This window comes from Polypterus senegalus, chromosome 1 (genome assembly GCF_016835505.1).
Source record: "Polypterus senegalus isolate Bchr_013 chromosome 1, ASM1683550v1, whole genome shotgun sequence".
NCBI classification, from domain to species: domain Eukaryota; kingdom Metazoa; phylum Chordata; class Cladistia; order Polypteriformes; family Polypteridae; genus Polypterus; species Polypterus senegalus.
In genome coordinates, this window is record NC_053154.1 from 328,524,490 (window position 1) to 328,629,879 (window position 105,390).

The window sequence follows — 105,390 nt, forward strand, 5'->3', positions numbered from 1 at the left end:
AATATCTCCCATCACAGCATTGGCAAAGGCAACTGAAGCAGGGTGTGCTGCTAGGATTCTGAAAGCCCCAAGCCCTGCACTGCTGTGTAATCATACATGAATACAGAGGGACATTGGCAGCTACCTTCATGACTTCTGGGACTTCACATGTCCTTGCTGACACTAACACAGCTGAGATTAATAACCCAGTAAGTGAGGGCTATACCATATTGAAAACAACCACGTTAATTAAAATGTCTATCGGAGACAATGAAACAGATAGTAACATTTCCACTTATTCACCACCTGTCTATCTTGAACGGTTTAAGCCTTAATTCTATGACGTAAATCTGGATTTACTCTGATAAATTTGTTTCCACAAGGAGTGTACTGCTTCCATAGCAACAATGATCCTAGAATAAAAAAAGAAATGGAGTTTGACCCTGAAACAACTGGAACAGTACGTGAATTGATTAAAATTAAAAGCAGAAATTATTTCATATCTCTACATTTGCTTAAGTAAATATTCAAAATAATATTGTCTTAATTTGTACTTGATTTGTGAATCATAACTGCAGACTATATTGGTCATATCTGCATATCCTATAAAACTGCTCTAATAAATAGACACACAGATGTGATTACCTCTAGAAAACATTTTTTCTTCCTTACTGGATTTCTCTTAAGTTACAGCGGGGAAAATAAGTATTGAACATGTCAACGTTTTTCCTCAGTAAATGTGGGGCTATTGACATGAAATTTACACTAGAAGTCGGTAATAACTCAAGTAATCCACACATACAAAGAAAGCAAAACAAGTCCATAAATGATGTCTAATAAAGTGGAATGACACAGGGAATAAATATTGAACACATGAAGAAAAGGAGGTGCAAACAGGCCAGGAAAGCAGCAGAAATCTGTCAGTATTTAGAAAGCAATCCTGATAGCCCCCTATCAGTGAAAATGAATATCCGCTGGTTTAGTCCTAATTGATGGCCTATAAAAAGGCTTCTCATTACCAAGGTGTCACACAAGAAGCATCTCATGATGGGTAAAAGCAAAGAGCTCTCTCAAGACCTTCACAAACATCCTGATGGCATTGGTGACAGACGTATTTCTAAACTTCTGAATGTTCCAGTGAGCACCATAGGGACCATAATCTGCAAGTGGAAAGAACATCATTTCACCATAAACCAGCCACAACCAGGTGGTCCTCGCAAGGTTTCTGACAGAGGAGTCAAAAGAATAATCAGAAAAGTTGTCCAAGGACCACTGGCGGAGAGCTTCAGAAAGACCTGGAATTAGCAGGTCCAGTTATTTCAAAGAAAACAATAAGTAATGCACTCCACCACCATGGCCTTTATGCACACTCACCACACAAGACTCCACTGGTGAAGAAAAAGCACGTTGACACTTGTTTAAAGTTTGCTGCACAACATTTGGACAAGCCAATGAAATACTGGGAGAACAGAGTCTGGCCAGATGAGAGCAAAATTGAACTCTTTGGATGTCATTGCACACACCATGTTTGGAGGAGAAATGGCACTGCACATCACTCCAAAAACACTCCAGAATACTGGCAGACTTCATATAATTGAAGGAACGATGAATGGAGAAATGTACCGGGACATTCTTGAGAAGAATCTGCTGCCATCTATCAGAATGCTGAAGATGAAATGAGGGCGGACATTTCAGCAAGAGAAGGATCCCAAACACACAGCCAAGGAAACTCTCAATTGGTGTCCGAGAAAGAAAATAAAGCTGCTAGAATGGCCAGGTCAGTCAATCAGCCAACTTGAATACAATTGAAAATCTATGAAAAGAACTGAAGATCAGAGTTCACAGAAAAGACCTCCGGAACCTTCAAGATCTGAAGACAGTTTGGGTGAAAGAATGGGCCAAAATCACACCTGAGTAATGCATGTGACTCATTCCTCCATGCAGGAGGCATCTTGTAGCTGTCATTACCAACAAAGGCTTTTCTACTAAGTATTAAATTCATTTCAGTAAGTGTGTTCAATACTTATTTCCTGTGTCAATCCACTTTATTACACATAATTTATGGACTTATTTCTTTTGATTTCTTTGTATGTGTGGATTACTTGGGTTGTTACAGACAATCTGGTGTAAATTTCATGTCAACAGCCCCATTTGAAATATATTTCCTGATAAAAACATTGACGCATTCAATATTTATTTTCCCTGCTGTATCTACTGATATAAAATAAAAAGTTTCCTGTAAAATACGTATCAATAAATTAAGGGTGTGACCCTTTTGTTTTATATTGTGTTGGCATGTGTCAATCAACACCACTTTTCATAATAAGCACATAAAGGTTATTAAGACATTTTTTTTTCAGCCAACAGTAACATACCAAAATGAGAGAGATTAGACTCCTGACTTAAAATGTAATCTAGGAACTCACAGACTGGCACCCGGGGTTTGAAGCCAGCACTCATGGTCTATTTGGAGGCTGCTTATTCTACTGGTGTCTCAGAGACACTCGTGTTAGGTTAATGGATGACTCTAAATTCTTCTGCAGGGTGTGTGTGTGTGTGTGCGTGTGCACCCTTTGATGGACTGGAACTCTCTGTGGGTTTGAGTCCTGCCCTGTGCCTGGCTCTGCTGTGATAGGCTATGGCCCCCTGCAACCCTGACCAGGACTAAGTAAAATTCAGAATGTCTGTCTACATATACAGTGTGTATAATTAACTGAATGATTCTTCATCATTTGATATGCTGTAGCTTATAACTTTTTTGCTCCCCTATGAAAATGACAGATTCTTAAGTTTATTATTTTACTACCAGAAAGTCCATTCTTGGCTGTTAGATAATTTGGCTTCTGGGTTCCTTCCAGGATCCTCCTTCATCTCAAGGGCATTTGTTGTAGACTAATTGTTAAAACTGAAATGTCCCTGTACAACTGTATCTGTGTGTACAAGTGAGCGAGTGGTAGTTTTTTGCTAGGACCGGGTGAAGCTCTTTGTAAGCTTGCAATCAAATAAGTTCAAGTAAGGATTAACTGGATGGACCGTTATTTTTTTTATTATCGACTGTGGCAGCAGATCCTTGAAGTATTAAGCATTTTCATCTCACTGTACTTTGGCCCAAGTTCTATTTCAGTCCATACAGCCTTCTGTGTGACACTTGTTATTGTGGGATTTATTTAAGGACTCTAGTTTCCTCCACATGTACCAGCAGACACGCTGGCCAGTTTAAATTTTCTCAGTGTGTATGTATGTATGCAGGAGTTTATGGCACCATTTGTCTGTTTTGATCCTTAATCCTTTCATTTTTATTCTCTCTCAAATTCATAACCCTACTCTCCTATATAGCAGCTTGTTACTTAAAAGCATTCAAGAGCAAGGGCAAGTGAAAATTTACCATAGAATTCACACTAACTCCCGTGGCTGTGGCTGAGAGTCAGCAGAGCGGACTGCTCTGTCCACACATACACAGGTCTTTTGTGTTTATTTCTCAAATTATTTCACCTCATTACTGGCCCTAATCTGCTCCCATCCTGAATGTGTTGACCAGACACAACATGTAATATCCTAAGTTCATGCTGTCTGCAATGAAATTTAAGAATCACTATGTTTGTGTGGTGTTTTTTTTTTTTTTTATTGTATTTTCCATGCTGTCCCAACATTTTCTGATTTTTGGTTGTAAAAATGTAAATTCTTTGATTTTTTTTTTAAAGAATGAATAATTGTACCTTTTCTTTTAAAGTTTAAATGAGAGACTCCTCCTTAAATAAAATGGTGTCCATGATGTAACAAACTACCAATCGCACAAGGCAAGGGCAAAAGCATCTGAAACAAACAACTTGACACTTAAGAGGTGAGTGATATTATTAAATGTAACAAAAAATCTAATATCTAAACAAAATGAATTTCAAAGTTAAAGTCAGAAAGACCACCTGAATTTGACACTCTTCAGTACATATGCCTGGCCTGTTAATGATCTCCTACAATTGAAATTAATTAGACCTCACCTGCACATTCTATAAAACTGCTGCATTAACTCTAAGATGAAGGAAACATTCTGGGGCGGCGGAAAAAAAAGGAAAAAACCAAACGTTACAGTATGTCACTCGGCCATCTCACACATTCTCAGAATAAAATTTGGCAGTGCTTTGTAAGTGGTGTCAACCTATTTTTAGTTTTTATCAAACCTTTTCTTAGCTATTCCTGTTAGATGTTGGGTCTTGTGACTTTCACTCAAATTCCTACACGTGGTTTAATACAACAGTAAAAGAGTTATGGTCTGTTTATTGACAAACTGTTTCAGTCTTTTGATGACCCCATTCAGATTCATCACACGTGAAAATACAGGTAACACTTTAGTTTATGTACTGCAAAAATGCAACTCTTACTCATTTACTCTTATGTAACCAGACCTTAACAAAAGCTCCTTTTGTTCTTCATAACACACAAAACTTCACTGTCTTCGTAAAACATCAGGAGGTTGGTTATTCATCTCTGTGCTGTGTGGCATATTGACATGAAGGTAGAATGACTTGTTAATATGAAAGATTCACAGGCCTTACACTAAATATCTCATACCAAGTAAACTGTGTCTCCGCTACGCCGCCTCAGACCACTCCAGAGTGACATTCTGTTAGCAGGTCACATTGCAGAGATGAATTAACACTTTACTGATGTTTTATAAGTATTATGAAGACCCAAAGAAGTGTTTGTTAAGGTCTTGTTACATAAGAGTAAATGACAAATAGATGTAGTACCTAAACTAAAGTGTAGCCAATAATAACACAATACAAATACACACCAACAGTAAATAAGAGTTAGGAATAGATAATGTTTCAAAATTACTTTTCCAGACAAAACAGTTGACAGCCAGTATTCTGTATGACACCTTCTGTTACATTTGCTGTGAAGACAGATTTATTTATAGACTTTTTGGTACAGTAGCTGTAGCCATTCAACATAAGAGAGGGAGGATTCACTCCGGTCTTCCACAAGATGATGATCAAAGGCAGAACTGCTTGAACGGTCACTCCTGAAAAAATCAAAAACACATTTTCTTTTTTTATGTGGGAGGGGGAGCTCCATTCCATGATACAGTACTTTTACCATTTGTTGTATTACTCCTTTGAGTACGGTTGACCATACCTTATGATGTAGCAGACTGGAAACACAGATTTCCCAGTGCGAAGAGATTCCACAAACTTGAAAAGTACTTTAGAAGCCACACTATTCACCTCTGAGTGCTTACTCTGAAATAGGAAGCGTTAAAGAGAAAACATCAAAAGCCTACCAAAATCAACATTTTTTTGTTATAAAATGTAATGCAAAACAGATGCCTGATGCATTCTGGGATTTTGATACAGGATTCACAAAATCCTCCTGGAAACCACAAAGTATCCATACGGTTTATGGCTGTCTAATGGTTAGCTGATGACACATCAATTGATCTAATGCAACATGTTCAATTTGGGACACAGTTAAGTACAGAACAAACAAGGGATAATTAAATAAAAAGCCCATAAAGGAGCTTAGGCAAATGTCAGTCTGCCATTGAAAGGAAATTATTTTTGTGTTACTGAAACCATATTAGTTAAAATATTTATTTTTGTTTTTGCTGCAGTGAAACAAAGATGCTATGTTAAAAGGTAAATGTGGCCCTATTGTCTGATAGGCGATTTTTGAGTCTTGAGAGAATGAATGGTGCACAGAGCATGGAAGTTGTGTTGGTCATCAGACCAGTAAAAGGAATGGCACCATAAGAAACTGTCTTTCATTGTGATATATTATCCAACAAGGGAAAGGTGGTCTACAGTAAAGCCAACAGGGGCTCTTGGTTCCAAAGGTAGGGATCATCTCCAAAATCCACAACTGAAGGGAAGCAGGTCAGCTTTTATTTATTTTTAATTTGATTATACAGAGCTAAAGCTTGCATATTGCAACTGCAGTGAAGATATCATTTAAGTGGAACAGGACTCTGGCGCCTGGGGTGCACGTTTAGGTTTCTAAAGCTGGTCCTCCTCCTGCCAATTTAAAAAATAAATTATGAATGAACCATCATTAAGTGAACACAAATACCAATATTCATTACAATGGTAATTAATGTTGTTAATTTGTCTGTTTTTGTAGAATGCTATGTTAAAATACATCTCCAAACTAAGTTAAGTGTGTAAAAATATACTACGACATTGCTCAAGTCTTGCTCACAGAGACATGGTACATTTTCTTATGATATCCAGTATTACCTGTAGATGAAACTATTTTTTTATCAAATAACTAAGCTGTCTCATCAACATAATTTTTTAAACGTTGTTAAGATTTTGGCTTTAGTAATAGGACCTGGAAATTAGTATCCGATTCCTACTATTCTCTGTGTGAAGAAGTTCTTCCTTGCTTTAATGTTAACCTCCCTGGCATTAACTGCAAGCCTTTCTTGGATTTGGAATTCTATGTGAATACAGTTAACCCCAATGTCTGGCAGGGTTAGCGGTTATAATCCATTTTACATCACTAAGCCTGAATCATGTGCAGGACAGCATTTTACTGCCAACTAGTGCACAAAATAACATTATGCTGCAAACAAATTATATATTTCCATGCATTTTGCCAATTTATGGTATCACATTAATATACACGAGTATGATGAAGTCCTCAACCAAAACACAATGGCATGTAAACTAGAATCTGAACAAACTGACCCAATAGTTGACTCAAGCGACACTGATGACAATGTGAATTGGTCACCTGATGTTGATACAGACAGTGAAACTGATGCATATGGCACTGCAAGACCAAACTGCCATGATATGCCCGGTGAATGTGGTCCCGTGAAGCTTCAGTGTGCTGCAACCAGGTGTGTCATAAAATGGCAAAATGACTGCAATAAAGTGTATTCTTTACACCTGTTTCCACTCCACCTATTCAGTTATGCTCACTTTTCATTGTATTTTGATGCATGATATTTACTTACTACCACCTGCAGTGTATGTATATACTGTGGCAGACAGCTGGGGCCCTTGCCCGGCCAAGATGCCTCTTCTATATATGGTCCAGGGGAACAAGTATGGACTGACACTATATGGCAGCCCCTCTGGGTGGCAGTGGTGCCTCGAATTCCTGCAGTGCTCCATGGGAGATGACGTTCTCTACAACCCTGTTGGGATCCGGTGATGCTGGCGGGGGGCGCTGCAGTTGTTCCTGAGCCCATGTGGGCGGCTCTTCTGCCACGCCCGGAAGTGAAGCCAGAAATAGGTCGTCACACACCTGGAACATTTCTGGGTGGGCTATAAAAGGAGCTGGCAGCCACCACTCCGAGAGCCAGAGTTGGGTGGTAGTGGATGAAGCTTGCCGGAGAGGAGTGGTGAAAAGAAGAGAAGAAGAATTGTGTGGTACTGTGCTTATTGGAAATGTGTTGTGCCTGTGGGTGGGGGAAAGCTTTGGCCAAAGGTGAAGAAAAGAAAACTAATACATTTTTGTTTTATCAGTGTGCCTCCTGTGTTTGTCTGTGCCAGGTTGAGTGCTGGTATAGCAGCTTTTGTCACCATACATAATGAGAAAAAATTTGCATTTATAAATCATATTTATATACTACAAAAGAAAAAAATTGTTTGGTTACAAGACTGAGCTTTGCTGGGCTGAAAGACCCATTCTAGTCTAAATCCTCCAATGTTCTAAAATTATGAAAGCTATACTGTATTTAGAAATAATTGAAACTATTATATGAAAATTATAAACTAAAGTCTGGAAAAAGTCATGAGAAGGTCCTGTCAAACCAACCTGTTGAGACGTTCCAGGCTACTAGAATAGTTTACAAACGTGAGGCATATGAAATCATTTGTTTAGACTACCAAAAACACAGTCCCTCACACTCAAGATTAAGTTTGGAACTAGAAACTATTGGCATTACAGGTAATGTGCAAAACTAGACTTCCAATTGGTTAATAGGCCGGATAGAAAGATTATGGATAAGAATAGAATGGAGCAAGTCCATTGGGGCTGTTACTAATTTATACTAATGACATAAACTCTAACATACTCTGCTAAAACAGAAGGGAGAGCAGAACCTGAGGAGGCAACAGAAACATTAGTGTCATACATGCTTCAAGCCCTCAATCAGTTCAAGACTAATAAAACCCCTGGACCTGATGGGATCTTACCATTTCTATTGAGAAAGGAGAAGCACCTGAAGACTGAAAAGTTGCAAATGTGATTCCAGTCTTCAAGAAGGAAGACAAATGGAATCCTAGTAATTACAGACCAATTCGTCTTACTTCTATGCCATGCAAAATTATGGAAACTATAAGAAACAAATTAGAAAATTACCCTCAATGAAAATAATATTCTAAATAGCAGCCAGCATGAGTTTGAGAGGAAGGTCCGGCCAAATCAATCTATTATCATTTTTGAATAAGCAACCTGAATAGTTGACAGAAACAAAGCATACAACATAATTTACCTCTACTTTCAAAAAGCATTTGAATCAGTCCGCATCAACCACTAATTCTAAAACTAGAAGAAACAACATGGAGTTGAAGCAGAAACCTTCTCAACCTTTAAGAAGAATATGAATGAGATACTGGGACAGCTTAGCTATTAGCTAAATAAAGGGGCTTAATGGACTGAATGGTCTCCTCTTTTTTGTCAAATTTCTTATGTTCTTTTGCTCAAAGAACTACTGGACAATCTTCAGAACTGTCCATCCCATGTATCAAACACTAATTTTAAAAGGTAGGTTTGGACTGCATCTTTAAAGCAGCCCACAAACAATCTCAACAAGCTCTGCTTGTAGATAGTAATCTGATTAGTCAATGACTGTTTTTGCCAAATGCAAAAAATATAACATTTAAATAAAATTAGCACTGTAATTACATTTTTCTTGGTTGCTGCCAGTTTAGAACTTTTTGTTGGGATTAAGCCATGTGGTTGTCATGTCATGGTGACTGTTCTATAAAAGATGGCCATTCACATTAAAGTGTGTCTGAACGCTGTAGCAACAAAGAGATATATCAGATTTTTGACTCCATGTTTTGATTATGATTTTGAGTTTAACTTGATGATCGATTTCTTGCCTTACCGTGTCTTGGCCTTGGCTATGTTTGGATATCCTTGTAGTAATATCTCAAAATCGCTGACACCAGATTTCATGAAAATGTCTGTTAGGACTTACTATTCAATATATGGAAATCCTCATGCCCAAGAGAATTTAAATTTGCAGTAACTGCTACTTGCTATATCTTGTTTAATGTTAATAACTGATTTTATTATTTTTCTGACACACTACATGTTAAATTAACTACACTATATTTATTAGGTACTAGCAGGAGTACCCGGCGTTGCCCGGGAATGTATAACTGGTGAATTTCCCAAATGAAAGAAACAGCACACAGAAATAGAACAAACAGTTTTGTGATTCACATTTTATTGTAAGTTGCTCCACTCAGGATTCTGTCTGCTGTGGCGTTTCAGACGCCCTTGAAATAGAGTTTCTTTTGGCATCTGAAGTGGACCTTCCAATTCTACATCTTTTTTTCAGTGGCATGGGTATATTAGCGAAAAGCAGGACAATTATAATGTGTTACATGGTATTACGTACAGAATAAGTATCACAGTGAGATGAATTTACCTTATTTACAATACGTCGGAAAGCAAACAAATAGCACCAGTCAGTCAGAAAGAGCAACACTGAAATCGTACTGTGAGCCGGAAAGTGAGCAAATAGCACCACAAATATGGAAAACCAGTGAGAAAGAGTAGCACTGAAACTGTACTGGGAAAATTGGCGGGGAGGGGTGGTCTGTTTCTAAGGAGTGTCTATGTTGACCCGTGATGCAATCTAATGGACGCTGGCGATGGTAAATACAGAGAGAAGTGACATACAACTGGTGCTGCGTTTGGGGAAAATGGTAGGGGAAGGATGCTGTTTTTAAGGCGAGTCTCTGTTGAAACGTGCTTCCATATAACGGACGTTGGTGAATGAAGTACAGCACTATCAGTGCGTGTGGGAGTGTGACGTGCGGAAATGTGGGTGTGTCAGCCGGTCATGTGCACTGGGTCGTCCATACGGCAGTTTGCCTTCACCCAATCAAAGCAGTCGGCCTTCTTATACTTGGACACTTGCACCATCTCTTGGCAATTTAAAGAAACATGGGTAAAGAGCGACGCAGAGGAACCAAACGTGCCTCTAGATGGCGCCGCTGTGACCTTCTGTTACAATGTGTGTGAAAAGGTGCCCTGCGTTTCACCATGAACATTTTTCCCAACGAAACATACCCCATGACTTCATCCTGGTCACAAAGGAGCCCCAACCGCAGTTTGGTGGCAATCGGACGCCCGGTGTAGATTTGTATGGCGGACAAACAAACATACATACATATACACATACATACATACACACACACACACACATCGACTCTGCTTTATATTTTAGATAAGCTGATCAGCTTTTTAAGTAACAGGACGGTGTTTTTACCTTCCAGTCTTTAGGAATATCCCCACTATTCAATTGTTTCCTAAAATCAATATGCTATGGCTTTATATATAATCAATAACTTCCTTGAACACTTTGACTTAATGTTATCCTATCATCTATATAGTGCCTCATTCTCTATAAACTTCAAATCATTCAGGATTTCAATAATATATTCTGGAGCTACCGAGATGTTATCAATGATTTCACAGATTAAAAATGTAGACATAAGTGAGTAAGTGGCATTTGGTATTTCCTTTTTTAATTGGACCATACTGTTCCTCATGCTCTTCAAGTGTTCTTTGACCAATCATGTACTGCTAAAAGCATGGAAGATTCCTTTAATATTGACTTCTAGATTTTCAATGTTAATCTTCTCTATTTTTTTTTGTCTGATGTTCATCTATACTCTTAAGCCCTATAGTTAACATTGAAGTTATTTGGTTCTTAATTCTATATTTATCTACCTAGGTTTCCTTTTCCTTCCAGATTTTGGGATGAACGTATAATATGTGGATATGTATGTTCATATTGCATGGAGTCTTTCTGTTCAGCATAGTATGTTGTGTTGCAAAAAAATTTATTTTAACATAGCTTTACTGTACTTGTAATAATGGCTATCACACTGATTAGACACTCACTGGCTACTTTATTATTTACTCCTGTTCATCTGCTTGTTAATGCAAATATCTAATCCCCCAATCACATGGCAGCAACTCAATGCATTTAAGCCAGTAGACATGGTCAGGACAACCTGTTAAAGTTCAAAATGAGCCTCAGAATGTTGAAAAAAGGTCATTTAAGTGACTTTGAACGTGGTATGGTTGTCGGTGCCAAATGGGCTGGTCTAAGGATTTTAGAAACTGCTGATCTACTGGGATTTCTATTCACAGCCATCTCTAGGGTTTATAGAGAATGGTCTGAAAAAGAGAAAATATCCAATGGATGACACTTCTCTGGGCAAAAAAGCCTAGTTGATGCCAGAGGTCAGAGACAAATGGCCAGAGTGGTTCAAGCTGTTAGAAAGGCAACAGGCAACAGTAACTCAAATAAAAACTTGTTATAACTGAAGTATGCAGAAGAGCATCTCTGAACACACAGCACATCAAACCTTGAAGCAGGTGGGCTACAGCAGCAGGAGAACACACTGTGTGCCATTCCTGTCAGCTAAGAAGAGACAACTTAGGCTACAGTTTGCATGGGGTCATCAAAATTAGACAACAGAAGACTGGAAAAATGTTGCCTGGTCTAATGAGTCTCATGAGCCTGCAGTAGGAAGCATTCCTGAATGACCTTTACACTTTGAAATGCTCTTTGACACAGAAAATAAAACCAGCAAGGATCTCAAAGCGCTGCGCAACAAACTGCAGCCCATAGATAAAGCAACAATTCTCTGGAGGATGAAGCTGCAGTACAGGGTGAGGCAGAGATAACTGGAGTCAGAGGAGGAAATGGTGCTTGCGGAAAGTAGGCCTGATGCCTCCACTTCTAAAAAGTGATTAATGTAGTGTACCACTCTACGTGTTAACTGTTCCAGCTATATTTTATAATTCTCTTTTGGAACTGGTGGTGTGGCATGATTGTGTCCCTCATTCTGGTTATTACAAAACAGTAATGCTGTTCCAATATTAACACCCATTCAGTCAATTCACAATTCAAAACTACATTACACTGATTTAGATTTTATGTTTATAAGCATACACATGTATTTAAACATGCCGCTGGTACTGGTTTACCACTGCTTCTACAAACATCTGAGCATTCGTCTTACATTTAAAAGAAAACAACTCACAAGAGGAAAAGATGCAACATTAGAGGCTCCTGAAGTATTCTTCAGAAAGCTGAGTTTGCTAAGTCGTCCAACCCAAATGTAGAAAACCTAAAATTAAAACACAATAATAAAAGGAATGATTTCCATCATCTGAATGCTCATCTGTCCATTTTCTAAAACAACTTTGTCCAGTACAGGAGCATGAGGATCACGCTGTATCTCAGAAATAATGAGTACAGGACTGAAACAGGCCACTACATACATTATGAACATTGGACATTTCAAATAATGGCAAAATTAAATTTGGTTACCAAGACCTATGCACATTTTGGAGTTATACCATCAATTCTACATACAGTAGGGTACTACTTACACTGCCACAGTTCATGAAAAAGACACCTTGTTCACAAAAACTTGTTGCTGACAGATGAAGCCGCACGAATGGTAACTGGTTCTCAGCTGGTGACACAAAGTCCTGAAAAAGATGAGATGTAGCAAGGTGGTAGACGGTTATACTGACTTCTGTGTGCCAAAGTTCACATTATGAGACAAATCTGCACTTAAACTCTGATTTAAAATAGGCTTCCTGTTTCTCACTTTCTGCCTTTTAACATGGAATTACAATGTAATGTGAAACAGCAGAGCCCTGAGCTCACATAACTCGCTAACTCCCTTTGTAATACTGAGGACTACAAGGCAGCACTGTTGATTATGATGATAATAATAATAATAATACATTTTATTTATTTGTAGGTGCCTTTCTAAACACTGAAGGACACCGAACAATAGATAAAACACACATTATAAACAAAACTAAAATACAAAATTTAAAATCAGACACAGCAATTGTAGTCAAAGAGAAAAAGCAGTCCTAAGCAAATGAGTTTTAAGTTTAGATGTGAAAAGTGAGAATGAATCAAAATTTCCAAGCTCAGATGGTAATGAGTTCCAGAGCAACTGAATGCTGTGCTCCCCATGGTGGTAAGACGGGCGAAGCGGACAGTCAAGTGGATGGAGGAAGAGGATCTAAGGGTGCGGGAGGGAATGGCAACATGGAGGAGGTCAGACAGATATGGAGGGGCAAGGTTGTGGATAGCCTTAAAAGTTAACGGAGGAATTTTGAATTGAATTCGGAACTTAACTGGAAGCCAGTAAAGCTACTGCAAAACGGGAGTGATATGGTGAATAGAGGGGGTTCTAGTAATGATGACGGCGGGCAGCTGAATTCTGGACCAGCTGAAGCTTATAAAAAGATTTGAGAGAAAGTGGAATTCAATGGTTGCATACATTCCTTTTTACCACTGATTTTAGTTAAATGTCATTAGTAATGTTCTGTTCTCTCTATTACTTCATTTTTATATTTCATGCTGAGAGCCACTTGGAACTAAATATCATTTTTCTATAAGTGCAAACTGCAACGAAGACTTAAATCTTCATAAAAAAAAAGGCAGTGGATGTATTTTGGTGGAACGATATTGGAATATACGCCCTTATTCAGGGCTGTGTCATAGGTTACTTTAAAGCTTTTTATATCTGCTGGAGACAGCCTCCTATACCTCTATGTGCTGCTGAGGCAACTTGAAGACATAATTATAGTGTTTGTCAAAGAGTGGGATTTGCTCCATTGTTTCACATATCACTAGCACCTCAGCTCGCACACTGTGTCTGATGTTTAACTACCTAGGGAAAGGTTTACAGCAAACTGACTTACACGACATTAGGAAATGGGTAAGGAGCTGAGCATCCACAGAGTCTGAACTTTTCTATGGTTTATATTATTTTTTGCCCAACCCCTTTGATTTGCTACTAAGCATTTGATATAGTTGTGTATTTAAGATTTTATGCATGCAACTGCATATTTTTCACTGCATTAAATTAAACAGGACTGGGCAAAAGTAGTTTTAAAGTTGTGAGTATGTGAAACACAGCTTATTCTTGTATTTATTTATTTATTACTCTATCATTTATTTATATTATTTGCATTCTTCTTTGTATTATTAAAGTGTGCTTGAGTGTAGCAATAATAACCTGCATGTCATTTTCCATATGAAACAACTGTAAACCTACTTTTGCCCTCCCATGTATTTGATGATAGCTTTTGAATAGGGTAGTGTCTCAGGGTTCTGAACATATTTAGAAATATAAAGAGCATTAAATTAAAATATATATATATTATTGATAGAGATATCTGAATGTGGGGGTAAGTTGTTTATCAATGTTTGATGTCATAATGGATCAAAACATTCATACACTTTTCTCCACCAATTCTAACAACGTCAGGTACAACGTGAAATTTGAGTAAGAATGGGACGGTGGTCCACTGTGGGCACCGTCTCTTATATTGGGCTAATTTGGAGTCACCAATTGTCTACAGAGAGCGTAGAGGAAAACTCACACAAAAATGGAGGATGTACAAATTTCACACAGGCACGGACTGGCCAGAGGCTCAAACCCAGTCTCCTGGAACTATGAGGCAGCAGTGCACTTTAGCAAAGAGAGGATTTAAACTGCTCTTGTTAGATAAATCCTGTGAATTACTTCAAATTGTAAAGAAAAATACACCAATAAACCAGGTGTATTGTACTCTTTTAGCACACTGCTATTCATCATAATCCATGTACATGTTCTTTAATTTCTGTATATCTCCATAATAATTATTTAATGTTTGTGCACTAACCTAATTATTTGCTTCAAAATGATTGCACAGTGTTTAGCATTTATTAATTGTCATGTTGCAATGATGTTTGAGAGCTTGAGAAATATGAACTGCTTTAAATCAATCAAATGGTGCCTTAAAGATTATATAGTGATTAACTCAGAAATGCCTTTAAATCAAAGTAAGTGAAACATACAGAATTTTTATAATGGAGGGGTTTGAAGTTATTATGTAAATGGCATAAATCTTATTTTTTAACATTTGTAATATTTTACACAAACATCTTTTTCTTCTCACTATAAATTGATGAGGCAACACTAACATACTGTGTAATAATATTTATGTACAACATAAAAAAGAATCCTGCAAGCAAATATGCCAGTTTCACAAGAACTACAAAAGACAACTACTTTTATTTGTTATATCAAAATGCCAAGATCCTCCGGCTCACCTCACTTAAGAATGGGTCGATGCGGTAGAGGTCGGGCTTCAGCACTTTCAGAGCAGAACTTAATGGCAGTGTCTTTAGGCTGTACATTATAAACATTCGCTCGTCACAACTTTGGTCAGGTTCTGTATGATAAAATAGCTGAAACAACAATGTTAATTATGTTCACGCTCAGTATACTGCATTTTACTTTGGCAAAGTACACTTTGTATTATACAATAAAATGTCATTTTGTACTCATCATGTGGTGGGTGTGGTAACATGCTGTATCCGCAGATGCTCCCAACCTCCCCCTCGTCCTCCTTATTATACGATGAAGCCTTATTTTTAATGCAAGACTTCATGAGAAACTCCCTTCTTTACATGTTTGTGGATGTGTAATAAAAAAAAAAGCACATCCGTTACTCTTGGTATTACAACCCCAAATCAGAAAAAGTTGAGACGGTATGGAAAATGCAAAAACAAAAAGCACTGATAGTTAAATTTACTTTGACTTTTATTTTTTTGCAGACAGTATGAACCCACGATGTTTTGTTAGGTCAACTTCATTTCATTGGTTAATATACATCCATTCTTGAATTTCAGGCATGCAACACATTCCAACAAAATTGGGACAGTGCAAATTAGGGCCAGTAATGAGGTCAAACAGGTGATTGCAATCATGAGTCTTTGAGGAACAAAGATGGACAGATGCATGAGAAAATTATTGAAATGTTTATAAACAGTGGTCCTCAAAGAAAGATTAGAAGAGATTTGCATATTTCTCCCTCTACAGTGCATGATATCATTAAATGATTCAGGGAATCTGAAGGAATTTTAGCATGTAAAAGGCAAGGGTACAAGCCTAAGCTGAACACCCGTGACCTCCAATTGCTCAGACAATGCTGTGTCAAGAGCTGCCACTCATCAATAGCTGATATAACCAACCACATGGGTTTACAAGGGATTACTTTGGCAAACCTTTGTCAAGCACTACAATACAGAGTTACATTCACAAACACCACTTACAACTTTATTGTGCAAAAAAGAAACCTTATGTTAACACTGTCCAGAAGCAGCATAGACTTCTCTGGGCTTGGAGGCATCTGGGATGGACCATCACACAGTGGGAACGTGTATTGTGGTCAGATGAATCAGTATTTCAGATCTTTTTTGGTAGAAATGGACGCTGTGTGCTCTGGCCCAAAGACAAAAGAGACCATCTAGACTGTTATCAGCAGCAAGAGGTCCAAAAGCTAGGGTCTGTCACGGTATGGGGTTATGTGAGTGTCCTTGGAAAAGGTAATTTATACTTCTGTGATGGCAACATTAATGCTGAATAGTACATTGAGATTTTACAGGAACATGTGGTGCTTTCAAGATGACATCTTTTTCAGCAAGACAATGCAAAAACCATATTCTGCACACTGCAAAGGCATTGCTGTGGAAGACGATGGTACTGAACTGGCCTGGCTGGAGTCCTTACCTGTCCCCAATAGCAAATGTGTTGAGAATTTTGAAACGAAAAAAGCAACAATGATGACCCCATACTGTTGTACACCTTAAGACACATTTGCAGGAAGAATGGGACAAAATAACACCTGAAACACTTCATTGCTTGGTATCCTCCATGCTAAAACATCTTTTAAGTGTGGTGAGAATTAATGGCAACTTTACAAAGTGGTGAATGCTTTACTGTCCCAACCTTTTTGGAATGTGTTGCAGGACTTGATTCATATTAAACAAATGAAACGAAGTTGACCAGAGAAAATATCTTGGGTTCATACTGTCTGCAATGAAATAAAAGTCAAAGTAAATTTAAAAATCATTGGGGTTTTTTTTTTTTTTATTTGCATTTTCCATACCGTCCCAACTTTTTCTGATTTGGGGTTGTATATTCAGTGGTGTTTTTGCCTTGTAAATTCTGATGGGGCCCTACCAGAGTTTTCCTTTACGTGTGCAGACTTCACTAACATCGACAACTTACCTAATAATACCTGTCACTCTTTTGCTAATGATTAGCAAATCAAGCGACTTCACACACAGTTCACATCACAAAACAATCAATCAAATAATACTGGTGCTCTGTCTGTCTTGAATGCCATCAGCCCACTGTCACAAAATACAGTAGTATAATTGTAATGTTAAGTAAACTTGCAAGCACTCACTACCAAAGAAAATCTACAAACTGCTTAAAATGAGAGTGCAATACTTCAAATGGTTCTCAGATAAAAAGGACTCGTCACAAGAAAGAATACACACACACTTCGTGATTCACTGACTCTCGGGCTGTCTGGTAGTATTGCCTCCAATAATGAGGTTTGTTGGACAGCACGAGGCTGGCCAGCAACTGAAAAAACAATTATCTGCATGTCTGTTATTTCTGTACTAGGGCTGCACACTTCTTTGAAGCAGGAGCATCACACTGCAGACTTCTTTTTCACAAAGTGCAAGAAGCAAAGTAGGCTTGTGTGGTGGTTTTTTGAAATTTGTTGCCGTCAGAAGGTTGTAGATGAACATCAAGATGCCTCTCAGTCCCCTCAGCATTAAGTCTTATGCTCAATGCATTACTGATATTATTTTCAGTTTCTAACTCACAGCTTTTTAAGTCTTCAAACCCTGTCACTAAAGTGAAAAATTCAGGTTACACACGTGCACACACACCCAACAGTAATTAAGAACACTGTATCGGCAACAGAGCTAGGCCCTCATCTTGAAATAAGCAGGCAGTGTCTAGCTTTAAGAAAAAGTAATATTTTCCTAGAAAAATAATTCATTAAATGACAAGAGTTGAGAGTTGTTAAAACTATATAATAGTTAAGTGACCGAGCGAAGCCATTATAGCAAAAATACTTGCCTAAGAATTTAACATCAAAATTTATTTTATGTTTGCTTAACAAAGCATTTCCAATAAATCATTTTAGAACATTAGAAAGATTTTGATTTTGATGAAAAAAGGCCATTCAGCCCAATAAAGCTTGCCAGTCCTATCCACTTAATTCCTTCAAAATAACATCAAGTTCAGTTTTGAAGGTCCCTGATATCTACCATACTACTTGGTTACTTATTCTATGTGTCTGTTTCTCTAACTAAGAGAATGATCAAACATTTAAAGCACAAAAATTAATAAACATTTTTTTACAATTACAGTTTACTACTAATTTCTATCAACCAGGAGCTAGATTGAGTCATGAAAAGGAATTCTGGGAAACTTCAAAAAGGCTGTAGTAGCAGTAGTATTACCTGTTTCAGGAGTGAAAGTGTATACAGTGGCAAATGCTGTAACCCTCGGGGAATTAGTAGAGAGTTGGCATGCTGGTTTGAAGTTGCCAGTCTGTAGGCAGACAGAATGCCAGTCACAGTGTTCACCAAGTTTTCCTTTGCATTTGCCATGCTGTGTTTAACAGACATATCAACTGCTGTAAAGAAGAAGATAAAAAGGGAAGGCTTATGGTGAAGTAACAAGCAGACAGGCAAAATAATACTAAATCCCTGTGACAAATCTTTTAATTATTAATGTTCAATCAAACACATTTAAAAAGTACAGGATAAATAAAATAATTAAAATGAACATTTCTTGAGCTTTTAATTGATGAAGTGGAGTTTGGTGAATGGCTAGTTCTTCTTGTGCTTTTGTAATCTCTTCATGAATCAGAATGACCTGCTATGACTAGTTAAACTCCCTCATTCTTTCAGCCTTTTTAAAAACATATATATATATATATATTTTTTTTTTTAACTCTGATTAGATCATGGCTCTTATTATCTAAGCTCGATAGGCTTGGGTGGCTATCTGCACTTTTTTTCAATGACCCTCCATCAGCACTTAAAAAACAAATGATTTACAATTATAACAGAGGCCAAACATGGCCAGTTGGAGATGGTTTGCTGTGTACTGCTCTTGTGAACCTTGGTTCTTGATGATAATGTCATGTTTCTGAAAATGTTCCTCACCTGGCTGGAGATTAAAGTATTGTTTCATGTCTTTTTTGTTCATTTTGTGTCATTTCATTATGTTAATGTTTAATTTAGTTATTACATGCATTGTGCACTATGCCTTAGTTATGAGCCATGTCTTTTGTGGGTGGTTTCCCAAGAGGCACAACCACCTGCCAAACACCATCAGGATCTACCTTCTACCCTATAAACCAGGAGGGTCTCCCATAGTTCCTTACGGTTCATTTTAAATGTGCTACATACTTTTGGCGAGTTCTTGTGTTTTTCCATGCTTTTGTGAATTTCTGAATTTTTAACCCTCATTTGCTCTGTTTTTTGACCATTCCATGGATTTTGTGATTTGGGACTTTGTAGGCAACTGTGAAGAGCACAATGGCAAAATAGAGTTTCACAGTTTTAAAGAGAATCTTTTATGGAAATAAAATCTTTATATTTGCATAAAGTTTAAATGTTTCTTTGTTTATCAACTGTTGGAGTGGTGGCTCTGAGGCTAGGGATTTGTATCGGCAATCAGGAGGTTGCTGGTTTGGATCCCATAAATGCCAGAAGTGATTCCACTCCATTGGGCCCTTGAGCAAGGCCCATACCTTGCACTGCTCTGTCCTGGTTATGACGTTAACCTGAATCCAGCCCTGCAAGCAGGTCCTCAAACTTGTAGGGAAAATGTGGAGGGTGGTGGCAGGATTGGCACTCCAGCCAGTGTAAAAAGCTTCACACTGTTCCATTTGAACAAGAGAAGTGCTGAGGAGTTGCATGTCTGCACTTGGGTCCTAATTTGGGATCCTGAGGTGGTTCATCGTGTGGTAACTTGCAGTATCAGTGCATACTTCCAATTTCCCAGTTTATCAAGGCTGGGTTTAATGGGCATTTTGTGGAAGTGATTTTAGGACTTTGGGACTCCCAGTGATAATAGCTAAGGCTTTCAGACCCTCCAAGGTAACATCTAAATATTAGTTTCTGTTAAAGTCAGTTTGCCAAAATTTTACCCAATTGTTTCTATACAATATAGAGGCAATACCATCTTTTATTTTTGTTTTTACTATTCTTTAGGCACAGCTACCTGTTCCTTTTGCGTCTGTACTACTACTTTGAAACTTTCCTGTTATAATCTTTATGAAATCCTTTCATATGTGTCCTGTAGTAGCACACTTTGTTTAAGATAATAAATATCAACAAAAGAAAGTAATGCAAAGGCAGATATAATGGCACAGACCAGCAGAACAAAGCAAATCATACATTCTGATATTTGGCTGAAGCCTTTACCTAAGTTTACTTAAAGTCTAATGCATTAGCCATTACATAACTATTACACTGCCTGACTAACAATTTTACATTTTTTTCATATGTGAAAAAAGCATTGATTATAAAGTAATTAAACATAAACCCTTAAAAGGAAACTGCAATTTTTACATTTTTATGATATTTTCTTCCAAACATATAACAGTACATTTCAGTGGTGATATGTGGATATTCTAAAGATCACATGACTACATTTTTTACAGGTTTGATTATTAACGTGTATATTATTGCTATTACCAGTGTAACAAAGAATTCCCACGATTGCCTCCACCTCTGCCCCGGCATAAACCTCACTCGGAGTTTTCGCTGTGGGCAAACACCAAGTCAGTACTCTCACACGTCGCTCCCCTGCCAAACAAAATAAATGTGGAAATAAATACCCTTATGCAAAATAAATATTTATGACAATGTCTACTAAATGTAAAAACAGTACAGCTGTCGGAAGAAGTAATATGCAATGCTGTTTTTATAAAAAAAAAATCACAATATTAAGTAAAATGAAACAGCTTAATTTCTTAACTTTGCCAAATGTGAAAGTTTCATTTTTGTCTTGTCTGAATGAGTGCATCCTGCTGGTTATGCAAAACCAAAGCACCGCATTCTAGTTTAGAGAAGGTTTCAGTTTATGTATACCAAGAGTTCCCAAAGTGGTCGATATTGACCGCGTGGGGTCGATTTGAACTTTCTAGGGGTCAATAGTTTCAATAAAAAAATTTGGGGGTCGACGACAGCAAAAATAGACCCCCCTACTACTGCTATTTGTTTGTTACTTTAAAATATCTATGATTCCAGTAGGTACCTCATTAAGAAGTAAAATAATTCAAAAAAACACTTTTTTGATAAAAACACATTACATACCAAACTTGCGAACGAAAAGGTAAAATGTGTCATTAAAAGAGTCACACGTAAGAATGCATGAAAATACATGTAGCACAAACATGTCCGTGCATTGTCATATCGAACATATCAAAGCAAGTGCGGACGATGGATATTCGATATTAGCAGAATCTATCAGTCTTGTACGGTCATGCTTTCATAAAACACTATAAACTGGTTCGTTTGATATGACATGTACTTATTTGTGATTTGAACTTTGAATATAATTATTTATTGAGGAGCAGTACTATGAAAAAGAAAATCAGAGGACACAGTTTATTCAAATTTGAACAAAAATTTTATGTTTCAAGTAAGTACATACTTTATTGTTTTTTTTTTATCACGGGGCAGTTGAAATTGTTTGTTAATAAAAGTTTTTATTTCTTCAGATAATAATATAACTGAACCAAAAAAGAAATGAAGACAGTACAGCTTGGACTATTTGTACTTATTTTGAATTTGCATATTTATTTCAGAAATATCAAAAATGTAAAAAAAAAAACTCTGCTCGTATTTTTTTGCTTTAATTTTCATTAGTGCAGGTTTCGATATTATATGTTGCACAAGATAATGCCATATTCTGTAGTCCTTTTATCTTTTCCAATCATTAATTACAAGTGATTAAAATGAAAAGTTTGATATCTAGTGAAATATTTCATATCGAGTACTGTACACATTTATTAATTTGAGTAAGTAAAGTAAATGACTAGGAGGTCGATGGTTTTAAAAGTTTTTGGTGAAGGGGTCTGTGGCCAAAAAAAGTTTGGGAACTCTTGATGTATACCTTGGGTAACAGCAACTGCCTAGGGGTTTAACTGACACATTTTATATTTAGGTTTGGAGTTTGGAGGAGTTTGTATAACTGTATTACTGGTTAGAGGTGCATATGTGATTGCTGTTGCCTCACAGCTTCAGGGGGCCAGGATTTATATTTCTGCTTTGACACTTTCCTTCAATATCCCAAAGGCAAGTGGCTGTGACTAACTGCCAATTGAAAGCAGGCTTGGCAAGAGTGAGTGTCAGGGTGTAAGCAAGTATGCCAAGTGCTGAATTGATTTGTTCTTTATTCCCAATTCATTTAGGTAAAGCCTCAAGCCTCCTTTGACTGTGTTCAGTAACAGATGGATTTAAAAAATGAATGAATCTCCATTACTGGCTGTTTATAGAGAAGTAATTTCACCAAATGTCTCAGGACATTCTCTGTTTCAAAGAATTATGTTGTGCTACATTGGTCCACAGTCAAAACAAAAAAACAACAACACTCTTTTACAATAATGGGATTCTGTTGCTTTCAAATGTACAGGTTGTGGAATGAGACCAATTTACACTGATTAGACCTTTGGATAAACCACCATCAGCCATGATACTGTTTGCATAAATCTTTGCTACAAGTAAACTTCCTGGGCCTCATTTTTTCACATTTTTACCTTTACGCTTCTCAGGCCTTACACAGGAATAACTATGAGAGTTAAAATATTTTATCCATTATAACAAGGCAGATAGAGGTTTCATAATTATCTGACGTGAACAGCAAACAAAGAATGCTCTCCAAATAAAAACAATGGAAGGTATGCAGTATGTGGCGGTGGCAATATAGTATAAAGATGAATTAGAAAAAGTGATTAAAGAGAATGAGAGGTATCTTAAGAAATAGAAAAAATGAAACTTGAAGACAAAATATCTTGCTGTGAAGCAAGGTGATATACAAGAAAATTAGTGGTGAAGGTGGAAGAAGCCAAAAAGGAAAACATTTTAAAGTGAGTTGAAGAGTAAGCTTAAGCAGACAATAGAATGATGCATTAAAATCAGAGTCATTTGCTTTGAATGGAAGGTACACTACAAGCTGCTGACTATATAAAGACATGTAGAAAAAATCTGAGATATGTTAACATAATGTACATTTCATTGATAGAATTATATTTTGAGATGTTGAAATGCAGCTAAAATATGCTTTTAGTTGTAATCTAAATCAAAATAGGACTGAATTAGTACAAGCTACACCCTAATTTGGGCTGTTCTTAAGAAATGTAATGATTCACTTCATAAAGTAGAAGTATATAATGAAAAACAACAGTGGCATCAGATATTTTAAATATTAAAATATGTTCTTCAATTTAAATGTTTCGATCTAAATATTGTATTCTTGATTGTAACAGAAATCTGTCATTTTTCACTTTCTGAACTTTATGAATGTTTCTATTGTGGGATATGGCCCAGACACAGACAAGCAGACATCGTATAAGCACCACCACACGTTTATTTACACCTAATATTTACAATAGTGCACACAACCCCCAAAGTCCAGGCCTCACAATGCCTCATCTCTTCAGGCCACCTCCTTTCCTCTCCTCCAAGACCTTGTCTTGTCCTCCCGACTCCAGCCATCAAATGGAGGGAGGCGGCCCCTTTTATACACACCCAGATGAGCACCAGGTGCCTCCTGATCACCTTCTGCCGGCACTCCCCAGTGTGGCAGAAGTATCGGCTGCGCAACCGGAAACACTCCAGGTCTCCCTGGTCTTCTTCCCCCAGTGCTGAGGGCCAGGGCTCCTCAGGCAGTGGGGCGCCCCCTGGCAGTGACTACGGGCCCCTATAGGGTTGAGCTTCCAAGCTCAATTCCCGTGGTCCCCAAAGCCACCAGGGCGGTCGCCCCCATGTGGTCTTGGGGAGGCGTAAGCCTTCTTTTGGTCCTCCGGGGCATCCCGGCTGGGTACCACTCCCAGCCACCTCTGACACTATATAAAATAAAGGTTAATTTACCAATGTACTGTACTTCAAAATAATTTAATATTTCTGGCCTTTTAACACATTAACAAAATTACTGTGCACAAGTTGTTTCAAACTACAATAGAAAGTTTCACCTTGAAAATATAAATGCTATATTGCCAGTCAAATAGGTCCCTTTGAAATCATGACCTACCTTTGCAAGATGTATAGAGCAAACATGACTGGAAGACGAGAGAGGAGCTGGTCAACAGACATTTGCTGATTGACATCTGCAGGGCAAACTGAGTGTCTGGAGTAACAGTAGGCAAGCAGAAGACACCCGGAGATTGCTGGACACAGTTGCCAAGACAGTTTTCTATAATAAGCCCTGTATCAAAATTTAAAAACTGCTATTTAATAAATCTTACATAAAATGTAATCAGATATAAAGGAAAAAGGCTATTAACAAACATTCATTATTAGGATTTTTGTATTAGTATGAATATATATTGATTCCTGGTTGCCTTTGTTACTTTAGTTATTTATTTCTGCCCTCCTTCTCATGCAGCTCTCATTTGTATTCTGAACTCTGGAAGTTGTAGTACTAGCAGGATAGTACATGAATCTGGGACAGTCATAAATACAGAACTTTATATGTAACGGTCTGTCATTGCCAGCCCTTATAAGGAATCAAGGTATGCTGTGAATATATTTTTACTTGTTTATACAAAGATGTTTAATTTTTAACAATGTAGGTAAACCTGGTTGATACTTGTGATTTTAGAAAAATATAACAGACATATTAGTGATATCACAAATAAATATTAGAACTATTAAAAGTAGGGAAACAGAGGATTTGCTATGTCAAGTCTTGGACTAGTTTCAAAATTCTGATCTAAATACATTGTCAGTCTGCAACAGGAAGAAAGACTTTATGAACTAGTGGAGGATATAAGAAACGTAGTATAATCCATGACATTTTTTATTTGCAAAAGAAGACATACCTTTTGTGCAGGATACTCTAAGCACAGCCTCAGCACCAACAGAGCGACTTAAGTAAAGATGAAACTCCTTCTGAATCTTCTCACACAGCTCTTGACTACGAACTGAGTGAAAAGCTGGGTAATAGTACAGAGAGCCATTTGTGAACCTAGAAAGAAAGTCTTTTCACCAATGAAGTTAGTTACATGAGATATATGCATGAGAGATAGTGAATGTCTAAAAAACTAAATTTAAAAAAAAAAAACTACAAAGATAATGAACTGGTGCTGCTGCTTAGTATCTAAATTCTGTAAATCCATTCTCAGAGCCATAAAGACTAGAAATGGAAAGCAGAATTTCTAAGTATAAACCTTTTAAGAACAGCACATATGTGCTTCCAAAACAGAAAGAGAAACATAATTTGTTTTGCTCTTACTTTTAATTTTTTCTGAAAGATGTTTTTAGCAGCATGAAATAATAACAAAGAAACAATTGTATACAGAAAAAAAACACTAATTTATATATCTACAGGTATAGCTGATTACCCAGTGGCTTCGCTCACTGAGTGCAAGGGAAAGAAATAAAATGTAGTATATAAATTATTAAACAGTAAACATTAACATGTAAGAAGTAAAGATACATTGAGCAGTACTGCAGTGCTTTCGGGTAAAATACATTTTAAAGGCGCTATAACACAACAGGTCAGTAGCACTAACAGCAGCTTAAATGTATTTGGATCATCTCTCAGTAGCAGATCCCTTGTGAAAGGCGCTACACGATCGTTGTGGTATAGAAATTACATTTTCTATGCGATCCTGCAAATTTCTGCCTGATAACCTTGCACTACATGCCTGTGATTTAAGAGAAAAATTATTCTGAGAAATGTGGACACTGCCCTTCCGTGCTTAACGGGCAGAAGGTCCAAACAATTCCCAAGTCCAAAACTTAACATGAAGATATCAGTACATCTTCTTAGATGTAAACACTCCATCATCTTAAAAGAATTTATCACAAAAGCAACCTTGAATGTTGCGGGGTTTTAGTGACCTGAACTCACTTTAAGGGACAGTAAGTAGTCGTGCAGTGCAATTTATAAAGAGAGTTTTGCTTCGATTGCACCGATTACACTCATTCGCAAAGATTTACAGTCTCCCAGGAGCCGAGGGGGACTGGAAGTGTCACAAACAGTGCAAGAAGAAAGAAGGGCGTCCGAAACTGAGAAGCTCTCGACCCGATGGAGCAGCCTGACATTCCACGACAGTCACATGGGCGAATAAATAAAATTTCTCTGTCAGAACGTGCCTGGCGGCAGACGACTCAGCACTTGAGTCCAGAGAGGAGGGCTGGGAGAGGGCGACGCGGGGCGCACTTCTATGGGATAGATCGGTGTGTTTGTGTTAACTTCTTTTCAATATTAGTTAAATAACTCTCACACAAATAATAACAATTCATAAAGACGATATAAAAATGGAGTCCACAAACGAAGTGATTAGGTCCTGTATTATAATATGTTCTGTGGTCATACGTAATTTCCGTTTCGCGTGGTCTTACGTAATTTCTGTTTCAAACGCAAAAAGAATTTTATATATATAGATGTACTAAAATCTTAGTGTTTATAAAGGAGAATGTTTAACATATAAATGGTACCTTTTTCAATTTCTCTGAAATAAAGTTCTTAAATACAATTTAAGTTTATGAAACATTTATCATTAATATCTTAAACGAACGTGACAGAAACAGATCAGAAACAAGGAGGCTGGTGGAAGGCTAGCTTTTGTCTTTTGGAAAAACAAAATAGTTGTAACACAAACTTTCAGCCATAACAGCTCTCCATAATTAGGGATCAAGTAAATTTTTCTATAGATTGTGGAAAAAACAAGATGCAGTCTCTGTTTAGCAGCTCAATAAAATCTCCTAAGCAGTTCATTGATATATGCAGTAGCACATAGAGAGCAGTAGCACATGCATGTCTCAGGATACACTTTTATACCATCAGAACTTTGAATACAAAAATTAATTGAAAGGCTTTTTAATGACCAGGACTGACTATGATTGGCGGTTCTTTCTTATTAGAACAATATTTATTTTAAACATGTCTTTTCTTCCAGAGGGCGGCACGGTGGCGCAGTGGTAGCGCTGCTGCCTCGCAGTTAGGAGACCCGGGTTCACTTCCCGGGTCCTCCCTGTGGGGTTTGCATGTTCTCCCCGTGTCTGCGTGGGTTTCCTCCGGGCGCTCCGGTTTCCTCCCACAATCCAAAGACATGCAGGTTAGGTGAATTGGCGATTCTAAATTGGCCCTAGTGTGTGCTTGGTGTGTGGGTGTGTTTGTGTGTGTCCTGCGGTGGGTTGGCACCCTGCCCAGGATTGGTTCCTGCCTTGTGCCCTGTGTTGGCTGGGATTGGCTCCAGCAGACCCCCGTGACCCTGTATTCGGATTCAGCGGGTTAGAAAATGGATGGATGGATTTTCTTCCAGAAAAACAAGACATTACTTAAACAATATAAACATTATTAACATTTCTTTGGAAGGCCTTACTTGGGTCATGTTCAATCCCTGGCTTAATACCCAGAAATCATATGACAGTATAGCTTTTAAAATATTTCACACACAGCAAAGGTAAAAACTAAAGTGCTTGAATGATATATATATAACTTCATACAATGGGTGACCGAGCCTTTGCAGCCGCTGCTCCATAGCTCTGGAATGGCCTACCAGAGAGCCTAAGAACACAGCAGACTGTGGGCTGTTTTAAAAAACAGCTAAAGACTTTTCTATTTAGGAAAATGTATTAACAAAAATGATAAAATTATTGTTGTTTTATCTCTGTTTTTATCTTGCTCTGTCTTTGTTTAAACTTTTTATGTAGCACTTTGAGATTTACTGCTAATGTAAAGTGCCCTATAAATAAAATGTATTATTATTTTATATATACTATATATATATATATATATATATATTGTCCTGTACAATGGTGTTCATTGGTGAGGAAATTTATACATTTCACTATGCTTACTGAACAAAAAAATACCTAAAAATCAAGGGGATACATAATATATGTAAAATATAGTAAAGTATATGTTTGAATATTTGAAATAAAAATCACTGATATGTTATTATAATTCAAAACACACCTTGTAATATAGCAACTAGCAGAAAAGGCCTTTTTCCTTAAGCTAGGTAGATATGAACATCTATACAGCAGTTCCAGTAGCTGGAAATTTATAAACTTTGTCTTTACAAAGTTGAGTTTGGATCAGTTTCTTTTATTTACAAAAGTACAAGGCATGCTGAGCAAGTGCTTAACTGTCTGAGCTGAAAAGTAATTTTAAAGAACCAATATAATGACTGCATGTAAGAATATTCAAATGTCTAAGAAGTAATACTCACACAAAGAGTTCAAGTTTGAGAATTGACGACTGAGTAAGAAAAGATCTACAGTTATCTGTTGTAAGCAGCATTCAAGGGCTAGATCTTTGTAGAAATCTGAAGTAACACAGGGTCTCTGAAGGCCCTAAGAAAACAGTAATAAATTTACCCTTACAGTTCAATTGAAGTTTTTATGACTTTTAGTTACCTTTCAAGACTATCAAAAAAATTCTGTTATACAAACAAAAACATAAACTATCATGTGAACTGGATTTAAAATTAACAGAAGACTGTGAACGAGACTCTGAACTCATTATGGGATTTATAGTTATATTTTGTCCTAAGGGACACATGCATTAGATATCCTGTAATAAATTCTGTACATCAGGCATATTATTTATAAAAGTTGTCCATAAAACTGTATCTTTTTTTAAATACCATTTTAGAGAAAAGATATATATTTTTTTAAATTGTCTGCTTTAAATGTCAAAATAAAGTAACCTGACATATTTCACAATAGGGCAAAAAAAAAATCACAAAATACCAGTGAAACAATTGATGAAAAGAAAAAAGTAACACATTCTACATAATCTAAGAAACTGTTAATAATAGATATTAATCATCAAGGTCTTATTCGAAAGAAAACAAGTATGGTAATGGATGCACTCTTTGAGATATATAAATCTACTGATTTCTCTATCATAGTTGCATTAATAGCAATTATTTTCATGTGATATTGGATCCTTAAGTCATGTATTTCTCAGCATTGTGAGTGGTTTGTTCTGCTTTTTGGACAAAAACAGTGCATTCAAAAAATGACTAATTAATACAGCTGGAGTCTACAATGTGTGTCCTTGACTACCGGTAAACAATTAGAGTTTTTTTTTTTTTTAAAGGATCACTATTTGATTTTTATTAAAATAAGATTAGAAACTCCAAACATCTATGTTTTAGTGCATGCAATATGACACAAATGTTACAAACAAATAAAAAAAAAGCACTTTAAATCATTTACCGAGGCAGCAGTTTTGCAGCAGCTTCTGCCTGGCATGTGTAAAGCACCACATCCAGTATTCGGCCGCTGGGACAAAAACACAGAAAGGCGCCCTCCAGTGGGTGAAAGTAGCTTCTGAGCTGCCAGTAATGCAGGACCCAAAGCACAGAGGGTGTCTGTAGTATCCTCAAAGAATATGGGAAGTTCTTCCAAGAATTGACCTACAATCTTAAAAGACAAAAACACACAATCAAGCTTTTGTGACTTCAAGAGAAAAGCATTAAAATATCAGCTGGTGAACATGACCTGCACTTAGATGTGAAGTGTGAAAAGACAATTTCCTCTCGGGGATTAATAAAGTACATCCAAAATAAAGCATAACAAAATCAGTCACTCACTTGGTGATTAATTAAATTTGTTTAATCCCAAAATGATTGCATCAGACGTTTGCTTTAGAACCCCAACAAGCATACACAAATCACTTAGTGTTGCAATGTATAGATTTTTTTATTTAAAGAGTACAAGTTTAACTAACCTGTAAATATTTTACATGTGTATAGTTCAGATACATAAATTAGTTAGTTTATGCTCATGATCTTCACACAAGAAAAAGTTGTCAGTCAGTCATTTTCCAACCCATTATATCCTAACACAGTGTCATGGGAGTCTGCTGGAGCCAATCCCAGCCAGCAAAGGGCGCAAAACAGGAACAAATCCTGGGTAGGGCACCAGCCCACCGCAGGACACACACACCAAACACACACTAGGGACAATTTAGGATCGCCAATGCACCTAACCTGCATGTCTTTGGACTGTGGGAGGAAACCAGAGCACCGGAGGAAACCCACACAGACATGGGAAGAACATGCAAACTCCACACAGGGAGGACCCAGGAAGTGAACCCATGAAAAAGTAGTGCATAAAATAAATATTAAATACATATGATATATTTTTGGAATCAAGTAGTAACTCAAAAACTTTCTAAGAAAATAACTATTTCAACTTTGTGAATGATTTTAACAATATAAGCACAAGCAGTTGAAATGATTTGGCTAGAGTAACATGGTGGGCAGTGACTGTCATGACCTTCGAGAACTTTCCATAAAAATTCAGAAATGCAAATATTAATTAACTGAGTTGCAGAAATAAAAGAGACATTACATAGCCTAGGTCATATTCACTAATGATTGTTAAAGGACTGTTCTTCTAAGACAGAGGTCATGAAATAGTAAATTTGACCTGGGGCCAAATTCTCACACAGCAGAAACTCTTTGGGTCAAACCAGGCTGGACCAGGCAGCAAGCCACCCCCAACTACACAAACACCAGACAGAGCTGTCCAGACACACTTCTTCTTTCTCTCCTGGACACACTCATCCAATCATGCACTCATTCACATCTGTCAAATTTGTATCTATGTATGATAGGGAATCATCATAGAAGAGTACAAAGTGAGGCACCATTTTATCTGACATTTGCATTTACTTACTTGGTTGACATCTTCATCAAAGGCGCCTTAAAACCTTTATGACTGATTACATTCCTTTGGTTTTAAAATTAGAGCACAGGCAGGTCAAGTGACTTGATCATCGTCATACAGTCTCAGTAGGAGGACTTAAACCCACAACTTCAGAGTTTGACGTCCAAACCTTTAACCACTACACCACACTGACTGCCTTCAGATTTAACTGTCTTGTGAGTGGTGCAGTGATTAGCACTCTCCTCGCCATGCCGTCCATTTCTTCACTCTTTTCCAGTCCAAGCTACCTCACTGTTCAGCACAGCTCCTTTTAAGCTGCCATAGTGCATATGGCTCCCCAAGGACTTCTCTGGTCAGTCCCTTCAGTATTGTTAATGCAGAATAAGCAAATTATAGGAGGAATATCTGCAACTATTGTGAAATGATACTCAATTCACTTACTAAAGAAACAACAACAAGATTATTTCAAAACTACGAAACCTGCTGTTTTTATTAATTTTTGCAGCAATTAAATACGGAATTGAATTAGTATAAATTGGATGGATGAGCATTGATGATGTGCTGAAATAATGTAGCACAAGTTAAAAGTGTTCAAAAATCCAAACTGAGGGGACAGAACCTAGCTTGGAACAAGACAATGGGCCATGATGATCTTGGCTTTAACCAACATGGGAGACCACTAAATTGTAAACAATGCCAAAGCTGTAGCCAATATTAACTTTGCTTAACTCCAGCTAACCAGAACATGCCTGCCATGAGTTACTGTGCCTAGCAATATGCAGCACTACAATTGTACCGTCCAAAATGGTGGCAATAATGGTAAAAACGTAATATTAAAAAAAAAGCAACAAAGAAGAAGCATTACTTGTACAGTCTTGGCAACTCAACAGGACATCTTATGGTTAACAAACCACCGTGGTATTCACTATGAAGTCATAGTGCCTGCCTAGCCAATACTTTTTTCAACTCAACTATTTATATTGATTAGAAGTGTAATTCGCCGAGGCACGATAGAAAAGGTTCTGCCAGTCACAATGTAATGGAGCTGCAAACCAGCTACCACTACACTAATGCAGTTTTCAATGCACAAATGCACAGATGATAGTTTCATAAACAATGGAATTTACTGATACTAATGTAACAAGGTGGTTCTATTCATCTGTACTTTTATATATGTACTTTTTTTTGTATCTGTACTTTTTCTCCAGCCGTCTGGAGTTTTTTGTTTTTTATGTCCCCCCTGGCCATTGAACCTTACTCTTATTCGATGTTAATTAATGTTGATTTATTTTGTTTTATAATTGTGTCTTTCATTTTTCTATTCTTTAATACGTAAAGCACTTTGAGCTACTGTTTGTATGAAAATGTGCTATATAAATAAATGTTGTTGTTGTTTATATGGAACTCACTTAATCCAATACAGACGATCAACACTTGGATATCAACATTTACTCATACTTAGCCAGTTTTAGATTTGCCAACTAACCAAAAGTGTACATTTTTGGGACAAAGCACAAAAAACAGAACACACTTTGAAAACTTTATAGAGCCAAAGCAAAAATCTGCAGACGTCACAAAGACAATGACAGTGTCAGGATTTCAATCCCATTTTTGGAGTAGCGAGGCAGCTTAATAAACACTGTGCCTCCATACTAAGATCATATAGACACACTGAATAATAGAAAACACAAGTGCATTTGGAAAAAGGAATGAATTGTTAAAATTCAGTTACTGTTTAAAAACAGATAAAAATAAAGTGCATTCTCATGTATGTCCAAACAATTGTCTTCTTCAATTTCTTATGCTAGAATTTTTGTTTAGAAAAAGTTAATACATACCGCTTTATATTCAAGCAGATTCACCAATAACTTTTCTTCTCCACAGGCTGAAACAAAACATCATTTATGGTCTTATTAACTACAGAAGAGGCATCTTAATTGCATTGGCATAAAAATAAGCCAACCAGATAGATAGATACTTTATTAATCCCAAGGGGATTCACATACTCCAGCAGCAGCATACTGTTAAAAAACAATATTAAAGAGTGATAATGTTAATGTCCCAAACCCCGGGTGGAACTGAAGAGTCGCATAGTGTGGGTGAGGAACGATCTCCTCAGTCTGTCAGTGGAGCAGGACGGTGACAGCAGTCTGTCGCTGAAGTTGCTCCTCTGTCTGGAGGTGATTCTGTTCAGCGGATGCAGTGGATTCTCCATGATTGACAGGAGTCTGCTCAGCGCCCGTCGCTCAGCCACAGATGTCAAACTGTCCAGCTCTGTGCTTACAATAGAGCCTGTCTTCCTCACCAGTTTGTCCAGGCATGAGGCTGAACTGTCCTTTAATTAATACATATAAAATAAGAAAATGGACTTAAAAAAAAAGAAGTCAAAATGTGAACTGTGTGAACTAACACTGATTAACCTGCTACCAAAAGGACACATGAGTAAGCAACCAGCAATTCGAAAACTTGCACCTTTTGACTTTATTTAAACACTGTCTCTTTAAATTTTTAAACTGTGGACTCTTTAATCACATTCTAAACACTCTCTTTTTATATTTTTGAAAACTGCTATAGACTGATTTTAGGGTTAGGGTTATACATATACATACATATACACACAGGGTGGTCCAGATATAATTATGCAATTTTCATTACCCTGGGGGCTATGGGGACCACGGAAAAGAAGCATGGAAGCTCAACCCTATAGGGGCCTGTGGTCACCGCCAGGCGCCCGAATGCTTGGAGAGCCCTGGTCCCCAGCACTTCCATCACACACGGAAGTGCTGGGGGGAAGAAGACCAGCGACACCAGAAGTGCTTCTGGGTACACGGCCGGCACTTCTGCCACACCAGGCAGATGTTCATTGGGAGACACCTGGAGCACATTCGGGTGAAGATAAAAGGGGCTGCCTCCCTCCATTCAATGGCTGGAGTTGGGTAGAAGAGGACAGAGCTTGGAGTAGAGGAGTGTAGGCGGTCAGAGAAAAGAGGCATTGTGTGAGGCCTAGACTAAGGGTGATTGGTACGTGAGTACTGGGAAGTGTGCACTGTAAATAAGATGAATTAATGTGTGTTTGAGTGCAAACCAGCGGTGTCCGCCTGACTGTGTCCGGGCTGCATACCACCATATATATATATACTGGGGCGGCACGGTGGCGCAGTGGTAGCCCTGCTGCCTCGCAGTTAGGAGACCTGGGTTCGCTTCCCGGGTCCTCCCTGCGTGGAGTTTGCATGTTCTCCCCGTGTCTGCATGGGTTTCCTCCGGGCGCTCCGGTTTCCTCCCACAATCCAAAGACATGCTGGTTAGGTGGATTGGTGACTCTAAATTGGCCCTAGTGTGTGCTTGGTGTGTGGGTGTGTTTGTGTGTGTCCTGTGGTGGGTTGGCACCCTGCCCAGGATTGGTTCCTGCCTTGTGCCCTGTGTTGGCTGGGATTGGCTCCAGCAGACCCCCGTGACCCTGTCTTTGGATTCAGCGGGTTAGAAAATGGATGGATGGATGGATGGATATATATACTGTATATATATATATACATACAGTGGGTACGGAAAGTATTCAGACCCCCTTCAATTTTTCACTCTTTGTTATATTGCAGCCATTTGCTAAAATCATTTAAATTAATTTTTTCCCTCATTAATATACAAACAGCACCCCATATTGACAGACAAAAAAAAGAATTTTTGAAATTGTTGCAGATTTATTAAAAATGAAAAACTGAAATATCACATGGTCCTAAGTATTCAGACCCTTTGCTGTGACACTCATATATTTATATTTGTGTGGAGTTCACATGTTCATCCTTGAGATCACCTTCATTTGAGTCCAGCTGTGTTTGATTATACTGATTGGACTTGATTAGGAAAGCCTTTCTCTCTCGCGCGCGCGTCTCACTCTCTCTCCTTATCTTGCTCGCTGGCACTCGCCTCTCTCTCTCTCCTTATCTTTCTTGCTTTCGCGCAGCGCTCTCTCTCTTCTCTTGACGGCAATTGTCTCCTATTCTCCGTCTGAGTCTGTGTGCCTCACTCATATAGTCAACATCCGTACGAGCGTATACTGTTTACTACAGCATTGTGACTGTGTGTGTGTGCGCGCGCACGTGTGTGCTGTGAAGTGCGAGTCCCCATCTTGCGCCCCAAAACACGAAGCTGAGTCTCAGTACTTTAACAACACCAGCTGCCTTAAGCTTGAAAAATTAATTACTGTATATGTTTGGGTTCCCTGTTTACATTGAATTTATTTTTCTATATTTCATCATGTATTTAAAAGCAATTTAGTTGCTTTGAGCAGTATTCTTTTTAGATTTGTAAAGTGTCATGTTTTAGACTGATTGTTTATAAAGTAGGAGCAGTGCAATGTAAAGCAGTAACTCTTTTTGAATGTAATTTCATTTCTCTCTATTATATAAAAAAATCCTGGGACGAGATGAGACTTTTTAGCTTGGGATGAGACATGATTTTTTCAGAGAGATACTGTCAAGTCCCGTGAGACAAAAGTTTGTGTCAAGAGATTTAACCACGTCCAGGGCTGTAAATTAAAGACAAAGTAGAATGTCGTAAAGAATTCAAAAATGTTGGCACGATACACATGCAGAGCAGCTTAGAGATAATGAAAGTACTACAATTCGAAAGTCTCAAAAAAATGATAATAAAGATCGCATTAGCGCAAACAAATGGAAATTATTACTCGTGTTGCCATCAGGGAAAAGTAGTGTTTCTTCCCAATGAAGAGGCATATCTGCAAGAATTAAAAAGATTTGTTGGTTGGTGAAAGTGAAATCCACATATGTGAGCGGCAGATGTGAAGTGGCTGGCACGTAGTGTAGGCCATGGGGTTGGCGAGCGAAGCGAGCAGGGGGCAAAGCCCCCTATTTATTTAGAAATAACAAAACATTGCAATGGTAGTGTATCCTACTAAGTTTAACACGAAACAATTACATAAGAGATATAGTAATTTACTACAGAATAAAAAAAGTAGATAAAATGCAATCCCCATCCAAAAAAAAGAGACATGAGCAAAAAATTGATAAAGCAATTAATAGCATGAGAGAATTTATCACAGGTTCTAAAATAATATTAATGAATTCTTTCCATGTTTTAAAAAATGTTTGTACATTTGCTCTAAGAGACAATTTGATTTTTTCTAATTTAAGGTAATATATAGCATTGCTTACCCACTGAGCTACAGAAGGTGGGTTGGAATTCTTTCAATTAAGCAAGATAAGTCTATGTACTAGTAGAGTAGTATATGCTATAACTAACTTATCCCTATGCACTTTAATGCCTTCCAGGAGTACACCAGAAATTGCTGGTAATAAAATTAGAAAGACTGTAACACTGAAGCTGTCTAGAAGTATGTAAAGATTTTTGTTCAAAATAAAGTTAATTTAGCCCATTCCCAAAGCATATGACCTGGTAAAGCTGGAGCTAGAAGGTAGTACTTGCAGATTGGGACTTGCCCTGGGTAAATTTTGAACAATTTTAAACAAGATAAATGTGATTGATGAAAGACCTTAAGTTGAATTATGGAATGCTAGGCAAATATAGGACTAAAGTACAGTACATTCTATATAAAACTGAGTTCTACTCTTTTTTTGAGATGCTGATTGAAAGTTCTTTTTCCCACTGTCCCTTAGGATCTTTGAAAAGTAAATTCTTAGAAATATTTGTATTTACTGTTGAAATGCTTTCTGAATCTTAAGAAGGCTAACCTGTACGGCCTCTGGGATTGATACAAGTGTGACATGTGGAAAGCTGGGTTGATTTCCTTTAACAAAACTTCTAATTTACATACAGGAAAAAAAGTGTGTAGCTGAAAAGTTCAACTTGGAGTGTAATTGTTCATAAGATGAAAATACATTGTCTATATGAAGATCTCAAAGTGTCTTAATCCCTAGTGTTGTCCATAAGTTGAACACTGAATTTGTTTGAGAAGGTGGAAAAAGGTGATTATCTTGCAGAGGAGCAATGCTTAAAAGCTTTTCTATCTTCAAGTGCCCTGCATAGGTTCCATATTTTAAGTAATTTGTGGAAAACTGGGTTGTTGGTAAAATAACGATAATATTAAATGGAGCACAAAGCAGGACACACGAGGATGATTGTAACACCCGGGGAAATAGGATTATTGACCTACTGTATGCAAACATTAAGGACGCATGCAGTGCCACCCCGCTGCCTGTGCTTGGGAATCAGATCATAACCTGGTTCTGCTTCAGCCTCACTACAAACCAAGAGTGAGGGAGCTACCTACAACCACACGCTCATTCAGGAAGTGGTCCCCTGAGGCAGAGCAGGCTCTGAGAGACTGATTTGGAACTACAGACTGGGATTATCCTGCTGGGGTCACATTTTGAGAACATTGAGGAGGTTGTTGCCTGCACTACTGACTACATCAACGTGTTTATGGACATTGTAGTTCCAGTAAGAAGAGTACGCTGCTATTCTAAAAACAAACCATGGATTACAAGTGACGTCAAGGGCCTTTTGAACCAGAAGAAAAAGGCTTTTAAAAGAGGTGATCAGCATGAGCTCAAGTGTGTGCAGAAGGAACTCCGAGTCCAGCTCAGGGCAGCGAAATAGCAGTACAGGAGAAAACTGGAGCAAAAGTTGCAGAATAACAGCATGAAGGAAGTGTGGGATGGGATGAAGATCATCACTGGCTGCAGCTTGAAGTGGGGTGCCTCCATTGAGAGAGATAGGGAGAAAGCAAACCTGATGAACAACTTTTTTAGCAGGTTTGACCACCCTAACCCACTCTCACTCTCACCTCAGAGTAATGCATCCTCCACCCATCCTTCTGCTGATACCAGCATAGGAGAGAGTTTCCTCCCACCCACAATTACAGCATCCAAGGTGAGCAGAGAGCTGAGGAGACAGCAAAGCAGTAGGTCCAGATGGAGTATCGCCACGACTGTTGAAGGCCTGTGCGTTGGAGCTGTGGAGTCCTCTACAGCACATCTTCAACCTGAGCCTGGAACAGTGGAGAGTCCCAGGCTTTGGAAAACATCTTGCATCACCCCAGTCCCAAAGGTATCACGTCCTGGTGAGCTGAATGACTTCAGGCCTGTTGCCCTGATGTTATATGTGTTGAAGACCATGGAGCGGCTGCTGCTTCACCACCTGAGGCCACAGGTCCAGTATGCCCTCAACCCTCTGCGGTTTACATACCAGGAGAAGGTGGGAGCAGAGCATGCCATCATCTACATGTTACACTGATCCCTCTCCCAATTGGACAGAGGCAGTGGTGCAGTAAGAATTATGTTTCTGGAATTCTCTAGCATCTTCAACACCATCCAACCTTTGTTCCTTAGGGACAAGCTGACAGAGATGGGAGTAGATTCATACCTGGTGGCATGGATCATGAAATATCTTACAGACAGACCTTAGTGTGTGTGTCTTGGGAACTGCAGGTCTGACATTGTGGTCAGCAGCACAAGAGCGCTGCAGGTGACTGTGCTTTCTCCGGTCCTGTTCAGCCTATATACATCGGACTTCCAATACAACTCAGAGTCCTGCCACGTGCAAAAGTTCACTGACGACACTGCTATTGTGGGCTGCAGGAGGAGGAGTATAGGGACTTAGTCAAGGACTTTGTTAAATGGTGCGACTCAAACCACCTACAACTGAACACCAGCAAAACCAAGGAGCTGGTGGTGGATTTTAGGAGGCCCAGGCCCCTCATGGACCCCGTGATCATCAGAGGTGACTGTGCAGAGGGTGCAGACCTATAAATACCTGGGAGTGCAGCTGGATGATAAATTGGACTGGACTGCCAATACTGATGCTCTGTGCAAGAGAGGACAGAGCCGACTATACTTCCTTAGAAGGCTGGCGTCCTTCAACATCTGCAATAAGATGCTGCAGATGTTCTATCAGACGGTTGTGTCGAGCGCCCTCATCTATGCGGTGGTGTGCTGGGGAGGCAGCATAAAGAGGAGGGATGCCTCATGCCTGGAAAAACTGGTGAGGAAGGCAAGGCTCTATTGTAGGCACGGAGCTGGACAGTTTGACATCTGTGGCAGAGCGACAGGCGCTGAGCAGGCTCCTGTCAATCATGGAAAATCCACTGTATCCACTGAACAGGATCATCTTCAGACAGAGGATCTAATCGAGTATAGTTTTTTAAAGAATGATTTCTTTATGTATGTGTGTGTGTGTACAGGTATGTATGTAAGGTAACAATTCATACTATGAAAAAAAAAAAATTAAAAATACATACATTAACTCCTCAAAAATAACATTAAGTCGACTTTTTAAAGTCCCTAAATTCCTACCGTCTACCACACTACTTGATAACTTATTCCATGTGTATATTGTTCTCTATGTAAAGGAAACCTTTGTGATGTTTGTGCAAAATTTAACCTTAACAAGTTTCTAACTGTGTCCTTGTGATCACGATGCACTGATTTTAAAATAACAGTCTTGATTCACTGTACTCATTCCCGTCATAATTTTAAACACTTCAGTCATGTCTCCTCTTTTGTTTAAAAGTAAGTAAGTAAAAGAATGTAAGTACATCCTGCATAATCCAATTTAGGATGATGGGGGGAGGTGCCTATCTCAGCAATATTATATTTAAAGCTGCAAATAGCCGTGGACAGAGCAATAACCCATCATAATGCCATCTTACACACAAGCCCACACAATGGTGTTGAAATAACAAGCACCAAAAATCAAAAAACACAAAGATGAGCAAATCTTAGAAACAAAAGCACTTGTGTAGCATTCTCTCCATCTCTGTGATATGTAATGATTACTTCAGAGTAGGCACCACTCAATAGCTCTCAGGTCTGAGAAATAAATGCTCACCTTTGGTGTCTGTCTTTGCTAAATTCAAAGGGCGAAAATGACTTGATTCAAGATCATAGAAATGAACAGTACTGTCAAAGGTAATAAATCCAATTTGTGCCTGTGAATTTTCTGATAAACTAAAAAAGAAAAAAGAAAAAAATATAAGTAGGGAATTTTCAATTGAAAACCATTTATTTTATGTTTATCAAAATCCCAGCCAAGAAGATTTTAAAAAGATTTTTCATTTTTAAATAAGGCACAAATGAATTAGGGATATAATTTGAACCTGTAACAAATTCATTTCTAGTCTTTTCTATGTTAAACTTTCAGCATGAAAAATAAGGTTTTAAATGACAGTATGGAACAATAAATTTAAGTACTTACATATTCAAAGTTTCAAGTAAAATGGGGCAAATAATCTTCAGGTAGCCTGTGCGGATAGCATTTTGGCTGACATCAAATACAAACAGGTATTTTATTGTCTGTGGAGTTTTATCCTGATGTAAAATATACAAATAAAAAAGTTAATGTCACTAGAATACTAAGTGCCTATACTTTAGCATGAGATTGTAACTCAAGGCTTACTGTATATGCATTTGTGTAAGTGTATTCCATTGGTGTAAAGTATATAGTATAGTTGTACATGGCAAAGATAAAAGATAATTTTAAAAATGTATGTGGCATTTTCATTTGTGAACAGTTACTATAGGTCTGAGTCAATTATTTGGGTATTAGTGTTGCAGTGTTTAGTATAATCAAACATGAAAGTCTCTCTACAACAGAACAAGAAAGTAAACATTAGAACTACACACTATATAAGTTCATTTTGAAATGGATACAAGGAGTATAGCATATCCCACCAATACTAAAACATTCAATCCAAAAGCTTTGGGTAAGAATCCCACACTAACAGAAATAAACACTTTCACATTTTAGCAGAAATTCCTAGCTGAAAATGGAACCTGAACTAAGCAGTGACAAGAGGCACACTATACTGTACACTGTACACAGAATCCTAATACAACTTAAAGAAGAGTCACATTGCAACACACCTACAAGAGCTGGACAAAATAAAAGAATGACCCTATAAAAAGGAGTTCAACTTTGAAGTAATAAAATCACAATTACAAATGCAACTTTAAAGGTGAGTCCTATTGGGCTGGCTGCCAATTAGCAATACAAAATGTGTCTGCTATAGAAGAAGTCTGACAATTAACAATTTGATGTTTGTGTTTTCAAAGGAACACGAGGCAACTAACATAGTTACAGGGAGGCCAAATAGTTGGTGTGCAAATGTGGGTGCATCAATCACAAATAACTTCAAAACTATTTCATGTGTGAAACCATCTCAGAAATATGACAGCATATGCCAAGTTATATATGGTTAAATGGATATGGTAGTTGCAAGTCAAAGCTCACTGCCAAGAACAGATAGATGCTTCACAGGACAGTTGTTAAATGCAACAAATATGTTGCCTCAAAGATTGCCACAGGAGTGAATTGGCACCTCCACTGCTCTCATCAAAATCTGCTCTACTTTAGTGCAGGGCTACCTTTTCAGAGACTACTTGTATCCAAGGCCAAAACACAAAGACACATAAAATGATGAGAATCACAATGGAAAAAAGCCATATGGTCTTATTAGTCAACATTTATATATTCAGACAGGTTTATACTTAGAGAAGGTTTCAACCTGCAATATTTTTATCAACACCTAAACATGAGGGGAAAGCAAAATGGAATAGCAACTATCTTTTAAATGTCATTAGATGCAATGATTGATCTGAGCTGCACAATGGACAAGGAATATGAGGCCATTTCACAGAATAGGTTGCATTGTATGGTGCAAACATGGTTCCCTCATAATGTTCCTGTATTCCAGGATGATCATGCCTCCAATGCACAGTGCTAAGCTATTCCAAGAGTCGTTTCAGGAACAGTATATCTAAAGAGTGGAAAGCTCTGGAGCTTTGATGTGATTTCAATTGCTTTAACCATTCAAAGAATTATAGGCTTTTCTTCTTCAAGAATGATGTAATATCCTAGTAGTCTTAGTTTAGGACTTATATGATAACGTTTAAAGGAATGAAGATGCCCTAAAGATAAAGGCCATCCATTCTCTATAGGCTTAGGGTATTTTCAACATTATTTTGAAAGTTTTTATATAATCAGACATATTGTTGGAGATATGTAAAAAATTTGCCAAACAAACAAAAGTCACTATATTAATTGGGAAAAACAAAAGAAGTAGTTGAGGACACAATTATAAAGAGGCTAAGAGAATGTCAAAGTGAAAAATAACATAAACTAACTGTTATAAAGTAGACGTAAGTAAGAGTAAGAGGCACAAAGTAGAACCACAGGTTAGATACACGATACCTAGCAAGGCTGAGACTTGAAAGAAAGCTGATAAAGTATTAGATGTTTGCTGAGACAGTAAAATTAATAATCTCACTCAGGTTACTATTCAGAAGTAAGTTTTGCTTGCTTGTATGACACTAGCTGGAGTTGGATGGTGTGATAGGACATTAAAGAATTTTTTTCTCTATAAATACAGTCAGGTCCATAAGTATTTGAACAGTGACACAATTTTCATACTTTTGGCTCTGTACACCACCACAGTGGATTTGAAACAAAGCAGTCAAGATGTGACTGAAGTGTAGACTATCAGCTTTAATTTAAGGGGCTTAACTAAAATATTGTATGAGCTGTTTAGAAAAGACAGACATTTATATACACAATCCTATTTTCAGGGACTCAAAAGTATTTGGACAAACTAACGTAATCAGAAATATACCGATCATTTTCAATATTTGGCTGAAAATCCTTTATAGTTAATAACTACCTAAAGTGTGGAGCCCATGTCCCTCCCCAATGTTGGGTTTCCACTCTATTGATACTTTGCCAGGCCTTTACTGCAGCTGCCTTTAGTTTCTGCTTGTACGCTGGACTTTCTGCCATCAGTTTTGTCTTCAGCAAGTGAAATGCATGTCCAGTTGAGTTGAGGTCAGTTGACTGACTTGGCTTTTGAAGAATATTCCACTTCTTTGCCTTGAAGAGCAATTGGTTTGCTTTCACAGTATGTTTTGGCTCATTGTCACCCTGTACTGTGAAGTTTCGTCCTATCAGTTTTGCAGCATTTGGCTGAATCTGAGTAGACAGTATAGCCTTGTGCACTTCACAAATCATCCTTCTACTTCTGCCATATTCTGTCATATCATCAATAAACACAAGTGACCCACTTCCATTTGCAGCCATGCAAGATCATGCCATAAAATTGACTCCACCATGTATCACAGATGACATGGTACTTATAGAATGATGAGCTGTTTCTTCTCTTCTCCATACTCTTCTCTTTCCAACATTCTTGTATGTATTGAACTTAGATTCCTCCGTCCAAAGAAAACTGTTCCAGAACTGTACTGTTTTTTTTTTTTATATTTTCTGGTAAAATCTAACATGTCCTTCCTATGCTTGAGGTTTACCAGTGGTTTGCACCTTCTGGTAAACCCTCTGTCTTTACTTCCATGAAGTCTTCTTGTAGACCTTGGCAATGATAGGTCTACATCCCAGAAAGTGTTCTTGATTTAGCTAAATATTGTTCTTCTTCACCAAGGACAGAATTCTGCAATCATCTAGCACAGTGGTCTTCCATGGTTTTCCTGACCTTCTGTTGTTGCAGAGTTCACCAGTGTGTTCCTTCTTGTTCAGAATGTACCAGATGGTTAATTTGATTACTCCTTGTGTTTCTACTCTCTCTGATGGGTTTGCTTTGTTTTTCCAGCCTACTAATGGGCCATTTTTAGTTGCATGGACAGCTCTTTCGACCTCATATTAAATTTACGGTGACAGCTTTCAAATGCAAATTCCACACTTGTAATCAATTCCAGACCTTTTACCTACTTAATAGTCAATTAAATAATAAGGGGAATGCTCCCACTTAGCTATGAAACAGCTTGTTAGTCAAACGTCCATATACTTTTGAGCTCCTGGAAAAGTTTTCGGGGTGGGTGACTGGTTCAGCTATGCTGAAAAATGTGTGTCATTCCTAAATGGCTCATATGATATTTTTGTTAAACCCCTTGAATTAAAGCTGAAAGTCTACACTTCGTTCACATAATGATTGCTTCATTTCAAATTGATTGTGGTGGCATACAGAGGCAAAATTAAATTGTCACTGTCCAAATAAGATAAAGAAGAGCAGTACCACAGAGTCAGGATGTGCAGGAAAGTCTACAGCCACATGCTTCATCCCAGTTAGTGTTGAGGAGTCCTGGATGCTGCCTTGAAAAGTATGGAGCAGCTCTGGTGCACCTAAAATCAATAAATTTGGAAATAAAAAAGTTACATTTATTAGTATAATTTTTTTTAAATGTTCAGTAAGGTTTTGACAAAACAGGTTACTCTTAGAATATCTGAAATGAGCAATTTAAAAGCATTTAATGGGGATATTAATCTTGTTTTGCTATCATTTAGAAATGCATTTATTTTCTGAAAACAGTAGGCTACTATACACTGCAATTCTCATCAGTTTCTAATATGTTTAGCATGTACCTGTGTTGTAGTATTTCCTTAGTACAACTTAAACTGGATACTAAACATGTATGCTCCTGATGAAACAAAGAAGTAACACCACAATTTCAAACAAACAGGTACATTTCTAAAAACTATGTGAAGTACAAGCATAACATAAAATCAATCAATTCTCAAGATTTAATATTTTAAGGATTAGAGAACATTGGCAGCAAAGGCTGTAAAAGAAACAATCAGTCCACAGAATTATGTTTAACATAACTTCCAGATTAGAAGGTATCATACTCATGTTTAGTTTCATGCAGCTGCTACACTTCCAGGAGTGATGGTCTGCAAAAGTGACCCATGGATTAATGTAGGTATGGCAGGCAAGACACTGTGGCAGTGTCTGATCAGTAACCAGAGTAGACTAAAAAGAGAAGAATACATAAATTAAAATTTACATAAAAAACAAGGGATATGTGATAATCTATAGAAAATATATTTAAGCAGTCTCTTTTTTAATTAGAAATTTAGTTTCAACTGATAGATGAATAAAGTGAATAGTCCAATACTATTGGGCTTTGGCTTTTATCATTTTCTGCTTTTGGCCATTCTTTGTTTACGAGGAGTCCAACTGTAGCTCATTCAAAAAAAAAACATTCTTAAAACCACTTAATCCATTTCAACGGTATGAGGGACCATATCTTCCCCTGGTTGCATCAGGCACAGAAGAAAAAACCAATACTAGATAGGGGGCCATTTGAAGGACCCAATCATGCATCTACCCATACATAGACATATACAGATTAAATTCACATCTGCAATTAGAAAAACATACATGTCTTACAGGAGGTGGGAGGGAAAACAGAGTACCTAGAAAAAACCATGCAGACACAGAAAGACTACATATGGAGAACACCCAGGATTTGAATGCAGGACACAAGATCCGTGAGGCAGCAGCATTACCCAATATAATAATAAAAAGTAATGATAAGTATTTCATTATTGTTTATCCAAATATTCAGGACAGGAACTGAATAAATCTACCTTAGAGACAAATTGCTAAAAATTTAGAAAGTAATTATGATCCCTAGAGTTGGGATACCTACACATGCAGTACAGAGAAAGGGTGAAGTGGGTTGATGCCCAAAATATAACTATTACTTATGTCTCCAAAAATGCTAGAAATTGCCCTGCTTGCATAACACAATTGTTTCTATTTACAAGTTAGAGACTTGTGCACTTTCCCAACTTTTCTAAACTTCAATCTGTATCTGGAATATAATTTCGATACAAATTGGAAGAATATAGGTATTGTTTTTAGACTTAATCATCTAATTTCCCACTGTGTACCTGTACATGATCTTTGGCAACAATGGGGAAAAACATCTCTCAATCAATATCTCAATGAAGGAATAGAATTTAGCCATAATACACATTCTTCATCAATTTAAGCAAAGCATAGTACCATTTAACTTAAAATTGTGAGCTTCACACATATTTCAGAAGTACAATTACCCAAAATATCTCAGGTACTAGAACCTAACTATGAATTATGTCATCAAGCACAGCCTTACTAGGTAATATATTTTGGGATTGTCCTAAATGAACAACACTTTGTGTGAAAATATTAATCTGTCTATGATACTATTGGACTTAAAATTGTTCCTAATCCTTTAATGGTACTGTCTTGTGAAAAACTTAATGAGTTATGGTTTTGTAATGATATATTCAGTGTTATTACCTAAACTACATTACTCGCACATTGAATTAATTTGTTAATGGGAAGAATTCTAACCCACCCTCTATAACTTAATGGGAAAGGCACACTGAAAAGCTTTTTAGGAATTTGGCAAGAACGTACTAATGTTGTTCTAACATTATTCTAAAATACAGTCATATGAAAAGTTTGGGAATCCTTCTCAGCCTGCATAATAGTTTACTGTATTTTCAACCAGAAAGATAACACTGGTATGTCTTTCATTTCCTAGGAACATCTGAGTACTGAGGTGTTTTCCAAACAAAGATTTTTAGTGAAGCAGTATTTAGTTGTATGAAATTAAATCAAATGTGAAAAACTGGCTGTGCACTAATGTTGGTCCCCTTGTCATTTTGCTGATTTGAATGCCTGTCACTACTCAATGCTGATTACTTGCAACACCAAATTGGTTGGATTAGGTCGTTAAACCTTGAACTTCATAGACAGGTGTGTCCAATCATGAGTGGTAAAAAGTATTTAAGGTGGTCAATTGCAAGTTGTGCTTCCCTTTGACTCTCCTCTGAAGAGTGACAGCATGGGATCCTCAAAGCAACTCTCAAAAGATCTGAAAACAAAGATTGTTCAGTATGATGGTTTAGGGGAAGGCTACAAAAAGCTATCTCAGAGGTTTAAACTGTCAGTTTCAACTGTAAGGAATTGAATCAGGAAATGGAAGGCCACAGGCTCAGTTGCTGTTAAACCTAGCAGGTCTGGCAGACCAAGAAAAATACAGTAGCGGAATATGCGCAGGATTGTGAGAATGGTTACAGACAAACCACAGATCACCTCCAAAGACCTGCAAGAAGATCTTGCTGCAGATGGTGTATCTGTACATCGTTCTACATTTCAGCGCAATTTGCACAAAGAACATCTGTATGGCAGGGTGATGAAAAAGAAGTCCTTTCTGTACTCACGCCACAAACAGAGTCGCTTGTTGTATGTAAATGCTCATTTAGACAAATCAGATTCATTTTGGAATAAAGAGCTTTGGACTGATGAGACAAAAAGTGAGTTATTTGGTCATAACAAAAAGCACTTTGAATGGCGGAAGAACACCTCATTCCAAGAAAAACACCTGCTACCTACTGTCAAATTTGGTGGAGGTTCCATCATGCTGTGGGGCTGCATGGCTAATTCAAAGACTGGGGCCCTTGTTAAAGTCAATGGTCGGATGAATTGGTCAACCCAATATCAACAAATTCTTCAGGATAATGTTCAAGCATCAGTCACAAAGTTGAAGTTACGCAGGGGTTGGATATTCCAACAAGACAATGACCCAAAACACAGTTCAAAATCTACAAAGGCATTCATGCAGAGGGAGAAGTACAATATTCTGGAATGGCCGCCACAGGCCCCTGACTTGAATATCATCGAAAATCTATGAGATGATTTGAAGCAGGCTGTCCATGCTCAGCAGCCATCAAATTTAATTGAACTGGAGAGATTTTGCGGTGGGCTGGTGTCCTGCCCGGGGTTTGTTCCTGCCTTGCGCCCTGTGTTGGCTGGGATTGGCTCCAGCAGACCCTCATGACCCTGTAGTTAGAATATAGCAGGTTGGGTAATGGATGGATGGAGAGATTTTGTATGGAAGAATGGTCAAAAATACCTCCATACAGAATCCAGACACTCGTCAAAGGCTATAGGAGGTGTCTAGATGCTGTTATATTTGCAAAAGGAGGCTCAACTAAATGATTGATGTCATATCTCTGTTGGGGTTCCCAAATTTATGCACCTGTCTAATTTTGTTATGATGCATATTGCATATTTTCTGTTAATCCAATAAGCATAATGTCACTACTGAAATACTACTGTTTCCATAAGGCATGTCATATATTAAAAGGAAGTTGCTTCTTTGAAAGCTCAGCCAATGATAAACAAAAATCCAAAGAATTAAGAGGGGTTCCCATACTTTTTCATATGACTGTAAGCCAGACAAACCTCAGCCTCTGTTCTGTTTTCTTATGTATGTTTAAATATATATGAGGAACTATTTTATAATGAGCCTTATGTTTACCTCACTCTTAAAGTGGAGCAGTCGTGGGGTTTCAAATGTTGGTTGTTTTTTAAGCGGATTGTGTTTTACTTATTGTAAAAGTAGCATAATCTTTATGCTTAATAAAATTTATAAAAAAAAATATATACTTAATGTACTATGGCACAAAGTCAAATGGGACAGATACATTTTTACATGTAAATATGTATACATTCTATATCTAATTGCTACATTTACATAGTCAGTATTCTAAAACGAACAGCATTGAATATGGACCAATATGCCTACACAAACTAACAATATACCATATGTGCATTTTTTGCCTCTTTGAAGTTTTTGCTGGCAGTACACATATGGTTTCATCCATGTAACAAGATGTTGCTCCACATATAGTTTCACTTCTGTAAGTTTTGCTTGCACCGAGGGACATTCGTAAAGTGGAATTAAACATGCATCCTTGCAGTAACCTGTATTTTAAATCACTTTTCTTGTTTAAGACACAAGTGGATGACATGAATTAGATATCTTGCACAGAGATTGACTTAAAAACAATAACCCCGACTTTAAAAATACAACCAGAGTGTACATCATGTTGGAACAGAAATCCATAAATGAATGGATGATACATGAGAACAAATGGCATTTCAGGTTTCATCCCTGTCAAGGTAGACTCTATCTGTCATAAGCATGTACTGTATTGAAAGTGAGTTCGGAAAATGGATGAAAGGTGGACTGATCTGCAGGAGAAAGTCTCAATTTGTCATAATTGTATTAAGGGGTGAAATACTTACCGTTGAATTTTGAAATGGATAAAATATAAACCCCAAAGGAATCTTTATTTTTTTCAGAAGTTCTTCTGTGTCTGGGACTCTTGTCAACGTACACCGAAGGACTCTAGAATTACAGTATAATAATGTCAAGCAAGGTTAGAACATAAAGCCTTGATTCAATTACATTTCCTTAAATTTTATCTTTCCCAAAGGACTCTGAAATCATGACAAAGGAAACTGGGGAATCTCTTCATTATCTACCTGCTTACATACTATCAAACAGAATACTAACAAACATTTCTTGGAGTGTTTTACCTATATTACACATGCTTATTTATTATCTAGACTGTGCAAAATTCTTCAGGGTGAAAAGGCTAAAACCTTAGAGCCACTATATGAGTCCTTGCAGCTTTCTGCACATAAGAGCCACCTGAAGCAAGCAGTTTCTTCTCGCCTTGTCTACTTCTGCTAGCATGCGTATCCACTGTTCTAAATATGGTAGTACTGGTTCATCTGAAGTACCAATTAACTGTAATTTCCCATGTGACCTAAGCAAGAGGCAAACAACACCTCCAATCTAAGGCTTAGTTCACATTAGGCACAATGTTTGGCAAATAACAATCCATGTAAATGTGACCCTGCTTTTTTAAAATTTCAATGTGATTAAAATTTCTCTTAATTTTCAACATTACCTGGGAACAAACTAAGATACTTGAGAAACATACTTTCTTTTTAGTAAAATATTTACATCAGTAATGATGCAACCCTAGGTAATATCAGGATGAGCACAGACATAAAAAAAGGGCTGCTGTGTAACAGCGCTCAAAACTTGGGATTGCTAATACTGGAAAACACAACATTATTCAAAATAGTTTAACTACTGACAATTTGTATTGGTAAGTGTTGTAGAAATCTCTTTTTAAATACAGATTTTACATATTGCAGTAATATGCAGTCACAAACATCTTTTGGTATCCGTGCAGAAAAGCAGCATAGCCTCATCACAAATAAAAATGCCTACTAACCAGAAACAGATTGTTTTAAAGATAATGTTATCCATACATGCAACCCATTTTTGAATCCACTTACTTCATTTCAGGCTTGTGGGTTTTTTTCCAGAAGCACTAGTCACACAGGGGCAATGCACCCTGAACTCAATGTTAGATTTTAAAATCCATCAACACAAGACAGACATGCACAAAATCAGTACCACAAATAAATGTGTTTGTTTGTAGCCACTTTCACTCAGACATTTCAGGGAAATGATTAGAATACTAGCATATTTGAGGCCCTCTGGAGCTACTTTAAATCACCTTCATTTAATTTTTGCAGCCATCAAACAGTTTTATTTGATAATGCCAGGTGTTACTTTTTTCCATATTTATTTTTGCTCATGTAATATTCCAAAACTCTTCCTATTTTGTGTAACTAAAATTTGTAGCCAACAAACACATTTTTAAGGCAAATGCTATCCATTTGTTTCGCTGTTTTTAGAGAAGAAATCTAAGACAATAATAAAAAATGGTACTGTTTTCAAAAATTGGACATTTCTTTTTACCTTATCTTGTAATGGAGTGGAACGTTATAGTAAATTCTCTTTCAGACAGGTGTGTATAAAACATAACCATTTAAAGAAGTCATATGCACATGATTCATGTGCATGAACCAAGATACAAAATTAATGCAGACAATGTTGAAGTGTCCTTCTACAACATGTGTCTGCTATTAATAAATAACATGTAATAACATCATGAATTTACTTTCAGCCATGGCCTTTTCACAAAACATTTCACTACTTCTAAGAATTTTTTTATGTGATTTTATTCCTTGTATTGCAAACTGGTAAAGGTATTTACTACAAATTATCAAGTATTATTTAGATAACACTCTACTCTTCAACATCTAGGTGTATCTCCCCATTTTTATTTTATGTTAAGCTACAAGGCAATACAGGTACTCTGTATGTTCCCATTCCCTTTTTATATGCTAATGAGGAATACATTTCACTAATAACACCGTTTTTCTCTGATCAGAGACATCTTGGAAACAAAAAGCCTCGTGTCTGTTTCTAATCCTCTATGCCACAGGTCTGCTTGTAAAATAAGATGCCTAGGATATTCTTTCATTATTCTAGTGTTTTGTCATTAGATGACTGTCAGCTATAGTAATTTATCACTTTCTATGCAATCCTTACTCAGTTTCACAGCTCATTTCCTTTACTTCTGTGAGTAAGATGGGGTCTTCAGGAAGAAAAGACTTGTCTTGCAGAAGATTAACAGGCTGGATTCTTTCCTTGAGTGCCTCTTTGTTGATTGTTAATAGTGCGTCTTCCTATCCAAGTAAATAAAGTCAGTATTAGCAAGAGAAGATAATCCAAGAAAAACTAATGTTCCCCTGCATTTCCAGTGCCTTTCTACAACAAAACAAAGGGACTGGATCCTAAATTGGTCTTTATACATTATAAACTGCTCAAAAAAATTAAAGGAACACTTTTTAATCCGAGTATATGTCAGTGAAACTTCTGAGCTACTGATCTGGTAAGTTATGTAGCAGAGGGGGTTGTTAATCAGTTTCAGTTGCTTTGGTGTTAATGAAATTGCCAACAGGTGCACTAGAAGGGCAACAATGAGACGACCCCTAAAACAGGAATGAATGGTTTAACAGGTGGAGGCCACTGACATTTTTTCCCTTCTCATCTGTTTTTTCACTAGTTTTTCTTTTGGTTACGGTCATTGTCACTACTGGTAGCATGAGGCGATACCTGGACCCTACAGAGGTGGCACAGGTAGTCCAACTTCTCCAGGATGGCACATCAATACATGCCATTGCCAGAAGGTTTGCTGTGTCTCCTAGCACAGTCTCAAGAGCATGGAGGAGATTCCAGGAGACAGGCAGTTACTCTAGGAGAGCTGGAAAGGGCCATAGAAGGTCCTTAACCCATCAGCAGGACCAGTATCTGCTCCTTTGGAGAAGAAGGAACAGGATTAGCACTGCCAGAACCCTACAAAATGACCTCCAGCAGACCACTGGTGTGAATGTCTCTGACCAAACAATCAGAAACAGACTTCAAGAGGGTGGTCTGAGGGCCCTAAGTCCTCTAGTGGGCCCTGTGCTCATTGCCTGGCACCATGGAACTCGATTGGCATTTTCCATAGAATACCAGAACTGGCAGGTGCTTTTCACGGATAACAGCAGGTTCACCCTGAGCACATGTGACAGACGTGAAAGAGTCTGGAGAATCCTTGGAGAACGTTATGCTGCCTGTAACATCGTTCAGCACGACCAGTTTCGTGGTGGGTCAGTGATGGTCTGGGGAAGTGTAGAGGGATACACAGACCTCTACACTCTACAGGCTAGACAACGGCACCTTGACTGCCATTAGGTATCAGGATGAAATCCTTGGACCCATTGTCAGACCCTATGCTGGTGCAGTGGGTCCTGGGTTCCTCCTGGTGCACGACATTGCCCAGCCTCATGTGGCGAGAGTATACAGGCAGTTCCTGGTGGATAAAGGAATTGATACCATTGACTGGCCCCCAAGTTCACTCACCTGACCTCAATACAATAGAACACCTCTGGGACATCATGTTTCAGTCCATCTGACACCGATGGTTGCACCTCACACTGTCCAGGAGCTCAGTGATGCCCTGCTCCAGATCTGGGAGGAAATCCCCCAGGACACCATCCGTTGTCTCATCAGGAGCATGACCCCCTCCAACGTTGTCAGGCATGCATACAAGCACATGGGGTTTACATAAAACAGTACGATTATGAGTTGCAGCAAAATGGACTAGCCTGCCTCATCATTTTTTCACTTTGATTTTCAGGGTGTCTTTGAATTCAGCCCACTGTAGGTTGATCATTTTCATTTCCATCAAACGATGTGGCATCCTTTCGTTCCTAACACATTACCCAGTACATATCAGTAGAGATAGCCGGTATGATTTTTTTTCCCATTGAGAACTGATGTGTTTTCAAAGTGTTCCTTTAATTTTTTTGAGCAGTTTATATACTGTGAATAAAAACATTTGGAAAAATCTCATCTATAAAGTACTAAATTTATTTAGTTACAGTATATTTTTAGATCTACCTGCTTGCTTACTGCTTTTGTTGTGTGTACTGCTATATTACTGTGCTCCTGTTTCAGGACTCCACACTGGCACTAACTTATTTACCATACAGTATTTGCCTTTTCATATTGTGCACTTAATTTAAATACATGAATAGTATTTTGTTGCAGTTTACAAACTTATGCTGGACACTATTACTAGCTATACACAGGACTACAATTATAATGTTAACAGATAGTCAACTGCAAAATCAGCAAAAGAACAATTAAAATCACACAAACCATGCTGTACCCTGTCAGCATTTTTATTAAACACAAACAAGTTGTATTAACTCTAATTTCTATTGATGGAAAAAAAAAGTTAATATGACAAAGTTGCAGTTTAAAAAGTACAGAAAACGCGCATCATACACATAGTCTCAGCTTTACATGGACAATTCTGGAGGGTAAAATAATACTGATAGGAGGTGGGAACAAGCAAAAATGGATATCTGCAATGAATAAAGCATGTAAATCTAATGAATATCAATTTAGCAAGCAAGTGGGGATAACACTCTCTTCTGGATGGCTCATGCTCAGATATCCCAGACATATTTTGCTTTTCCTCAGTTATTTAGTTCATTACAGCTTAAAAGTGTAATGCTAGTAAACAAAAGTGGAATTTCACATTCAGTAAACAAAATCATGTGTTCATACTGAATATGAATACGAACATTACCTTGTTAATCTGAGTTTTGCTATGGTCTAAATTGCCAGAATGTCTTGATCATTGAAAAAGCCATCATTTCTTTAACAGCCAGACAACTTTTTTATTTTTGTTTCCAAACTGCTAGGAGCAGTTAATCCCATATAAGGTCTAAGCACCCACTGAGTCCTTGTCACCAAGAAGCCACATTCCTTAACATTTTTCTTACAAGCAGTCTATGACAGCCGGCAGCCTCGCTATTGCCTTTTTCAAGGAGAACAAGCATATGTATGACATGGTAGCGCAGCGATAGCACTGCTGCCTCACAGCAAGATGACTAGGGTACAGTGTCCAAGATCCTCCCTGCATGTAGTATGAATATTCTCCCCATTTCTGTGTGGTGCTCCAGTGTCCTCCCACTGTCTAAAGACATGCAAGTTAGGTGAACTGGTGATGCTAAATTGACCCTAGTGTGTGTTTGGTGTGTGGATGTGTAGGTATGTGAGTGTCCAAGGTTTGCTCCTGCTTTGTATCCTATGCTAGCTAGGATAGTCTCCAGACCTATGCTTTGTCTTTTCACAACATTAAAACATATCCTAGGGGATGGCAACATATTCAATAAAAAAATGCTGTCCATTTACCAGCTATACAAATGGCAACCACCATTATTAAAATACTTATTGTATGGGAGCTATACTTATGATCATCATGAATTCTTGAACTCAACAGAAAAATCTTAGTGTTGACAATTTTGCTTTAAATAAGACACTGAGAAAAATGAGTGAAGTAAGTGTATCACTGTTATGTACAAGACTGTAAAATTCAGCTATATAATAACTGAGTTTGCCTGTATACACATAATCAGAGTTCAGCATGCCTTTTTGAAAACCTTATTTTATAAAACCATGCAGAACACATTTTTAATTGAATTCATAAAATACAAATACAGGTCAAATTGTGTTACAACGAAGTGCTAGGGACCTAAAAAATATTTCGTTGTAATGAAAATTTGGTAGTAATGAGATTCTGAATTTGTCGCTGTAGTGCTTTCTTTAACTTGCATCTAGGCATGTGCAATAATTTCAATAGCTTCTTTCATGTTAATTTTCATCTCCTCCTGTCTAGTTATGCTGGCGAGAATTTTTCTCAGCATTTCCTTACAATAATACACTTTCAGGATGCGAATGATGCGCCGTGAGGATAAATGAATAAACAGTCTTCCACAGACACGGTGATTGCACTTTGGGATGGTCTTCGTCGTGTCGTCCCATTGGGGGAGGTCCCAAAAGAGTTTATAAACCTCACAACAGTGATTTTGCTTTTTCTTGAATGAGTGGCCCACTAACAGGAATGTTTCTTGAACGAGCATTACTGAACCACATAAAAACTGCTTTGTCAACATCTTCAAATGCAGCACTTCACATACGTTTGCGCTGAGGCCCAAGGTGTGCAATTCGAGATTTTTCTTCCATTTTTGCTCAGTCTTTCACGAAAGTTGACAGTGTCAATGGTAAAATTTTGAAATCACCGATAAAGTCTTTTTTTCTTTTTGCCAGAATTGAGAGCCGCAAAAATGTCAAGTTTTTTTCCCAATGTGAACTGTTGTTGTTTTTTCGTGTCTGCCATTACTATAGGAGGGTGACAGTGAGTTAAATTCCAATGGATGTTTTTCAAATGTTGAAGAGCAATACGCAAAATGTATCAATGAAAACTATAGAAAACAAACACAGCAAGAAAAACAGAGAAAAATGTACAATGTTTCTTTTCGGGGATCATTGTGCACAACTGAGCTGCATCCACAGAACTAACTGCTCTGTGGATGATTCCTGTAGGCATTTCAAGGTCAAATTGTTGTAATGAGAGTATCTGCTGAATTTATTTCGTAGTAATGAGATTTTTATACACTCTGTCTTATGGGGAAACTGTTGGGACCATAAAAATACTTCATTGTAATGAAAATTTTGTCGTAACGATGTTCGTTGTAACGGAATTGACCTGTAAATTGTAAACAGCACTCTTTCGACATACAAGACTACATTAAATTAAATATTTTTTGCTTTTCATTTGCTTTTTCAATATCGGTCTTTCATTCTTTTGTAATTTTATTTCGTCTATTGAATGACTGGCACAAACAATACACAATACTTGCTTGCATTACATTTTGAGTTGCCTTCTCCAATTGTATTTTTAACATTGTCGAAACTCAGCTATATAAAGGAAATGAAAAGACTTGTGGCAAAACAAAATCTTGCTGGGTTCACAATTGTATTTGTACATTTTATATAGTGATGTATTTTCTATTAGTAATTATAAGCATTTTTTAATAAACATAAGCTTATAATAATAAGTTTAGATGGTGAAACAATATTTTTGTGATTTTTGGATTTACAAACTGTGTGAATCACATATCTGAGGTGAAACTGTAAAATGTGCATGACAATAATATTGTCATAATGTATTTGATTGACATAGTATTCAACACATGGAGGATTATTTTTATTGGAACATTTACATATATCTATATGGGAAATATTTTTGCATCTAAATTTCAGTCTTCCAGCAACTATGTTTCTTTCATTATTTGTAAATATGAAATTTTGTTATAAGATACCAGCTTTTCTAATTCAATTCAATATTGGTGGTAGAAACTACACAATCATGCAATAACAAAGACAGATGCATTATGTTTACAAGGAACCATGCTTTTCAAAATGTTCATCCACAGATGATCTGAGGCAGTGTTGGGAAAGAGACATTTCAATCACAGTTTAAAAAAAAATAGAATCCATCTGTGCAAAATATGCTTTAATTTAAGTAAAATATCAATCTGTGCAAAATATGCTTTAATTGAAGTAAAAATTGTGTAATATATATACTTTTCTTGATTTGGGATACTCAAAATATATCCTGGCCAAGACCATAATTGTAATACAGTATTGTCAAATACCTGTATTACTTGACCATATGTTTTTGGGTTGTTGTTAGTGTTGATTGCTGAAATTTTCCATAGCACGTTTGAAGACCTAGTTTGCTGAATATTTTCTGAAAATTCTCAGTGCAGCTGGATTAGGCAAACTTTTTTTCCCCAGTGCCCCATGATGCTTTACAAGGCCAGCTTGGCATCACAGAGCTGCAGTAGCCATGCTTGATGGAGATTTCACTACTTTATTACTACTGCACTACCTGGCCGATTTGCATTGAGGATGCACAGAACTTTCACGTATGTGTACTGTAAGCATATTCCTCCACATACTTTATAAGCGCTGATTGATCTGTTTCATAAATGCATGAATACTGTACAGCTCAGACATGCATGCATGAATAATTTACACATGATGTCTCTACCCAATCGGTACTCCAGCTAGATTTGAATGAAGCAAGTATTAAAAAAAAAAAAAGTATTAACATTAGCTAGCCATAATAAGAAATATGAAAATACTTTGTTGTTGTGCAGAGATTCATTGTACGTTATGTCTTCATTGTTAGATTATGCTCTTCACTATGCAATGCAAATTGGGTACTTACAGGAATAGCCAACACCAAGTATATAATGTATTTCATTTACCTCACAGGCTTAGTGGGTGCTAGTTAGTCATAGGAATAAGAGCTCAGGAGACAAAGAGAGTATAACCTAACTCTTGAATGCATGCTGGTACCATGATTAGCACTGCTGCCTCTCAGTTAATGTCATATTTTTAGCCACAATAATTAGTCCAATATAGTTTGCAGATGATTCCCGAACCCTCATGGACACTTACAAGAACATTGCACCATTATAATCTACTCAGAACTAGTTCAGTTTCTCTTTCCCCATTCACTTCACTGCATTTGCTGAGTGCACTAGAATTCCCAACATTTCAGTGTTTTTGCCAAACTCAAGACAAAGTGAATTCAGCATAGTTCTCTTGTCACTACTTGTCACACATTCAAACCATGCTGAGAAAAAAAACTTTTTCCTGTCTGTCAGACAGCACTGAAACTGCTATTTCAGCATTGCATTGATCACCTGTTATCTTACTTAACAGAAAAACTCTGAAACCACTCACTATATTACTGTAGGAAAAGGACCTCATCTACTTTTAAAAATGAGAAAAAAGCCAACACAATTTTCTGTCCATCAGAGAAATTCCCTAAAGTTTCTTTAAATTTGTCAAAGTTTACTTATGTACTCTTTAAGGAAGCATAAAAGCATAAAGGCCTCTGATTAACATTTAGAAACTTCTATGTCTTTTGATTAACTGTAATTATATATTGTGCTTTTTCATTTCATTTATCACCAGAAGTGCTGGGAAGGGTGATAAAGCTAAATTTGATATAAAGTATAGTTTTATTGAATGTATGCTCAATTGCTCTGTATTAAAATTATTGCAATATAATTTTATAAATATAGTAAAGGAAGAAACATTATTATTATTATTTCTATCCAACATCAATTTTCATAAAATACAATATCCATTTGTTTGTTGCAATAGTATACGTTACAAAAATTAAAATATACATTAATGCATTTTTCTAAACATGTCAATTAAAATATTGTAGAAAGCTATCCTAGAATCAGCTAGCCTTGTGCAGGACACCACTCCATTAAAAACATACCACTGCTCAGACTGTTGGTCATGCATAAAGGGTTGATTTCAAATCAACAATTAACAAAGCAAACAGTATGAGAAAGAAAGAAAGAAAGAAAGAAAGGAGTAAATTAAATAGTTGAAGTTAAGTTTCTGTTTCACAAACCTGTTTTCCAAATATCTGACTTGAACCCTTTGCTTTTGAAATGTCTGTATGTTCAAATGCCTGATGCAAAACACAGCTACAGAATTCTACAAAATACAATGAAAAAGACATAATATTAGTATTAACTGACATGCAATTAATGAAAAATACCACTTTAAAATTAACTTAAGGAAAAAAAGATTTTACATTTGAAATAAAATTAATTTACATACTGGAGAAAGTTTCGTACTTAAAGAAGAGTAATATTTAAGTGAAATTCAAATTTAAAATGCCACAAATTACTGATGCTTTAATTTTTCGAATCATTAATTTTGTTTTTTTTTTATTTGTCCCAAATTTAAGGCTATCTTTGTGAAATCAAACTTTTCATCTGAAGAGAAACCATTTTGTCTGAACTACTATAAAACACCTTTGCTCTGTTTTCAAGGTGAATCATGCAGGTCATCAGACTTCAGCTATCACTGATGTCTGTTTACATTCAACTGAACTGACCCTAAATGCAGTAATTACTCATAATTGAAGACTGCATCTTATTTTCTACCATATCAAATAAATACTGTATGTGTGATATGTTCTTTTATGTTCATCATATTTAATTGTTATACTAAGGAAATTGCTTTTTGCTTCAAAAACCTTACTAACAATGCTGCTGAGTCATTTTCAGCAATTAAGTACTGTGTATTGTTTCAACAGACCCTGTAACTATGTGCTTCTGTAGCACATTACATATTGCATCATTAGAGAGATGTGCCTCTATATCAGGGCAACACAATTTGGGAACACTAACTAGAAAAATATTTTGTAATGATAAAAAGCAGCTCATTTAATCATCCTAGCAATCTTGATATTGGTACAATTTTACAATATATTTAATTCTCTATATCCCATACTGAAATTTAAGCCATATATGGACTTCAAAGGTGAAATTAACATCTGCCTTTACAAATTATTACCCAGTTTTTATTACATGAATCCAAAGTTGCCAGAAATTGGTTTGGGCCACTGTTTTAATTCCTTTATTGTCTGCTATTTGATCCAGCCACAGAGGATGCACAAACCAGTGTGTTTCTTCAAGCCGGTCCCAAGCCCGGATAAATGGGGAGGGTTACATCAGGAAGGGCATCTGGTGTAAAATTTTGCCAAATCCATATGCGGACAGATGATCCGCTGTGGCAACCCCTAACGGGAGCAGCCAAAAGAAGAAGAAGAAGATTTGATCCAGGCCTCTACTCTCTGTGTCAGGTGCTATATACCTGTAGCTCTCTAATAACACAGTAATCATTTGATAAGAGGAACTGGGGAAACAAACAGTGGGAGTTCAGCATGTGGTTTCACTCTACTATGAGTACCACAGAGCTTTGCAAAAGTCATCATTTGAATCCCTTCAGTGTTGTGATTTTAGTCTTCTTTAACCATCATTTTTGTACTTTGGAATTATATTTTTGTTTAGTGATTTATTATTTTTGGTAATTTGCTATGTATATTCTGTCTTTATTAACCTCTTTTTAGATACCATTTGCTGACTTTTTATGTGTATGGCTTACTGTTTGTTTTTACAAGAATGTTTACAAATCATGGACTTTAAGTACATATCAATTGTTTTCCTACTTTTCATCATGCTTTAGCTTATGCTAGCTGTTTAAGATCTGCTCTCAAATAATGGGTGCTTCACAGGATGCAACCCTACTCATTTTCATCATAGCACTGCTTTTTAAGATGCATGTCTGAAAGAAGGAAAAAAAACACATTTGGCAATACAAACACTGGGTTATTGCTATTGCTTTCTATTTAAATGCAATGTTAGTTTTCATACTATACTTGATCATTTTTTATTCAGTTACAATTGATCTCTTTTTCGGTTTTAATAAAATCTTCAATTGAACTTAAAAATGTATTTATCAAAGCATTTTTTGCCATTCTAATAAGTCTGCTGAACTGGTTTTCATCTTCCACACTAATAAACAAATGCTTTTTACGATTTAATATACTGTAAATGTCTTTAATTGAACTATATTGCCTACATAACACAGTAACTCACAAAGTAAAACTGTATTTTCTGGTACAACAGTAGGACTGAAATGGAAAGCTAACTTTGGTTATACTGTACTCTGTTATGCTACTGAATAACAAGCAAGTTTACCACATTTTTTTCTACAAGCCTGGAGTGGAGTAAATGACCCTTCTACTGGAAATATGACAGATGGGTGCAGCAACAACTGATGAGTAATAACATCAACAGCTATCTTCATTTCAATGATACTTTGTTAATTATTCATTATTTTGAAAACAGGTCAATCTTCAAAAGGACAAACCTGACTTTTGCAACTGTACTTAGGCACTTTGACAATCCTTGCTTTCAATAAAGTAATACATCAATACTCTAAAATTCCAGGCTTACAGAACATCATACACAACTATTCATTATAAAACAGCAAAGTTCCTCAGGAAAACCCCTAATAACAGAAATATATATTTCAAAATGAACATGCAAGCTTATTTGAAAGCCAGTTAAACATGATGTAAATATGTCAACTAAATGCAACCTTTTTCATTTCAACATATACTTGGATAGATGGGTTTCTGTATAACTAAGCTTAACAAAGCTTTGAATTCTTCAGAAAACAAAATATTACTACACAGCCAAGATTTGAGAGGTTTTATTTTTTTTTTTCTTATAATTAGTAAGGGGCCATTGAAAAAAGTAATAAGGACGGACATTATGTGTCATTCTGCTTTAGCTGCTCTCAATTCCCAAAAGTGTGCTTTACAAAAGAGGAGTCCCCTGCACCATAGCAACACTCTGAAAATGGAATCTCTCACCTGAAGGCGTTGTGCTGTCAGTAGTATGCGGATCTCCAGCCTGAAATAATCCTGCAAGGCAGGGAAAAAAAACATGCAAGCAACAAATTAAAGCCACAAATTACTAGACATTATCAATACATATTTTGGTAAATAAATGCTTAAGAAGAAAATGAAATACATGCTTTTTAACATCTATTTACTATTCTAGAATCCTATTTGCTATAACTAACTCTAAAGCAGTAGTACAGTAAGAAATATTGAAATGCTTTTCAGGCTATTCTTTGGACATACTGTACTATGCTTTTTTATATTATGCAGATAACAAACTAAACTAGTAATGACAATTTTAAAAAACCTTCCTAGTGATGCATGCTTGTAAATCAATACCCTCTTCATTTTTTACGCACAGTCTTCAAAGAACTATATGGGAATGACACATCTCATTTATAATAAACGCTCTTCACCTCTGTGACCAAATGTGGGATAGTAGGTCGTAGTTAAGTAGCTGGTCCATTTTAAATAAATAATTGAAGGGCCAGTTCAGTCTCCATGGGTGTGCATGCTCACACAGCTGTGGGAGGTTAGTGAGGTAATTGAAGCGAGATGCATCTGCAGGTGAGGGTGTGCGGTCTGTCTCGGTTGCTTCATCTGATTTCTGCAGTGTGCGATTGAGATGCTGTGCCCATGGATGCATATAATGGGGGGGTCAGCACGAAGAAAGGGGATCAGGGAATAGTCAAAAGAATGGAGACTAAAACATGGGAGAGGAGAAGGCAGGAGGCAGAGGAATCTGGTGCGAGTGGGTGAAAGAAAGTGAGAGAAGGCAGGTAGATGGGAAGAAGTCTCTCGACTAAACATGTTGCAGACGCTCAGGGGCTGAAGGAGGCTCCTCCAGCTGAGTGATCCTCCAGCTGGAATGACTGATACGCTGCTTAGTCGACTTGAATCGAGTCCATGTAAGGCCAGGAGAAAGGCAGTGGGTGCTGCAGGGGAATTGGATGGCTCAGTGAGGTGTCCTGAGCAGAGAGCCATAGACTGCAGGGACACGAGCATGGCAGCGGGAGTCTGAGGCTTGGCATAGTGCCCTGCTGGGGCCACGGATGGCAGCAGGGGTCCAAGCCCAGAAGCCAGCATAGAAGTTTGTCTGAACTGCTGATTAGTCTGCTCTTTGGCTGCAAGGTCTTATTTGGGGTTAGCCGAAGTGATGTCCATTTTTAAAAGGGTGCACCAGCACTGAGTTTGAAAGGACAGTTGCCTGCCTGGGAATGTTTAACCTCGTTTTAATGGATTTTCATTTGTTTTTAACCTCCACAGTTCAATGTTTTTCTGGGATTATTTATTGGGCATTTTTGAACACTGCCCTAATTGGACAATTTTTTTGATGGTTTTAGTAAAAGCACCTTGGCACCTACCCCTTGTTGCTGCATGTGTGTCCTCATTAGCTAGGCTTATCCATTGGATGTGCCAGAATATAAGAATAACAGTTATTTATTAAGCAGCAGTAAAGTCCTAAAATTACCATCACAATCTCCTTCACATTTAAAATCAACCTTATTCTCTGGGTGAAAGAGGAAAAAAACAGTTTGTTCAGCACATGTCCATTACAGTATGTTAGCAAAACACTGCAAGAAACAAAAAGTAAAAGACACAATTTACATGTAGTCTTGGCCCAAAAAATTATTGGACTGATGAGAAAAAAGAAGGTGTATTGATGCATCTCCATATAGCCTGCTGAGTAACACATGTAGCAAACACAAAAAGTTATTTTTTTCACAACCAAATTATAAAAATAACAAATGACACATTCTGGAATCCTACAAAAAGGAGAACATCAATATAATTTGTAAAAGACATCTGCTAGGTGTCTTCTCAACCCGTTGCAGTGCTTTATGTTCTTGAGCCACGCTGGTGTCGTACTTGGATGTTACCCTGCAAGAGAAGATGGACTCTGCTGTGCATCTGTGGAAGTTCATGACAACAGATGGAGAAATAAGAGTCAGTGACAGAGTCAGCATGACGAGGGATCTTCTTTTACTTGTTTGGAATGGCATGATTTACTTAAGTGGGGGCCTGCACATGGAGAAAGGTTATAAAACCTTGAGACATTGCCCGGCACACCTTTGAAGCTGACTGATGGATGGGAGACAGCGTCATCTGATTCTGAAAATCCTTCCAACGCAGAGATGAAAATGGCAGACTCTACACAAGGTCTTGTCATGGCTTCCTGTCTGTTATGCCGCGTAAACTGTCATTAAAGAAAGCTAAGTAGTTTCTCCTATGTGATTTCATAACCGCTGTATCACTAAGGGAGGGGTATCACCTTTTTATATTATATCTATATCGTTTCGAGTTATATAACATGCCGTATTTACAAAAGAACTTATTCCAACCAGGGAGTTAGCGCCCCCTGCTGGATAGACCCCTGCCCCACATGCAAGAGACTATCCTTCTAAAGTATCAAATTGAAAATGAGAAATGCATAGATTTGATATTGACTTAACTGCATTCAGCATTCTGCTTGACTGAAGGTCTTCCTCAAAGTATAACATATGTTTCTCAATGACTCCACAGACCACCACACAATTACTACATGTTCACTGTTCTTGAACTGCATGCTGAGATAAGCTTGTTTATAATATATGTCAGAAACAAATCTGTAATGTGTTTACAACGTGTACATTTGATTCTGTGTGTTATTTTTTCTTTTTATTATTTACAGAGTTTATTTTTAGTGAAAAAGGTTAAAGGATATATTCACAAGGAAAACAAAATAAAAAAGTCACATTGTTTTGGCTGTAAAGCCTTCATCAGTAATGCCACCATATTGCCATTTTGAGTCTCTTATTCAATGGGCGATTCCATTTTTTGTGGCATCTATATGGGCAACTCCAATTTGAAACTATGATGCTAAGCATGTCATGTGACATGCGACCCATTACATCATTGGCCGCCATAATATCTAAGATGGGTGCTTATTTAAAGACAGTCAAAATTTTAAAATAAAGAGATTTAAAGAAAAAAGTTAAAAGAACCTACTTTGAACAAAAAATAAAATAATGGAAGCTTTTGTTTTGTCCTTCAAATGCTGATGACTGATCATAATTTCTCGTGTACTGATTTTAGCATTGGCTTAAACCATTCTTGGGATTTTTCCCTATCATCTCTGTAATACTGATATATGTCATGCAGTTTTCAAACTAACTGACAGTGTTTTGGTCCTATCAGCACAATAGTTTCTTAGAATACTGTTATGAAGGTACAACATGTAAAATAGAGAAATAAAGACCCATAAAGCCAGCCTGAAGCCCTCCTTAGCCTGCCTAGAACAGGCTTCACCCCAGGCATCATGACCTTTTAACTCTATGGATGGGTTTTGGTCCTGTATCGGCACCAAAAAATAGAGAACAGGCTTTTAGTGTTCAAATAATGTCCCAAAATATATCACAATGCCTCTCAAGGGAAAGTAAAACAGCAAAAAAACATCCATCCAACAATCTTCCACTAAAAACCTCTGGCTTGAAAAGCAAGTCCACCATGAATCTTTATAAAATAATAATTTATTTACATATACAAAAGAAGAACAAAAAATGACAAAAATGGCAAAATAAGGCAAAAGGATTTACCTAAATGGTAATTCAAGACCAGCAAGTCCTAATGCAAAATCCTAAACTAAAACTACAAAACAGAAGCAAAAATCCATAATACAAAAACGAAAACTTATAATGGAACTGAAATCTCCAAACCTCAATGAACCACTTAAGAATCTGCTCCCAGCTTTGTAATATAAAAACTAAGGGTGTTCCATCAGCAGTGACATCAGAGAGGCCCTGTCTCTTGAGGTTCCACCCACACAGCAAGAACATAAAAAACATAGAAGCACAATATATACATATTAGATACTGTAAATACTCAGAGCAATATTATCAAAAATACATAATTACAATAGACACAAGAAGACCGCAGACTCATGCCACCGAGTAGGCATGGTCACAATGTCATAGTAGACATTTTCCCTTACCAAAGAATTACTTGAACATGGTTAAGAACATCAGCACTTTTGACCTGTACTGCTTCGAAGAAATGCATTAAATAATATTGTGTTTTAGGAAAAGACCAAGCAACAGTCTTTATCACAGGAAAATCTGGGGTCAGACCATTAACCAAAACAAAATTGATAGGAAACTAATCCTAACATGTCAACCAGATGTTTAAGTTAAAAAAAAAAAGAATTGACAGAGAAATTCTTTTACCTAAATTTATATAAAACACACACTCCTACCACTATGAAATCTTTTGATTTGAAATCCTGAGTCTTGGATGCCATGGAAGTGCATGTTTACTTTAAATACTTTCTGGTTAATGAGGTCATGACTTGCTTTCTGGATTCACATGATGGCAAAGGAATGCACTGCTAGAAAAAAAACACACTAGGGATTAAATGATATGTTATGTCTGTCTTGCTTATTTTTAATTCCTTTGTTGATGTAGTTTCCTTGTGTTAAACCATCTTGTCCTTTGTACCGTGTGTTTTCTGGGTGGTTCCCGGAGGGGCAGGGCCACCAACCCATCACCACAAGGCAACTTAGAATGGCGAGACCAACCCGTAGTCCCTTGCAGTTGATATGTTTGAATGTGTGGGGAATGTTTCTAATGTGATTTGCTGGATTTTTTGAACCTGTACTCTGTTTTTGTAACAATCGACTCTTGGATTTTGTATTGGGACTTTATTAATTGCCTTTGTTGGCAACTCCTTATTGCTTTTGTGCTCCACAGAGCTTACTTTTCTTCAAGCATATTTCTGAATAATAAATATTTTTATCTACAAAGACCTGTGTTTGTCCTTAGTACTAGCCAAGGTTAAATGGTAATATCCCATCTAGTGGGCATTTTTGGGATATTTCAGGACTTTGTGCTTAAGAACTCTCAAGTTTCATAACAATAACCAAGTTACAAAACAGATATTAAATAACAAAGAATAAAATCACTTGTTTATTCCAAATTATCCTAAACTAATAATAATACACAAAAAACATCAAAAATCATTACATGACCAATTTGGAATCGCTATGGTTTTTCTTATTAACTACCAATTTATTTACATTTTGAGGTACTTTTTCCTTTTGTGCTTGTGTATTTTCAACATCATTCATCCTTCCTGCATTTTTTGTTAGTGTGTTTTGCCTTTTTTTCAGCTGTGTAATTTAATCGTTTTACTTTTAAAAATTAGTTGGTTTTAGGAATGCACTAATGTAGACTATGCTTTTCAGGAAAGAAAATCAAACACTTGAAGCTTCAACAATAAGGATTACTCTTCTTACTTAAACAACTATTAAAAAACAAAGGAACAAGGTACTGTGAAATGTTGTTCTCCTTGAAATTTAATATGACTGAAACAAACTACAGTAGTTCTCTGATATGACAACACTCAAACACAATCTATAACTTAGGTTGGTCAAACCGAAGCACCCTCTAAAGTTGTGTATGCCTTAAAAACTTGCCTTGGCTGACAGCTCTTAAGTGAGTGCATGTGAGGCCTACGATGGATCGGCACTCTGTTTATGGTTGTTTTCTGCTTTATTATCATCAACCTAAGGCCTATGCCTCCATAATGGAGCTTCAGGCTTTTCTGCCGATAGGCAGATAAGGTCATTCCTCGTTACACTACTGGAGAAAACAGAAGGCAGAAGAGGAAACCGTTAAAATCCTCAGGTTCCAAAAAAAATATCAAAGTTTCTTAAAAAATAAGGAACATTTATTTCAAAACATAAATATTTTCAGAAAGCATTGTCACACATGTGCGCATGGGAGGCAGCTAAAGGGCTTGAGTAAGGGCAGTCCCGAAGCATGCCGGGATGTGGCAGAGTGCACTGACTCTTTTTCTCCCTTTCCTGTAGACCATTCAAGGGAGATCCCACCTGGCTCTTTTGACGTCACTTCCGGGACCGAGTCTATGAAAGAAGACCTTTTCGGCCCCGGCCCCTGTGATGTCACGTCCGGACTTGAACCAATGGCTGAAGACCATGAGCCCGATCCATATGATCTCACTTCCTGTCTTCCTCTTTAAAAACCTGCACCTTTTCCCTAGTCCCTCAGTTCTGTTTTGGACTCGGTTTTGTGCACATCCGTGCTGTATTTGCTACAACATTACTTTTGTAGCCAGGATACCAGATTATACGGGTGGCTGCCCCAAACCTTTATATGACTCATATTTATGACACAGTGGCGTAGTCGGCAGGATGCTCTTCCTGATACAAGGCAGGGACCTGCTTTAACTCTTTTAGGGCGGATGTCGACTTCTGTCGACAGGAGGGGTTAAGGGCGCATGTCGACTAAAGTCAACATCCAGGGATAGAGGGCGATAATCAGCTGTTAATGGCGACAAATCTCACTGTCACGTCACAGGCATTCCCTCTGTGCTTGGAGGAATGCTAGACTCGTTGACTCGGCAACTAATCCTTGCGTGTGCGTGAGTTGCGAAATGTAAACAATGGCAAGATGGCATCGACATGTGACAAGGGAGTGAAGCGAGTGCAGAAAAGATAACACTCGGCAGCCAATGTTTTGCGCATTATCGCGGAGTCGGACTCTGATTTTTAAGAATTGGATTTTATTGACAGTGATCAGGAGATCGAGCAAGAGAGTGAGAAGCCAGCATCAGCTGATCAAACACCAGCCGATGGCGCGTCAGCAGATCTGCTGCCAGTTGAGCGCCTTCGTGCAGCCGATGCATCTACGGCAAGGTTTGCGTGGGATAAATACACAGACATTGATCCGTTGAGAGCCAATCTGGCTACTGGACTTCACAAGACGGCATGGCTTGCTGTTGGACACGACAGATCACCAGCTGCTGTACTTCAGGCTGCTCTCTCCTTAAGCTGCTTTTCAGCTACCGTCAGACGAGACAAACAGGTAGGCAGAGAAATTTTTTGAATCGTGGGCTGCGTTTGCATCGCATTCTCTTTTTTCAAAGTGTAAACACACAACAAAAGACGAGATGAAGTGTGCTGTGGTATTACAATTAGAGATGGGACAGAATTGGTGATATAACTTCAGGGAGCATTGATCCAAACATGCTTTGTCCCCGGGTGGCTTTGGACAAGTTATGCAGCATGGTGATAGGTACGTGCTGCTGCAAAGTTTTATTCACTTCTGTAATAAACAGAAGCAAATCCCATGGGGTGAGCCAGGCTATAATGCCATGCATAAAGTTCATAAAGTTTCAGAATATGTAAAGAAGTGACAATACGGTTTTCATGCAGGCAGAAAACTTGGTGGCAGTGGAATGGCACGATGGCAAAAGGGTGACTTGTCTCTCTACAGTACACACTAACAATATATGTGAGAAAGTGCAGCAACAGAGAATTGAAAAGTAGGCACCAAAGCAACACGTATTGTAAGCAGTGCAATGTGGCAATGACTGAAATTGGCTGCTTTGAGCGAGAGCGAGACTTTGCAGGACTTTGCTGTGTAAAATGTATGTGATATGTATGTGAAATCATAGAGTATGCAGGCTCATACAACATGCAAGACAGTAACATTTGTCAAAAGTAAATATTTTTTGTTGATTTGATATGTTAAACAATTGCTTTGTGTTCTTTTTTAAAAACTGTTAGTTTTTGGAAAATATTCAGCCCTGGGAGATAAGAAACAAAAAAAAAATTAGCCCTAAAAGGGTTAAAATATTGTTCTGTGGACGGCCCGGCGCAGCAGCGGAAGTCAGGTGGAAGAAGACAGAGCTGGAGAGAGGACTGGAGGCGGCCAGAAGAAAGGCACTAGCGACTGTGTGAGAGGCCTGGACTTTTGGGGAATCGGTGCTGGAGGCACTGGGTTGGTGCATTGGACATTGTAAATATTGTAAATAGTTGTGTGTGAATAAACGTGTGCTGGGTGAACAAACGATGTCCGTCTGTCTGTCTGGCCAGTTTCACAGCATACAAAAAGGAACAAAGTTATTCCCATATTCAACCCGGAATAAACAAAACCAGTCCAAAATCAAAATCCTTAGTCAAGATGCACAGCCACAATAATCCATTCCTGAAAATCCGGTACTTACACAGAACCTTTACTTCAAGAACAATATTATCAAACTGAAACCGTCCTCTCTCTGCCAGGCTTATATATGCATGTGGTGGTATTTGAGATGATGCCAAAAAAAGTTTAACTTACAGTATACCCAATCAAATGTACAACAGAATATGTATTATATATTGCATATATATATATATATATATATATATATATATATATATTCATATTCATATATTGGTAATGTGAATCCTCGTTCATTCAAAGTCTGTGAGTATTTTACATACTATCACTTTTTCTTGGTGTTTTTTCTTAACACCTTTCCACAAATTACTGTTTCTCACTCACATAAGAAAAGTGTGCTGGTTTAGTTGATTAGCATCTCTAACTTAGCCATGTGTGGGAAAGTGTACATGTAGTGTGAATGCAGCCATTTGACTGTGCCTGTGATATGACACTCTGTGCAGCGTTATCATCCAGTTACATAACAATGTAAATAAGGAATGTGCAATAAAAGATTAACTTAATTAAGCTTGTGCCTTACATTGTATTTAAATAACACAGTCACAAAATGCTAAAAATGAGAAGCTAATTTGAGCATTACATACACATGCTCTTTTGAAGCAATAACTTGCTAATAACATGCCAAAATCTTTCATAATAAATAAATGCATGCCATAAAAACACAGGAAAAAAGTTTTCCAAGCCAGTTTAGGAAAACTAAATATATTTTGTGTATAAAACACTCAAATACTTGTTAAACTGTTATATTATTATTAAAGATAAAGTAAACAAACACTGCAATGGCATGTTTGAAAGGGCCTGCTAGTCTCCTAAGTCTCCTAGGTCAAGCTTCGGAGTTACTTCTCTAAATCTTTCTGCTTTATGCCACATAAAGAAATTTAAAAGTAAGTTTGGTTATTTTCTGCCCTTTACCACTGGGGTAAAATAGTTTAAGCAGGTTCCTTTCTTTTAGGCTGCTTTTTGTCAGTGTTGTGCCTTTTTGTGTGGTACATAAGAATAATTTAAATATTTATGCAACATACTCAACTAAAATTCTGACAACTTTGTAGGCAATTTTTAATTTAATCAAGTACAGTCATTCCTCCAAGGTTAAATTAACTAATTTAATATCTCTCTAATTTAAAAAAAAAATTAAAAAGTGTTTAAGAGCAAGGGGCCAATGACAAATGAAGTAATTAGACTACTTGTTCCTACTCTTAACCCTGTTTTATCAAAAAATTTGTAGCAGCATATAGTTTCCTTTTTCCTTTACTGAGACAAATCTAAGTATGTTGGAGACCACAGTTAATTAGGACTTATCACTGCTTGTTATGTTCTCTCCTTTATTCCTTTCAAAATATTTTGGCCAGCTACTTAGAATGGAATGGCCGGGTGGTGCAATCATTAGCACTGCTGCTTCACATATACATTGTTCAGGTTTTTAATAACACAATTGCTCATTGCCTGTCTGTGATGGATTTCTGTGCATATGCTAATTTTTCCCCACATTCCCAAATACTCCCTGTGTTTCCTCTCTGCATAAATTAACCCTGCAACTGACTAGCATTCCTTCCAGTACTGTTCAGTGCCCTGTGTTGCTGATATGCAGTAGCTTATGTCCACCTTTCCCCCAAATTCTCACAGCAGATAGCACAATCAAACAACAAAGATACTGAAACATAACGTGTAAACACAGCATCAAATTAACTGAAACACTGTATTTGCTGTGAGAACGTCTGAGACTGTGATTGTGAGTCACCAACACCCACCCCAGGTTCAAACATACAGCTCTGCTGAGGGCTGCGGACTGTCGAAAGGTATGCTTAGAATGACCATAACATGATTGGGCGTCAGCATTATGCAGTTACTGTATTCATGTACCGTGTTTCGGTCAGCTTGTCATGTGGGTTGCTTGTGTATCTTGTTATAATATTGTCAGTCTTCATGTCCCCTGCACCCCAACAATAACTGGACAAACTTTTCTGAAAGAAGTGTGTCATATTTACTTTACCCCTCTCACCAAATTTTTATTTTTTCTATTTAAAACAAATTCTATCATCAAAAATTTTTATCAAGATTTTGTCACTCATGTCACTTAAGGGGCTTCGTAATACACAGTCAAGAAAAGAAAAGATGAAATGATAGTAACATTTGGACTGTTAGGTGTATGTTTTAGTGTTGTGTTGTGCCTTGAACCTTTTGACAATCTATGGTCTCTGTTCATCTCTTTAACTCATCCATCTCATACTGGCCTTCTATGTTTGTGTTATGGGTCATCAGAGGTGGCAATGACTTCCCCTCAGAATGCTTCCAGTGTCAAGACAAACTTCATATGAACGATTGTTGACAGGCCTCAAGACTGTAGCCTTTTTTTCAGATCACGTTTGGTTGAACAGGTTACAACATAATAGTGTCACCTTTTCTTTTAGCTTATCCATGACCTTTGTACTCCTCTTGTAATATTTTGCTTGTCCTTGTCAGTTCTCTATCAGACCTTGTTCAATCTGATTGACCTTTGACTGTAGAAGATCACACAGACATACACTGAAAAAATGCAAACTTTTTTTATATGTGTTTTATATATTTTTGGGTGGTGAATTCAAAAATAAAAACTATTTAGTTGTCAATATAGCTTTTTTTATTGTTCTTGCACTATAATTAATTATATCCATCCATCCATCCATTTTCTAACCCGCTGAATCCGAACACAGGGTCATGGGGGTCTGCTGGAGCCAATCCCAGCCAACACAGGGCACAAGGCAGGAACCAATCCTGGGCAGGGTGCCAACCCACCGCAGGACTAATTAATTATAAATAATTATTTTAATGATAATATGTTATAATGTAATATTCACTGCTACGAAAATCTACAGTATGTTTAAAGCAAAGCAATTATTTTATTTGTTAGTAAGGTCGGGAGGTGGTGCAGTGGGTAGCGCTGCTGCCTCGCAGTTAGGAGACCCGAGTTCACTTCCTGGGTCCTCCCTGCGTGGAGTTTGCATGTTCTCCCCGTTTCTGCGTGGGTTTCCTCCGGGTGCTCCGGTTTCCGCCCACAGTCCAAAGAGATGCAGGTTAGGTGCATTGACGATTCTAAATTGCCCCTGGTGTGTGTGTGTACCCTGCCCGGGGTTTGTTTCCTGCTTTGCGCCCTGTGTTGGCTGGGATTGGCTCCAGCAGACCCCCGTGACCCTGTAGTTAGGATATAGTGGGTTGGATAATGAATGGATGGATGCTAATAAGGCCAGAGTATAGCTAAATGTTCTGTGCATTTTACTGGGTCAGCAGTCAGGGCATACAAAATTTCCAGTTTTCTCTGTGAGTGGGACAGCAGAGCCAAGAACTTACTTTCAGTTCAGAAAAAATGGCCAGCTGGAAGTTTGGTTACAAAAACATCATCATGGATCTAGATAAAGTGCTGCTACCACTGCTTTATATTAAGCTTAGTTTGTGTATTTGTGCCAAAAATTTCTGGGTTTGTGTGAAGCTAAATTTAAAGAAGGCATTTTTGCTAGATCTGATATAGACGGAAAAATTCTAACTATACATTTTATTGTATTCATTAATACAAATAGAAATATTTATTCACAATTAAAATGATTTTTTGAGTTTAATGTTGCAAACGTGTGTTACTCATAATAGGTGGAAGTATTCTTGTCTTCCTACTCAACTGTGCAGGATGTCTAAGACTTACGATGGTGTGTTGCGATAATCAAACATACCAAGATAAGGGTCATGACTTATTGGTTTGGCTTGCATTATCAGACATTTTGTTGTTTTTACTACAGGGACTTCTTCCCATTACTCTAGTGGATAACTACTCTATAATTACTCTACTCTGTGGGCAACCTGGAAAAGACATCTCATGTTCAAATCCCCTCACTGCCTTGCAATAAGAAGGCTGAAATTTGTTTCCTGGGTGCTCCCCACATATTTTCCATGTGTCTACATGTCTTTCCTCCAACAGTACAACGATACCCAGGTTCGCTGAACTGGCGTAGCTAAATTCTCCATAGAGTATACAGGTGTGCTCACCCTACAGTGGACTGTGGTCCTGTCCAGGTGTTGTTTAAGACCTGTGCCTTGTGAAGGAGAAGACAGACTCCAGCTGCTCCACATCCCTGCCCTGGATAAGCAGGTAACATAAATGGAGGGATGTTTATAAAGAGCTAGTTAATAAAAGAATCAGTTAAATCCTCAGTCTGAAATGCCTGAACTAAAATTAGTTTTAGTAGTTGTAAATCGACCTTAAAGCAGGGATTCTCAAACTTTTCAAACCAGGGACACCTTTGAAGGAAGAACAAAAATGATGGATTCCCTTTATAAACACCAAACAAATCATTTATTAACATAAAATGCAACTCTTGAAAGTAAAACACCTATCCAGATTGTTTACATTTAGACCTGCACTACACCACATTTTCTATATACCTTCAACGATCAAGTACAGGGTAAATTAGTGAGATGGGTGCATTGGCTTCTGACTGCATAATTCCTCAATTCTGGGAGTGAGGGATGATAGGAAGACTCTGAGATCATCCTCCACATGCAGTCGTCCCCTGCACTTTGTCTTGATAACAGTCAGTGTTGAGAATGAGGACTCACAAAGCCAAATTCTATACACAGTAATAATATTTTCCTTTTTTTAGTAGATGTTGGCTTATTTTCACATGACAATGTAGACACTTGACCTAAAATCTAGCTGTTACTTAAAAGGCTTTTTTTGGCTTAGCTAACTAGCGTCGGTGCAACTGAGCAGAGTCATGAGTGATCGACACTCACATGACTGACAACAGAATACAAAATGAGAGACGTGGGGCTTCACAATCATTTTTACTGGCTCAGAACATTATGGGAGTGACAGGCACAAATGTAAGTGTTGTGTGCTTATGCTTGGTGCAAAGGGTCTCAGCATGTGTTAAAAAGTTTAGCCTTCTAAATTACTGTAATCCCTTTTAAAAACCTGAAGCGCGAGACAGAGCTGCAGCTGATTCGGTTTCGATTGCCTGTAGGAAAATGATAGATAGACAGATAGATAGATAGATAGATAGATAGATAGATAGATAGATAGATAGATAGATAGATAGAACTTCATCATCAGGGGGAAATTTTGCTTTTTACAGAGGCTACTTAAATAAACAGATAAATAAATAACTGAATTAATACACACACACAAACACTTTGGTCTGGACATACAGTACACCGGAATGACAATAAAGCAAGGAATCTTAAAAGAAAGAAAAGGTCTAACTTGGCTGTCACAGTGACATATTATGCAGATGTATTGCTGTTGATATAAAGGAGATAGATAATGAAAGGCATTGTATAAAAGATTCTATATATATATATACAGTATATATATATATATATATATTAGATAGATAGATAGATAGATAGATAGATAATAGAGAAAAGCCAAGCAAAATGACACCTTTTATTGGCTAACTAAAAAAAGTACAATATGCAAGCTTTCGAGGCAACTCAGGCCACTTACATCTTGCCTCGAAAGCTTGCATATTGTAATCATTTTAGTTAGCCAATAAAAGGTGTATTTTTGCTTGGCTTTTCTCTACATTCATAATGGCTAACATGGTACAACACCCTAGTACTATAGATAGATAATGAAAGGCACTGTATGATAGATAGATAGATAGATAGATAGATAGATAGATAGATAGATAGATAGATAGATAGATAGATAGATAGATAATGAAAGGCACTGTATAATTAATAGATAGATAGATAGATCTATCTTTACAAGTTCCCAGGTGCTAATATGGATTTTTACAGATATACTGTATAAATAAATAAACACACACTATGGTGTGCACACTTTGTGATATACGTTACTGTCGCCGCATCGACACGTGTCCCCGCAGTCTGGAAAGTCTGTATGGTGTTGAACGCTTCTTTAGTTTGTTTAATAAAGGACATTATTTTTGCACTCTAATCGGATTCCTCGTGGTGATTGTTTAAAACATGAGAATAACGTGACCGTTAGTACCAAGTATAAGTGATTTTACTAATTATACACCAAATTGTAAAAGTTATTTTGCCGACCGTCTCGACATGTATCACGGACGCCACATTGAGAAACACAGCCCAAGGGAACTGAAGGATGTAAATGTAACAAGTAACTTCCCTCACTAGGCAGATACGAGACAAAGAGGCATAAGGCAGGGCAATACTTTGAAATGAATGATTTTTTCGAAACGCTCCATTACCAGCAGACAGTGACTTCTAATAAAGAAAACCAACCGAAAAGAACACCCGCAGTCACTGCGGCGCCCTCCGTAAAGCAAGTCAAGAGAGAGATCATTCAGTGCTGTTTTCGCGTGGATTTTAAAAGGCTTGCAACAGCTTTTACCTCGATCGACCTGGCAACATCAAACACCTTAAATTACTACGTTTTACCGTTAACTGCCGATTGTATCAAAGAATCGTTGCAATCCACAGGCTGCAAACGGTGGACAGAAAGTGTAGCGCAATCAGGTACTCGCTTGGTTTTCATGCTGCGGTTTCAAAGATCGTCCAAGCGGTCGTTATGAACATAAATTAAACGTTCACAGGCTTCCAGGGTGACAGTCACGCGCGCTAAGCCGTCACCCACGAACAACTCACCTGGGTGCACTTTCTTCTTACGCTGTTTGCGTGGACGTGAGAGCGGGAAGATGGACATGATGGCCAGGTGTGCAGCGCGAGACTCGAATCCAAGCTGATGATGTCTGTCGCTGCTGGCGTCTCCCTCGGGAGGGCTGCGCTTGCACACGCCGGAGAGGGATTTCACTTTCTGCTAAGGTGGCAGTTTCACGCTTCTTTTGTTCGGCTATCAGGTACTGTACATTATTTACCTCCGCTAATGACGACCTCCAAGGAACTCTGGCATTAACACTCACTCGTACAGATTAGATTGCACATCTTTTTTCTGTCTCTTGGTGCCTGAAGGGGCGAGCCTATTGGTTAGCGACGATGCTCTCGACGTGGGCGCACTTCATCATAGAAAAAGAAACTTCATCAGACCTTTCTCTTTATCTGCTTCAGGTTCTAAACTTGAAATGTGTGAGTTTAAGAGTTTATAGCTCTTTAAAAACACGCGCAGACAAAAAGTTCTTTAAATCGGTTAGTTTTGATTTTGTGTTTAACTCTGTTTCATAGACTCGTTGACACCAAGAGATCTAAAAACTATTCGTTTATTCCCCGAGGCCTTGTGTCATAACTAGAATTTGATGGGCGCTGGTGCAAAAAATAAATTAGATCAGATAGAACTCTATTTGACCCCGGGGGAAAATGTTGGCTTTTTATAGGTGCTTTTTAACTAAATAAATAAATACATAAATAAATAAGTATACCCATACACCTTGGTCAGAGCACACACCATAATGACTATAAAGCAAGAAAATCTAAAAGAAAGAAAACTTCTGATTTGGATGTCCCAGTACCAATGTGGTGTTCATTATGCAGGCGCATTGCTGCTGGCATAAAGGAGCCCTGTAGCGTTTCTTGACACACTTCTGCTGAATCATTCTTTGGCTGAAAGTCCTCAGTGTTGGTGTGCCAGAGAGAGGTTGTGCAGCATTGCTCATAATGTCCCTCAGTTTTTGTTTTAATGCTTTGCTACGACCATCAGGGGGTCCAGAGTGCGGCCTATAACTGAGCTTGCCCTTTTAATTAACTTGTTGATTCAGCAAGCCTCTCCTGAAGTGATGTTCTTAGCTCAACACAGCACAGCATAAAATGATTTATTATTATATTAAAATTAGGCACACCCTCCCATGTAAAATTAAATATAAAACTTTTGAATTAGCGTAGGCCATCCTAATTTGGGGTGTTCAAATTTAATTAATTAACTTCATGATGTAAAAGTAATAAAAATAGTTGCATCATATATTGGAAATTTATAATGTGTGTACTTCAGTTGAAATGCATATAGTCAAAGTATTCTCAATTGTAATAGAAAAATGTAATTTGTCATGCTTTGATAGAGGTACATAGGAACCTTGATCCCTAGTAAAGAAGTAAAAATAACATTACATTCAGAATCACTGACCATGAAATAGTCTAAAACGATACCCTACATGCTTATGTTTGAAATCTGTCATTTGTTTAATTTTCTGGAAATGGTTCTTAGGAAGATTTGGGACTACTGGTAAAGAATCAAATATTATCATATTCATGATCACCAACCTCAAAAATCACATAAAAGTCACTCCACATACTTATATTACAGATCTCCGTTGTTTCAAAGTTTTGTGAAAATGAGTAACTTTGACCCCTTGTATCGCATTACAGAGTGAACCCTTTGCACAACTTCAAGTCCTTCCAATCATATTTGCTGAAGAGACCTATTGGTTTACTCTTTAGTGTAAGGGTGTCATTTGCTGTGCAAAATATGGTACAAAAATGGACTAAAAACAAAGTTGTTTTTTTTTTGTAGATCAAAAGGGCCAAAAACTAGGATTAACTCCCCAAAGCTCAACATCTTGTCTAACTAGACATCAAGATGAGATGAATGATATGGAGGTTTCTCACACCATTAAGTCCGGAGGCACCACACAAAAAAAAAAATAAAGTGATTTCAATGTGTTAATAAATGACATACATCAAATGTATAAACATATATATTGTTGCAGACGGCTGGGGTCCTTCCCTGGCTGGGACGCCTCTTTACTGAGAGGACTGGGGAAGCAAGTCTGGGCAGAACAGTACCTCCCCTGGGACGCTAGATGGTAGCCCCCATTGGCAAATGCACGTAACGGTATGAACATTACTTATGTCAGTGTTAAATGAGGTTGAAGTGGAAACAGTAGAAAAAAAATAAAATAACAGGTCAGCTTCACCTTTCTTTTTTGTTCATTTGGGCATACAATGAACGTAAAAAATTAATTGATGAGTAAAACACCACAGAAAATCAACTTTCTTCTTATAGCATAGTTAATGAACATCACCTACACAGTTTTAAAAGGCTTATGTCATTTTCTGGTAAATGGTTAACATATAACTGAGTATATACGAGTATTAGCACCAAATAAATTAATAGACCATACGAGGGATTCCTTTGTTCAGGTTTTTTGTTGTTTGGTGTGTGTTTTCATCTGCAGTGGTTTTATCATCTTCCACACTGTTGTTCACATGTATGTTCGTGTTATTAGGATGCAATCAGCTGGAAGCAGTGGTATTAGCTATTTCCTGAATTTCACCAAGGTCAACATCATTAGTCTTAACTGCAGTATTTATGGCTTGCTCAAATCATCATTTATTTATTTATTTTTACGGCAAAACATCTCTTTTGCTTCTGCCTCTCTTTCATTTTTCCTTTTACTGCACCACTGAGCTCTTGCTTTCTATAACTATCCATTTGTCTTTTTCTGTACACAAAATGGAACCTATTATACTCTTGCTTTGATTGTGCATTACCCACTCATATTGTTCTTTTAAAGATTTTTCTTTAGGTTAGATTTGTTAGCTTTATAACCGTGAGGACAGAAGTAGGATTGTGGTATGTACTGGATGGTGAATTGCTGAGAGTGCCTGAACTGTCAGTGAAAACTTAGACTTTTCCTATTATTAGGCTTTTTTTCTTGTACTTGCTACGGCCATATCATGATCTCGGCCCCAGGTTGTGCACCTAAGTCACCCTCATGATGCATCCGGCTATACATAAAAGGCAGTCACAATTAAGTAATTCGTAATTGAGGTCTAATGAGCTGTTGAAAGTATAACACTATTACACTATTTTTATTTCAGTGTTAAGTAGGCAAGCATGTTACTAGCAAAGCCTAGCAAAGCAACAAGCATACAGTCACCATGGGCCCAGGAGCAACTGCTCCATCTGCACTGCTCTGAGCCCACTTTTTGGTCTGTATATCATAGTGCTTACCTTGACATAGCGGTGATGAATGAACCTTGCAGACATACGCTTAAAATGTGGGATTTAAACCTCACAAACACTTTGAGGTTCCTCATAATTTATGAATGTACTGGGAAATAAACCCAAGGAGATCCCTATTATGGTGGAATATGGACAAAATTAAATAAAAAAAAATATTCAAATAAATAAAAATACTGCGCAATGTAACAATAAATAAATCATAGTAACATAAAATGTAAGTATAAGCAATTAAATGTGTCACATAATATATATGTTTATCAAACCATTAGGGCAATCTAGATAAGAACAGGCCATTCAGCCCAACAAAGCTCGCCACTCCTATCCACTTCATTCTTCCAAATAAAATCAATTCTAGTTTTGAAGGTTCCTTAATTTCTAAGTATCTACTATACTACTTGATAACTTATTCTATATCTGTAGTTCTCCGTGTAAAGAAAAACATCCTCGTGTTTGTGCAAAATTTACCCTTAACAAGCTTCCAACTCTGTCCCTGTGTTTTTGATGAACTCATTTTAAAATAACAGTCTTCATCCACTGTACTAATTGCCTTTATAATTTTAAACACTTCAAACTTGTCTCCTCTTAATCTTCTTTTGTTTAAACTGAAAAGGCTCATTTCTTTTAATCTTTCCTTATAATTCCTCACCTGTAGCCCTAGAGTGAGTCTAGTCACTCTTCTTTGGACTCTTTCCAGTATTGCTATGTCCTTATTTGTAGCTTGGAGACCAAAACTGTACGCAGTACTCCAGTTGAGGTTTAACCAGTGTGTTATAAAGCTTCAGCATAACCTCCTTTGACTTGTACTCTACATATCAAGGTGCAATGCAACCTAACATTTTGTTAGCCTTTTTAATGACTTCTGAACATTATCTGGCAGTTGATATTATCGAGTCCACTATGACTTCTAAATCTTTCTCATATTTAGACCTTCCATTGTGTATTCAAACCTAAGATTTTTACTTACTACGTGTAATACTTTACATTAAATTACATTAAATTCCATCTGCCACACATCTGCCCAAGCCTGTATTCTCCCCAAGTCCCTCTGTGATGATTCATGGATTCTAGATTACCTGCCAATCCACCTTTCTTGGTATCATCTGGAAACTTAACCAGCTTGTTACTTATATTCCTATCTAATTCATTTATATACTGTAACTGTATATTTAAAATAGCATCTTTCCTATCACTGACCCCTGTGGAACACCACTCTTAACATCAGCCAATTCTGGTGGCTTCCAAACACCATAACCTTATGCTTCCTGTGCTTTCGCCAGTTTTACACAAATCTACACAACACCTTAAACTCCTGTTTCTGGTTTAGTTTGATGCCCAACCTCTCGTGTGGCACCTTATGAAATACTTTCAGAAAGTAAAAGTAAATAATATCATATGCTCCACTTTGAACATATCCTTTTGTTGGTTCCTCATAGAATTCCATCATGTTGGTGAAATATGATCTCTCTCTTCTGAATCAATGCTGACTGTTAAGTAAAGCGCCTGTTCTTGCCATGTGTTTCTCAATCTTACCCTTAATAATACTTTCTGTTAATTTACCTATGTTGCATGTTAAACCTACTGGCCTATATTTGCTCAGATCTGCCTGATCACCAATTATATGTAATGAGATAATATTTGCCATTTTCCAGTCCTTCGGAATTTCCCCAGTGCCAATGACTTCTTAAAAATATGAGTCCAGGGTTTATATATGTTCTCGTTAACCTAGCAGCGGTGTTATTTTTCATATTATCTGCTTATTATCCTGAGATATCCTGTATTTATCCAACCTGAGGGGCACTACTACAGTATATGCAAGCATATATAAACATGGCCAACAAGAAGGGGTTCAGAAAGAAACGAAAACTAAAGCTACATCCTAGCTCAGATTGACAAGCCCAAGTTCAAGCTCAAGATACGGCCTTTCAGAGACTGACCTGGATCAGATGGGCGAAAGCCCAGACTCCTCGGGACCACAGTCCGCTACATAGTCTCCGGCTAAGAGCGAAATGCGGAACGAATGTACGAGTGCGAGTGACGCAGGTCACGATAGCTCAACGATTGGAGAAGATCATCTGAAACTGGAAAAGGCCTTGCAGCCCGCGCTCTCAACTACTTCACACGAGCCGGGAACACCGGCTGCAATAGAGCCCACCACCTCACCTATAGTGCACGAAAGCAGAAATGATCTGTCTGAACTGAAGGTGATCGCCTAGCTCAAGCAAGCTCAAGCAGAGCTCAAGCAAGAGATAAAGAAAGATATAAATAAAGGGAGAAGGCAAATGAGAAAGCAAGGGAAAATGCAAATGAGAAGCTACAACAGATGCGGCAGAAGGATAATAAAGACATGGAGGAACGCATATGTATTTGCTTTGAAGCAGTCTTTAAAGATATGGTGGGTAAAATTGGAAAGCACATTCAGGAAACCTTGTCAAAACTGAGCACATTTGCTGATCAACTGGAGGATGTCAAGGAGACATTCACGACTCGGATTGAATCAGCTGAAAATCTAGCTGCCAGTGCTGAAGAAAAAGCAACAACTGCCAACTCCGAATGCAAAAAACTTGGAGACAGACATGCTACTTTGGAAGATGGAAGCAGAAGGAATAATATTAGAATCGAAGGTCTACCTGAGAATCGAGAGACTCCAAACCCAGTGAAATTTGCAGCTGAACTATTTTCTAAAATAATTGGAGAGGACTTTAAAGCAGATTCTGAGATAGCAGCGGCTTATTGCGTACGCGGATCAAATACCGTTAGACCTAGATCTTTTATTATTCGCTTCGAGAGATTATTATTTAAGCTAGAGGTAATGGCACTCCTCAGACACAACAGATTATATTTGAAAATAACCACATTCATATCTTCCTTGATTTCTCTCTAGCAACAGCTACTAAATGTGCATCCTTCTACAACATTAAACAGCGGTTACAGCAAGCCAATATCAAATACAGCCTCTTGTATCCTGCCAAACTGAAAGTGGAATTGCAGGGTCAATTCTATGTCTTCGCCAGCAAGGAAGAAGCAGAAAAGGAATTAAGAAAGCTGATCCCGGCACTATTCTGAAACACAATAGTGAGTCTTAGCCTGTCATGACATGGCAAGGATAAATAACCTACTGTCTGATCTATTTGTTAAGATACGGGTTTTTATCATTATATATCCACATTATTACGCGGACGCTATCTGTTTATGTTTTAATTACAGTTATAGATGTGTGTGCTTAATTCTTTTTTTTTTAATCTTATTTATTTATTTTTTCTCTACCCTAAATGAGAAAGCTTAACATCATACCCTTGGTTTATTATTATTGCTATTATTGTATTAGGATTTACTATGCTTATTCTGGACCACTTTCTAACACCATTCCCTGGGTTTATTATCCGGGTTTATTATCTTAATACATTAAGATTGCTGAAGATTATATGTATTTTAAGTTCATAGTTTGTTAATGATTATTTTTTAGGCATATAGTATTTAGACTATATTGGTAATAGATATCTCTATTTTTTAATCCTAAAATATGTCTCTGGGTATGTCAGAGGACAGGGACTGCGTGAGGTGGGGTCTAGCCTCACGTGGGGAGGCAAAATGGGAGGGTGGGGGTTTAAGGGCAGGGGAGAGAGCAGGCTATATCTATACCTAATCTATCCTTTTAATCTTTATAATTATAACTACCAACGTAGTTGCAGCAATAGGCTGCAATGCAATAACTCTTGGGGAAATAGGAAATTAAGGTTAAAGCTGTCTCACTTCCAGTTAAGACTATAAAATGACATCAAAAATTCAGAATCAATGTCTCCATGATGGGATAGTTAACTTTGTGAGCTGAAATGTTAAAGGCCTGAATCACAAATTAAAGAGAAAGAAAGTAGTCTCTCACCTAACAGGTCTAAATGCTAAAATAGTATTTTTACAGGAGACCCACTTACTAAGCAAGGATCAGTTCCGGCTGCAAAAGACTGGACTGGCCAAATGTTCCATTCTAGCTTTACAAAGAAAACTAGAGGTGTGGGAATTCTCATACATAGAACAGTCTCATTTGTAGCATCAGATGTAGTATTGGATCCTGAAGGGAGATATGTGATGGTCATGGGAGACTTATCTAACTGTAAAATGATTTTGATAAATGTTTATGCACCTAATGTTGATGATAAGGAATTTATACAAAATTTATTTGCATCCATTCCCAATCTGAACACTCATAAAATTATAATGGCTGGGGACTTTAATTGTGTTTTAAATCCACTCTTAGATAGGACTTCTATTACAGGGGATGACATCTAACACTGCAAAGATAATTACAAAGTTTATAACTGATCACAACTTATCAGACCCTGGAGGTTTTAAACCCAAACTCAAGAACATATTCTTTCTACTCACCAGTACATCATTGCTACTCAAGAATTGATTATTTCTTTATAGATAATAATTTCTTGCCTACGATTAAATCTTTCAAATACGATGCTATTGTTATTTCTGACCATGCACCTCTGATCTTGGAGCTAAAGTTACTATGCCCCACACACTCACCTCACAGATGGCGTCTCAACCCGCTTCTATTAGCAGACAGAATTGTACAGAATTTATATCCAAACAAATCAGTTTCTTCCTAGAGACAAATACATCCTCAGAGATTTCTGCAGGAATACTCTGGGAAACTCTTAAGGCCTTCTTAAGAGGACAGATTATCTCATATCTTTCCCACAGAAATAAATTAGAAACCAAGAAAGTAGCAGAGATAAAAGCGAAATTACTAGAATAGATGAAGAACATGCCAGACTTCCAAGCGAGGCTCTACATAGGAAAAGGCAGGCTCTGCATTCAGAACTAAACCTCTTGTCAACTAAAGAAACTGAACAACTAATTTATAAATCCAGACATCATTACTGTGAACATGGAGAGAAAGCTAATAAGCTTTTAGCTCAACAAATTCACAAGCAAGAAGTCGTAACTCAATCCCTGTAATCACCAACAGGAACGGAGATAAAATCATCGACCACAAAAATATAATGCACACATTTAGAGACTACTATAAATCCTTATATTCTACTGAGTTTAAAGAAGACAATACACAATCTAATGCATTTCTGGATACATTACAGATACCACAAATAGACACTTTTAGTGTGGAGGAACTTGATAAACCTCTGGCATTATCAGAATTACTAGATGCTATAAAGTCACTTCAAGGCGGGAAAGCAGCAGGCCCTGATGGCTACCCTGCAGAATTTTATAAGAAATTCTCCGCTCAGCTAGCATTTACAGAAGCCAGAGACAATCAAACTCTTCCTCAAACTTTTTGCCAAGCATTAATCACCGTTTTTCCTAAACAAAATAAGGACTTATTACAATGTGCATCATACAGACCAATTTCACTTTGAATAATGGCATTAAAATACTCTCAAAATCATAGCTAGAAGGATGGAGAAAGTGCTCCCTCGTAATATCACAAGATCAAACTGGATTTATCAGGGTCGACACTTATCTTCAAATCTTGACGCCTGTTTAATGTAATATACTCACCAACTAAATCAAACACCCCAGAAATATTATTATCATTGGATGCAGAAAAGCATTTGACATAATTGAATGGAAATACCTTTTTACTACATTGGAGAAATTTGGGTTTGGCCCAAACATTTGTGTATGGATCAAACTACTGTATACCAATCCAGAAGCTTCAGTTTGTATCAACAACATTTGTTTAGACTACTTTAAACTAGAACGTGGTACCAGACAAGGATGCCCTTGTCACGCTACTGTTTGCAATTGCCATTGAACCACTGGCAATACACTGTCGAAATACTGATCAGATAAAGGGGATTATCAGAGAAGGACTGGAACAGAAAATTTCTCAATATGCAGATGATATGGTACTGTATATATCAGACCCAGAAAATTCTGTGCCTGCAGTCTTAACAGCACTCACAGAATTTCAAAAGATCTCTGGTCTCAGAATTAATCTGAATAAAAGTGTACTCTTTCCAGTGAATTCTCAAGCATATAATATTAGATTAGACACCCTACCTTTTATCATTGCAGAACAGTTTAAATACCTAGGGTAAACATCACAAGTAAACATAAAGCTCTTTATCAACAAAATTTTGCCATCTGCATGGAAAAAATTAAGCAAGACTTGCATAGATGGTCAACCCTTCATCTCACTCTAGCTGGAAGAATTAACACTGTTAAGATGAATATTCTTCCTAAGCTCCTTTTTTTTATTTCAAAACATTCCAATATACATCAATAAATCATTTTTAAGCAATTAGATTCAACAATAACCTCATTTATTTGGAACTCAAAACATCCACGTATCAAAGAGCGACCCTACAAAGACAAAAGGCAGAAGGTGGCATGGCTCTACCTAACTTCCAGTTTTATTACTGGGCAGCAAATATACAGCTATAAAACCTGGACACAAATAGAAGAACATACACAGGCTTGGTCTGCAATAGAAGTAAAATTCTGCAGTACTTCTTTGTATTCTCTGCTTTGTGCTCCAATAAACACGTTATCAGCAATATACTAATAACCCAATTGTGCTTCACTCACTTAGAATATGGAACCAATGTAGAAAGCATTTTAAGATGGAGAAGCTTTTATCTGTGGCACCTCTGCAAGAGAACCACCTCTTTCAACCTTCACAAACATATGCAGTTTTAATATCTGGAAAAATTTGGGATTAACTTGCTTAGAGATCTTTATATAGACAACGTCTTTGCATCCTATGAACAATTACATTCCAAATTTAACATTCCAGCTACACATTTCTTTCACTATCTTCAAATTAGGAACTTTGTTAAACAGAACCTTCCAGATTTTCCTCATCTTGCACCCTCATCCATGCTGGAAAAATATTGCTCAATTTCAAGGACTCAGACACCATCTCTGCAATATATAAAATTATTTTACAGTCCCTCCCTTTCAAAGATCCAAGAGGACACTGGGAAAAAGATCTGTCAATTAATGTATCAGAAAAGGAGTGGAAAATAGCAATGCAGAGAATTCACTCGAGCTCCATATGCGCAAAGCATACAATTATACAACTCAAAATTATATATCAAGCACATCTGTCTCGCCTAAAACTCTCCAAAATGTTTCCAGGGCATGATCCAACCTGCGAACGCTGCAATCAAGTCCCAGCCTCACTGGGTCACATGTTCTGGGCCTGCACCAAATTAACATCATTCTGGACAAAATTTTTAATTACCTTTCAGACAATCCCTCCTAACCCATTAACATCTGTGTTTGGGGTTCTTCCAGAGGGGTTTAAAGTGGAGAAGGACAAACAAACTGTGATTGCATCCACTACACTTTTGGCACGCAGACTTATTTTGCTAAACTGGAAGAATCGTAACTCTCCTCTTTTAAGTCAGTGGGAAACCGATGTTTTATACTATTTGAAACTGGAAAAAATCAAATACTCAGTTAGAGGATCTGTACAGATTTTTTTCAAAACATGGCAGGATCTAATCAGTAATATTTGAGAATAAGCTCTTAAAGCACAGAGGAAGCAGTTATTTCTGTATTTCTTTTTCTTCTCCATTCATCTAAGTTTTACTCTGTTGGCCATGCTCTCTCTATCAGGAGTGGGGGTCGACTTGTTCTCAATCCTACTTTTTGTAAAAATTTATTGATTTGTATGGAATGATTACAATAAATTTAATAAAATTTTAAAAAAAAAGAATTTGAGGATACATATTATCTTGTGCTGGTGATTTGTTTGATTTCAGCCTATTTAATCTAAGCAGTACTTCTTCCTTTACAATTTCCAAATCCCTCAGTACCTCCTTAGTAGTTCCTTTTACTGCTGGGAGGTAATCTACTTTTTCACACGTGAAGACCTCAGAAAAATGCGAGTTTAGAGCATCCGCTGTTTCGCTGTGTTAATTTTTTAATATCCCTTTACTATTCCTGATGCATTTCACCTCTTCCTTGACCGTTCATTTACTACTAAAATACTTAACAAATCTCTTTGGGTCATCTTTCACCTTATTTTATATATTGTTGCTTAATTCTTTATGTATTTAATTATTTCTTCATTTATTTATTTCAGTGACACCTCACAGAATACCATTTAAGCCCTAATAAAATAAAAACTGTCACTTTCACTTGTCAAAGTCAAGAGAGTGGACTCCAGCAAGTTTTGTTTTTTGGTTGGTGAATTACCTTCAGAGTGGACATATGCACTTTGCTTGACTTAGAAATCCTTTAGCTCATGTGCATGCTCAAAGTTATGACTTTGCATGTCCTATGTCCTTGGCGTATATGAATGCAAGACAAAGCTGGCCAGAATTACTATGTGAAGTGGGTACTTTAATTCAAGGAACTCCAAAATCATCATTAAGGGTCTGCATCTGAAGTGTCCTCTTAAAAACGTGACACTTGATGGCCAAAGGTTTATGTTTGGTCTAGCGATGATTCAGCAATCGAAAAACAGTACATGCTAGAACTCCCAAATTTGATGAGTGAAAGTGACCTTTTTATGTTGCCTATGGTGTCACCGAAATAAACAAACGAGGAAATAATAAATATTTACAGCAATAAGCAACACAAAAATTAGTGACACATTTATTCTCACTTTGAATGTTATTATTTATTTCTTGTCACATTTCACAGTACTTTTGTTTTCAGATTTATTTATTTAATTAATTTTGTAAATAATATTTCTCCACACCCTACAGCCATGACAAATAGCATTTAGCCTTGAACCTTTACAAGGCCATGGTGACACCATGATCTTTAATTGGTATCAGATCATGCTGCTGTACATGTGATAGGCCTATATACATAGCATTGTTTCTCACTGCACCATTTTAAAATTCACTTTATAGTAGTCCTTTCAATTCTATTTATTTTCTGCATTACTCACATTTTAGATAAAAGTTAGTGCCAATCCTGAAGACTAAGAGCAACCACTTATTGACTGTGTTCAGCTTGATTTTAATAACTTTGATTTGTAATGAAACATTGTGTGTAGGTAAATGTTAAAAAATAACAAAAAAAGTGAGTAAAAACAAACATTTTCCACAACATAAAATGGTGCTGAGAAAAAAGGCAGCTCAAACAGGAGTTTAAAAATGCAGCAAAATTAACAAATTAATCCACATATATTTCCTACATATATAATATATAAGCTTGAATGTGTGTTTGTGTGCTTATCCAGTATGTAAATTCATTCAGTTAAATCTATTTATGGTAGATTCTGAACAGAAGAAGACTTCAGACTATGTTTTCTTCCAAACCTCTCCTCGTTGTGTAACTTCTTTTAGTAACCATACCTGTGATTGAATTTTGAAGTGCCCCTAGGAGGCATTTTTGTGCAGATGTGAAACATGCTCCATATAGTGGTTTAGTTGAGTATTCCTTATTTGTATAGAGGAAGATCATATATTTTGTTTCATTCTGAAATTCTTCCCTTTGGGGAAATTTATTTAGTGACTGCACCTGCACTTTATTAGGAAAATGGCATTAGGAGGGATTTTTGGAATTTGGCACTGATATTCCAGTTTGCTCTCCACAGTGGGTTTAGTCAGTGACATTTTGGTTTGGTCATGAAAATATGCAAATGCCAAAAATCAAGAAAATGCTTTCCCTAAAAAAAACAGATTTATAAAACCTGGCATACACACATGTATACACAATTTACTTTAATAAACAACAATAGTCTTGTAAATACGTGTTCATGAAAGCGCCTCTGTACTAATCAGCCTCATACATATTCAATCACGATGCTGCAGACGTTCATTGAGAAGTTGAGCAGACACATCAAGACCCTGCCATCTGCATTTGAGGGCATCTGCCTGCACTCTGCAATTGAGCATGCAAGATCACGCCCAGCATTATAGCACCTCTCCTCTGAGTTCTGGGGGTCTGGGAAAGGTGTAGGGTCCCAACATTTGAGCGGGTAGCCACTATCACCTGGCACATGATTGTTAATACAATAAATAGTACAAAACATATGAGAAACTGAGAGTTCTGCCAGTTACCTTACCAGCAAGCTAGCCACCACGTACTGCACTGTCACATCTGCCAAAGCTAGTTTGCCTCAAAATAAATGAATCCTGGGTTGACCTGGGCCATGTTGACATGATGCTTGTCAGTCATCTTGACATGACATATGTCAAGTCAAGTCAAGTCAAGTTGGGGAGCATTCACTGGTAGAGTGCAATGCTGCACCCACTACACGACGAAACAACTCGGGATCCTGGTTGGCAACCCCCCAGGCAGACACGTGGTCCAGTCCCACCCTCCGGAAATGACCCTCTATATGCCGCAGCCAGTTGTTACATGGGTGACCCCTTGGCCTGGTCCAGCCACTCGGGTCCCCAATAATGAGAATCTTATGAGCCAGATCACCCTCGGGGAAACGTGCCACATGGCCGTAGTGCCGTGACTTATGCATTATTGTAACGTAACAGCATATGGTTCACTTCATTCTCGTTAAATGCTCTTATTGCATTATGATTGCAATAAAGTGATCCACTTGGGTTAGGAGAACCAGGCTCTGCTTCAGATTACCTTTTTAGGTTGGCAAAAATATATTATGTTTTATGTAAGTACACCAACACTACAGTATATGAAAACTGTACATAGCACCTTCTCAGTCAGCTAATGTCTTCCAATGCAGCAGGCATGATGGGATGAAGCTTGGCTGAGATAGTCCTGACCTGTCGGCCAGTTCCCTGAGAAGTGACAACAGGTAGTCAATATAAACTGATGGAAAACCAAAAGAGTTCTTCAGTGCAAATACACAGCATTGGCCCTCTTACAATAGACTAAAATAGAGTCTTAATATCATAGTCATCACTTTTGAGGTTTAATATGTTTGTCTGGTCAACACACATTATAATAATGGCTTGGTGATATGAATTATTATGCATGCGAGCTGTCATTTAGGCTGCATTTCCCTGCTTGATCAAGGGTACCGTCATTTTCATTGCGTACGTATGGGTCAGAGTGGCTGTAAATGTACACAAGTTTTTGTGTCAGGTTTTCTATTATAAAACCAGACATTTGCGTGGGAAATTCCATATGCACATATCAACTCTCTTTTTGTGTTTATGCCAACTTTATAAATGAGGCACCTACAATTTATTCCACCCAGGCAGTGTAGGTTTTCCCCTCTATAAATTATATGGGTAAATACTTTAAATACACATGACTTTCTTCTTTAGAGAAACTCCAAATTGACAGCAATTGTGTTGGAAATCCAGCCTAGGAAACTGGATCTGTAAGGTGTATACTAACTACTAATATGGCTATATCCAGTTTACAATATCAACACAGCTCTTTCAACACTATTCACACGTCTAGCTCAGGTTTAATTTCAGAATTAAAGGAATATTTTATTGAAAATTCGAAACTTTTTTTGAAATGTGTGTGGATAAGTAGAAGTCACTCTATTCAGTCAAGTTAATTTATTTGTCAATATTTTTTAGAAATAATTTACGTTTTATAATGCAAGGAAATTGTGTCATGTTTGAATGCTGTGAGTAAAATTGCAAAGACGAATAATAATTAAAACATATCGCATATGAAATTGTTTTGTATCAGAAATGACAATACAGTTTCTAGAATTTTCTTAGACTCCCCTAGTTTTATTAAGTGATATTAAATGTCTGGTTAAAGCCTTTTCAAGAAAATACAAATCTTACTTAACAGAGTTTCTCTCTGTGTGTGTGTATGTGCGAGATGTTGCTCAGCACTTTCTTACTGGATTTAGGAAGAAAAATATAAAATGTAGAACTTATCTCTCACAAGGTCATTACCTTTCAGCTACATTGACACCAATACCATAATACATTAGTTGCCGTTATTCTAATCTATTCAGTTACAAGTTTCTATCTATTAAGTTACAAGTAATAGTTCTCTGAATCAAAGCAGGTGTACTTATGGTTTAATGTACACAATGCTTTCTTTCTTTGTTCTTGAGGTCTTCTTCTTCTTCGCCTTGGTTGCACCATGTATTTGTGAGCTTTACAGCAGTTTCACTTTGTGTTCAAAAAACGTGTTGGTCCGGTAAAATAATGTCTGCTGGGTAAGCTGGTGATTAGTCAACTACCATATTCAGCAGGACAAACGTGTGGCCTTCCATACATGTCTCTCTCTCTTGGTTAACTTACCATTCCTCAGCAAGGTTTGGACTATTGGCACCCTTGTTTACCTCCAATACAGACAAGCCTTCCACTCTTCCCAGTCCAACACAGTTGCCCACCAGAGTAACAATGGATTTCTCCAAACTCTGTTATGACCACACTTTTTGTTGGCTTTAGTGTCTAGCTCTGGACAGCCTAAATTACGACCAGGTTGAGAGCAGTGAGCTTGATGAGAAGAGCACAGGTTTGGGCTGTGCAAAGGATTTTTAAATGAAGGAGAAGGTGTCTTGCCATTGGTTTCTTAGCTGCACATAAGCCCATCTTCATTGGTGTCTATTTCAGCAAAGGTTCCTCCATCGAGGTTGCCAAATCGTTGAATTATGGCTGTTTGTTCGAGCTTGGATGTCCAGACCATGCCTTGAAGAGCTGTCTCTGCAGAAGCTGCATTCTGAAGAGGGGCCCTCTCTTGGAAACCGAGACTTCTTAGCTGACATGAAGAGAGTGCATACCTGACTTTCTAAGCCAAGGACCTGTGTTCCAGACAAGTTAAGAAAGGATAATGCCAGTCTGTCCTACACTAGTGGTACCACTATGGGTGCAGGTTTTTATTCCAACCAGTTTCACAGATTAATAAGGAGTCTTCTAATTATTTAATGCTAACTTTATTTTACCATTTTGTTTTAATTCACCCATTTTTGTCAAGGTTTCTCCCTTAATTATATTGAAATACCGACAACTGCTAAAGGGGCATGGAAAGTTGCAAATGACACTGAAAGCTAAGAGGAGAAGCTACTTCAGTGAAATATTCACTTGTGTGCTAATTAGAGAGGAAAGGCTTAAATAGCTAGAACATAAAAAAGAGAAAACAGTTAAGAAGCAGGAAAATAACAAATAATTAATCTCAGCATTACACACAAGCGCTTGCTACAATCCTAATATAAATTTAATAAGCATATTTTGTAATGACACAAAAAAGGTAGAAACTGAGAAATAACAGCTTGATTAGTGCAGGCAGCAGTCTACTGTAGTTAAAAGCCAAGGTTGGTTGTGCTTGAACACCTGCAGTTAAAATGGTCAACAGGACTGAGCTTGAGAACCACTGATTTCAAACTTTTATTGCTAATCAACACACAAATGAATATGGCATTGATCTCATTGCTCCCTTTAGCATTCAGTATTATTTACACTTGTGTCTGCACCGCTTGTCACAATTACAATTAAAGAGTAAACTCTGCAGAAAAAGATGAAATGCAAAGATGGTAAAGGAAACTTACATTTTTAAAGGTATTGCAAAACGATATTGCGAAAATAAATTGAATTGCTTCTAAATATAAATAACATTAGGGTACTTTTCAAAAAGCAGAATAAGAAAAGAAAATAGTCGCTCTAATTAGACAAAATAGAGACCAAAGAATGACACTCTCTATGTGAATGCACTCCAGTGTCCTATAGTGAAGCTTGACTAGATTGATTAAGAATTATGGAGTATATTATTTTGGATTTTGGATTTACTAAATTTACTAAGGACAATTGTCATGAGGCTCCCATTGTTAGTGCTGCTGCTTCATGGATCCAGCATCCTAGGTTTCATCTTGTATTCAGTTGTTTTCTAGGTGGAGTTTGCACATTCTACCTTGTCTGCATTGGTTTCCTCCAGGGTGCTCCCGATTTCCTTCCAAGTCACCAAAGATGTGGAAGTTAAGTCAAGTAGCAATTCCAAATTAGCCTCTGTGTGAGTTTATCTTGCAGTGGACCTATTCTATCTCCAGGGCTGTTTTCTTGTTAGGATTTTCAGGATAGGCTCTTACACTCTGCAACCTAGAACTGGAATTAAGCAGGTCTGGGAATGTTATGTTCTGTTATGTAAGAAAGAAAAAATAGAGTGCAATGTAAATCACAAGTAATGAGCGCTACAAGTAACATGAAGCATATTTTATCTCACAGAGTCAGCAATGCAATGCAATGTTGAGTACAGTTAAAATAAATCAGTTACAAGTTTAATAAATGCTGCTGTCTGCACACAATTGATAAAATTATTTTTTAAAAGGCATTAAAGAACTTTCTTGTAGATAAATGAAATGTAAGTAATGTAATGAAAGCACGCCAAATGTTAGCAAACAGGCACATAGTGGCATTTATATTGTGTGTTCATAACACATATGTATAGTGCATAGTAAATAAACAGTTATTTTCAAATTTCTGAAAATGTAAAAAATGCAGTAAAATACTTTACCTTGGTATATATTGAATATACAGTAACAATATAAAAGAAGTACAGTAAGACATGTTATTAGCAGGTCACTGTCTGCTTTCTTAATAATGAGGTCATTAAGACATTGGGTTTACAGGCTTAGTGCTACAGTGGTGCTTGAAAGTTTGTGAACGCTTTAGAATTTTCTATATTTCTGCATAAATATGACCTAAAACATCATCAGATTTTCACTCAAGTCCTAAAAGTAGAGAAAGAGAAACCAGTTAAACAAATAAAATAAAAATATTATACTTGGTCATTTATTTATTATGGAAAGTGATCGAATATTACATATTTGTGAGTGGCAAAAGTATGTGAGCCTTTGCTTTCAGTATCTGGTGTGACCCCCCAATAACTGCAACTAAACGTTTCCGGTAACTTTTGATCATTCCTGCACATTCTCTGATATAATTCAGAATTCATTGTTCCATCAATGAAGGCAAGCAGTCCTGGCCCAGATGCAGCAAAACCGGCCCAAACCATGATACTACCACCACCATGTTTCACAGACGGGATAAGGTTCTTATGCTGGAATGTAGTGTTTTCCTTTCTCCAAACATAAAGCTTTTCATTTAAACTAAAAAGTTCTATTTTGTATTTTGTAACCTTTTCCAGCCTGATGAGCATCACCAACTCTTTTTCTGAGGTCCTCAGAAATCTCCTTTGTTCGTGCCGTGATACACTTCCACAAACATGTGTTGTGAAGAGCAGACTTTGATAGATCCTGTTCTTTAAATAACACAGGGTGCCCACTCACACCTGATTGGCACCCCATTGAGTGAATACACCGGACTCGAATTTCACCTTCAAACTAACTGATCATCCTAGAGGTTCACATACTTTTGCCACTCACAAATATGTAATATTCAACCATTTTCCTCAATAAATAAATGATCAAATATAATATTTTTGTCTCATTTGTTTAACTGGTTTCTCTTTATCTACTTTTAGGACTTGAGTGAAAATCTGATGATGTTTTAGGTCATATTTATGCAGAAATATAGAGAAGAGCCAAGCAAAATGACACCTTTTATTGGCTAACTAAAAAGATTACAATATGCAAGCTTTCGAGGCAACTCAGGCCCCTTCTTCAGGCAAGATGTAATACAGAAACTGAAGTTTCCTGTGTTTATATCCACACACTAGGACAAGAAACAGCAATGGTAAATCTTTAAAGGAAAAATCTTAAATGTAAAAAATGAATAGGTTCACTCAGGCTACTGCAGAAATATAGAAACTTCTAAAGGGTTCACAAACTTTCAAGCACCACTGTAGATGAGATACAGTATATACCTTGTGTTTTTCTACTTCTAATTCATTTACATGTATTTCAAAAGTGGTTAGTGGCAACTTGTTCACCTGTTTTTCTTCATATTCTTCGACTTACTTTTATTGCCCCTGTTGTTATGAAATTACAGGTTATTAAAGTTTTGCTCTTGACCCACTGGAGTTTTATGAGAACATAAGAAATGAGAGGAGACCATTCAGTCCATCAAGTCCATTTGTTCAGCTAATAGCTAAGCTGTACCAAATTATACAATGTAAGTAGTAATTTTTCATATGAAATATGTTGTGGCAATTGTTTTGTAAATTTCTATGCAGAACAAAAAGGTTCATTTTTTGTGAATTTGTCACTAAGACAAGATTCTCAGTTGTTGGGGGTGTAGTTTTGCCCAAAGCAACATATGAATTCATTAGTGCATTGCGTTATATACTGGCATGACACATCTTTTGTCATCCATGACTTGGATAAACTTCCTTAACAAATATAGTATGTGTTTATTTTCTCTGTCAAACTCTAAGTTTTGAAATTCTTGTGTCTCTCTCTACTACAAGCTTGTTGAATGTTTTCAGCTTTGTTATTTTTGGTCTCTCTTTCCTCCCAGTAACCACTCACTTTTTCATCTTGATTTTGTTTTGATTCCTGGTCTCATTCCTCTCTGTAATTTTCCATACATCACAATAAAGACAAACTAATAATAACATCTATATTTCCTTTTGTTCATGACTGCTGGAATGATGCATTTAACATGCAAAATGGCAGAAACTGGATTAAATACCACGTCCCCAGAACTTTCAGTTTGCTCAGGATATGACATGGAAATTGCGTACTGTATTCTGAAAAAAAAAATTAGTTATATTGATAAATACCAGAATGTTAGTTGAAAGCATGTGCATGTGTATGAAAACGTTCACATAGTGCTATGATACTCAGTTTTATATAGTGGTTGTTAATATTACCTTTTCAGCTCAAGCATTGTGTTACCAAAGTGGACTTTGTGCCATTTGAATTTAGAACACTCCTATTACAGGGTCGCAGTGAGCCAGAATGAGAGTTGTTGTTCTCTCACAGACAGGAATAATTTCAAAAATGGTATTTTCAGATTCATCAAGGTCTAAAATGTCAAGACTCATCAAAATGTTAAGGTCGAATTTTCGATTCCTATACTTTCTCTATACTTGTATACGAGAAAGTAAAATAAGAAGAATTGTACTTAAACATCATTGTTTAATGCACAAAATTTACAAACAAAAAATAATACAAATGTACATTATAGATAAAAGTTACGAAAGTAAAATGCCCTAAGGCAGTGGTTCCCAAAATTGTTCCTGTGGACTCACTATGGCTGCAGGTATTTGTTCCAACCACATTCGCAAACAGTGATAATAATTCATCTAATCTGACCTTTTTTCTCATCTCTTATTCTGCATTTAGAAAAGCACAACAGTATGTTTTTTATATATACAAGACATTTAGAAATATTTCTATTTTTGCCATTGTCACACATGTGCACTTAGGGGGCAGCCAAAGGGTCCAAATGAGCGTGGAAAAACAAAAGATAGGGGATTAGAACGGAGTGCTAACACCTTTTCTCTTCTCAGCAGAACTACAGAAGATTAAACAAATATTCTCACCTCAATCCCACTTAATATCACCACTTCCGGCTCCCCATGGTGACCTCACTTCCAATTCCTTTTCCCAAAGACGTCACTTCCGGCCCTGTCCTGATGATGTCACTTCCGGCTAGTGTTGAAAGACGTCATTTACGTCCCCTCGACTCGCATCACTTACTTCAAGATCATTTCCTCTCCGTTTCAGCATCTAATTTCCTGCCATCCTTCCATAAAAGAACCCCAAAGAAAACAATTTTTGTTTTTGCAGCTTTGACCGTTGATTTAGTCTTTCAAGACTAATCAAGCCACTCTTATTTTTTATTTTCTCTGTTTATTCCTTAACAACATAATTTTAAATGCTTAACTCTCTTTTTTTCTATTATGTTGCCCTTTTTTGGTTTTTATCCAGAACACTCATAAAAACCAAGATCCAGGCCTTTGATGACCTCTTGGGCACGGCCATCAGCAGTGTGTCTGTTTGTGGAGAGAGTGTCAACCTTGTTGAGAGGTTTACTTACCTTGGCAGTGACATTCATGTCTCTGGTGACTCTTCCTATGAAGTCAGTAGACGGATTGGGAGAGCATGGGGGGTCATGTGGTCGCTGGAAAGGGGTATCTATGAAAAAGGATGAAGGTCCAAGTCTTTAGAGTCTTGGTACTTCCTGTCTTGCTATATGGTTGTGAGACATGGACGATATCCGGTGACCTGAGACGAAGACTGGACTCCTTTGGTACTGTGTCTCTCCGGAAAATCCTTGCGTACCATTGGTTTGACTTTGTGTCGAATGATCAGTTGCTCATGGAGTCCCAAATGAGGCACATTGCCTGCATTGTGAGGGAGCGTCAGATACGGCACTACGGCCATGTGGCGCGGTTCCCCGAGGGTGATCCAGCTCATAAGATCCTCATTGTTGAGGACCAGAGTGGCTGAACCAGGCCAAGGGGTCGCCCATGTAACACCTGGCTGTAGCAGACAGAGGGTCATTTCCGGAGGGTGGGACAGGACCACGTGTCTGCCTGGGAGGGCTGCCAACCAGGATCCCGAGCTGTTTCATTGTGTAGTGGGTGCGGCAACACACTGTACCAGTGCATGCTCCCCAACTTGACTTGTTGCCCTTTTCCTTTGTTGTTTGCGCCCTTCATTGTCTCCTAATAATCACAATTAAAAACAAGCAGAGCAGACCCCCGGGCAGATAACACTGAATGATGAATGGCTGCAACTACTTCAGCATCAGACCCACTAATGAGTAAATAACCAGACCACAGCAAAAGCAGAATGAAAATCAGGAAACATTACCACCATATACTGTAACTGCTTAGTACATTTTAATGAAAAATTACCAAAGTTAGTTTTGTAATTTGTTTATTGACCGCTGTGAAGTTTAGCGGCCCGGACACACACAGGCGGACAACGTTTTATCCATCACACCACGTTTATTTACACTATTTACAAAGAATATAAAATCCAAGTGCACCGCCACCAAACCCCCGAAGTCTAGGCTCTCAACAGCCACTGTCTTCACAAGTCCAGGCTCTCACTAGCCACTTTCTTGTCCCACAACACACTCGGGCTGGGCTGGGCTGGGCTGGGCCGGGCCGGGCCTCACCTCGCCTCGCCTCGCCTCGCCTCCTCTGCCACAACCTCATCCTCCTCCTCACCCGACTCCAGCCTTGATTGCAGGGCGACGGCTCCTTAAGTAGGTGGCTAATTGGTGACCACACTCAGCCACCTGCCACACCGCCAAACATGTAAACTGGAAAACAGCAGCTCACTTCATTAGACTAGGAGTTTGTTTTAAAAGCAAATGTTTGTTGGAACAAAAACCTGTAGCCACAGGGGCTCCCCAATACTGAGTTTGGGAACCACTGCCCTAATATGTAGCAATACTGGAACACGGATCTTTTCAGAAAGAAGGAAAGCATATGCAGTATTAAGGCAATTGGCTCTTTAAAATGTACTGCTGCCTATAAATGCATAATGATTATCTTGTACTGAAAGATTGATTGGGTAAAATCCCTTCACCATAAAAATAATCAATGGCTGCTGCACCCTCTTTTGTTGCTTCCAACTTATGTTCTTTATGGTTTTTTTGTTGGAGGTGGGAGGTTCTAGTGAAAGCTGGTTTGAGGTAACAAGGTGTGGAAAGTTTTCTTGGTACGAGGAGGGAGTTGTGCTTGAGGTAGCATGGAGGATGGATGATGTTTTATTGAAGGTAGGAGGGAGAATAGACATTTGTTGGGGGTGGCTATAAAATAGGCACCATGCTCATCTAGAAACTCAGCATTCATTGATATTGGCTGTGCAGGACCACAAGCTATAAAGCCTTTAGTGCAGGGGTGGGCAAAGTCATTCCTGGAGGGCCGCAGTGGCCGCGGGTTTTTGTTCCAACCAAGTTGCTTAATTAGAAAACAATCCTTGCCAATAATTACATTTCATGGCTTGTTAGTGCTTTAACTCTGCTGTGTCAAGACATTCTCATATCCTAGATTTTTTTTCCATTCTAAGGATATCATCCAAATACTTCGAAGTGTAAAACGGATGGGTAATTCTCAATCCTTCACTTTTTTCTCTTCTTTTTCCTTCCAAGTATTTAATTAAACCAAATAGTGCACGATAAATACACACAGGTGTAAAGTGTAACAAGCAAAATGGATAACTGCTGGTTTCTTTTGTCATTTGCATCTTATTGCTAATAAGGAGCAATTAAAAACCAAGAATGCAGCTGTTTAAGACTTAAATAAGCAATAATTGTTCAAAATCTTAATGAGGGAGACAACTAAAATGAAGCAGAAGATGTTTCTAGAGCAATAAGTGCTTCTTATTAAGCAATTGGTTTGGAACAAAAACCTGCAGCCACTGCGGCCCTCCAGGAATGACTTTGCCCAACCCTGCTTTAGTGCCTTTAGTGAAGACAGCTGAATCATTGTGGCAGTCCTCCATCTTTATGCAGAGTGTTTTCCAGAGGCAGGGCTGATGAAATATCTTGGCAGTTTTTAAATGGCATCAGTAGGTAATTGAGGTCCTATAGAAAAGAGCTGCATCCATTTCCCAAAACCACTTAATTCCAGTTTCCGGGGTTTAAAGCCTAATAAGGAGCAAAATTCTCTCAAATTTAGTGTTGCCAGTTAACCTAACCTACAAGTCTTCAGATGTGAAATATGTGAGGAAAACCTTTGTACCAAAATACTAATGTAGTGACTGGGTGTGGGGCCGAACTGAGCTGCCATGAACTGAGCGTCATCCCAGCATGACACAGTGTAGGTCTTGTTAAAATTCTGATTTGATTCATATTATTTGTCCTTTATGAGGTTTTCATCTTTAAGGTCAAAATATGAATTTATGTAAGTTGTATGTGGGTAGGCAAGTGAAGCATACAAAGAGAGTACATTTTACAGACTCTAGTTTATTTTTATTTTATTAGGTACCACAGTCTTTATATTTCCACAGTGGAACTGAATTCACCCTAAATACTATTCTCTCAGGACACACATAGAGCCACTGTTAAAATAAATGATTTAAAATAACAAGAAATATAACCGTCTCAAACATGCTTAATCCAATTCAGTATCTTATTGAGCCTGAGCTTATTCCATCAGTAGTGAGCAAGACAGCAAGGCAGGAACTACCTCTCAAAGGGGTCCAGTTCATTGCAAAGTTCCATTGATTTAAAGTAATAAAAATGTTAAAATGGTCAATGTAAAATATGAACAACACACTCATCAGCCTAATAAAGAAGAAGCAGGTATTTACCTTAAGAAAGCAAGGACTAACATTTAAACGTCTGACGTTAAAACTACAAAATTGTATGACCAATCAGGTTTTCCCATTATGCTGCATGATACATTACTGTATGCATACTCAACAGAGTGACCTTACAATTTGGTTGCCTATTCTGCATGAAGTCTGATTTGCTTTTTCTCTAAACAGAAGTCAAAGACTTTCTGTGCACTTGTTTTTGCTAAATCACCAGGAGTGAGGAGACTTCTAACAAATGCTGCTTAGATAGCAAAAGGCTGTCATTTTTATAACACATAAAACTTTTAGACATGTGTGATTTTGCTTTGCTGCCTAATTGTATTTATATTTTGACTGAACAAACTAGTGTTGAATTTCGTTAGCATTTCTGTGGATAGGAAACACTCAGGCTTCAGTAGCCCATAACTCGGGTTAAGACAGCACCAGATACAGAATAAATGGTATGCAGACAGGCGACATATAAAATATTTTGACACTTACTGGTCCAAGACTTAAGGTAAAACAGTGATGTGTCTGCAAACGTGGCAAATATAATCCACAGCCAGTGGGACAAGTAATAAAAGAAAGATCAGCAGAAAGCACTTGCTACCTGTTTGACACACAAAGCCACATAAACAACCATATTAAACTGCATTATACTGTTTGCACCACACAATAAGTTATCACAGACAGTGTAAGAACAACCTCTTAAATGAAGCTTTCTTCTTGTCTATGACAGACAGACAAAATGGAAACAAATACATTTAAATATTGCAGACAAATCTTTGATATGAATATAGCAGCCTCGACAGATGTGATTAAACTGCAAACTGTCTATAGAGTCATATCAGGAATTATAGGCAGGGAGATTATGAGATTTGGTCAATACAATAGACAAGCTGCTTTTCTGTCAATTGATAAATTAATATACAGTAATCCCTCGCTATATCGCGCTTTGACTTTCGCGGTTTCACTCTATCGCGGATTTTAAATGTAAGCACATCTAAACATATATCACATTTTTTTCACTGGTTCGCCGCTTTCTGCGGACAATGGGTCTTTTAATTTAGGTTACATGCTTCCTCAGTTTGATTGCCCAGTTGATTTCATACAAGGGACGCTATTGGCGGATGACTTAGAAGCTACCCAATCAGAGCATGTATTGCATATTAACTAAAACTCCTCAATGCTATAAGATATGCTTCCCGCGCTGTGCTTGTTTGCTTCTGTCTATCTTTCTCGCTCTCTGCCTGACGGAGGGTGTGAGCAGAGGGGCTGTTTGCACAGAGGACACGGACGCTCCTCTACAAAATGCCGCTTTATCGCGGTGCTTCTGTATACTTAAAAGCATGTATTGATTTTTTGATTGTTTGCTTTTTCTTTGCGAGCGCTCTCTGACATTCTCTGCTCCTGACGCGCTCCTTTATGATGGGGCTCCTTTGAAGATAAGATATGTTTGCTTTCTTTTAATTGTGAGAAAGAACTGTCATCTCTGTCTTGTCATGGAGCACAGTTTAAACGTTTGACTAAAGGGTGTTATTTCATGTCTAGAGGGCTCTAATAATGTTAACAGGGTGGGAGAGTTTATAAGGGCTTAAAATATATAAAAATAACCACACAAACATATGGTTTCTACTTCGCGGATTTTCACCTATCGCGGGAGGGTCTGGAACGCAACCCCCGCGATCGAGGAGGGATTACTGTAATCCCTTCATTTTTCAGATCTGCATTTCTGAATTACAAGTTGATGTAGTGATTGAGTGAAATAAAGCAAGTACTAATCCACGATGGGGCACACTCACATGCACACAAACTCTCACTGATTTCTTGCCTATTTACAGCTGTCATTTAAACTAACCTACACATCTTTGGGAGGTGAAGGGATACTGTAATACCTGGAGCAAATCCCACAACGACAGGGTATAACATGCAAAGTGAGCAAAGGCATTCCCTACACTAGGGTTCAAACCAGTCAGAAGGAGCTATGGGAATGCAACATTAACAACTGTGCCACCTATTTCTGGCATTAGTGTTCCGCCATTTCCGTGGACTTTTGGTTTAAACACAAGAATCAGCACTTTCACTGAAAAGCTACTGGGCTTAAAATTAGAACTGGAAATGGCTAAAAAGGTGTAATTAATATTTTTGCATAATAAATATGAAGACACAAACATAACAAAAATATGAATACATTTATGATATCGTTAAGTAGCACCGCCACCTCACAGTTAAAGGAAACTGATTTTGAATCATGCCACTGTATGTCTTTGTATGTTTTTTTTATGTAACATCCCAAAGATAATGCTCATGTTTGGTTAACTGATTGCTGTGAACTATCCTGGAACAAGTGTTTGCATTAGAGTGTCCTGTAATGGACTACTACTTCATCTTGGGGTGCTTCCTATCATTGAATTTGGCAGATTCTGTTAACTGAATGAGATATTTAATTACGTTTCGGTTGTTTCTGGAAGATATTATGTCCAAGTGTGCCTTTCTCTTTATTCAGCTGTATTCTGCAAATTTTCCTGCTCTGTCTTTTGTAACCTGAACTGGCGCAGCAGTGTCTTTATCGTCTGAGGGCCAATTTCACAGTGATCAGCTTTCCACTGATCAGGTTGCATGCATTCTGTGCTGATGTTTGCTTACAGAAAACATATCAGGTCACTTAGTTATTGAAAGAGCCACCACCAGTATTGATACAAAAATGATTCATCTAAGCACGTCAGGTTATTAAATGACACTGATCATGACCAGAAAGCATGGATGTCTTCTGTGTTATATTAAAACACCCTTTAATTTATTTCTTAAAGAAACACAAGTGAACAAATAGGTCATTTAGCTAGGACCATTGGGGAATCCACATTACTTTTATAAAAGCAATAAAAAATAAGGTATCCAAATAAACTATATGTTTAGGGCCACACTATGATACAGTAGTATGATGCAAAGTTGATTCATTGACTTTAGCAAAGTTTCAGCTATCTGTGATGCTGGAACCACCACATCTGTCAAAACTTGTCCTGGTAAAAGGCACTTACTGGTAGATCTGTGCTTTGCCCATTCTAATGTTTGATTTTACAACAACTAAACCGCTTGACAGTATCTAAATGTTGAGTGTTTAGTGTTGCTGCTAATAAGTCGTTTGTTTTTATTTCTCATTGGTCTGTTGATAGTGACCAGATGCCCTATGCTTTTGGCTGATACATATCCATAGATCATAAGAGAGGGCCGCTTATTGACATCAGTGCTTTCCTTGTTGACTCTTCTTCTGACATACTGGCATCTTTGTGAGGCAGACATATTCATAACTATATGTTCTGCCACTGGTTCCTAATCCATGTTTCATATTCTTTCACATAGTGCAAGCTCTTCTTCTTGCTGGCATTACACTTGAATAATTTCTTAGCTGCAGCTTGCTTTACAAGACCATTATTTTTAAGAATTCTTTGCATAGTTGAAGTGTATACTTTGGTGCCTGATGACTCTGCAAGATTGCTGATTAAACACTTCTCAGAACTTGACTTTGCCATTTAAGGAAGTGACATTTAAGCCCTGATCATCAGAAGCAGACAGCCTTTTTAGAGATTTAGCTGTTTTGAAATTACAAAGCTCCTTCAAATTAATTTATGACAGCTTGAACACCACATACTGGAAATTTTGGTTTGTTGTGATATTGCTTGCTAACTATAGTCTTGTTGATACAAATCTATGATTTTTCTGCCTGTTCAAGTGTATTAGGTTATTCATTTTCAAACCACTCCTTGAAGAACCATCCAAATAAACCCTTTGTTTGGTTAAGCTGCATTACCAGCAAATCTGATTTGACTTCCCAATGCTTTTATTAAACTGCACCACTAGCACATCGGCTTGGTTAATCACTACCTCATTCACTTTAATCAGGTGATTGGTTGGTGGCACACAAGAAATCCGTATATTTTTGGAAAAAATAACATTCTGGTTGGTGATGTGTATATGACCTAATCTGTGTTTTCTTGCAGTATTCTTTTCCAACTTGGCTTTATCTCCTTAGCTGCACCATGCCTGGCTGTGGTCATGTTCTTATCCATACCTACTTATCCTGTGTTTAGTTGCACAATATAATTAGTCAGGAATACATAACATCAAGACCATATTTCAAGTCTAAAGAAATTTAGAAGTTTTACAGTCATACACTTCCTGAAAAATACAAACACCTTTTTCACCAGGAACTCTGTGCTTGGGGATAATTAACGTGTTCGCGATCATCATTACTACATCCTACAAAATACAAATCATCCCCCCCAAGGGTACACATGCTTACAAATATTAAAATATGAAATAAATCCTCATTAAAGATTTATAAAACGTCATTCTAATTTATATATCTGTTATTCTTATGAAATACATCAGAATAAAACAACTAAGGCTATTCTCTTCCTCTCTATAAGGACAAGAGAGCCAACAATTCGCAAACCAAAAACTGACAAAAGTAAATAAAGCAAGCCTAAACTTCCCCTTCTTACACCAAAATATTATAAAATTATCCTGTAATTTGCACTGAATATCTTATAAAGTTTTAGACTGTTTTAATAGAAAGTTAACCACTTTTGACAATGCATATTTGCATAGTGTATTACTAAAACTGCACTGAACCAACATTTGTACGTAACAGTACTAGATTAAACTTAGATATCCGTTTCAGTCTGGTGACCCCAAAAGTAAAGTTGTCATGCAGATTACACATCACATTACACTGCATGCAATGTTATTTAGTACTTTACCTCATGTTTTTCCATTGTGTCATGATTTCAAACAGTCATCCATAATAACTATCAGCCATTGAGATAGTGTATCAGCAGGCATCCCGACAACAATAATGCAGCAGAATTGTTGTGAGTCACCAACTGCTTGAGATTAAGCGATTACCTTTGCCAAGGCAGGGCTCTCCAAGATGATGAAGTGAACATAAAAGAAGGACCCACATAATAATAGAGTTTATCTGAACTGGTGGGAGACAGAGTTGAAGAAGTATGGAGTCTTACAAACAAACAGCAGTAGAGCGGGAATAAATGGAGTTAAAATAAATGTTGGCATCATTGGTATTCATGCTCCATGGTAGTAGTTTTAGACTCATCCCTCGTGGACATGACAGCTGGAAGTTTATTTAGGGACCTGGAGTTTATACAACAACCCAACTGTTATAAGTAAATACCTATTGCACTATTCTAAGGAAAGACTCATTTTAATACTTATGGCAGTACCAGAGTGGCATAAAAACAGTAATCATTCCTAACAGAGACTGCTTGCTTACATAGCAATATTTAAGTAATATTTTAGTAATATAGCAACATATTACTGGATTCCCTGAAATGACACTTTTCAAGAAAGCATACCAGGACATGGTTCATGTTGTTGAAGAACCACAATACACTTTTAGAAAAGCTAAGATCAATTTTAGATTCC

The 105,390-nt window shown here is 37.5% G+C and overlaps 1 protein-coding gene across 2 annotated transcripts; it reads right to left on the reverse strand.

Annotated features, from left to right (window-relative positions):
* Positions 1 to 4,666: 4,666 nt before the first annotated feature.
* Positions 4,667 to 75,995, reverse strand: LOC120516270 (protein transport protein Sec24A-like). Of its 2 annotated transcripts, none has more exons than XM_039737834.1 (21): positions 75,698 to 75,995; positions 61,070 to 61,120; positions 58,250 to 58,335; positions 50,956 to 51,092; positions 48,783 to 48,885; positions 44,543 to 44,666; positions 43,932 to 44,038; positions 40,109 to 40,221; positions 39,743 to 39,861; positions 32,779 to 32,825; positions 29,483 to 29,689; positions 28,489 to 28,612; positions 25,126 to 25,284; positions 24,336 to 24,509; positions 20,777 to 20,887; positions 18,527 to 18,702; positions 15,308 to 15,445; positions 12,574 to 12,675; positions 12,222 to 12,308; positions 5,113 to 5,216; positions 4,667 to 4,999 (listed from the first exon to the last, which is right to left on the reverse strand). In XM_039737834.1, exons 1-21 carry the CDS (start codon positions 75,753 to 75,755, stop codon positions 4,885 to 4,887), a joined length of 2,442 nt encoding a protein of 813 aa, XP_039593768.1. In that variant the 5' UTR covers positions 75,756 to 75,995; the 3' UTR covers positions 4,667 to 4,884. The 2 variants fall into 2 exon arrangements, with proteins under 2 accessions (XP_039593768.1, XP_039593759.1); XM_039737825.1 differs by lacking the exon at positions 75,698 to 75,995 and adding an exon at positions 75,491 to 75,664.
* Positions 75,996 to 105,390: the final 29,395 nt, after the last annotated feature.

Bases quoted from the DNA above. Each gene is read 5' to 3' on its own strand.
- LOC120516270 (XM_039737825.1), bottom strand. From the start codon at position 75,587: ATGAAAACCAAGCGAGTACCTGATTGCGCTACACTTTCTGTCCACCGT. The intron at 32,826-39,742 runs GTGAGCATTTAT...GTTTTGTTTCAG, and splicing joins AGCAAAGACAGACACCAAAG to CCTGTGGAGAAGAAAAGTTA. The intron at 5,217-12,221 runs GTGAGTTGTTTT...TTCCTATTTCAG, and splicing joins ATGTTGCATCTTTTCCTCTT to AGTAAGCACTCAGAGGTGAA.